Below are 104,430 nucleotides of genomic sequence, written 5' to 3'. Positions count from 1 at the left end.
TATAAAATTGTTTACTTTACAATTTATTCAAAAAAAAAATTTAATTCCGCAAATTTCCTATCAAAATTTTTAAAAAAATTCTTCCATTATATAAAGGAAAAATAGAAAATTTGATTAGAAAAATGATTTCATTGCAAAAATTCAAGAAAAAAATAGTAATAAATAAAAAAAAAATTTAATTACACAAATTTTCCACCATAATTTTTAAACACATATTTCCATTGTATAAAGAAAAGAATAGAAAATTTTAAAATATTCAATTATTTTCGTTGCAATTTATTAAGGGGGTCTTCTGGTCTCCAGCGAAAAAAAAATCGATTTTTTTTTTTGCATAACTCTGTTGTATGTGTATGCGAGAATACGCCACAGAAAGGATTTTTTGAAAATCGCATTTTTTCACATTTTTCTGGGCACCGAAGTGTACCCTCCTCCGGCCGTTTTCATCATAAATCTTATCATAAACTTTATCCGAAAATCGTGTTTTTTAAGCATTTTGGTCACACTTTTCATAGTAGTTATACTCCGATTTCAATGGTTTTGGTCTTAAAAGGTTCGGAAAACTTACCGCTAAGTTTCCCCGTGTACGATTTTTGAAATTTTTTTTCATTCCATTTTTATAACCTTTTAAAATTCAAAAAATGAGCAAAAAAAAATTTTTTTTGCAAATTGTTGCATAACTTTTGAAAAAAATTTAAAAAAAAAAAATCTGTCACGGGAAAACTTAACCAGGGCAACTCTGAAGACAACGCATATCTATTTTTTGCTTTCTGATTACCCAGGTGGAAAAATTAATTAATTAATAATTGGCGCGTACACTTCCGTTAGGTGTTTGGCCGAGCTCCTCCTCCTATTTGTGGTGTGCGTCTTGATGTTGTTCCACAAATGGAGGGACCTACAGTTTCAAGCCGACTCCGAACGGCAGACCGCCCAGGTGGAAAAACCGTGACCAAAATGGAGACCTGTTTCGTTTGGAGGTGGACGTCTTCAGCGCCATTTCAAGGTCGCGGGTGTTAATTTTTTTCAAAGTCAAAACCATTTTTTAAAAGCCAAGACATGTACCTTTAAAATAAAAAAAAAAATTTTTTTAAATATTCACAGGATTTGTCACAATCAATCCCCAAAAAAACCCTTCATTTCAGGGCCTCGAGACCAGAAGACCCCCTTAAAAAACAAAAGGAAAACCGATTTTTTACAACTTTTTTTTAAATATTTCCATTGTATAAAAGAAAATCTCAAAACAATCTCGGTGTGCCTGAAAAATGTGTATCAATCATCACCTCTATATACATATATGGTAAATGTATATATAAATGGCGTTTACACGCATTTTGGATGTCGGACCGAGCTCTTCCTCCCATTTGTGGTGGACCTACAGGATGAAAGGACCTACACTTTTACGCCGCCCCCAAACGACAGATTGTTTTTTTATGACGAGCTTTTCCATAACACAACCTCATTCGGGAGTTTGCCATTATTTGCCGAGCAGCGACCGCCAGTAGAAACACAACCAATCCATCCACGTCAATTATTCACAAAGCATTTTGAGCTTTGATAATTTTTACAAGCGTAACATAAATATCGGCAAGTCGATTTTACTTGGGCACTAGCATTACCGCCAAATCGTTTGAACACAAACACATGTCAATTAAAGTTATTGCAGAATATTCGGAAATAAATTCTGGTGGAAATGAAAAATTTATAATAAATAAGAAAATTTGATGCGTGCGCTAAACTCAAAATAATGGTACAAAAAATTATTGTCTAAAGCTTAAAACATTCACGCTGTTTGTTAGTTATAGTCATTTCACTTATACAAGAACAAAAATATAAGAAATATGTAATAAATACAATGCTTCAAAAATAAGGAAAAAACTCGATTTATTTTTTTCAAGTATAAAAATTTTTTATTTTCACATTGTTTTGGGATGTGTGTACTGTGTGTGTGTGAGTGTGTTGGTGTTTGGGTGTGCATGTATGTGTATTTTAGGGTCACAGGCCAATTTAAATTCTCTCATAAGTGATAAATTAAAAGTAAACAATTATATTAAATGTAATAAAAATAAAATGTATTAATGATGAAAAATAAATTTAAGTATACATACATACGTATTTTTTTACAGATTACTAGACATAGTTGCAACTATTTATAAACTTAAATGGGAGCTGAGCGCAGTTGCACAACGCATTGCTTTATATATCATTTTCTTTTCATTTCTATTTATTTATATATAATAAAATATATCTATATATATATATGTATATGTATATGTATTTACAGTGTTAAAAATACAATATTTATAACAAAATGCACTCCGCCCTCACCCCTCACCCCGCTCCCGCTACCTGTCAGCTTGAAACGAGCAACCCAGCAACAAGTGTATGTATGTATATAAGTAGATGGGAGGCTGTGTTGGTGTGGGTGGTGTTGGTGGTGTGCGCGGCGCTCACTCATTTAATTCGTTCATTAATTATAACTTTAATTACATTTATGTTTTTGCATTGTATGTATAATTTTTTGAATTTCATGTTTGTTTGTTTTTTTGTGTTTTTTATTTTTGTTTTTTTAATTATTTCTCTTATTGATATATTATTTGATTATTTTTTGTTTTCAAACTTATACTAGTAATAAAAATTAATAACCTATATATTTACAAAAGTGTGTTGTGTTGTGGGCGTGTGTGCGAACGAGCAGGTGAATGTTTGAGGCACAAGATTTTTGATTTGCCACAGAAGAAACAACAACGAAGTATTAAAGTGGTAGAGTGAAAATTTTATATTTTTTAGTTAGTATTTTTATATTTTTTTTATTGAGTACACCAATTAACGATTTCTATGCCTGCATAGAAAACGTGTGCAGCAATAAAAATCAAACAGCAAATTGAGTGGACAGTGCCAACAACATTGGCCCGCACGCGCATATGGACGCCACTACCGCCACTACCACCACTACTACTACTACTACTACAACTGTTGCGACGCGCTCGTCACTACGCTCTTATTTCTTAAGAAATTTACACAGTTTAGGTTTTTAACTATAAGTTAAATATGGTTTATCTACATAAAGGTGTATTAAAGTACTTGTAATTTTTAGTTTTATAAACATTTTATAACTATAGGGTATAACTTTATAATTTCAATGTTTACTTGGTTAATTTTTTTATTTTTCCGTTATTTTTTAGTTTGATTGTGTATATCAACACTTATAAACTAATTATTTTAATTACACATTTTTTTTAATATTAATTTTAATTTAAGTAGTTATTGATTTTTCACAACGAAAAATTATCCTTATAACGAATTTTCATTTTAAATATTTTATGTAACTATATACCCCCATTTTTATGATTTATTTTAGTTGTTTTGTACTTTTTTTTAGAAATTTTCCAGCTTTTGTTTTTTACCAATATTTTCATACTTAAATTTCATTTTTGTTTTGCGCTGTTCTAATTGCCACTTATATTAATTTATTAATTTTAAATAGTCCCGTCATCACTGTACAGATACCGTGTATGTATATAAGTAGTTAAAGGTTTAAGATATTTACAGTTTTATTTATTAACGCGCTCCCTTCGAGTTCACTGTAGTTAATCGCTTAAACGCTTACTTACATATCGCATATTAGATTATAGTAAAAGTAAAGGTAGAAGTAAAATGAGTATGCGTAGAAAAGTTATATCAAAGAAATATTAAAAAATGAAAATTACGAAACTGTTGTAATTAACTAAGTGTTTTAAAATATTTTCAATTATTAATAAGAACTTAAGCGTTTATTTATATTTTATAATTTAATTTAGACACATTGACTGCCAAGTAGATTTTTTAAAATTCAAAAAAACATTGAACGAATTGTGATAATTTATTCAAAGTGCTAGATTTTAATTTACTTTAAGCATAGCTTAAGCTTACAAGGAAACAAGTTTTGCCGCTGATGTGCATTATTATTATAAAAAAATTAGTTTGTGTTAAACTAAATTTTTAGTTTAAAAATATATAAGAAATAGAAATATTTAAAAAAATATTTAGCAGCAGGGTAGTTCGTTTCAAATAAAAAAAATTAACAAAACGGAAATTCATGTCAATTCATGTTTTCGCTTTCTACAGTTATCGCTCACAAGCAGGAGAATTTCTGTATATGTACGTATGTACATACTCTCCACCCACATTTCTGTAAACACCATAAAAAATTGAAAATTTTTTCTTTTCGAGTATTTAATATGGGTTTTAAAAAAAATACATTTGCTGGCCGAGTAGTGACGTGTATAATTCATAGATTTGTTCCTTTTTTTCATTTAAAATTTGTTTTAATGGTTGCACAGTTGTATTTCCATATAATGACAATGCAATTTACAGATTTTTGTCTGACTTTTCTTGGTTTTAATTTTTAATTGTTTCTTTTCACGTTTTTTTTTTTTTTATTTAATTTTGATTTTTTCGTATACCCCTGCTAGCTATTGCATACACCAAACCATAATATATTAATGTATGCATGTATACACATATACATACATATTTTTTCCGAAAGGATGCGTTTAAAATTTATTAAGCAGTGACTTGTTCATTTCGCGTTGTTGCTTTTTATTGACATTAGCTTTTATTATATATGCAGCTTCTTTCAAGTAACACAAAACAGCAGGAAACTGAATAACTGAATAGTAAGTGTATGTTTGTATATACATATAAATAATGGCTTATTAACAGAAAATTGAAAATTACTCATCAAATTTTAAAAGAAAAAAATTAAACGGTACTCAAAAGTGGGAATGAACGCGCGCAGCGATACGATTTGTACATATATTTGATTTTTTTCGGGAAAGCAATACTATTTTTGAAAGTGTTGTTGTATGTACAGAGTACGCATGTAGTTGCCAATTGTTTTGGTTCTTTGTACGTTTTTAGTTTTCTCGTTTTTATGTATGCCAAACCCGCGGTGTATTTTATCTACATATAATTGTGAGCAACTAGCAGCATATAAACAAATATTTAATATGTTATTTTAAATCAAAGCAATGTAGCTGTGAAAAAATAGCTACATTGCTAATATTTAAATATTGAATTTGAATTCAAGTTTTGGTTAGGTTGAATTTAAAGCGTGTTGCAATAGTGTCAAGCGAAGATGCGTTGTTTTTAGGCAATTACAGCGCGTACTATCCAAAACTACGCAGCATATGTTTTTAAACCTTTTTTATTTAATTTTAAAAGTTACCGATACGAAATTTATCGAGATTTCCAAGTGAGCAAATAGAAAAGTCCCATCAAAATCAAATACCGCGAATTAGTTTTAGCTTAACAGCGAAAATGCACAAGCGATTAAATGATTTTAAGAGGATTTTTATATTTAACACATTTTTGTGAAACTGAAGTTAAAATTAGTATGAACACAAATAATTACAAATTTAAATTAAATTGGATGAAATACATTGTGCTTTACCAATAAAAGGAAACTTGTGTGAAAACAAGTTAATTTTTGGATCCCTACTCGCCTTGCAAAAGTAATTAAAAAAACCTTTTCTTTACTTATTAAGTGCTTCGTATGCATTTAAATTATCTAAAATTAAATGTACTTGCGACTTCAAGCAAACAATCTTAATTATACATATGTATGAAACTCTCGCACGTCTCAAATGCAACGTTGCATCGTGAACGAAAAAGCGTTTGACAGCGCACATATACTATAACAACTGTGTTTTATTGCAAGCTAAGTTTGAAATTTCTATTATGCTGATCTTCGATTTCCTATATTCGTAGTTTTAATGAGAAATGTGAAAAAATTTCGCTCATGTTTTTGGAAAATAACAATTTTACACGGCAATTCTTATGAAATAAAAAAGCTGAACAAAACTATGCTGCATTAGCCGCCTATGAAGTGCCAGTTTCAATGGCATGCAGGCTAAGGCTGGATCTAACCTAAAATTCCTTCGCTTGCTTTACACGTCGACGTGAAGCAGCAAAATAACTTGTCGTATCATTGTTTTAAAGCATAACAACATTTTTATTTTGTCGCTAAGCTTTACGATTTCGTAATTATCTAATGTTTATATATATATATATATATATATTTATGTGTGTATTAATTATTTACATTCACGCAGTAATTAACTAACACTAATTTATAATATATACATTTAGCATTTAACTTCATTTTAATATTAATTTCATTATAAACCGTTAAACTAAAAACTTACCCTATATTAAGGTTTGTGTGTACATATAAAGAAAGCATGTTGGGGTATTGAAAAATTCATTTAAGATTCTAGATTAACGCTGTATGATTGTATTAATGTGTATATGTTGGGGTTTTGCACATACATATAACACGCTTCAACAAATTGTTTATTGCTTTTCGATTCGTTAAGGTTCTCATTTTTGGTTGTTTCAATTATTCTCTGCTACAACAAGCCAGTATATACATATACATACATATGCATGCGTGTAAAAATGGTAATGTACATATTTGACAAACAAATAGTAACAATCTCAAGTCTGCAGCAAACTAATTTTTGTAAAACTAAGTAAATTAACATTCCTTAGGCGTAAGAAAAGTTCAATTTCCATTGTGAACTCAAATCACTTTAATATTGAAACTTTTGCTAGTGCATCCTATTGTAGAACCGCAGTTCTTGCTTGAGTTATATTAGTAACCTACCCAACACGTTGTACTGCACCGTTGCCCAATAAACTGGCTGCCGCATAATCTTGCAACTTATAAACATCATTCACTTTGCATACGTCTGTATTCCTTCAAGTCGCTGACTCACTGCCACCTCTCGCTACTGTTGCATCATCTCTCGTGGGAGTGCCAGCATTGACGTTTGCTGTTTCTTCCTCATGTGGCCACTTATGGTTCGAGCTTGTGGTGCTTGTATATTTCCTGCATACATTTGTACTAACGCAATTTCGTTCTGGACTTGCATCTCGCGAAGATGCGCGCGATGTCGAGGATGAAGAGGAAGATGATGACGATATTTCTTCGAGGCAATTGTCCAAATTCTCCGTTGACGAGATGCTGTTAGTGCGATTCGCATAGAGATCACAGTCTACGATTTTCGAACAAAAGGAAATCATTTTTAATTACAGCCTAAGCTTAATTTTTTTTTTTTACAATTCAATCAAACATTCAAAGATCTGCCGGATTTATAAATAATCAGTTTTGAAACCACAGTAAACATTTCAAAACTGCATTTCAAAAGAAGTGCAACTCTTTACAATATTACACAAAACTGCTTACCTTTTTTAAGATGCGCAAACTCTTTGGTAGCGCTACTAAGCGATGTTACGCTCTTATTCATATTGCGCAATAACTTCAAACGTTCGCATAGCTTCTCTTGTTGCTTTTCAAGTAGGGTGGGCGCAGCACTGAATTGGCCTAGAAAACGAGATTCAATTTTTTCAGGTTTTAAGTAAGGTTTTTACTTTTCATTTATGTACCTAAAGTTATTTTTTTCATACGTATGAGTTATTTATATAATTTTATCCATTTCGGTCTACTACTCTATTTCTAATATTTCCCTCCTCCTTCCCTTTCTATAGTTTCTGTTCCCACAAAACTCACCTTTCTTGCCATCATCTTCGTTGTTAAGATTTATCGATGACGTGTCAGTCATATTGCCACAGCTGCTACTGCCGGTGCTGCTATTCAGCAGCCCCACAACATCATCGTACGAAGCGCTGTGCCGTGTAGAATGCTGCTCTTTCTCAGATCCACTGTGGTGTCGTCTACGCTCCGGCGAATTTAGCGTGTACTTGTTAAGTGTTACCGTTATTGGCGATAAGGACAACTGTCTAGCCATCTCCTCAGGCGAAGTATTTACAATACTATTATAAGCTTGCACGAAACTATTGTTCAGCAAATTGGGCGTCATGTTGGCAGCCGGTGTTGTTGGTGCACTAACCGTAGCAGGCGTATCAGGCATTGAGAGCGTTGTCGAATCCGTTGACAACTGCATACGTTTGCGATACTCATTGATAGAAAGTTTGCGTTTTGGTGCTGGCGGAGGTTCGGGCGCATTCAGCTGGGGATTAAGGCGCGGATCATGGCTGGCGGTGCGCGTGAGCGGTAGTTTTAAGGATGTTGGCAACTTGCTGACGACGGGAGACTCTACTGGTGTCGATGTGACAGATATGTTTTCTGTTGCACCACTGCTGTTACTCGACGTACTGTTGTTAGCTGGTTTGTTAACTCCCTGCAACAAGCCTGTGTTGCTGCTTACACTACTTCCACTAATATACGTGTGCGACTGCGTTGCATAAGCGCCCATCGTTGTGCTATAGCTCTTCACTTTAGTGTCCAAATACTCAGAAAGGCTGATATTCGCAGACACACCTGCTTGAACAGCGGCAGGCGTAATCCCACAGGGTGCGCCTGCGGCACCTGACAATGCCACTGTTGCAGCTCCCGCAGGAGGCGGTCCTACGGCTGGAATATTATCACGCAATTTCCCATAAATACTGTTATAGGTCGACGCAGTAGAATTAGTGCTGGCGCCGCCACAAGACGGCAAGCTGCCTGCAGCCCCTGGAGAGTGCGTTGCAAGCGGTATGGTGGTACCGCCAACAATCGAAGGTGATGGTGAGGGTAAAACTGCTGCGCTACCGCCGCTTGACGCAGGCATCGGTGGCAGTGGAGGTGGCGCGTGTAGTGTGTGCGACACTGCTGCAGCCAAATGACTAAGTGCAGGCTGCATGGGAAGTGTTTTCAGCAGACTGTGTGTTGGCTGCTGTACTAAATTTGATGATGGTGGTAGAGCTGGCGTTGGTACATATGTAGCGATGGGGGTACCCATGGAAGCATCTACGTTGCTGCCAGCCACTGCGCCAATGCCACTGAAATAGGCGGCCATGAGCGGGGGTGGTGGCCCAGTAACAACCACGTTATTGAAATGAGGTATGGTGACATGCTCGCGCACGTAGGTTGCCGGCGGAAGCGGAGCCACGTGTGATACCGCTAAGATACCATTATGTTCCGCTGCTGGAGGTTTGTGAGTTGAGGTGTCTTTTAGCGGCTCCGGAGCACCACAACTGCTGCTGCTGTTATGGCGGTGCCGACTACCGCCTCCCGAAGAAGACGACGACTCACGTCGCTTGCGCGCCGCCAAACTATTATTGCTACCACTTAAAGAGGACGAACTAATCATATCATCGCGACTGTCTCGACTGCCACTGTCTTTGCGATGACGGCTGCTACTGCTAGTGACTGCATTCACCAAGGGCAAATCTTTGGTGAGTTCCTGTTCAAAATTGAGTTGACGCTTCTTGGAGGTGGGCGGCGGTGGGACAAGTGTTGTAGACGACGCAGTGTTGCTTGATTGTAACACTGAATTCGATGAATTCGACGAGGAGGTTGTGCGATGCCGATGATGGCGTTCTTTATCAAAGCCACGCTCTCTGTTGTCACGGTCGCGACGTTCTTCCCGATCTTTGGAATCACCACCTCCAGACGCAGTACTGCTGCTATTAGAATTGTTATAGCTCGAGGAACCACTGTGTGGCTGCTTTGATATCGACACTGGTGTGGAGCTGGAATAATCCTTTTTATGCGACGACGATACTTTCTTTGAACTGGAATTAGTTGCACTCAACTTGCCGCTATGCGAAGAGGACGAACGACTACTGCTGCTACTACTGTGCTCCTTACCATTTCGTTCCTTTTTGCGCAACTTCTTCGCCGAAGAGGAGCCGCTGCTGCTCGAATTAGCAAATGATTTCAAAGCGCTGCTGTTTTTACTGCTGTTGGCACTAACACTCTTTACCGCATCATTATGTGAATTTGAGTGATGATGGCTGTGATGGGACGAATAACTGGTTGCCGATAAAGATTTATTTTCCACCAACTTGCCACTTTTGTTTGATTCGGCATCAATACTAGTGACCGAGGTTGCATTCGGCTTTGACTTCTTATTATTGCGCGACTGTAAAATCAGTATATTCTCCTTATGGAAGGAATGCAGGCGGGCGTGTATGTCATCATCGGTGAGCGGTATTTTACGTTCGTTGTTATTGTTATTATTAACGGTATTTTGTTTGCGCGGCGCAAGAGTGATTGATGCGCTGCTGCCATCACTACAGTTAAGCAATGACGCTGACGAAGTGTTTGTGCCAGTGCTACCAATATCCGCCGCAGTAGAAGTCACAGAACGCGGTGGAGATAGTGGCAATGCGTTCTTGATATTGTCACATACTGGGGCAGTTGTTGCTATCGACTGTGTAGTGACTGGCGTTGTGGTAGCTGTCGTATCCGGTGGCGGCGGCGGTGGTTTGCGTTCAATAGCAGCGGCAGCAGCTGCTGCTAAAAATGTAATACAGTTTGGCTGCGGAGTTAGAGCTGAAACTGGAGATGTTTCTGATGCTGGTACTTGTGTGGTCGGCGTAAAATTCTCGCTCGTGAACTGAGCTGCCATCTTGGGTATTGCAGCGTGCAGCGTATCCGCAGTTTGCAATATTTTATTGTTGTTGCCATTATTGTTGGCGCTTTCACTGTTCGCAGTTTGTTTTTGCATCTCGAGCATTCGGGCGGATAGTGGCTTGAGCAATGAAGTTTGCTGTGGTCCTTCGCTCGAAACTGAAGTTTCCGTAGGCATGGCAGCTAAAGGCTCCAGTTTTGGGCGCTTTTTAAGTGGTTCATCACATGAAGCTGTGCTTCCGCATTCATGCGCAAGTAATTCCAGTGCCGATGGTTCTGTTGGCGCGGTCCACATTTCTTCATCGTAGGTGGCCAAATTTACTTTATTATCTACTGGCTCTGTTGTATCCATATCTTGATGGGACGACTCTAACTTGATAGACATACCACACTGCCGTATTTTTTCATCCAGTTCACCCGACCTGAAGAACTTTTCTTCCGTCGTATTGACACTTTCCTCATTCTTGGCATGCTTTACAGTTTTTTCATCTTCCTCAACAGTCATTTTTGTCTCTTTTACAACTGAAGGTAGTGCATTATTGGTGGTTTGCTCAGCAGCTGCTAATTCTGTCTCTTCCTTCTTTACTTGCATCAATACCAGCTCCTCAAACTTATCACCCGCCAAACTCTCTTCCCGCTCGACATCGATTTTCACATCATCACCTCCACTCGTATCTTCCGGTTCAATTTTCACCAGATTATCTTCCGCTGCGAGCATTTGTTGATGCCCTGGACTGGGCGAACGCAAAATATCCACATCATCGTCCTGATCGATAAGCAAGTGCTCGGATTTCATCTCTTCGGCTGCTAGCAGGCGTTGTTCCTCCACTTCCTCTTGCTCCGCTTTCGATATAATTTCTTGTCTTGGGTGGCACTCACTGCCTGTATTGCCAAGAGTTTTTGTCGTTGTGTTCAGTTCATTCACACCTACACCACCTACCACATCGACATCGTCGCGTTCTTCCTCCTCATCGTATTCCTCTTCATCTGCTTCTTCGTCATCGCTCGTCTCAACCTCATTTTTCATACCTCTGTTTGTGTCGCCATCCCTAATATTCATTACATCCACATCACTACTAACTGCATTTGGCAACATCTTTGTTGCATCGCGCTCTGTTGCAGATGGTGCCATTGGTAATTCAGTTTTGACTATCCCGAAAACTACGGTTGATGGCGCACCAACATCCTCTTCCTCCTTCTCACCGCCGCTTAGGATGAGTCGCCGTTTCTTGAGTGGTGTCGTGAACCCGTTCGGCACATTCAACACGGCATTCAAGTGCGCAGCAGCAGCTGCTGTGGTGGGCGAGACGTTTTGCAGGCTACCTGATGTCATTGCTGTAGGTGTAGGCGTCATCGTCTCGTCTGTGGTCGTTTCTTCGCTAATCGCTTGTCGCAACCAACGCTTCTTTACTGAGGAATTATTGCTGCAAGTGCTCACCTGCAGCGGCAGATGGAGTAGATTACGTGGTGAACCGGTGGCAGCAGCGGCTGTTGTCTGGTTGTAGACACCACTACTGCTACGTTCTGTTTGCTGTATAAATTCTTCGACTTTCTGCGCAGCCATGCTCAAATTTTGTGGTTCATCAACTGTAATGGACGATGCGCATACTTGTTCTATGAACGTAGCATCCGCCTCCGGCTGTTGTTTACTGTAATCACACATCGTTGCCGCTTGTACCAGGGAATCCAACCCAAGGGTAGCAGTGGCTGTAGGCACTTCCGCTGCAGCTACTGCAGGTACTACATCTACGCCGGAACCGCTTGGCGGTGGTGTTGGCGCACTCGACGGCGACGAATCACTGCCACTTGTGTCGGCATCTACTTGATTTAGTAGCCAATTGGACATGAGCACTTTCTTTGTTTTAGTCTTGTTGGGATACTTAAACTCACCACTTGGGCTGCCATCCATGTGCTCTTGCAGCGGTCCAACGGCCGCCTCGATCAGCAGGCAAGCAGAGCTAACCGGTGTAGCAGGTGGTGATGCACCGTTGCCACCGCCTGTTGGAGTTCTGTGTTGTGGTGATTTCAATTGATCAAGGGAATAGTGGGTTGGAAATTGTTGTTGTTGTTGAACCGTTGTTGATGATACTTGAGGCGATTTCTGCGACGTAGGGGACATTTTCAAGTTGGGATTCGCAAAAGCGAGCAATAGTCCGGCAGCCTGATCTTCATTGGTAGACGCGGCTGTATCAGCCACCACCTCGTTGTGTTCTTGTTGCGGTTGATAGCTCGGCCCAGTTGCCGCAAGCGGCGCTGCTGGTGATAACAACGAGGCTGACTCAGTTTCCGAATGTACGGTCGCCTCGCCTGCGCTGGTGTCAATTGTTGTAGCCAATCCTGCTCCATTGCTTCCCGCGCCATCTGCTGATTCATTGCTGCTGTTGATGCGGCTTTTGCGTCGCTTGCGCGCCTGCGCACTATGGCCGCTGTAGGCCTTGTGAGTTTTGCGTTTTTTCTTGCGCGCGGCAACCGCTGAGACGCGTCCACTGTTGCTGCTGGCACTTAACTCGCCCACAATGCGTTTTGTGGGCGTTGTCGGTGAATTGCTGTTGCTGTTGCGTCGCTTAGCGGCGCTCGAGGACGCAGTGCCACCCGATTTGCTTTGTTGATTTTTGCGCTGCTGATTGCGTTCCATTTTCTCAATAGCACGGAGAATCGCCTCCATTTTACGCTCCTCACGGGATAGTTTGGTCTTTTCCTTCGAGGTCGGCGTGTTTGCCGCATCATCATTTACGCTGCCGCTATTGGTGTTATGCTGTGGGTGTTGCTGTTGATGGTCGTCCTCGGAGAAGCTAGTGGAGCGCGAACTTGACGACTTGCCAGACGTTTTGTGGATGCGTGCGCTAGTCGACGGTAAACACGCTCCTATACCGCCGGTATTAACGATTAATTTCTGTGGCGATTTCGAACCGGAATTTGGCGATGCAACAACTGCGCCATGTGTCTGTGGCGGCGGTGGCAATTGTGATGTGGTCGTTGTCGTCTGCTGTTGCAATGCCTCCTGCATGCTGCCATCGACCATATCCTGATGTGGTGGCTGCATCGACGTGGTGACATAGAATTGTGTTTGTTGTTGTTGTTGTGTCTGCTGGTGTGGCTGTTTCGGTTGTTGTTCAGCGTCGCTGACGTCAAATATATCAGGCGTTGTGGCTTCAATAGCGGTAATAGCCATATTGTTGGTATTGCTTGGCGGCGTGCTTTGGGCATCTGACGCACTCACCACCTCAGTTAATGTTACAGCGGTGTTAAGCGATTGCAGCGCTGCTGCCGCTGCTAATGAAGCATCACTTACTGTCGAACAAACCGACTCGCTCTGCATTTGTTGTTGGTTGAGTTGTTGCTCATGTTTTTGATGCTCCGGTAGCTGCTGTATTGGCAAGCTAGACTGCTGTTCCGGCTGACTAACCGTTTGGCTCAACGAAACGGTTGTGGTTTCAGTTGTCACCACCTCCTGCAACAATGGCGCATTGATGTTGTTTTCCACTGCATCAACCACTGTATGCTGCTGTTGCTGTTGCTGCTGGGGCTGTACCTGCGACTGCGTCAGCACTTGCGCTTGCCCTTGCCCTTGCGGATGCGCCAATTGTTGTGGCGGCGACAACAGCAGCGGCGTGGGCAATGCTCCCAATATCTGTTGATGCTGTTGTTGCTGCTGCGGACTATGTTGAATGAAAAGTGCATTGCTGCCACGCTGCATGGCCGTGGAAGCTGGGACGACAGTCTGCTGCTGCGATTGCTGTTGCGTCGGCGAGTGTATATGCAATGTGGAAGGTGATGGTATTGACACGGATGGCGACGAGGAAGAAGTGCAAATGCCCGAATCGTGCATTACACTGGAAACGGAGGATGTTGCACTCATACTGCCATTGCTATTAGGCACCGCTGTTGAGGTGGCTAGCGCATGACCGGATAAAATATTAAGACCACCATTGCTCTTGAATGTGTGATTAGACACGTTTGTGTTCATATTCAACGGCGCTGCGGGCAGTGCAACACTCGGGCTGTTCATGCCACCGGCAGCTGCACCAATGCCACTATCACCACTAGAAGAAGTCGAACGATTTCGATTGATGTTTTGCGCAGGACCTTTCTTTTTATTGCTACTTGGCGGCAATCCACCCATGGTAAGCTGCATAGCAGCAGCACTACTGTTTAACTGGACGCCACCATTTAATGTGGTGGAGAGCAAAGACTTGCGGCTGCTAGATTTCGACACACCACCAGCGGCCAAAGACTGTTGCGTCGGCGGTGGGCCGAAAAGGCAATCTTTAAGTAGGCCGCATGCACACGCCGTGCTTGTTGGTTGTACAATGCAATTACTCGATGTAGCCTTCTTATTCTCGATGGCCAGCAGGTCGTGTGGCTCATGTTTAATCGTAATCTCAGTGCTTGCGCGAATACGTGTCGTTGCCACAATGAATAGGTGTATAGTACCCTTTTCGAAAAGATGTTGTATTTCTGCATTTGGTCGACAAGAGCGGCGCACAAAGCGCGCTTCATTGCCATACGTGCGCGTATCCACGCATATTTCCGGACCCTTAAGATAGGCGGGTTGGGGTGGTAGTGGCGGATATGAACCATCTTGGTTCATAGTTTGCATTGGTGCTTCTGCGTCGGGCAGCTGATAAAAGAAAATGAATGGTCCTGGTGTTTTATGCGCTTTAAGGCTTGCAGCTAAGTAGTTGCTTGGCGGTGGTGAATTCATATTCACCGATGCATTTTGTGTTTTATACTGCGGACTAAGCATATATTTGCCACGCAACTCGAAAATCGGACAACTTGGCGAAATATCCATGTTGCTTATAAGTATTTTACCGCCAGCATGTGGCACCGTAGTCGCGCGATTCTCCAAACCATTGTTGCAGCACTCCTTCAACGCACGATTCTCCGTATTTAGTATACTTTGCAGCAGACTAGGTTGCTTTGTGATGGCATGCAGGCGAGCACGCAACTCCGGCGAATAGTGATTCGTCACGGCCAATTCGTAATTCTCAATCCATTGTCGCAAATTGGCTGCATGCTTTTCAGCGGCTGACGCACTGGCGCTAAGACCATCACTACTCTTTGTTTTGCGTTTCGTTGTCTTCTTTGCGGTAGCAGATTCCTTACGCGGCGGTTTCCCACCTAAATTCGAACCAACACCAAGTTTATCCGCTTTCTTGGATTTCTTACCACCAATTGTATCTTTAGAGGTTTTCTTTAAAACTTTTCCCTTCTTTGTGCTACTGAGCGTCGTATTATTCGGCAGGCCATGAATTGTACCGCCATCACCGCCACTACCCAACATAAATGAACCGGACGTAGCGCCGCCAATATGTCGTTGTTGTCCATCTGCCAACTGATAGTTGCCAACCATGATAGCGCCGCCACCACTTGCACCACCACCCAAATAGGCACCACTTGAGCCGGTTGCATGCGCTGACTGTGCTGAGAGCAACAGCTGAGTTTGCTCCTTGCGTTTCATTAGCTGTAGTGCGCGGGCACGCGCCTTATCCACTTGCCGAGGTTGACACACTTCGCACTGGTACTCATCGGGTATGTTTTGACGATCTATGCCCATACAGTCGACATGTTGCCAAGCGCTGACAAGAGAAAAAAATAAATGGATGTAAAGTGAGCATAACAACAAAAAATCAAAAGAAAATTCTCTAAAAACAATTAGAAACTATAAACTTACAATTTTTTTTATTATTTATATGAATATATATTTGGTACTTACAAGCATTTATCACAGCAAATCATGTAGCCGTCATCATGCGTCAAATCACAGATGCAACGCGTCACCGAATCATCTTCAGCCTCGGCTTCGGGCGCTGTTTCCGTCTCTTCACCTGGATCAATATCACCAGTGGCGACGCGTGAACCGTTACTAATGGCTGAATGCGCATCGTCATCCTGTTGCACGCGCGGTACTGGTGAATAGAAAAACGGAAGAAATTTATTAAAGAACTCTGTTTGTAGTTGGAACTGAATGCCACTAATTTGGCCTAAACCTATTATTTCTTGTTAAAAACTATCAGAAGGGGTAAATAAATTGCATTAAAAATAAAATTATTGGCATCTAGTTCTAAGGTGGAGAGTAAGCGCATTAGTTAAAAATATATGTCACTAGTATTCAAACAGTACGACCATAGAATAAGCCCATGGGCATTCCCTTGGCAGCTGGTTCTACGTTACCCGAATGACTCAGGTTTTTCCCCCGACGAAGGGCTGCCGACCCAGTAAACTAACCCTGTCTAGTGAACCGTCTATCAAATTTTCAAGCGTCAACCAACGGCACCACCACCACCGTCGTAGTTGTAGTGAGCTATGTGTTTCGGAAGTTGTTGTTGTTATAGCAGCAATAACATTCCCCATATAATTACGGGAAGTGCTGCTGGAATGACAGTGCTTGGCCGGGTCGTTCCGGCAACGAAAAACCGACTGTCGGGGGGTCAACAAGTTCGAATGTTCGAAATTGCAGTGGCATCCTGAGTTCATTTCATAGATGTTTCAAAGATTTTGTTATGACGTGTTTTTGATTTTACAAGTTGTAGATTAGTTTCAAAATAAAACTCCAAAAAAAATTAGGAAAACTCCGAGAAAAATAGAAAAATTCCGGAATAATTATGAAAACTCCGAGAAATTAAGAAAACTCCGAAATTAAAAAAAAATATTACATTTAAAAAAGTGTTAAATTAAAAAAAAAGTATATAATTTAATAAAAAAAATTTTTTTTTAACAAATTTGATTGTATATGCTTATACAAAATCTTGGCTACGATGACGATTTATAAATTTTGTTGTCGTTGTAGCAGTTTACTGAAGCTTGCCAGTGCGGTGTAGTCACGAGCGTCTTCGTCTAACTCATCTAACGGTAGGCCCAGAAAACGAGCTGTGTCGACAGGTCCAGAGGGAGAGGAGTTTTAGGTGAGTTTGATGGGGCATGTGAATAGATTAGTTGTTAGTGTCGTACGGTACTGGACATATATTGGGTCGATTCTGGATAAGTAGAAATCTAACCTACTACAATATCCAGAACTTAATCGGGCCAAAGTTGCGCAGGTCTCGCCCGGACGATTTTTGCAACTCATTCATTGACGAGATGTTGAAAAATTGATCTGAAATCAAAAGACCCCAGTATGATTTTGTTTTCATAAACCTATGTATATTATTGAAAAAATTCTCGTCGGGGGATATTTTTGCTTGTCAACCGTATGCCTTACTATTAACTATTGGGTTGTTAGGAAAGTAATTTCGTTTTTTCCCGACAGAGGATTTAATTGTATTTTTTTACAGCTAACTTCACACTTAAGTCGCATTGTCATTATATGTTTTGACAGCTGATATAGCAAGGCTTGTGTGTGAATAAGTTCAATTGATTTTACGCAGTAGTTTTTGGTCGATGCTCTTTTAAATATGGAGAGCCATAAACAGTATTTTCGTCATATTTTACTTTTTAACTATACAAAAGGAAAAAATGCTGTTCAAGCCAGAAAGAAATTAACCGATGTGTATGGAGAAGATGTGTTGACAATACGCCAGTGCCAGAACTAGCTTGCAAAATTTCGATCCGGCAGTTTTGATGTCGAAGATGCACCACGTTCTGGAAGGCTGGTTGAAGCTGATAAAGACGCGATAAAGACATTAGTTGAAGCAAACCGGCGAATAACAACACGTGAGATCGATAAGAGATTAAATTTGACGAATTCAACTCTTTATGACCACCTGAAAGGCCTGGGTTTAACCTCGAAACTCGATATATCCAAAAAAAAAAAATAACTAAACTACTTTCCGAACAACCCAATATTAACCAAAAACTACCCACCACTATTCTGCAATCATCCCGCGCAGAAAAGGGCCAGTCTACAACCCAAACATACTTCCCTACCCTACATTTAAATGCTTTATATATTATTCTATATTCTACTCACTTTGTTGACCGTGCAGAGTGTATGTTGACTGACCGCTAGAAGGTGGCGTGGGTAGTACATTACCCAATCCCGTTTGGCCTGAAGCCACAGTCACGCCAATACCACCTAATGACCATTGCTGACTACCGCCAACATTACCTGCTAAGGCAGATTGTAAATGCGACTGCGTTGCGGTACCCGGTAACATTGCACTATTGGAGCCGGCAATGGCAACTTTGCCCAATTGCTGGACACTCACTCCTCCACCGCTCTTCACACTGTCTGCACCAGAGAGATTCGATGGCATGGCATTGGCGTAAGTGTGATCTTGCTGCACCGCATGCAAGATGCGTAAACGTAAATCCTGTGTATTCACTGGCACCGGACGCACTTCTTCACCAATAATATCTTCATCATCGGCGTTAGCTGATGCCGCGGCAGTATTGTTAGCTGCACTGTTGTTTGTGGCAATCGTATAGCTACTGTTGCCAGCTGCAACTGCAGCTGTGGTGGCCGCTAAAGAAGATTTCAATGTTTGTAGGTGAATTATTTGCGCTGATGAGTGTTGCTGTTGCTGCTGCTGCTGCTGAGTTTCTAGCGGTATATTCGATAAGCTGGACGATAATGCGGGCGTAGCATGCGAAGCATGTAAGCTATGATGATGACCACGACCGCCAACATTGTTGTTTGCTTTATAGTAGTCAACAGCAGTTTTTCGTGTAATAGTCGTACTGGCCTCATATGACTTATTGCGTTCCAGCGAGTGTGTACGACTACCGGGTGCGCTATGTGTTTGACGTCCAATACTGGCACCAGATGTAGAGATGGTTGAATATAAAGCACCACTACCGGCACTGCTGGTATGTGCGGCAGCTGAGACTGGCAAGTAAGCGGTAGCCGACGTAGGTGTTTGATGGACCGCGGTCGTGTATTGTGTGTTAATCGTTGTAGGTGCTGACAATTGCTGCTGCTGCCCCGTCTGTTGCTGCGCTGAAAGTTGGGCGGTGCTATATACCGGATACTCTTTAGGCGAGAGCAGCACCGAAGTTGGTGAAGAATGTTGCTGCAATACGATTTGCTGTTGCTGCTGCGTTTGCTGTGCATTGGGCGGCGGCATTGCGACGGATTTTGTTTGCTGCTGCTGCTGGTAACGTTGATGATTGCTGAAGGATTTTTGAGCCATACTTTGTAGTATACGCGCTGACAACTCATCAGTCATTTGTGTGCCATTGACTATCATTATGTCGTCATTGAGCAACGACTGTGTATTGACGTTGTTGTTATTGTTGCCAGAATGTGCTTGCTGCTGGTATATAGTGTTGCCAGTGCTATTGTCTTTGACAATGGTCGTTGTTGGTGCGTCAACAAATTGTATTTGCTGCTGCTGTTGCTGCGTCTGCTGCTGTCGCAGCGACACCTTCGAGTGCTGCATTGGCAATGATGTCGTTTGATGTTGCTGTATAACTGTGGCATGTGCCGAATTTACAAATTTTATAGTGCTCCCAGCGGTATTGGTAACATTTATAGTCTGGTTATTGTTGCTGCTACCTCCACTACCGCTAGTTGCAAGTGTAACAACATTGCTGCCGGTTGAGAATTGCTGCTGCTGTGGCACGGTTTTGTGATGCAGATGTGTGCCCTGTGGCAATGTTGCGACATGTTGCAACTGCTGTTGATGCGTGGCATATTTGTTGCTGGTCATTTTGGTAACTTTTGTTGTCTGCTGTAATTTATGGGCACCACCGCTGCTGCTAATTGTATAAGTGCCAAGTGGCTGTTGCTGCAACATGTTTATGCCGCTGGTGCTGCTGCTGCTGCTATTATTTATCATGTTATTATACTGCTTTAGCAATTTCGACGTTTTTATTTTGCTGCTGCCACCACTTTGGTATTGCGGCTGGTGCAGCTGGTATTGTTGTTGCTGTTGCTGTGTTATATAAGTCGTTTTTACGCCTTGTTGCTGCTGCATTTGTATGTTATTCACAACCTTGCTGTTACTGTGCGAAATTTTCAAATTGTTCGACTTTTTCAACATATTGCCGGCGGTGCCAGTAACGCTGACACTCTTCGTAGTAGCACTGCTGCTCAGATACTTTTGCCCCCCTACAACAGGTTGCACCAACATTTGTGTCTGTTGTTGCTGCTGCGCTGCTGTATTTGTTGTCATTGATGTACCAGATGCCGAGGGCTGTTGCACAACCGCCTGCACTCGAGTTAGCATCTGTACGTGGCGCGGCACCGAGAGCTTTTGATAAAGCTGTTGCGTCTGCTGCGAACCTTGTGACATAGTCTGATTCGTCTGCTGCTGTGATTGTTGTATGTACGTCGTCGAAGTAAGTTGTTGCGGCTGCTGCTTGACACCTGTTTTATAGGTGCCAGTTACAGTGTATTTTTGTGTTTTGCCACCGCCTGTAATTGGTGTGGCCGCCGCTGCTGCTGTCGTTAAATACGACAAATTTTTAGCGCTCATATAATTTATTGTTTGTGCCTGTTGTGGCTGCGTGCCACCGCTGCTAACACCTATAGTGTGCTGTTGCTGCGCGTTTAGGTTACCAGCAGCGCCAACAGCTACTGTAGTGGCTGTCGACGTGCTCGGCGTCGTAGGCGCTTGCTTGGCCAACACCGTCAAGTTGCTGAGCAGCACTTTGGACTGGCCGCCAACGGCAGCGGCGCTGCCGCTATCGATAATCATGTTGCCGGTAGTGCCATCTGTAGCAACTATTTTGAATATTTGTGGGTTCAACACCTCGCCTGTTGTTGCGGATATCATCATGTTGGTGGCACCAGAGGCAGTTGCCTGTTCAATGAATTCCTCGCTTACTTGTATCACCTGCTGCTGTGGCTGCGGCTGTTGCTGATGGTGTTGTTGTTGTTGCTGCTGCTGTGAATGCATTTGTTGTTGTGGCAGCTGATGTTGCTTTTGCACATGTTGCTGCTGCTTCGACTGGTGTTGTTGCTGCAACTGTGTAGCGAGCTGTTGTGACTGTTGCTGATGAATTTGATGCTGTTGCTGGTGGATTGTGGTATGTTGTATCAGTTGATGTTGTTGTTGTTGCTGATTCATCTGTACTTGTTGCTGTTGCTGTTGCTGTTGCTGCTGCTGCTGTTGCTTTACATTTATTTGTTTAATTTTTATGCTCGCGGTTCCTCCCGTTATTGTAGTATTGATGTTGCACTTGTTACTAGAATAAAGACTGTTGCTGCTATTGCGCTGCTGTGCACGTCGCATTAGTGGCAATTGTGTTTGGCTTCTACTCGTAGTGTTGCTTTTACTGCAAGCAACATTGTACTGTTGTTGTTGTTGCTGCTGTTTCTGGTGGTGCTGCTGCTGCTGTTGCGGCTGGTGCACATCATTCGTACCATAGTATTCAAAATATTTTCCAATCGATGTCGCTGCTCCACTCCTTGTAGCCTTTGTTGTTAATTGCTGTGTCTGATACAATTTCTGATGTGGCTGCTGTGAGGCTACATTTACTGTCACTGCTGCAACTTCTGTTGTCACTGCACTGCCTGAAAGTGTTGTTACTGCTGTTTTGGGCTTCTCTACGACAATTATACCAGACGATTGCAATGGCATCATTTGCTATACAATAATTAAGCAATTTTTTTTGGGTTGTTATTGCAACTGTCGAATATACAATTTGCACAACAATTACAACTTCGAAAGAAGTATCTAAGGTGATTTTTATACAAGCAACACGGAGCAAATTATAAGTATAAATTAAAAATGTTCCTTCTTTAAGAGAAAAACAGAATCCTTTCTTCAAAACCAAATCGAATGTGAGCTTAATATTTGAATTTTGAAGGCTTGGCTTTATTACTATTGGTATTTTGCTCACTTAACTATTATCATACTTTATGCCAGAGACCAATCCTAGAATTTTAGCTTGTTCTGTGCTTATCGTTGCTGCTTGAGGCGGTCCCCCACCCACATGGGGGCTTGATTCGTGACAAAATGCTATGTGCTTACTTTTGCTGTAATCTTTGTAGGGTCTAGTGACTCTAACAATTGGCAGAAAAGCTTTGTAGCAGGTATACAATATTACTGTTACAGCAATTTCGGATGCTACCAATTGTGCTGATGCTGCTGCTACAGTTAGAAAAACGTTTGTGGCTTCGTAGTCACGGGAATTTCTAATTGTTCTGACCATTACATTGTAAGCCATTACATCAGGGGGCATCACTAAACGGCAGATTATTTTTGTTTTATATAACGAGCTTTTTTTCAAACGCTCAACACTACTAAAAAAATGTTTTTTCCTTTATAACTTCCACAAATTTCAAGGCGGCGACAGCTGCTTTTTATTCATAAAGTCCTAACAGAAAAGTGTTGATTGATTTTCAATGGAATTGGGCGAAGGGAAAGGAAATGTCGCAAAACAAATTCCTTTCTAATGTACACCGCGTTTTTTTTTTGATGTGTTAATAGTGGTTTTCGATTCCGATTCCGTTTACGCTTCCTTGTTTTGCGATTGAAGCGTCGTTTATTATTTGGCAATTCCACTGTCGTTGTTTTCTTTCTCAAACTATGTAGTTCACTTAAATTGTCTTCTAGACTAGTAAAAGTTTATGTATGTCGTTTAAAGAAAAAATCTCGGTTTTGCTCGTTGTATTAATTTCGTGTTATACTTTAACTGTAAAAGAGAAAAGAAATAAGAATTTATTATTATTTGTTTATTAAAATATATTATTAATTAAATTCACGGCAATGTTTATGAAACGATAATATCATTGCTGCAAAAACTAAATAATGCAGAAACTGATATAATACATGAGAATGTATGTATGGGAACAGAGTGACAATTTGAAATTAGGTATAATCTCATTTATTGTAAAAACAAGAAAAAAAAGGGATTTTGCACAGATCGCTAAGCATAAGGTCAAAGTCGACTATTCAAGAAATTTAAAATATTATAATTTATTTATTATTAATATTTATTAACTAAATTAATTACGTTAACATTGAAAAAGAGCTTAGCTGCAAGGGCTATCAGCTCTACAAAAATATTTATTTTTTAATTAATCAAAGATTATTATTAGCAGTCGTTGATGTTATATATAACGTGACAGTGCTAGACAACATCTCTGCTTTCACATGACTACAAATTATTATACATAAAATATCGCGACCGTAAACCGAAATTATTTAAAAAAACAAAAAAAAACGCTAAATAATAATAAAAAATGTTGGGCAACAATACAATTTCACAGGAAAATGCAAAGGAATGTATTAGAAAAACATTACCTTAAAACTAGCAAGAAATTGTCAACGCCACAGAAACCACAAAAAAAAAGTAGCAAAATATACATAAATATAGATATGTATATCTGTACACACGTATATGTATGTATATGAACATTCGAAAGACTGTTCAAAGGAAACGAAATAGTGGTTAAAAACACCAAAGTAAAGTTGGTCAGAATGGATTACAATAATAAGAAACAAACAGAGCAAAGTGTCAGGAAATGCGAGATAAACACCAACCAGAGAGAGAATTGCCACGAATATTGGGTAAAAGACTGTGCAGGCAAAGAAGTAGCAAGCAAAACAAAATACACACAATTTTATTGATTCCATAAAGATGCGGTTGTACTTATGTGTCGAGCTGGAAAATGTATAGTGCAGAATGAGGCAGCTAGTGTTCACCGCGGATGGTAGAAAGATAAATGAAAACATACTTGAAGGAATTGCAAATACAATAATGAATTGAATGTCGAAAATATTATATATGCAAGTTAGCTTGAAAACTGGTATACAATAAGGAGAGTAATTGCAGAGTTCCAATTATTTTAATTATTATAAAAAATAAAAAGAAGTTAAGGTATAATGAGCAGAATATATTTACTTAATTTTTTTTATATTTTAGATTATAGTCATCGATGCGCCTTGAAAACAAACACACGCACCAAATTACGCGCCTGTTACATAACATCAGATCAGACAGGTATGCAAGCATCGAACCGAGCTACACTACTGTTTACTGACAAATAGACATAACAGAGACGCGAATTAGGAGACGAATTGGCGCATACTCGTAAGTTGTTGGTACAGTTGAAAAAAAAGGGATGGGCAAATGCGTTTAGTCGAGAAGGGTATGTGTGGGCAAATTAAAAACTTGATTTATTTAACCAGAGACAACAACAACAAAGACAACACATAAGTATATTGGAAATCGTGCATACATATTTACGCACATACAAATTTATAAATTTAATATCAACGTTAGGTTTTGACCTTGTCTTTGGATCGATCTTTTGGCAATTGCATTGAAATTCCCTCGGAAATTAATTACAGAACCAGCCCGGATATGTTTCGATGAGTCTCTTAGAATATTGCGTTCGGGTTTACCTTTTTATGTGCCTGCTACTAGGGTCAATTAATTTCCTTTTACACCAGTTTTTCAAGCATTAGTTGAATTTTTTACTATGCCACTGGTAGGTATCGGATTTTGATTTTTCTTTATCCTGAAATACTTTCAAATTGTCTCTTGAACATTATATCTCATAGTTTCCTTGTTTCTATTTTCCGTTAGGCAACCAGCCTCAACTTCAAAATTTTTATATATATGTATGTAAATAGTTGCAGTACAAAAATCAGCCATCAAAATTGTAAGAGAAAACATTTAATGTAAAAAAACAATGAAATAAAGCAGTTATATTAGTGGTATTGTGTACTACACAGCTTTTTGCAACATAAATGTCCTACACTACCTCGCATTAAAAATCGTAGGTTTTTTTTATTAAGGAGTTAAGTAGAAAGATTTCTCTTGTTTTAATGATAAATTCAAATTATGTCAACCCTGTCATAAAACGTCTTCTTCCGCCTGTTCTACAAAAATAAATAAATATCCCAAAGAATTTTACAAATGTTGGAACACGCCTAGTAGAATAAAATATACAACAATAATAGGTGGGTGGTTGGTGATGTGAATTAGCGCATGCTCCTTCGATGTCAGCAAAAGTTTTACAGTAGGCAGTTAGTTACAGTAGGTTTAGGTAAACTATATTATCATATTTTTACTACTCGAAGATTATTAGTACATGAAATGTTTTTCCCATAACGATTAAGAATAAAGGTCCGGCCATTTGAAGACACTGATTTTTCAGACGCTATCCAATTTCTTTCGAGTTTAAGGTGTGCTTCAAGTCGTTATTATAGTTGAAAAGCCATGAAAGTGACATATTCCACACTTCATGGGGAAGAATTACCTTTTCAAGGATATTTCTGAGCAGAAACCGATTTTAATTATGCAATGCCAATTTGCGTTTTTCTTTTTTAATACCATGTATCCATATTCTGCATGTAAGCGCGCAAAATTCTCGCTAGCGCACAAAAAAAAAAAGATTAAAGCGCAATCAAATCGAACACTGCAAATATTTTCAGCGGTAGAAGCCGAGCAAAAAAGTGGACAAGAAAAAAGCCATTTTTTGTTTTTGTTTTAACAAGCCAACTGGCCAAACAACTGAACACCAACCAAATCAGCAATGCAGGCAACAAGCAAGCCTTCAACTAGATGGATGCCCAGTCTCTGCCAGTCAGTTAGCTGCACTTGCTAACACACTGCTGTTGCGGTGCTTTGTTTACTTTGCAAATGCATAGCATTACACCGTCGTCGCCTTCTCGCTTCGACCCATCGATGCAGTGTTGTTCACCTCTTTGGCCCACTCCCTCAACACCATTCACCGCCGCGCTATAGCGCATAGTAGGCGCAGACTAAAAGACTAGAATAACTATATATACATATGTGCATATGTGTGTATGTATGAATGAATATGTTTCTTGCTATGCCAATTCTCCTTCTTCTTCGAGTTTTTGTAAATATTTGTTTTATTGTCTCACAGATTATTTTTTCTACATATAGTACGTGCAATTATTTTATATTACGAACATATTCGGGGTTTTCAATGGTGGCTGCTGCTGACTCGTTATTTTCACCGCTAGTAAAAAAGCAACGAGATTTCGTTATTTTGATGTTTTTCTTCACTTTTCGCTGCAACGTATGTATCATTTTGGTCTAATGAATTGTTGCGAAAGTAAAATTGTTTTGCAGCCATAAAATTTTATTTATAAACTTTCGTTCCACAAAAAATAAGAATCACAAGAAGTGCAACGACAAATATAAGTGCCTAAAAATATCAAATGAACATTGTGAATTGCTTGCTGCCAGCGGCGGCTAGTTGTGCATTTAGCTGACTCTTATTAAAGATGTGTCACGTACATATCTACTTACATAAAATTAAAAGCATATTGTATTGTATTATTTATGTAGAGTAGTTTGTTAAGAAATACTGTACTCATTCGCCGCCCTCAACTACAAATGTTTATTGAGAAATTAAACAAAAAAAAATGTTCTTATTGAATCCTATGTACATACATACATATTTAGAGCATGTGTAACTAAGCACATTTTGATTTTTAAAGTTCCGGGTCAATCTGTTGATTATTGTGAATTAATACGCGCATAGCTGACATACCTTAATCAAAATGATATGTAGCTTAGAACTAGCTAAATTTGCTAGTCTAATTTTGGTAAATTTTCAAACGCTATTTTCCCTTACCCAAACTGTATTAATCGCATCGTTTTATTATATAAAATTCAACAATTCAGTACATCACCTTAAATGCATTCTCAGGGTCGACTGATAATGACACCGGGTGCAGTGATAATGCTATAAGAAAAACTCTCTGTTTACATGTGCTTAAGTAATATAAAGGAATTTATAACATTAGAACAAAATTTGCCTTGACACCAAGGGGTGCACTTATCACCTTCATCCACATACAGTAGCGTGCAATAGTGAGCACATGTTGGGCGATTTAACTTTAAAGTCTCTGAAAAAATCTAAATGCACAACTTAATGAAACAAAACTTTCAGCATTTATTCGTTGCTTAATTCTTAAAATAACGGCTTAAAACAAAACAAAAAAAATGTAGGAATGAGAAGGAGTATGTATTTACTCAGTTTTGCACGTTTATATATGTAAACCGAAAGGAGCTGTAACATTTAGTACAGTTGTAATTATCGGGCATGTTCTGAAAATCGCGCGATTTCAATCCGGATCCGAAATGGCAATTCGTACGATTTTGTTTTGGGTATTCTGTAATTCGTTCATTTAAATTCTTATTTAAGTTCGAAACAATGCAATTGATGAGGAAATTGCCGAAAATGAGGAAAACAGTAGTTTATATAGTGTTGGCAGAAATATAAGAGACTCTATTGCTAGAAATTTAATATTATGAAACATAAAATTTATTCATATTAAAAGTAAATATATACATAACAGTTCAATAAGATTCTTTTATATTTATTTTTTAGTCTCTATCTCAAGCATTTTAATTTTAATTTTAACTGTTTCATGTTGCAACTGCTCCATTTTGAGGTAATGTCTTTGCTTTTGCTCTATACTTTGAGTCTTCAAGCGATTTTGCTCTGCCAGCAATTCATATTGTTTCTCAACAGCACGACAAAGTCGTCGAATCTCTTCCCTTTCATCTTCCTGCGATTTTGCAATTCTTTTGTTGGTTTTCGCAAATGTTATCTAAAGTGGTGGATATTTTCTCCATACAAGTAGATTGCGTTGCCATACACGTCTGAAGGCTGTCCTGCGTTGACACTCGTGGCCTTTTTGGAGCTCTCGGGGTAGCCACCGCTTCCCTACTTATTTGCGGACATTCTTCCTCAGCGCTATTATTTTCTTCTGTCCCAAAACTTCTAGTATGGTTAATGCCCTCAACGGCTGCAAAAATTCCAGAACAGGGTGACAAAACGATTTGCTGATGTTCGAAAAAAAAAAACGAAAACGGAACGATTTACAGGACATGACAAACTATTTGAAAACGGAAAATGCGAAAATATTGCCCGAAAACGATGTGCAGAACATGCCTGATACAGGCGTTATAGTTTTTGTTTCATGTTACTGTGTTTTTACTTTTGTTATTAGTAGTAGAAAGGTGTTCGAAGTTAGACAATCGCTTTCTGATTAATATTAATATCAATTATGAAGAAAATAAGTGTGGAGCTCGAAAACAGCGTCGTGGATTTGACTAATAGTGGAAATTCCTCAAGAAAAATTGCTGAAATATTAAATATTAGCCAACGCACAGTTATTAATGTACAGAAGCGAAGAAATGTAGCGCATGCACCGAATTTTGGAGGTCGACCACAACTTCTTTCCGACTCAGACGCACGCCTTATGGTACAAGAAGTACGCAAAAACAGTTTTGTGACACCAAAGAAGGCTGCAACAATGTTAAATAAGAACGTCAGCGAGTGGACCGCGCGTAGAGCATTCCATAGAATCGGGTATAAATCAGCTGTAAAGACGAAAAAGCCGGCGTTATCGCTCAAAAATATTAAGGCCCGTCGAGCATTTGCTCGAAAATACAGAAATTGGAATGTTGAAGACTGGAAACGGGTAATTTGGTCGGATGAAGTAAAAATTAATCGTTTTCAGTCCGACGGAATAAGCTATTGCTGGCGCCGACCTACAGAAAGGATCCAAAGGCATCACGGGAAGCCAACTGTTAAACATGGCGGTGGTAGTTTGATGGTGAGGGGTTGCTTCACTTGGTGGCACATCGGACCACTCGTTAAAATTAATGGTATTATGAAAAAGAAAGAATGTAAGTAATATATTGCAGACTAACTTGCCAGAATTTGTTGATATGAGCGTTTACCCAGAAAAGGAAGTTATCTTCCAACAAGACGGCGATCCCAAACATACCGCCAAAATTGTTAAAGAATGGCTGTCGCAACAAAATTTTCAGGTAATAGATTGGCCTGCACAAAACCCGGATATAAATCCAATTGAAAATTTGTGGGCAATAACCAAATAGCGGCTGGAAAAATATTAGGGCTCTCAAGAACATGACAGAGCTATGGGACCGGGTACAGCAGGAGTGGAACCAAATTCTGCGCACATTTATCGAGAATCTTGTCGAAAGTATGGCCAAACGCATTAAAAGTCTAAGAAAAAATAAAGGCCTATGGATTAACTATTAAAATTTATTAGTTTTTAGCCATAAGTGCCAGACGTGCAAAACTGAGTAAATATGTACATTTTTATATTATTGCCTCCTTCCCATTCCTACATTTGTATTTGATGTATTTATTTAAGCCATTATTTTAAGAATTAAGCAACGAATAAATGCTGAAAGTTTTGTTTCATTAAGTTGTGCATTTAGATTTTTTCAGAGACTTTAAAGTTAAATCGCCCAACATGTGCTCACTATTGCACGCTACTGTACTTCCCCATGCTGTGCTTTATGAACTTCACGATTTTGCTCTCAGCTGCCCACAATATATTTCGCCCGCTTTTCCACTGGCCAATTGGAGTGTTGCTTAGCCAATTTCATGCATTTAGCTGCGTGTTTAATGGTCAAAATCGGAACTTTTCTCGGACTACAAGCGTTCAAATTATTTTCTCTCAGTCGAGTGCGAATAGTTTCAACATATTCAGCAATATTAAGGTACTTTTTAAGCTCCGTTGCTAGCTTGAATGGCTCCTTCTTGCTCTGTCTAACTAATCGCTTGACGAGCAATGACGACGTAATAGGTTTTCGTCCAAGAGACTCTACTTTTTGGACAAATTTCTTGGCATTACTAATCATTTTGTTTGAGCAGCCCAGTAACCGAATTATTTCGGCGAAGATTTTGTCCTCCTCAAGCATAATATAATAAAAAATTGTCCTTTTTTCTTCACTGCAGTGCTTTCCGCGGCCCATATTTGAAAAATAGATATTAATTAGATGTTTTATCTGTTTTGCCTTTTAAAAAATCACCTCTTCTAACAAAACCGTGTGTTTCCCAATGATAATTTTCGCGTAAATGTGTTTCCCAATGATAATTTTCGCGTAAATGTGTTTCCCAATGATAATTTTCGCGTAAATGTGTTTCCCAATGATAATTTTCGACAAAAACATGTGCTTGGTGCTATTATTTTTACCGCACTATTTTGTATTCCACTTTCAATTTTGCTTCTTTTGAGAAGAACCGTTATCATTTTAGTTCTGTTTTTTGCTCTCCCAAATCAGAGAGAGTGTCAGTAAGACAAGAGAAAAGTAAGTGCAAACCAAATTCCTTTTAGTCAAGCTTTTTTTTTTTTTTTTAATTGGCGCGTACACTTCTGTTAGGTGTTTGGCCGAGCTCCTCCTCCCATTTGTGGTGTGCGTCTTGATGTTGTTCCACAAATGGAGAATGGAGGGACCTACAGTTTCAAGCGGACTCCGAACGGCAGATATTTTTATGAGGAGCTTTTTCATGGCAGAAATACACTCGGAGGTTTGCCATTTCCTGCCGAGGGGCGACCGCTATTAGAAAAATGTTTTTATTAATTTTGCTTTCACCGAGAATCGAACCAACGACCTCTCTGTGAATTCCGAATGGTAATCACGCACCAACCCATTCGGCTACGGCGGCCGCTTTAGTCAAGCTTTACTGTGAAATAAAATGAGCTGCTTGTTTGGGTGCTATTATTTTCAGACGCACTGTATGTGAAAATAAAAAATATCAATACTAAAAATTCGAACATTACTGTAATTATTGAAAACTAAACAATATGTAGGAATAAGCTAATAACTCTATCGGATATACAGCTGTGAGCTCTTCAATAGCAGTGTTTACCCCAAACATGTTTATGAGTTTTTTTGTTTTGGGAATTCTGTATTTTTAAATTAATAAATTTATTAAAACCTTAAAAGAGCACTTTCTATATGCAAAATACCTTGGTTTAGTTCATATTTTATTTACAAAAATAAGTTTTTATAAAGGTACATGCCAAATGTGCGCAATTACATGCAAACTTTTTGATTTTAGCCATATGGTTATATTATTAATGAAGTCATTGAGCAAACAACTTTTTTCACGTGAATACGAGCTGTTTGCAGAGTGCGTTAGATATATTTTCGCCAAGGAGCTTACAATTTTTTGTAATTTCCTACACATTTTGCCTTCACTTAACAGACTTTTTTTTATCATATTTTTCTTCTGCGCAGTATAATGTTTTCTACTACTCTCTTCAATTGAACTAAATTTGACAACACATTATCAATTAAATTGTTATCATGTTGTAGATAGCTGTACTACTTATTTTTGAAAACCGAATGTGTCGTCATATTTTCGGTGTTGGTGACAGAAAACTTAATCACTGCTATTATTTTCCACGCCGTACGAACCGCTTAGCGCTACAAAAATTAAAATTGCGTTATTCGATCATAGCTGCTAGCAAATACTAATGATGATCGACGCATTATCAAAAAGAAATATTTGAAAAACCTCAAAATAGTAAATACTACAGTGGTAAATAAAATGCTCTTGAGAAAACTGCTGTTATTCTGCTCGCAACTGTTTGTCGTTCTAAAATGTCTGTAAGCGTTCATTGTTTATATTCTTAATAAATTATTTATTTTACGGTCTGTGCATTCAATGCGCCAACAAAAGTCGATACAATTTGATTTTAACAAAGCATGTCTACTGTCTACATGGGATGCTCCGTCGTCAAAGCATTACTGTTTACATGTATAAAAAAGTGTTAAAACTTATAAATACACATGTATGTATGTATGTATGCACATGGGCAAAGCAAAGCAAACTCGCATTAGACCCACGAACGCCGGTCGCCACCAAAGCGACTACAAAACTAACAACTAGTCAGCATAGAAATGAATTGTAAATTTAAATTTTGAATTGCGCCTCAATTATTGTTTATTCAATTATCATTATGACCGGGAAATATATGTACATACAAATATACTACAAGATTTAGACAGGAAATGGGGTGGCAGTAAAATAATAGGGCATTTAGAGTAGGAACATTACCACTCACACAAAATTGATAGTGATCGCATCGCCACTATTGCATATCACCCACAAATGTTCGTCCAATCAAAAATAAGTCCCCTCACTTACTGGTCGACCATACTAAATTGCCAAAAATGCTTGCAATATCATATTTTAGAGTCAATTCTTTCATAAATTCGTAGTAGTTTTTTATTTTACAATCAAGGTTCCATGCTGCAGTAGAATTTTCAAAAATTGTTTTCTTTTTTAATATGCAGTATTGGCGGTTAAAATTATTATTGAATAAGAAAAAGTGTTTAAGCGGCAGGTGTTTTATGGTTACCCTTGAATTATTGAAAGACTTAAAAAATACTAGAACAATTTTATAAGGATTTCATGAACAAAATATTTAGGTAAGGTATAAACAACGTATCTGCCACGTTTGCACTATTGCAATCAAATATGTACATCGGAAATAAAGTATGTTAATTTTAGTCAAGCTGTGGTAGTGTACAGCAAATAATATCACATTCAAATACAAAAATATAAAAAACAAAAACTCCTAAACTTCACATCAAACGTCAATTTTTTACATATAATATAATTTCAGTTCATGAATTCGAGGTAATTCTTTAGACTATAAATATGTACTCGTATATACATATTTACATATGTACATTTGTATTCGAGTTCATTCTGATGGTGCAATCTAAGGAAACACCGCAGTCATTTAGTTTGTTCTTCTGCTATTTTCTTTAATTAAATCGTCATTAAAAATTAAATAGCGAAGGCAATATTTACTTTATACATTCTCTACAAATATTAAGTACATGGCATACAAAAACCCGTTTTCCAACTTTTGCTTTCATTATACATTAAGAACGATGTAGAAGGTAGAAAAGAGTATAAAATTAAATTAGTAAATATTCATATACTGTAATGGGTGGCGCTAATGGATGACAAGGCCAGCTAAACATTTGACAATTACCGTGCCGAGACAGCTAGTTTCATCGGTCGAACGGAAACCACAACCAACTTCAACACGTACAAAACCAGAAGTAAATCTAGAAAACGAGTAAACGTATATTCAACGAATGAAAGCAAAACAAAATAAAGATTGCGCATACGAAAGGACGTAAAGCAAGAATAGTCAAAACACAGCCACATTAAAAATTAGGCAACATATCGCCTATCCATACTGCGATCATATAGCTATCGCAAATTTCAATATGGCGCATAGTAACGAGTAAACTCGTAGAACGAACCAATATTAACGAGCGGCGAGTCAAAGCAGAATCATAAAAAATAGAAATTCTACGTCGTAGGAAATTGTCTAATGGAAGAAAATTTAAATTGATAGTTCTAGCTCTAATATATTTCATTTAACATTTCATTAAAATGCACAGTTCATTTACTAAGGTTTATGTAAATGTAAAGTTAAAGTAAATGGTTTATAAACAAATATATCGATTTAGAAATAAATCCGAAGTAAAAATGTTTCATAAACGAACATAAGGAAGTATTAATGAGCGCATACAATGCTTATTGCACAGCTTTAGTAAGCTAATCTAGCGAAGTATTTGAGCAAGAAGTTTGACGAACAATATTTAGCTGAATTTCTAAAATTGTAATGTAGTTTTACATTAGGCACTAAAAGCTTGAGTAAAAGCAAGTACTTGTTAGCGAAACGTAGTTCGCGCTGTATTAACTGTTTCACTCGCGCTAATGTACAGGCATTAATCTTGATAGCTCCTCACATTGGGAGGGCTGCCACTAAAGCTTATGGGTCACTAAATTAAAATTAAACTCACTTGGAAAATTAATAAAAAAATAATAAAAAATTTGTTTTCAGATATTATTTATGTGGCACACATATACTACGTCCATTTCTGCACTTCTTTAAGCCAATTGTCACATTTTATCGTACACACTTTTATGGAAAAATTGGAAATAAACAATTGTACTTACGTTTTATACAAACTTTTTCACAAAACTAAATCTAGAACATTTTTACCGAGATATTCACAAAATTCTTCTCTTTTTATTGTGTTAATTTACGATTTTTCGAAATTCTTGCCTTAATATGGCAGCTTGCTAACTCAGTTCCCAATGCCCTGCTAAAATTTTTTAACTTTTCATTTTGCTTTTGACACATGTACTCACAGCCAACTTCACTATATACTTTAGCTTCAGAAGAGTACATATAAAATACAGGAAAAAAGAGATGCACGCATATACCTTATTGTACAGATAGAAGCAAACATATAAACTCTCATTGCACCCAATTGGTGCAGCAAATGTTGTAAAAAGAGATGACTAGCATCTCAAAGCACAAACGTTCGCGCAAATTCTGCGATCTCAAAAACAGACGCCATTTTTTAATTTTTTACCAAAGAGAGATGGCTAGAAATATCGAAGAAAAATAGGAGAAACTTAAAATGGAAATTAAAAATGGCTGCCCATATACGATGGAAAATATTCCATATATTTGCGATTTCGCACAAGAGCACTCGTATTCTGTAAATTAGCTGCAATCAATTTCGATAACATTAAATAGTATAAATTTTGCTCCGCAGATAAACGTAAATGAGTAGCTAAAGAGGCTTATTTGCGATGTTTGCGCAAAATTGTTCTATGGTTGATTTGATGAATAGATCAGTCAGTCAAGTGCAAATGTACATACATATATGTACATCATTAGCTACAGATTTGCGAATGCACTCAGAATACATAATTTTGTTTCTGTATTTATGGCAAGGAAAAGGTGGTATACCATAGAATTATAGTATTTAACACCAAGACTTGTGAATTAGATTTTCAAAAGCTTGCGAAGATGTACGTATACGATTTATAAAAACAAAAACAGGCATACAGTATGGTAAAAGTAATTATTTAAATCATTTTTAGACACCCATAAAAACATATGTATGTGCGAAAGTTTAACTTACCGTAATTTAAATATTCAAACTGCACCAATTTATTCCCAATTCAAATACATCGTTTTGCACATATACATATGTAGATCCGTATGTGTAGCATTGTATTCACATATTATATATCGAATTAGGCATAGTTATTCAATTTCACAATATTCAGTTTAATCCAATTTTATGTGTAAGAACCACAATACACTTGCCGAGACGTTTTCAGTCTTGCTATTTTTATAATACAGAAAATATTTAAAATGTTACAGCTTTATGAAATCTGCTTCAAAAATCATATATGTATAACATATGTCTATAGTGTTAAAAGTTACCCCGTTAATCTAAAATATCTCCTTATCCCTCTATAAATTTTTATAATTTTCAATTTAATACGAGTTCAAACGTATACAGAATGGAAAAATTTGTAGTTGGCGCGACGATAATGTAGTAGTGGTGATGATGTTCAGTCAATTCATATTGATATATTATAATGTACCTAAAAACGAGCAGTACGGTGGCACAAAAAAGACTAAAATGTATTTGAGATTTTTCTCTTTCTGACGTTTTAACTTTTCCTCCCATTAAAATAGCACCCTATACCTCAACATATACACAAAGTTGCATTTGAATTGTTCGAAGCATTCTACGTGAGCCCTATATATCCGCATTTTCCTCAGTCAGGTATATATAAAACATCATCCAGCCGTCTCGTACACTCACGGAAAAATTGTATTAATGCGGATGTACACACACACAGGTATGGGTGTACGGTTGAAAGAATACATTTATTCTATCACATTCTTGGTAGGGATGTGTACATCCAATGCGAAGTCCCCATATATACAAATAGCAATACCAATTGGATTTTCAGTCTCAGACAAGCAGTCGAACAAGTATTTGCTGAATTAATTAGATCATTTATTTAGCTATTTTCTGATACTAAATTTACAGAACGGTGTTTACATAGCTTTCACAACGTCATGCAACTTTCTATTGACTGAAAAGTTATTCTTACTGAATTTCTATTAGATTACATTGAAACTAAATGGAATGAAGCAAAAGCATAAATCAAAGACTGTATTTTCTCTGCCTAATTCTTGGTATCCTCCACATCCGCAGTTGCTTCAATTCGCTAAAAACACAACACAATTCACTCGCTCATTCGGCTATTCGTTTGGACATTTTTTCGTTCAGATTTCCTATTAGTTACTTTATTCTCTTACTTCCCTTTCTATATGCAGGAAAACGAAAAAAAAAAATCATTTTTTATTTTCTTTTCTTCCTACCTATTTATTTCGAATTTATTTGCAAATTATTTATTTAATTATAGTTTACACAAAATCGAGGATGCACACGCCTTCGTATTTCACTACAATAATGGCGTATAAAACGCGACTTGCACTATTAACGAGTTCCACATTGAAAATTTTTTAACCTCAAACTTACGTGTTTTTGACACGTTTTTCTACATTATTCTTGTCATTTCGTAATGTGCGCACTAAACACTTATTTTTCCACAATTTTTTATAATATTCTTGGAATATTTTACCACAATTTTTCCACTTGGAAAATGTGTACAAGTTTTTCACGTCTGCTCGTTACTGAACTTCATGTAGAGAATCCAATAAATGGCGGCCACAGCGTTTGCTACTTCTAAATCTATTCCCCACTACTACGCAGTATTCCTTCGCGCTATGCCCCATGTAGACATACTGCCTCGCTTACTCCAATATATAATAAACGAAACTCGTCGGAGAGATACATTATAGTTACTTCATGTTGTGTTGGCAATATAAAATATATTGTAGATATTTCTTTCTTTTGCACTCTACAATTCTGAGAAGAGTATCTAAAAGTTGTCAATAATATTTCCAACTCGTCTCGTTTATTGCGGCCTTCGCTTATGTAGGAATGAATAAACTAGAGAAAATGATTTAGAGCAGCGCTTTATTATGACGCATTTGGGTATTGTGCAATATTTTTAGAATGTAAATCTTCTGGCAATCTTAAAGTGGTCGCGAAATTAATATGATAGTTACTGTTTGAACGTACCTTTATTATAATAATGTTTAATACACCAGAATATCAAATACACGCTTAAACCAATACTACATGTTATTATACAAAATTCCAATAATGCTGTACAATCCAATTGGGGAACCCTATAACGGCTTTCGTATAGCGGTTCTTGCAATAAGAATAGACATACGAAAATGTATTTCGTCGTTGCCATACGTAAAATACTAAGTATTTCCGTAAAATTGCATGCGTTCGATTACAATTGTACAAAATCAAAATGGAATTAATAGATGAAAACGTGTTTCTATATAAAAACTTACATGGTTCAAAAAGTTAAAACATCTTTTAAACACATTGCTCGCCCAAAGGAAAGTAGTTGACCGAAGTGGCAACTACAATTTGATATTTTGTTTCTGTTTGAACTTTCTTTGAATTAAGTATCCATATGTGCATCAGAAAGTCTGTTTTAAATGTTTATCAACTTGTTTATTAAATTTTTAAATTTCACAATATAAATCGGCAAATCGTTATAATGGCAAATAATTCGTCGCATGTCTGTATATATAAATGATGGTAATAAATTGTATCAAAAACTAAATAAGAATTTTTTTCCAGACAGCATCGTCAGAAAAAGATACCGAGTTAAGTCAACAGCTACCACAAACACCAGAAATGAACTCTTTACAACACTCATTCACACGAATAAATATTGATGCTCCAGATGAAGACTGCAATTGTTTAAATACGACACTCAGTGTTTATTCCCTGCTTGCGAGTTTAGATTTGGGAAGCTATATGGATTTGTTTGCCGCAAATAGCATTGGATTAGAAAAGTTTCTGAACTTATCTTATTTAGATTTGCAACTATTAGGCATAAACGACAGTAGGCATCGGAATCTTATAATGGATGTAATAAATGCTTTTCGAATTGATTAATTGTATGCTGACCGTAGAAAGTACCTAATAACTGTTTTTATCAAAGCATAAAAAATCTAAATGTAAAATAATTAATTAAAATGTATTAGGATATGACGATTAATATTATATGACATTGTAAATGCTGATACTAGATAAGTTTTACGTGGTGGCATCCCACATATGACTATTTTTGCAATGCTATGGTTTAAAAGATATTAGTTAAATTTTATAATTAAGTTTTTTACAAATATGTTCCTATTAAAAAACATACATAAATATCACTTTCGTGGAATGACATTAAAAGTCGTAAATACTTAATAAATATTTAGTTCTAATTTGTCATCCCTTTCCTATTTCCCTGATAAAATAGTTTCACAGATTAATGTGAGTCGTTATAATTTTTATTTTATTTTTTCGCTAAGCTCGATAATAGTATTGTGAGTTCAAAACTATTTTAAATAAAAAATAAACGTAAAAAGACATTTGTAAGAACGACCTACCACTTCATTAAGTCTCATTAGCAGCTTCCATCATTTTTGATATAGCAAAATACGTTGAACGTAGGTGGTTGAACAGGTTGTAGCAGAAACACCAAGAGTAATGTATTTTATTTTTGGCTTTTGGTCCTTAAAACGTCAAAACCGATACAGCAAGATTGACACTTTAGAGTAACTTAAACTAAATTTTACAGTTTAGAGACCGAACAAACGAAAAAAAATCAGACACAGGCGTCTGAAGACTGAGGAATTTGTATTCCCAGCTAGCTCCTTTTATTCCCTTTTTGATTTAAATTTCGAACTGTTATTGGCAATAATTTTATTTAATTAAAATAAATCTGATCTGATAAATATAAATCTGCGACTTTTGTTTAGACAGTTTAAAATCATGAAGAACGCCTGTGTCACTATTTAGAATCCGAAAATGTGCCTTATAATTGCGAGCGTATCAAGGTGGCGCCTTTGGAAAACCGCTACATTATTTTTCGCGTAGGCACCACATTTTAAATTCTGTACGCAGTGGGCTTGAATGCCAAATATTTCTGCTTTTTTCTGCATTTCGATTGATTTTTTTAACATTCAAGCAATAAAATGTAAAAAAAAAAAATATTAATAATTAAGATCATAAACACTCAGGAACCCAGATACATCAAAGATCGTCTTATGTTTTCAAAGTCCTGCCGTTCGTTAAACTTACTCCCGATGAAATACAGTTGTTTGGTGAGTGAATGTCAATACTTTGTATTCTCTGTCCTTTTTTGGAATACCATACCTTACAAAATGAAACGTATAAACGAAAGCTCGTGTTTCAAAAATAAATTGCTTCGCTACCTTGCCGAAAATTGCTTATGTACTCAAATGGTTCAACATTATTTAAATCTCATCCAATTAATCCCTACTCCTACTGCTACTATTTTTACCTTACTTTCCTTTTTTAATACTTTCTCCAACTTATACTTCTTTACTACTATCTGTAATTTTAATTTTAATTTTGATTTTACTGCTAATCCTTTTATGTAAACTATTCTTAAGGTCAATCATTGTAAAAATAACCTATGGTTGTATGTTTGACTTTAATAATAATAAATAATAATAATTAATTTGTTTTTGTACAACTTTATATAGAGACTATGGCAAAAATTCGAGTGTGATCACGAACATAATGTTTACCGAATTTAAATTTTAAATAAAGCAGAAGTTCTATAATTTTTTGGTGGTATTTAATATCGAACGTGAAAGGTTAAAAACGTTCTAGCTTCCATGCAAGGCGAGTTCAGTACCATAGGTGGCGCCTTCCCAAAACAGTTAGTTTATTTTTTGCGATTTTGACAGGCATCAGTTCCCTTTCCAATACAAAACAAACCAAAGGAGGAGAAATTACATGTTTACTTTACATACTTATGTATTATAAAATTTAATATCGAGTTTCGAATGCGTATTGTTCCCATAATTTTTTTAAACCTCAGTAAACGTCGTTTACGGATTTCCTCCAACTGTTTGTTATTAGCAGCCAATTGCGCAATTAAATTAGCTATCACATCTCCTTGTCTTTTTTTCATATCGTTAATAATAATTCAACAAACCAAACACTACAAAGTATTCCACCGAAGCAATTTCTATGAAGAAAAACCGTTCAAAGCAGTATTGACAGCTGATTGCTAATTTAGCAGGTAAGCTGCCATTTGTGGATTTATTCTTGATTACTGCATATGTGAACGTACTTTTAAAACACACTGTAATCCAACAGCTGATTTTAACACATTCGCTAAAACGGCAAAAAGTTGAGCAAAGCATACAAAACAATAAATTCGTATTTAAACGCACGTGCAGTATATCTTCGTGTCTCGTAGTAAAATTAAGAAAAATGAATGACGAACCATTTAATAAATATCATTTATGCAATTTTAATGAGCCTACTTTAGCAGAAGGTACTTTCAAACAGCCTTAAATATATATTTTCATAAAAACACTGATTTCATGTTTTTCGCTTAAGATTTGCTTACAGAAGCGCTGCGTCATCTTTGGTCGTGCAAATGGACTACAACGCGTTTACAAAATATTTTAGATAATTGGCAGAGCATCAAAAATACAGAACCTTGTTTAGAAACAGCGGATGCACTATTCTGTCAGGCTGTCGAACTGACGCTGGTGTTTGTGCAAAACAATTTCACAGGACCATTTAAACAATTGGAAGAATTTAGTGATTTTTTGCAGGCAAAGCAGCTGAAAGACTATGATCCTTTTATACGATTAATGGAAAATGGAGAAGAAATAAATCCAAATGTAAAATTAGGCGAATTGTTAGTGTTGGCAAAGGAAATGTTTCATTTATTACGCCAGAGCTGGCCCGATTCTTTGGTAATGCGATCATATAGCAACATTGGCACAGCATGATTTGATTATTTTATATATTTTACTTTTAGTATCTTCAATGGTGGTGTATGCGCGTAATTTCCATACAGCAACAGGTAATCGAAGAGCTGACTAGCAATTTATACGAACAGCTTAAAGTTACGGCTGAATCGCTGCTAAAAAATGTAGACAGTGTACAGGAGAAAGAGTTGCAAGCCTTGCTTTACTTGGAAGTGGCAAATGCCTATTTACTATTTCATCGCACACAAAAGTCCGATGGGGTCCTTGCGGAATTGTGCCAGCGTTTTAATATAGCTTTGAATGTGGAAGGTACTTACTTGTTTTTCGATTAGTGATTTTCACATTTTTGTTCATATATAAAAAAAAAATATAGGTTTACTCGGTGTGCGTACAAAGTTCCAGCAGAAGCCGGTGCCTCAACTTTGTTTGAAAGTGGCGCATTCTAATACTGAATTTCCTGTGGCGCAGCTAACAAATGGCCACACAAATTTACCCAAGCTGCTGCTATTAGATGATGACACGCGGCTGGAACGCATACGCTTTATTGAGCCCAAAGACAATGAGGTGATGACTTTGCCTAGCGTTTTACAGGCTTTAGTGCTAGCAAAAGTGTAACTATATAAATATATACACATTTTTATATTTCGTCATGGATTTAAATACTATATTTTTCGCAGTAAACAACTTAAACGCTCCCAACCTAAAGATCGTCTTGCTGACGAGGAACTGGAGCCTTACACAAAAACTTTACTCTATCAAGAGCACGGCCCGCTACAAGTTCGTCAGTCTGCCTTGCTGCTCAATTGTGTTCAAGAGTCCAATCAACGACGCACAGTTGAGCGCAGCTGGAAGCAGTGTGAAGGTGCTGTCAAGTTGCTCGATGCGCCTATATATTCATTACCCGAACGGCTCTCGTACGCTTTCGCAGGCTTCCTGCAACCCAAGTGGCAGATTCAAGCGCAACTATGCGAATTATTGCTCTCATTGGGTATGACGAAAACAGCACTGGATATATACCTGCAAATACAAGCGTGGTCGGAGGTGATTCAGTGTTATACAAGACTTGAGCTGCGTCATAAAGCTGCCGAGATTATAAAACAAGAGTTGACGAAGAAGCCTACAGTGCTGCTGCATTGCTTGCTAGGCGATGCTACAGACGATCCAAACTGTTATGCTACAGCCTGGGAGTTCTCCAAGCATACGAGCGGAAGAGCGCAAGCACATTGGGGCACATATTATTTCCGTAAAGCTGAATATGCCGAGGCAATACCGCATTTAGAAAAATCTGTAGATATAAATTCGTTGCAAGAGAAGATATGGTTGCGCCTGGGTTTCGCAGCTATACAACTCGAGCGTTGGGAGTTGGCCGTGCATGCGTATATTACATATACACATATCGAGCCATTGGGATTTGAATCATGGAATAACTTGGCAAAGGCGCTGGTGAAGTTAGGCGATAAAAAACGTGCACATAAGGTATTGAGTGAATCGCTGAAATGTAACTATAACAACTGGAAGGTAAACAAATTTCATATTTCCATTAAAAGCATTTATGAAAAACAAATTTTACAATTCAAGGTATGGGAAAACTTTATGATTGTTTCGGTGGATACGTCTAACATCGAGGACGCCATGAATGCATACAATCGTCTCAGCGAGTTGAAAGACCGTTACTTAGACTTGGAAGTGCTTTCTATTACTGTGGGCGCCATTGTAGAGGGCAAAGCCGATGCCAAAGGACAGACACAAGAGCGTTTGCGCAAGAAAGCTATTACTTTGATGGCGCAGCAATGCATTAAACATGGCAACGAACCGAAAGTATGGGAATTGGCCGCATTGCTTGCCACCACACCTCTAAAGCGGGCACAAAAGTTGGTTAAAGCCGTAAACGCATACACCGCCAAAGAGTTGGAGTGGACAACAAAGCAGGCATATGCGCTCAAAGTGATACGAGTGTGTCAGCAAGCTTGTGAGTTGTCTTTGGAGGCAACCAATGACCATGCGCCCGACGAAACCGAGGTAATGATAACATCGCAGTTGAATTCAGCTCGTCTTGGAGCGCAAGCAGTACTACGTTCGACGGCGAAAGTTAATGAAAAGTGGGCAGAAAATGAAGAAAATTTAGCGGTTTTGCGGGAGCAACTTGAGGCGCTGACAACAAAAGTGAAGGAGCGTATGAATGCGGCGAGCTCAAGTTAGCAAGAAACAATTCCAAATTTTAATTGTGAAAGTAAAAATAAAGTGTATTTAAAATAACAACTACAATCATTTAAAGTAAATTCAATTTAGTGACCACTAAAACACGAACGCACTGATCGAACGAACCGCAGACGGCTAAACCAAGCTTGTCCGGATGCCAATCAAAGCTTTGCACAGGTTGCGACGACACGGTTGAGGCGTGCAGCATCTGCAGTGAACCAGCAACTCCGATTTCATTGTTGTCCACGTCGGTCTTGACCCGCTTTTCTGGATATTCATATTGCCATAGACGTATCGAGCCAGTGCCACCACACGAAACAAATACATCCCTATTCTGTGGCATGTGGCGTATAGCCCACACCGTCGCTTTAGGACCTGTTATGACACCATTTGAACCTAAGCTGCGTCCTGCATTACATTCCTCCACACAACTGAATCCCTTTGTTGGATGCTGCGTGCGCATATCGAATACAAGTAGACCACCCTCTAAAGTGGTGACACCCATTTTATTCATTGGTATATCGGCACGATCGAATTCAATGCCACAAATCCCATTTTTAAGCGTCGTCTGCCAGCGTACACCCATCTGACGCAAGTCGAACAATTTTAGATCACCATTGTCGTAGCCAGCTGCAACGCAGCGTTCATTATTATTATAACTATCACCAAAAGCAACAGCCCAACAGTCGCGCCGTTCGGTACGATTAATGCCATCTCCTTTTACCGCATCTGGGCTGATTTCGATCACTGGTTGTGAGCCTTGACGTATGTCCCATATTTTGACGGCGCCATCACGACTGCCAGTGGCTATTTCTGGTGCACCACAATCCACTTGTTTACCGCCAATTGCATCTATAGTGTTTATTATACTTTTATGCGCTTCCACGTTATATACCGGTAATTCAGGACGCTCCAAATCGCTAAAAAGAAATGCGAATTAAGTACACCATCATTTCGACATATTTTCGTAGACTAACAGTACTTGCATGCGTCCCTCGAAATCACCTATAGCCATATGCCGGTTTCTAAGGCTGGAAGCACCAAAAGTGCCACACTTAAATGCCGATTTCTTGACGATCTGTTTAATTCTTTCGGCCTTGGATTCATTCAGCTCATAAATTTCTAATATGCCATTGCTGTTGGGTTTTGAACCAAGCACTACGAATTTCGCGGAACATGGTATCCACTTCACATCGTAAATCGTATAGTCGACATTCTGTTGGATGTGTTCAATCATCTGCGGCTTATCCATGTTTTGCTTGATTTCTTCTGGACTTGTGTCTCATAGGTTTTTCATGCGGCTCTGTAAAAATTGTTTGTTCAATAAAAATTGCAGCAATTAAAAATATGGTCACGGTTGCTATGGTTTTTGTTAGATTTTAAATGAGTTTATTGGAAAATAACTATTGTGTACAGAATATAGATGTTGGCGCCTTCGGAACACCATTAATTTATTTTTCCGGATTTGGCAACCGATGTTACAAATAAACCACCGTTGTTTACAAGTTGCTTGTTGGCAAATATTAGGTTAACAGGTTGGTTAATATTGTGATTATTAAATTAAAAAAGAGGGTACGATTTAGTTAATTATGCATTGATTTCGGATTACTGTGTAAAATGGGTGTCCCGATCCAATTTGACCAGTTTAAATTTAATTAAAAGGAAATTTAAAATTTCCGTGTAGATATTTGCTAATGAACTTGGTTTGATATAGGCGTTTTTTTGTTGTAAATTTCGGAAATATGCATACATTAAATGCTCTTATTCTGTCTTAAGGCAGTCAATTAATTAAAAGGTTTTTATGCTCACATCCACTCAACACATTATACTATTGACTATGACTTAGTTTATTCTTTTAGTTTAAACTAATCAATATAAATTTGTTAAATAAAATCACGTTGGTGCATCTGATGGCATATACAAATTGAACGGCGGTGTTGAGCTGTCAAACTTTAGAATATCCACGAGGAATTAGAGACAGAAGAGAGCAAGCAAAAACCTAGCAAGCATTATGGTGCGTACACCAGTGTTCGGACTTCTACCACTAAAGTGGTAGATATACCACTTTTTTCCGAAAATTTGAATTTCTACCACTTCTACCACGCTAGCTTAAAAATCTACCACTTTTTTCAACTTTTGAAGAAGTCAATCTTTTTCACACACTATTTTCCAAAATATTATTATATGTTATAAATTACAATATTATATTAGAACTTTTATTCTATTAAAAAAAGAAACAGGCTGGCAGCACTTTAATATATCGTCAAATACTTTGGGCAATGAATGATGTTGGCAACAGTGACGTTTGACACATAATTTTGCGCCACTCATTTAATATTGTTGCGTTTTCGTATTTGTTGAAGATGGAGAAATTCCTAAAAAGGTAAACTTTTTTAATATTGAGATTTGTGTACAGAAATATTAAATACAAACTTCTTTAGAATATATACTGCAGAAAACGTGCCTGCAACGACTGAGTCGTCAAATAATAATAAGCCGACAAAAAAGAAATCTAAGTACAATCAAAAATACAAGCAGGAATGGGAAGATGGTTGGGAATGGCTAGAAAATGCAGACTTTAAAGCATTCTGTAAATATTGCAAAACGTTTCTTGCAAATGATGTAACATTATTAGACCGGCATGCTAATACTAAAAAGCATATGAACGCAGTGAACACAAAAGACCAGGCCCGGCTGAAGCAAATCACCATTTCGGAAAGTGTTGAAAAAAATTCAGAAACTACACACCAATCTAAGGAACTTGCGATGGTTATGTACTGTGTGCAACATTCTCTGCCATTTACGTTGATGAAATCTTATGTGAAATATTATATTTATGTTTGTTATTAAATAAATAAAGCATATTTAAGTTTTACCCTAAATCTACCACTATTTTTTTTAAATTCTACCACTAAACGAAAAAAAAAGTCCAAACACTGGCGTACACTGACCGATGTATAGCAGGCCCTTACCGCAGGCCCTAACGAGCACAAAACTGAACAAAACTTATCTCGTAGAAAACAACTGCGTTCTTTTAGTTACATATTTACCCAATACCTCGGTTTGTGTTTAGTTATATCGACACAATGTTGGCATTGATATTTTTGCATACACACTTTTTTACACACCCGCGTTATTAGTTACTACTTTTCATTGTTTAATAAACCAAAGTACAAAATTTTGTTGTTGGTCTAGGCCACCAAATTTTAATGACTGCGCCTTGTGAAAACCTCTAATGCGTGAGACGAAGTGTTAACGCAATGAAGAAAACAAAGCTTGAAATAATCAGTTTTCCAAAAAAAAAAAAATTGTCATTTACACATTAGAAACAGAAATTAATCCAAGACGTATTTATTGAAGGTGGTGGCGGTAGACCAACAACAATGTTTTGTACGTTTGATTGTCACGGCAAGGTTTTGGCAAAGTAGAAATTAATTCGTCTTGTTTTATTCTGTGCTGACAGCTACATGGGCACAGCAAAAGAAAGAAAAAAAAAACAAATCAGCTGATTCCACCTTCAATAGATTCGCTTTAAAAAAAAATTCCCAAATGAAAAAAAGAAACTTCAAACTGTCCTCTTATTGGAAAACCCTCTATATAAAGTTTTGTAGTTGATCAAAAAAATTTAAATTAAAAATACCTCAAACATATATAATTAACTTAAAATTAACATGAATTTCTAGAAATAACTTTTTTAAATTTACTTATATTTACTATTTAAACTTTACTAGCAGAAATAATCCTATATTTCCCCAAGCAGCGTTCTGATGTTTGTCATCGTTGATTTCTTCCGTTTGGTTGAAAACCACCACATAACTCAGAACTTTCTCCCACGAAAAAAGGAAACGCATGAAGCAACTGTCAAAAAATGCTTTCAGATTGTAAATACGAGTAAAAAGTGCCAAGCGTGTCGCTAGTACGGGCGACAAAATTCCTTCTCTCTTCTGCATCCATCCTTCTCCCACGAACAAAATGTTTCCCTTCCAAATGTTCCCAGTGTAAGTGGGCACTTATATCCATTTTGGCCCTCACTTCATAGAACCTTCGCATTTCCTGTTGGCTCATTAATTATTTACAAAATCAATGACAGCTCAATATGTGACAAATGGTAACGCAGTCAGCTGATGGTAACATGAAGAGAACGAGGGAGCTTCATGGAGAGAAAGCGAGGGTAAAAGAGAGTTTCAACGAGTGATTTGTTAACATTTTCTGCTAAGATTTAGCAGTTTTGCCAAAATAATTATTCAGCACCTTCATATTTATGGTCTAATATTTAGAATAAATATCCCAAACATTTTGCCAACATTAAACTAAATAAAATGTCAAAGTAATAAATAAATGATAACCAATTCCAGAGCTCACACCAGTGGCGGCGCAGTCGAATGTGTGCTACGAAATAAATGACAAGCCACAATATTGCCTGATTTCGATATGCCATAATGCTTTCCGTCAATACAACAGTCGGTCGGCTGAGTTTTTGTGAGTTGGTTGATTAATTATTATACGCGTATATGTACATATGTGATTCGTATTCATTGTGCCGTGACCAACAATTTTAACGCAATCATCATAAAATAAAACATTGATTACCAGAGCAGCTGATACCGCACTCCAACGCTAGAAGTGACCAATTTGCAATTAAAAAAAGCGATAATGCATTTGTAACTGTATGCAGAATTTGTTTCTCAATAGAATATTGTTGGAATAGCTGTCGTGGTGACAGCTCATAATTGTAGCAAACAAAGAATAATCACGCGCCAGTTTTTTAGCCTAGTTGTTGGGAATAGGAAATTAAAAACGCGCCTACTGCTGGTGGAGGACAAAATTGAAAACCATTCCGTCTTAAATAACGCTATCAAAGTGATTGCCAACGAACACTACTGCTTCCCTATCTAAATATTTTTTTGTTTTCGTCAAGATTTGGTGCGGTGCCAGTGCGGTATTGCTATTGCTTTGGTAACTTGACTATTGGGGAAATATACTCACTCAGCAAGCGTGAAATTATTTAAAAATTCCAAAATTCAATAGATTATTTTTACTTTAGAGACGTAAATATCAGTCATTTCGATCATCAAAAAGATCGCAATCTTATTTTGATAGCGCGAAAAAGTAAATAGTTAAAAAGAAAAATTGAACAAATAAGAAAATCGGTCATCGATTATAAAACAATGCTGTGAGTGTGTGTGTTGAGCGAAACAAAAATAAAATAATCTAAAGGAACAAGAATAGCTTCACATACATGTGTACATACCTACATATGTATGTATGTTAAAATTTCGCGCGAAGCTAGTGCAAACGAAAATTTAATGAGGAGAATATGTATGTACATACCTATGTATGCATAAGTACATTTGTATTATTTTTTTCTTCTTTAAATGAAATAATATTGATAATCCTAGTTGAATCACCATTTTGAGGTACTTTGTCTCATTCGCTTTACATTTACCTGCAAAAAAAAAATAAAATTAAGTCAGCTGGTGCAACACCTGATAACACCAATAACAAATAAACACTGTAAAAAGACAGAGCATCAACAGCACACTCGAATTTGCAGCCTACGAGTAGCAACAATTAACTAAGGTAAGATATAAGAAGAGTATGAATATTGTTTAAATGAGATGTAAAATATATTTGAGTTCCACTGTTACAGAAAAAGGCAAAACCATGCTCTATTACTTAAAAAAATGGGAATTACCTATATTATTCATATATGTATGTATGTATGTACTATGTAAATGCGCTAGGGATGCCTGTCTCGGAATCCCGGTGTTCTCAAACAAGCTAATGTCGGGATTGCGCAGGAATTGAAATATCGAATTCAAAGAAGTAAAAACTTGTCATTACAAAATTTAATTGCAATTTCCAAGAAACTAAGGGGTTAGGGGTAGTCGGAGCCCCGAAAAAATGATGATTTTCAATAATTTTTTTTTGCTAGTCAATTGCTTTATCTTACAAAAATAAAAACATAGCGTGAATCATCATGTTTCGACTTGGCTTTAGTAAAATTTCAAAAAACAAAAAGAAATAATAATTGTAAAAGTTAAAAATTTGTGTGGAGCCCATTTCTCCAGAAGTCCATTGCAGTGATCATCACATGTCCTTCACCTAAAATCAATCGGACAAGAGAAACTAGTTTTATTAATACATAATCTAGTGCCTGATTGAGTTTTTTTTTCAAAAATTACAATATGGCGTCTTCAGGAGGTATTTTTCAGATTTTCGAGAAAAAATGACAATTAATTGATTAAAAAAAAATCGAAAGTTTAGAAAAAAAAAAATTCCTTCGTTCAGGCACGAGTATTTTATGTTTTTCAAAAGCAGTATAAATTTTATTGAAATCTACCAAGCGGTTTTTAAGTTACAGTGATCACCAGTTCAAAAAACCTAGTTTTGAGAAAAACGCATTTAAAGTTTTTGTTTTTGTTTGGTTTTGCCTGAGCGCCCTTTGTTAATTGTTGAATAACTCGAAAAGTACTCGCATTTATTAAAGGTGGTGGCACTAGACCAACAACACTGTTCTGTACGTTTGATTGTCACGGCAAAGTATTGGAAAAGTAGAAAATAAAAAATTAATTCGCCTTGTTTTTTCTGAGCTGACAGCCACATGTACACAGCGAAAGAAAAAAAAACCAAATCAGCTGATTTACCAACACCACCTTTGATAGATCCGCCTCGGCTGTTTGCAATTAATTGTGAACTATCTCGGTTTGTTTAAATGCTTATTACTCATATTTAAAAAGTTATACTCCCAAGATGGCCTCCGGGGGAATTCCGAAATCCCGGCATAACTTTAAAAATATCCCGAAATTTCGGCATCAATATTTTACGCTAATATTGGCGTCCCTAACATAAATACATATGCACATATTTCATCACAGTTAAATATATTATCTTACCTCCAACCAACATTTAACGTGTCGCGTGTCTTTTTGCATGCGCGTATCTACCAGACAATTTGCTGAAAGTTGAATGTGTATTTGCGTATGTTTGTATGTACATACATAAGTGTACATGTTGTATATGTATGTGTGTACACACATAGCTTCTATTGCGCCATGACGATATTTCTTGTTTTCCTTCATTTTATTGCAATAAAAATCTGGCTTGGCTTCTTCGAAATTGATTTCATACAAACATACATTTGTACGCCAGACCTCGTACATAAAAGGTACTGATGGTAGCTCTTAGGATTATTAGGTAGACTTCATCACATTGAATGTTATTGATTGAATGGGTGCTAACATACATACATAAATCTACAAAACAAAATATTTTAGAAATTTCTCAACGACAAATATTGTTAGGATTTAGTCGGAAGTGACAGAAAAGCCTGCAGCCAAGGCGAATGTATTAAAGGTGGTGTTGGTAAATCAGCTGAGTTATTTTTTTCTTCCGCCGTGTCCATGTGGCTGTCAGCTCAGAAAGAAACCAGGCGAATTCATTATTTGTTTTCTAGTTTCTCAATACTTTGCTTTGACAATCAAACGTACAAAACATTGTTGTTGGTGTAGTGTCGTCACTTTTAATGAATGCGCGTTGCCTGCAGCGGAGGCGAAGTTGTGATATTAGCTCACAAATTCGTAAAAAAATTGTACAGGCTTGTTCCTATAAAAGTGGTACTGAAATCTTAGAGCGGCGCTGGAATGTTTGAGTTGTTTTTATGGAAATGACATTGATGAATAAAGCTAATTTTGAACACAAAAAAAAGTGTTTTCTTTGTTGTGTAATCAATGATCTGTTTCCATTGTTCTTTAAAAAAAATTTTTTTTTACGAAAATCAAATTAGTAGAATTTCATTTCTTTTGAAAATTCATATTCTTCTATTCTTGTTTCCAATACTTTTCAACCAACCGGTGTTTTTCAAATTCAATATCACAAACAATAAATGATAACGCATTATTCCAAATATATTAGCTTGTGTTCACGGTTATCATTTTGTCGAAGCCCCGGGTTGTCCAGCCATTTTTAATACCTTAATTAGCGTGCTACTGTTCTCTTCCGTCATAGTGTACATACATATGTATGTTATCTACTTTAGTGCTATTATCGTGCGTCCATGGAATTTCGATAGTCTTATCAAAAATAACGAATATCAATTGATAAAGTAATTTTTGCCCTGCATGTAAACCAAGAGTAAGCAAATGTTGTATATTACAAAGTAAACTATTAGTTTGAAATGCGTTAAGCCGCACTAAGCTCACATAAATAAAATGGCAAAGTGAAAATCTATGTAATATTTATGTAATAAAAATACCCACTTGAAATTAAAGACAATGTTCTATCCGTTATATTCCCAGAGCAAATAAAAGTCTTTTGGAAAACAGAATAAATATCTGCTGACATATTTACTTATTTGAATTCTAATAAAGGTATGTATATGCTTTTCAGACGTTGTCTAAAGCCGTGACTAATCTCTGCTCAATATTTACTGAGACAACAAGATAAGTTTGTTTAAAAACTTTTGTGCGCACGGTTTATAATTCGTATCAATCAGCTGCTTGACATTATTCACTAGCAAACAGCTGTGCTGTGTGTATGAGTATGAGATGAGGTTCAGGGGGGCCATAAACAAAACCAAAGCATCAAAAGCCATTGGTCCTGACGGACTTAACATGCTGATGCTGAAAAACCTGGTTCTATTGGGAGTAGGATATCTCACAAATGCTTTCAAGCTGTCCATGGCCACTCTCATTATTCCTGACAAGTGGAAAGAAGGAGAGTGGTCCCACTACCGAAACCTGGGAAACCCGCAAACCAAGGGGAATCTTATCGGCCGATAACTCTCCTTTTCCCAGTAGTGAAGACACTTGAAATCCTCCTACTTCCACTCGCCACAAAATACCTGACATCAGCCCCCCAGTCCGGCCAAGGACTGTCACTTCAGCAGCATTTCCAATATATGTATGGGGATTGTTTATGCTGCTACTACAACAACAACAACAACGAGTGCACAGTACCACCACAGCATTCACCGTTATAAACACCCAGATAAACCGCGGGCTTAACCAAAACCCCCCCTGCGAAAGAACTGTCCTAGTAGCGTTCGACTTGAAGAATGCTTTCGATACTGCCAGCCAATCCGCGCGACTAGATGACATTTTACAGTCGACAATACCGCCACGGCTGAAGAGGTGGTGGGCTATCTGAGTGGCCGGCACTCTTGGTGTCACTGTGGTGTCCTTTAACCCTTTCTGCTCAACTTCTATATATCGAAGCTACCCCAGCCGCCAGAGGGAGTCTCCCTGGTCTCCTACACTGATGATTGAACTATAATGGCGTCAGACAATGACATTGATGACTTGTGCGCCAAAGTGAATGATTACCTCACCAATATTTCTCGCTTTTTCACTACAAGGAATCTACAACTTTGTTACACAAATTCCACGGCGACCCTCTTTACCATATGGACAAAGAAGATCAAACTGCAACTCAAGGTCAAAGTCGATGACACACCACTTCTGACTGTTCACAATCCCAAAATTTTGAGCATCGTACTAAGTTCCCGTTTCCTGTGAAATGGCTGTCAAAATCCATACAAATTGCATTGCCGTGAAATGTGCGTAAAATTTCATACGTATATCACGCAAAGTAGGACTGAAAACACCGTAGTAGTCGTACAATGCGCAACATGCCAGCAACATTTTTGGCAGCAACATGATTGGTGTCTGGTCTTGTACATTTTTTTATTGAAAGAAAAATTCGCAGTATGTTTTCACAGCTTCCATTTAACATCACGATTCAAAAATGTATTATGCAAGGCAAATTCAATAAAGTTTGTGGCACTAGACCAACAATAATGTTTTGTACGATTGATTGCCACGGCAAAGTACAAAACAAAGAATGAATTCGCTTTGTTTCATTCTGTGCTGACAGCGGCATAAACACGGCGAAAGAAAAAAACAAATCAGCTGATTTACAGACACCTTCTTTAATATTATTCGCGTTGATGTTATTTATTGTTAAATATGGCGAACATCCCTATTTCCTTTTTCCTTTTACGAATCATCCGTTATGACAGCGTTCAAAGCGCCCATTTGGCCAAAGCCGAACAGAACAAGAACAGCAAGCAAAGCCAGCCTGCATTGGGTCAGCACCTTAACACCTGCTTAACAAAGCGACAAATGTCAAGGCCAAAAGTGCGGGAGAATGTTTGCGAAAGTGCTTGCTTATTTGTTTTTGTTTTGTGCCATTTTCAATATTTTTATTTATGGTTTTTCCAAATATGTACATGTTATGATTGTGGCGTCGCCTTTTGAGATAATGACCGCTCCAAACCACCATCTTTCCAACCGTTTGCTTGTCGTACCTGAACTTGCACTTGTTTTGCGCTGTTTCATGTTTCCATCGCGTGGCACTTGGCGTCGACGTGCTTGCTCTGTCTCTTGCTTTTTCTATGCGACCATTTCGCCTTTCTTTCTTTCTAGGTTGATAGGTTTTATTATTCTTGGGTTTTATTGCTATAAATTGGTTGAGATTGCTCTATTTTTCTTTGTTGAACCTTTTAATCTACAATTATACTTGAATGGTCGTCGTCGGCATACAAAATTTCTTCGTTGGCATGCGCATTAATTTAATGACCGTAATAGCTTAATAGAATTCTGTATAGCAATTCTATTAAGACTGAATTGTTCAAGTTCTTAGTGGGGACTTACGAATGTTCGTTGAGTGGTTGGTTGAAAGAAGTACTTCAAGTACGAAAGAAGTAATTGGGATCACTGGTACTCAAATACCTGATGATAGACGCAGTAAATCGAGATCTAAGCACACAAGGCGATTGCGCCGGACAGTCGTGGAGTTATTTATAATGCATTGGCCACAGCGAAAATTGAAGAGTGATTACCGAAAACGACGTCGACGTTGATTTTTTTCCCAGCAGTTAACGGCTTGGCTTCTAAACTTTTTGGTTTCTCATCTATTTCCATCTACATTTTTGACCTATGTAATCATTAATGTTTTTCTGAAGTTGAAGCAATGCCTTGGTAGATAGAGATGAATTCATATTTGTAGGCGCTCGACAAATCGCTTGCAGCCTTCATCAAATTGGAGGGACATTTGAGATTAAATGTAACGCACTCGCTAGAGGAAAATTGCACTGGTAGCTTTGTCATTGTCACTTTATACTATGGTGAAAAGAGCTTTAGAGGTGTACAACCTAGCATTCGGCTCTGAGCTAATTTGACAGATATGCCGACGTCATTTGTTTTGTGTTTCACAAAATGTTTCTGTTTTACAAAATTTAGCTTTAGCTTAGTGAAACACAAAACGAATGACGTAGAATCCAAAGTTACCCTGAAAAAATTTGTTTTCACCATACCTAACGAGCAAACCTGGTATTTATCATCCTTGTCTTTATACTTTTTGAATGACTCGATTCTCAAAGTGGGCATCGAACCGGCGACCAATTGAATAGTAGTCGCATACAAAGCCATTCGGTTATGTCGGCCACCATTCTACGAATCTATGAATAAATTTTTATTTGCACTTTGCTGTTTTTGTGAAAAAGAGGTTTCATTTATTTTTTGTGGCCATTTAATTCTAATTTTCGTTGGTTTTATTACATACACCCGTCAACAAAAAAAGCCAACACACCATTTGTGACTATAAATTTTGTCATTTAATTTTTGTGAAAAAAGATACAATGAAATTATTTATTTTTCGTGGTCATTTAATTTTACTTTTCGCTCGTTTTATTACATAAACCTGTTAACAAACAAAAAAACCCACACACCTCTTGTGACTATAAATTTTGACATTTAATTTTTAAAATTAAATTAAAAAAATAAACTCAATAAAAATTAAAAAATTTATATATTTAAAATTAAATTTGATCTTTTCCTTTATACAATAAATGTATTTTATATGCCAGACATTGCACAGTACTATTAATAAAAAGAATTGTTAAAAGCCGATGCGATTTTCGAGTCTTTCCAAACTACCACTTTATAAAATTGCATGGGCTACAAAACCGCATACGCAAAAATTTTCTAAAAATTCTAATTAAAAATTTGGAAATTTCCATGAATTTTCCTGAATTTCGTACAAAGTTTGGAACTTTGATAAATATGGCTTTTATTAAAGAATAAACTACATTTTTATTGAAAATTAGTCAAAATTAAATTTTAAAAATTAAATGTGAAAATTTATAATCACAATTGGTCGTGGGTTTTGTTTTTGGTTCATGGGTGTAGTCCCCATTCGAAAATTACAAGTCACGCATCAACTATTTTGTCCATTTATATTCTGTGTTTTTGCGTTTGCCGTTAATTTTAGCCATACACTTCTGTCCACATAAATTTAGCATACACACACACACCCCCACTCAACTATTCATAGGCAACAACTTTCAAGTGTATGCGGACTTGTTTGTACATTTGTATACCCCTGTGTGCTCACGTGCATTTGCACTTGATTTGGCTTGTTCGCACTTACTTTTGGCCTTATGGCCACCTACAAGCCACCTAATCGGTTTTGTACTTAACTGCTCTGCTGGGGAGTCCGTTGGTGAGGTTGGAGGATGTGAACGAACGATGAGGCAGATAACATTTTTTTTCTCAAATAAAACGCAAAAAATCTAGCATTTAGCTATTAGGCTATTGGCATTGGTGTGGGATAACAAAAAGGAGCATCTTCAATATAGAAAAAAAAACGTGCCTTCGACTTGGAAGCTACATCAAACCGTAACTTTAACCGGTATGTAACGCGACCTCAAGGGTCTCTTGAGGTTGGTTTCCACTACTTCCAATGACCCTAATTGAAGTGAAAAACAGACGCTTGAATTGATTTTAAGCGCACTCACTGTGAGTACTTCACAGGTGATGGCTGTGGCCAATGGCTTCAATACCTGCAAAAGTTTGATCTGTTGTTTGAAATTTCTTCTGGAGTATAATGAAATGGTATCATTTTTGCATCTATTACCCAGTAGTTCAGCCTGGCGGCCAAACAGCTAAATATTTTTAAAACACGGTGACGCAATGTTCCGGCTGATGTTTCAATGTCAGCGTTCGTAAATTCCTTCAGAATTGCTCTACAAACTGCATTTAGCCCCTAAAAAACTTGTCGGCCACTTTCTAAATGTAGTCTTTTTATCCAAATATTTGATCTCTGAGTTTTCTGCATTTCAATAGGATTTTGCTATATTTATTATGGAATACTTCGAAATTTTGGCAATTCAAGATTTTTGTCTATAACTGGGCTTTTGAACTAACCCTTTCCCCCCTACTGGTATTATTTGTCCCAGCAATTTTCCTTACATCATAGCTTTATTGAGGCATAATGTCGCACCGAAAAACCTAATTGCAATTTGAAATCTCAGAATAACGGCTGAAAATCCTGGCTTTTAATAGGACTATGAATAAGTTCGTTTCGGTTTTACAACAGATGGCGTAACTTGATTATTATTCCATCGATCCACATTTCCAAACATTCATTGGAGAGCTACTGTCGTAAGGCACAAACGTCAGTATAAGTTTTTTATTTGAAGCGTAAACAACAATATTTTTACCACACTTGAAAATGTCGAATTTCGTGCCAAATAATGTGTTTTTGCGGGGAATTCTTCTTCATTATTTTAATATGAAGAAAAAAGCAGCCGAAAGTCATCGTATCTTGGTGGAAGTTTATGGTGAGCATGCTCTATCTGAGCGAACGTGCCAGAAGTGGTTTGCACGCTTTAAAAGTGGTGATTTTGGCTTGGAAGACGAAGAACGCGAGGGTGCGCCGCCAAAGTTCATGGATACCGAATTGGAGGAATTGCTCGATCAAGATCCGGCTCAAACGCAAGAAGAGGTTGCAAAAACTTTGGGAGTTGATCAATCAACCATTTCCAAACGTTTAAAAGCCATGGGAATGATCCGAAAGGTAGGCCATTGGGTGCCGTATGAATTGAAGCCAAGAGACGTTGAACGCCGTTTTATGGCATGCGAACAACTGCTTCAACGGCACAAAAGAAAGGGTTTTTTGCATCGAATTGTGACTGGCGATGAAAAGTGGGTCCATTACGACAATCCAAAACGTCGGGCAACGTATGGATACCCTGGCCATGCTTCAACATCGACGTCGGCGCAGAATATTCATGGCCTGAAGGTTATGCTGTGTATCTGGTGGGACCAGCTGGGTGTTGTTTATTATGAGCTACTGAAACCGAATGAAACGATTACGGGGGATGTCTACCGACGACAATTGATGCGTTTGAGCCGAGCACTGCGAGAAAAACGGCCGCAATACGCCGATAGACACGACAAAGTTATTTTGCAACATGACAATGCTCGGCCACATGTTGCACAAGTGGTCAAAACATACTTAGAAACGCTCAAATGGGATGTCCTACCCCACCCGCTGTATAGTCCAGACCTTGCGCCATCCGATTACTATCTCTTCCGATCGATGCAACATGGCCTGGCTGACCAGCACTTCCGTAATTACGATGAAGTCAAAAAATGGATCGATTCGTGGATTGCGGCAAAACCGACCGAATTTTTCACAAAGGGAATCCGTGAATTGCCAGAAAGATGGGAAAAAGTAGTAGTAAGCGATGGACAATATTTTGAATATTAAATTTGTAACCATTTTACGTCAATAAAGTTTCAAATTTCGAAAAAAAACCGCACGAACTTATTCATAGTCCTATTAGTATACCCTAAACATCTTATACGAGGGTTGCTATTTATATTTATAGTCTAACAATGAAAAAAGGAACGTTGGTGGTTTAAAATGGTTTTACTGTTTTTCAAAATATTCTCCATGATGCTACCGGCAATACACTTTGCTACCGGCGTAATAAAGGAAGCTTTTATATCTTTAGGTAAAAAACACGAATGCTTAAAAAATACGGCAATACAAACAGTCCGCGATTGAAAGAAAGTTTTTTCTTTTTTTTATTTGCTTATAATACATGTACATACATATATGTGAACGCCGTTTTGCTAGGCTGAGAAGTAGTTCAAAATACAGTACAAATATAAATATTCAATATACTTGCATTAACACTTCCATTTCAATTTAATTCACATCAATTAAATTGGTGGATACAATTGGGCACTTTCGGGCACTCGTTTTGTTAATGAAATAAATTTGAATGATTGAAAAGTGTGAAACTTGATATCATTGTGAGCCATTCAGACACTCTTCGCATATTTGTCAAAAGTAGTCGAGCGCAAGTGAAGGAAATAATATTATACAAAATGTGTCAAATAATAAAGAAAATAACTTAAATGATCGCACAACTAAGTAAATATGATACTCATGAAAGAGAATAATTGAAATTTAAAATTACAAAAAGTTCAAAGAATTTCAGTATACAGCTAATCAACTGCCATTATTCGAACCACTTGGGAACCCCAGTTAAACTCATTATCATGAATAGATAGCAGTTGGACCTCTGATTATGGTGTTTCAAGTATTGGTACACATTTTTTGTTTTACATACATAGCTTTGAATTATTCCTCTGGACCAATTTGTTACATCCACTTTTTCTATTAGGCAAAAATACCAAACAAGACTATCAAATAGCAAACAAGACTATCAAAAAGCCTAGCTATCGAAATGAACAAATACCGCATAAAGAGAACTTGCAAAAAAAAACCAACAGGCGGTGCACTGGCTGGTCCAGTGGAGACGGCTAGGTTGCTGCCAGATAGAGGAAAATCAACCAAATGCTATGCTAATATATCTCCAGCTGGTATGGATAGGCTGAAGCATTGACCGAAGATTTAGGGGGTCCATTAGTTTAGATTTTATTATTATTTTTTTACAGACTTGTATTCAAGGGGAAACCCGGTATAGGATGCCGAGATTTTGGTGCTTTTCGTGAATTTTTTGAACAAGGAAGGAATAATCAGAAATTGTTTAAACTGAGGGTATTTTATTCATATTTTTAAGAGTACACTTTTAAATTTTTTCAAGCTATTTCTGCCGGAAATAGTAGCGTTAGAGCGTGCTGTCCATTGTCGATCGCCATTCGAGTATCTTGCTGGTGGGCATTCCTGAAGTTGCAATTTTTCTCTGTAATCAACAACAATTTTTGTTTCTTAACAACATATTTCCTAAGAATATGAACCTAATTGGAATAAAATAATATTGAAAATGTTTTTGAGGCGCTTCATTTTTTCATACCATATTTTTTCATCTATTTTGCTTAAACAATTTTTTTTAATGATAAAATAATCACAGAATTAGGTTCCTATGAATTTGAATTGAATAAAGAATACTCCGAAAGAATTTCATAACGATTGGTCGATAACTTTTTGAGCTAAAGTACCCACCAGTTGAAAAAAAGTCGTTTCGATAAAAACGCGTAAGCGCTACGGTGCCGAACCGACGGGTGCTCACTTAAGTGCACATAGAATCGGGAATAAAGCGAAATTTGGTTTAAAATTTTTACCATATTTTCTTGAGTAGTTCTACTAAGAATTTATGCAATAAAAAAAGTAGACTTTTTGATCAGTCTAAACTAGTTTCCCCCCCTTAAACTTATAAGTTTTATAACTAAAATTCAAAACGAAGTGATTTACCTTGATAAAAATAGTAGTTGGAGTGCCTCTGTATTTTCAGTCGCAACGTGGCCTTCGTTTGAGCATCGTATTACTGTCGATGAATAGTGAAAGTTGTACACATTTGAAAGATTTTGTAATGGAGTAAATTGAACAAAACCAAATGGAATCATCTTCGGAAGGTTAGGTAGTAAAATACGAGAAATCTTTAGTACATATCAATACCTCGACACAAAATTTTTAGCTGCGGCAATACGTAGATACATTTTTTGCAATTTTTTTTTATAAAATTTGAGTTTTCAAACTGTATAGTAATACAACGCCGTCATATGCTGCTTTGAAACCTATTAAATGTTACTCAAAAAAGTGATGGTTACTGAATAAAACAAGATTCAGCTGCTACCACTTGCTAATCAGCGACCCCGAAAACATATAAATTTACATGCATCTTGATTATGTTCTTGAATATACGCTATTTCACGTGAGGGGGTGGCCAATAGGGGGGGAAGGTGGTGGATTTTCAAAATTTTAAGATCAAATTCGTAATCAGCGACCCCGACAACCCCCGAGTAAGAAATTTTGAATCAATTACTTAATTTTTTGAGTTTTGGCCAGCTTTTCGGGAATCGGCCGCACTGTGCGCCAGTACAAAAAATTAGTGACATGTGAATTTTAGCGTACGAGTAATATGAAAGCATAGAAAATTTACGTCAGAAGCGAAGGTTGCGCTATGAATCATTTTTATTTAATTCGATTAATTAAAAATATTAATGTTCCGAAGGTTGTTTTTGATAAGTTCAAGGGTACAAAAAATTATATGTATACACTATATACTTATACTCGTATATATATGAAATTTAATTCTATATTGGGTTGCTAATACCTCGCATGCATTTTTGTCAGGTATTGCGACGGAACTTCTCCATCGATTTTTATTGTGAATTTTATTGTTGTCCTACAATTTTAGAATTCTACAGTTTTATGTCGCCTTCGAATGATGGCTGGTTTTACGACAAGCTTTTTTATGACCGAAATACATGCAATGTAGAGAATACATACATAAGTGGCGCCATCCGCAAACAGAAACTTTGTTCTTGGCTTTGTGTGGAATGCAGGTAGGTAGGTGGGGTGGCTGTCGCAACGACACACTTAGACCTTTCGTAGTTCCATTGTGATACCACTGGAGCTTATCCTTACCCTATGGGTTCCTTTTCAAGCCATCCGGTAGCTTTAATAAACGAGCAAAGCTTCGTCAGTTTTAGATGCGCTATATCCGTGTTCAAAGTGCGGAGCCTCTTTATAGCTAAGCTTTCACACTCACGTAAAAGGTGTCTGACTCTTTCCTCTTCTTCTGTGTTAGGACAGCTTCTACAGAAATCGAAGTACGGGAGTCCTAACCTTATAGCTTGGCTGCCTGTTAAAGAATGACCAGTTAATAGCACTATCATGTTTCTTATAGCTTCTCTGTTAAATCTTAACAAACTTTTTGATCGATCGCTGTTCCATTGCGGCCATAATTTCAATTATTTATTATTGCGAGGAATCGAAGCAGCTCCTTAGGAGGGAGCATTTGTAAGTCTTCATTCTCTAGTAGGTACGAGCCCTGGATTATGTGTCTCCTCTGACCTAATGCTTTGCAATTGATGATTAAGAGTTGCATGGACTCGTCTTCATCACAGCAGCACCTGCATAACCTAGTTCTAAATGGTCGTATTGTTTTGAAATCTTTATGACAGGCAAAGTGGCCTGTGAGTGCTCCCCACAGAGTAGTCTAAAGACCTTTTTTACCTAGGGTTAGAGCAGATTTTTCTCTGTTGGTATTCAAGTTCAGGAAATTTTAGGAGTAATTAAGACCGTTTATGCCATTTCAGTATTCTCTGGTTTTTATGGTTTCCTGTTTTAGATTGTTTATGTTAAAGCCGAAAAATGCAGTTGGTCCAATAAATAGCCCTTCTGCCTCTTTTTGGCATAAAAGTCTGCCTTCTCGTTTCCTTCGTGTCCCTCATGTCTTGGTACCCAAATCAGGGAGACCTGATTACGAGTCGCCAGTATCTTTTGTGCATTGTTACACTCTATAAGGACTTCTGAATTAAACATAAAGCTATTTAAGGCTTTGAGAACCGATTGGCTGTCCGAGAGTATTTTAATTTTTTACTTTTTCGAACCGTCTTTTGCTTACGATTTCCACTGTTTCCATTATGGTGAAAAGCTCCGCATGGAAAATTGTGGTATCTGTACTTAGTGTTAAAGATTTGTGTGTTCTAAGCCCCACCAGACATCTTGAGGATCTGGACTTCGTCGATGACATCTGCCTCCTCTGTCACAAACTCTCTGATAGGCAAGCGAAGGCAGACAAACTAGTCGCGCTGGCACGCACTGTCGGACTGGAGGTCAACATCGCCAAGACCAAGGCCATGAGAGTTAACCACAAAAACGCAAGGCAGATATTGGTTGACGGATGCCCGGTGGAATTCGTCGAAAACTTCTGCTACTTCGGCTGAATTATCACGGCAGACGGTGGAGCAGATGAAGATGTCAACTGCAGGCTAAACGCAGCAAGGGCGGCATTCGGGTGAATGCATACAGTGTGAGGAAGTTCGCAAATCTCAAGGCGCACTGAACTACGAATATTCGGCTCATGCGTGAAGTCCGTATTCTTGTACGGAAGCGAAACATGGCTGGTCTCTAACTCCATCACACAGAGGTTACAATCCTTCGTCAACACTGTGGAGATTAACGAACGAGAAAACCACATATTGAGAAGACCACCAAATAGCATCACAAGAAAGGCTCTGGACTGGAACCCGCGGTCGACCAGAAAACATTTGGAGAAGGTCGATGCTGCGCGAACTGTGTACGATGGAAAAGTCTAGAGAGGAGTGGACAAGGAAAAAGAAGCTCCCTATTCCTGTTTCTACCCCCTGGAGCGTTTTGGGTTCATCTGTATGCCATTTGTGCGAGTCATCATGTAACCTTGTATCGCTTGGTAAAATTAAGTACGGGTTCCGTGTGGCCATTCGCCTGGGTCATGCATGCTGCATGTTCAAACATGTACATATAAGATATTGAGGTGCTCAGTAAGATCTCCTAGTTTAAATTTTTCTTTGAAATATATGAAAGAAAGCAGCTTCCTCTTCTATTGCTAAGTGTAGTGGGGATAGATTTAAAGCGCTTCCATGCCAGCAGTTGGGGTAGTTCTCATAGCCCCTGTTATGCTTAGGCACGCCAGCCTTCGTAGTTTACACTGTTTTCATATAACTGCAATTTGATAGGGATAACTGAATATTTTGATGTACAAGTTAAAATAATGAAAATGAATTTACGAGTATGTGGCGAAAGCGCAAATGGTAGTGAAACCTCCAAATGCAGTTTTTTTTCTCTCTCTTTCCACCAAGTTGTATTCCATCATTCTTATCTTTCCAATTGCTTTTGCTTATTTTTCCTCTTTTTTTCGTTTTCTTATTTTCCATGCCGACGTCACAACGTTGTATTTTATCATTCTTAGGTTGCCATTGCTTGCTAACTACATATCATTTTAATGTTTCATGTTCACAGAGGTTATCGACGCATAATCTACTAATTGTTGTTGTATGTTATGCTCAAACTCAGCTGCCGCCGTGTCTGAACTACTCACATGAAATTAATGAAAAGTTGTTTGCAATGTTTCTTCCAAAGATACATATTTATATTTTGACTTTGGAATTTGATTGTTTTTTTGTCACTTAGCTGATTTTATTAAGTACATAAACTTATAAGATTATTGCCGACGAAACCGTCTTATTTCATACATATTTATTGCATTCGAGAGGTGGAATTATGGCCTTACTTTTTAAGCTGTCGAACACATGTCACATGTTTTGTGCTTCATGACATCACTGGCACTTCACAACAGCGTTCACCTTTCCACGTGCGCTCAATTGACAAATGTTTCATGTACACATACATACATGCATACTTATGTATCTACTCATGCACTTAAGCAAATAAGCATTTAAATGCGTTGTGCACAAAAATAATTGACTGATAGCGATAAGATAAATAGCTCCAGTTCAGTTAATATGATGCCTCCTGTTCGAATATTATCTATTATGAGGGTGCATACTGGGGATGTAAATTTTTACGATGCCGATTTTTTACAAGCCCGAAATCCCGGGCTTTAGATATTCATTATTTTGCAACAAGTTAATTCGAAAAGAATAATAATAATAATTAATAAATAAATGGGTTTTAAACATAATTTTTCATTTAAAATGAAAATTATTTCATTAGTAACAAAACGAAAGATTTGGATAATGGTGTCTTTAAAGCTCTAGATCGAAATGAATGTGTGCAAATGCAAATTTTGCACATGCCCGTACAGCTTGTTGTACAACTTACGGGATTTTAGTAGTTATGCAATGATACGTACTAGATTACAATTCACCAACAGTCATGCTTTTGTTGCGGTAATTCGATTTGTTAGACGTTTTTGTGCACAGTTATTTTGCTTAATAATATAACTGTTGCCTGAAATGTATATAAGAACATTTAGAATAAATGAAAGTTAAAATAACGTGTGGATCCTATGTGGAACGTATGTGGAACATATGTGGATTTGGTGATACTTTAATCCCAAATGCGTAAAAGTGGTTTCAAAGAGATTTTATGTGTATGTGCCTTGCCGAAATAAAATAATTAATAATAATATAGTGGCACGCTGAAGCACACTCTGAAAAGAGTTATGTATAGTATAGTATATGTATAGTAGTAGTATAGTAGTATATAATAAAATAATTTGAAGTGTGATGCAAAAAGCGCGATGCAAAAAAAAAACTTTGAAAAAGAGATGAAAGCTGCCAGATGAAGCTGTGCCAGACAAAATCTGCAAAATATGGTTTGAACTTGAAATGATAAAGTTAGAACTTAATATTATTTTTTCTGTACATACATACATACGTATCGTAAGTGGCTCGCTTCAGATTCACGCATATTACATATTTTTATATTATTTGATACAAAACGAATATTAATACCATATTTCGATCTGCTGTGCGTTGAACTCAAAACAACTAGTTGAGTTCCGCCACAAAAGTATAGTAAACGCAAAGTGTTCTTCAACTTGTTTTTGTGCTATAAAAGAGAATATTACTGTCTCCATTTCATATGGTTCGTAAGAAATTACAAATCTCTAAAAATTTTTATTAAATAGTTTTTGGAACTTAAAAATACCAATATTAATATCTCTAGTGCATGCAGACACCTTTATTTATACATACGTATGTATGTGTGTATGTACAAATGCAAGAATGTTTTTCTACACATTTATATCAAATCCTTTGACGAACACTTTTTATTCGTCTTATTTTATTTATATGATAAACTGAATTTTTTTTTATCCGCAAGGAAATGACGTCCGTCATATGTTTGTGTGTGGCATACAAACAGTATAACTTGCCTTCAACCCCCACTGCGGTTGTTAAACCATAAAAAAGTTTATCTCTATAGGCAATGACAAACCTTCGAGTGTAAATACACAGAAATCTGCCATAAAAAAGAAAAAAAAACTATAGTTGCCTTCATCACATCACAATGCAAATCATAAATTTGTGGACAAGTTTGGCGCAGGCACTTTTCACGCATGTACGCATAGGTCCCCTATCTATGTATCTATGCTATATATTTTCTCAGGTCGTAATTCAAAATATCTTGCAAGCGAAAAGAATAATTCGGCAATGTTTAAACAGGTATAACTCTAATGGAGATAGAAATTTTCGCTTGTAAATTGGTCCGAATTTCACTAACTAAGTTGTCATTTGCCAAGGCTGATATTACCGCCATCCTAGCGCCGGACAGAGGAATTTCTGATAAGCTGCTTTCGCTCAGCAGAATAGACTTGAGACCTTTAACTGGTTATTTTACAGGCCACTGTAGCCTGAGATATCAATTAAACAAAAATGACCATCAATTGTCTATTCTGAAATGTACACTGACAATTCAGAACACATTTTTTTGAATGTCCTGCACTGGGCAGAAAAAGGCAACACCAGCTTGGTGATATTGCCGTGAATTCACATAAATTATGGAGCAATAAATCCTAGAATGTGGTAAAATTTTTAAAATGCCTTAAAATATAGGGTACCGAATCAGGCTACCACACAATAGATCTCTTTTGGTCACAGTGCGCAGTAGTGTAATAATAATAATGGTAATATAATAATAATAATAATACCCGCCATCGCGTCAACAACTTCGCTATTCGACTCTCATTATCCATTCTTGAGTGCGCATGATTTCCTTTTCCTTTCTCCTGCCACTGCCGCAGACATTTTTGCGTTGGAATGGGATTGCACCTCTAACCAACACTATTTTGAGTTCCAAGTATGGGGGAAGGCAAACAATAGGCTTCAACTACTTAGTATTCTTGTGCAGGGGTGCTTGTGTAAAAAATACGAGTATTCCGACTCTATTAAAGTTATACTTATATATACCCTATGACCAAAAAGTACCTGGAATGTTTAAATAAAACAAAACAGAGTTAAATTTCAGGAAAATTTATTTTATTTCCTTCAAAATATGACCCGTCTGAAGCAACACACATGTGTCAACGTTTAAGTCCCTCTTCCACGCACCCCTGGTAGCCCGAAGAAGGGATGTCCTTCAGCTTCTTCGTCGCATTCTCTTTCATCTCCTCTATCGACTGAAATCTCCTTCCACGAAGTGGTAACTTCAACTTGGGAAGCAAAAAGAAGTCGCACGGGGCCATATCAGGTGAATACGGTGCTTGCACGATGGTATTTACTTGGTGTTTGGTCAAATAATCCAGCACAATTTGGGTTCGGTGCGATGGCGCGTTATCATCATGCAAAATCCAAGTATGGTTTGCCCACATTTCCGGCCGTTTGCGACGTACAGCATCTCTCAAACGCTTCAAAACGGATAAATAGTGACCGATGTGTGTCTTACAGTACTACCAACATTTCGATTTCAGTGAATGCGGATCAGTGTGCACTGCTAAAAGTTAAGGCATAAGATTTAGGCCCAGAATTTTGGGCATAATGGGATCGAAATCAATTGAAGTTCGCCTGACTTCACTCGCGCCAGCCCAAAAATGCTTTCCTATGACAGTAAATGAACTGACTAAGGAGAACTGACTTTCGAAGCAGCTACATACTCTGAACGAAAAGCATATTGGGGTTTACTCCTTTGGTAAGTAATAGCAGCTGCTTGCATAACCTTAGAGGCAAGACTAAAATTTTGTTAGAGCAAGGCCTCTGCTAACCATGTATTCTTTGAAGTTTATACATGCATACATATATTTCGGATGAGTACTTGCTAAAGTGTTGCGTACTGAACTGGAACAGACTCTAAATAAATATACTAATTATTTAAGTAAGTATTTGAGTATATGGCATTCCATGAGATTTATACCAACTATCTACACTTGAAAAAAGATAATAACTGTTTTTTGAACCTTTCTGTATCGCCTGCGTTAGAGCCACAAATCATAGTTATAATCCAAATTATCTGCTATGAAACAGATTATTATAAGAACAAAGCTACATACATGCATACATACAAGTATATTCTCATAATTATCACATTGAGTTGCTGTTATTTTGGGATGCTGGGCATTTTTCAAATATTTTCACTTGAAGTTAGTTTGCTTGGGTGGACTCGTCCGGATGGAACTTATTCGTGCCGTCAAAAAAACACAAAAATTATATGTGAAATTTGTAAAATTGTTGGATTTTGTAGAAATAATATTATTAATATTAATAATAAAAGTAAAAGAATTTAAATATAAAAAAATGTAAATATAAAAAAAATTTAAATGCAAAAAAAAGTTTAAATATAAGTACTTGTTCGATGCGTTTCAATATAAAGGGCTGTGTAATAATGCTGAATTGTTGTTATGACTCAAAGTGCGTGTAAAAAATAAAAACAAATAAGCATCATCAAACTCCCGAAGAAACTACAGTTTAAGCTGTGATTATTAATATTATTTTGGATAGTTCAAATCAGCAACAATGTTGGATGTGCGTAAAGTATTACTTACATATCCATAAGTACAAAATAAATACTCGTATTGTCATTTCTCTGCGTATTTAAAAACACATGTAGTACAAACATATCTATTTCAACTTAAAACATTTTTATAAAATATTTTATATGTTTTTAAGTTCTGCTCAATATAAAGCTTATTATTTGGATAAGGATGTCTTTAAAACTATAAATCGAAATGAATGTGTGCACAGCGTGATTTTAGTAGTAAAGCGTATTAATAATATACTCGTACGTATTAATTAATTTAATACGTATTAAATTACAATTCCCTAACCACTTTGTTACGCGAGTTAAAGTTGTTTGGACGTTTTTGCATGGAATCTATATAAGGATATTTAAAGCAAGTGGAATTTAAAATAGTGTGTGGATCGTATGGGGAACGTATGTGGAACATACGTCGAACTTGCGACTCTTTATTCACAAATGCGTAAAAGTGATTTCAAACAAACTTTTTATGTGTACGACTTGCCGAAATGAAATAATTAATAATATTATAGTGGCATGTTGTAGCACACTCAGAAAATACGCCCAACATTAAAAAACGTATATAAAATATGTGGAACCTATGTGGACCCCATGTGGATTTCATGTGAAATATGCTGTTTTTCCTTTACATTCCAAAACTGAAGCTTATTTAACTTCTTTGGTTGAACGTAATTACAATAAAAACTTCTAGTGCATATACATGCCTATACATACTATGTATATACAGTATATTTACGTACACATATATTTCAATATTAATTTATATTATACACCAATACCGCGCTTTGCGTCGTTTCGTTTTGCGTTTTTTCGAAGTTGCATCGCTGCTTAATTAGCACTAATTTTCTCTGTGCGTCGTTAAATTTTCAAGGTTGCGTGGTTTTGGGTTCGAGTCTTTAATTTCTTTTCTTTCTGAAATTTTCTTTTTTTTCTAAAAGATGGCAACACTTTTGTTTCTAATTGCGCCATGCCATCAAAACTCCTTTCTAAGCAAAAATCAACGCAATAGTTTTATTTTCACTTAATTTTGCTAATTTTAGCGTTCAGTTTCAATTACGTTGTGTGTTGTGCTTTTTTTTAGAAGAGAATAATAAATTTATATAAATTTTTACGTGCAGTTTCTGTTTATAAAAAAGGTAAATATTTTCCCAATTTATTTATTGGTAGAGTTATATTTTTTTTTAAATACACCTGTAATTTTTTTTAGCCAAATGAAGACAAAGGGTACTGCTGGTAGAATTACTAAATATAAAAAAATCATTTAAAAACTATATATGTATAGGGTTGTTCAATAGGTGCGCTTCAACTTTTTTCCGATAGGGAGGGCGAACGACGCAATATTTTTTATTTTTCGCTTGTCATTTGTAAACTTCATTAGTATACATTTCATCATGCAACGCTACACACTTGAGTAACGATTGCAAATCGTACACATTTTTTATGAAAATAGTCGTTCTGTTGCTGCTACTTTAAGAGCATTACGGCCATTTTATGGTCCATTTAACAAGCCGTCGCGTTTTGGGGTTATGTGAAGTCATTGGTCTACAGTAACAAGCCGGCGACTTGTGAGCTCAGAGCCAATATTGAACGCGAAATTGCTGGAATTTCGGCCGATTTATGCAAAAGAGTGGTCGAAAATTGGGTTCAACGATTGGACTTCGTAAAACGTGCACGCGGTGGTCATGCAAAAGAAATCGAATTTCATACTTAAATGTGTATATGTTCAAACTCGATAATAAAAAAAAATGAGTTAAAAAAGTCAAACCGTTTGTGTTTTATTCAAAAAAGTTCAAAAGTTGAAGCGCTCTTACTGAAAAACCCTATATTTAGAAGTTATTACCTTCGACGTACATTTCAACTTCTTTGGACAAGATAAGCCTGCCATGCTAGAGTTTTGGAAAAAGTTCAACATTATGACAGCCATAGAAATAATTTCCGATTCGTGGGAGGAGATTAAACCTTCTTGCATGAGTGGTGTTTGGCGCAGAATATGGCCTGAATGTGTTCACCGAATATGCGCCTCAGAAGTTGATGGTACACCAGCTATTAGAGCTATTAGTCATGAAATTCCTAATTTAGTTAGAGAATCTAATTTTGATGGTAAGGAGAAGAGTGGCATAAATGAATTGCTAACCTCGCACAACCAATAATTCTCTAATGAAAAACTATTGCAACTGGAATTGCAATTTGCTAATGAAGAAGATGACAGTGACCATTCAAAAGAAATCTCCAAAGAACAAAATTTAACCTCCAGCGATGTGTTTGGTTGACGAAGCAACGGAGATTTCTTTTAAAAAAAGATCCTGATAGCGGAAGGAGTTTTAAAGTGTCCCAGGCGGTAGCTACGAATGTCAATTGCACCAAGAAAATTTATTTTATGTTAAAAAAAAAAGGTGCCAGCAAACATTGGACCAATTTTGTGTGAAAGAAAGCCGACGTACGACAACAGTCACTATGGAGACTTAAATTTTAATTTTGTTTTTCATAAATTAATTGAAGAGTTTATTTTGTTTTAATTGAATACGTGTTTTTTTTGTTTTATGTATGTATGTAATAAAATTTTATATTATTTTTAAAGGTTTACTTTGTTCAATTTTCTTTTTGAAAAGTAGTATTTTCGTGACTCTGGAACCTATTTTCGATCTTTACATGGTTTGCTATAGAAAATCTTAATTCACTTTGAGTCGTTTCAATTTGCGTTGTGTTTTTTTTGGAACGTAACCACGACGCAATCCTATTATTTATGATACGCTAGCTGATTAGCTCCACTTGCACTTACATTATATCATTTTTTTTTATAATTCTTGGTGTTGAATTGAAGAAAACGTCACTTTTTTCGAAAATTTCTATCACTTGCTTATTGTTATTATTATTATTGCCAACAACTGTGGAAATTTATTGTTCTGGTAGAGCTGTAGTCGAATTGCATACATACATACATAATTGGCGCGTACACTTCTGTTAGGTGTTTGGCCGAGCTCCTCCACCTATTTGTGGAGTGCGTCTTGATGTTGTTTCACAAATGGAGGGACCTACAGTTTCAAGCCGACTCCGAACGGCAGATATTTTTATGAGCAGCTTTTTCATGGCAGAAATACACTCGGAGGTTTGCCATTGCCTGCCGAGGGGCGACCGCTATTATAAAAATGTTTTTATTAATTATGCTTTCACCGAGATTCGAACCAACAACCTCTCTGTGAATTCCGAATGGTAATCACGCACCAACCCATTCGGCTACGGCGGCCGCCGCAACTTGCATGCAACTCGTATAATAGTAGGCACATGTAGTATATATGTATGCATGTTTGTGTGTACGCACTCGTGTAGAAAAGCATGTAAAAGTTAGATTTCACTGCCTCTTAACATTCCTTGTAGTAATCACTGAACCCAGACTACATTCTTGTAAAGTAGTTGGTTACTTATCTGGAGTGTTGTCTAAAGTGTGCAAGTACTTTTGCCACTGTGCACAGTGTGTGGCGCGTGTGTACAGCAGTGTTTGGCAACCACACGCTGTGCTCGAATGCAAGGGCATAAATACAGACAGCGAGTGTCTGTCTACTAGACACAATGAGAAAAATTCTGGAGAGAATTGTTTGCGACAGGTTGTCGTCTTTCGCTGAAGATAAAGGTATTCTATCCACATATCAGTTTGGCTTCAGGAAATCCCGCTCAACAGTGGATGCCATCAAATGAGTGGTATATTTAGCAACAGCAGCTATTGAGGGCAAGAGATGGCGCGGCGGCACCTTAGAAATGCTTTTAACACAGCTAGCTAGTAGCGCATACTAGAAACCCTCGCAAAAATAGGGTCACCTAATTCTATAATCAGAATAATTGAGAGCTATTTCACGGACCGTAAACTAAGGTTTAGAAATGACAAAGGCGTTTAGGAGGGGATCCTCAAGGATCAGTTCTGGGCCCTCTGCTATGGAGGCTAATGTATGACGGGGTTCTAAGACTGGATATGCCCCTTAGAACTAAAGTCATTGGTTTCGCGAATGACATCGCGGTGGTAATGGTAGCAAAACATATTCACGAAATTGAGAGGATCACCAGCGAATCAGTAAGTAGGATTAAGACTTGGCTAAGGTCTATGAAGCTGGAATTAGCTGATCATAAGAGCGATGTAGTTCTAATAAGAAGCAGGAAGGTAGTAGAAACTATAAATGTAAATGGGTCTGTAACCATTTAGTTCAAAACCCGCTATTGAATACCTAGGAGTGATGGTTGACAGCCGTTTACACTTCAAAACGCACCTGGAATACGCTGTGAAGAAGGCATTGAACGTGCAGTCCTGTCTATCGCGAATCATGCCAAGCAATAGCGGACCTAGCCACAGCAAAATAATACTATATGGCAGGGTAGTTAGCTCGGTTTTTTTGTATGCCGCACCGATCTGGGCTGATGCAACAGCAAAAAAAAAACTCACAGCCTTCTATCGGCTAAGCGCTTTGCAAACTATCTGCGGCCTTCGTAAAATTTCGGAAGATGCTTCCTTCGTTATGGCAGGACTAGTCCCCGTAGACATTTTGACGAAAGAAATGCAGAGAGTGTATATAAAGCTATCTGAACACGACGGTAGAGCAAGTCATAAAACTGTTGCAGAAGAAGAAAGGCGTCGTTCGATCGCCAACTGGCAAGACCGGCGGAACAGATCACCGAAAGGTAGATGGACACATGGGCTAATACCCATTCTTACGATGTGGTTAAAGAGGAACCATGGGGAAACAAACTTCCACCTAACCCAATTTCTTTCAGGGCACGGAGTATTTCACAAATACCTCCATAGATTCGGCGATGACAGTTGATGACAGACGCTGATTACACGGTGCTACAGTGAATCGGAACTTTTGAAGTGACATGATGAGCACTGTAGACCTAGCCGAGAACGACGCGGAATCGTGTTCAAAAAATTTTAAACACCCTCAAATTTTTAATTTATCGTTAAAAACCCGATCTTGGGTGTTTTCCGACACTTAGAAATTCGTAGCTCGTCTGCATTTTATCCAATTCCCAATCTTCAAACAGTTTTGTAGAGGTAAATGTTAGTCTTTCTGACGTATGTCTTCTATTTTTCACGATTAGCAAAAATAACCACTGAATTTTCAACACAAAACTTAAATTGTAGTAAATTTTTCCAATTTTTGCGAGTTTAACGAGATGTTGTCGACAATATTGAAATGAAAGGTTTATTTATTAGTAAAAAGTCTTAAAGCTGTGTCTATTCCGAATCTAAAAAGCATTTAATTTCAAAAATCGATAAAAATGTGTCCAAGTAACGGATTTTTTTGTAAAACATAAAAATCAGTAAACTGAAAGTTTTGTTCACTACTTTCATATTTGCAAATTTAATGCGGTTCTCCGTTATTATTCGTGAAATGTGTGAATAATTAATTATATTTACATACCTGTGTCCATTCCGAATCTATCAAAATTGATAAAAAATTTTCCAAGTGAAGAACGTTTTTGTAGAAATAAAATAAAAACAGAACATTCTCGAGTTGAATAGAGACCGTAGAAGAATATTATAAAGTCAAAGAAAAAAAAAATAATGCAAAAAGTAACGCAATTTGCTGACTTACTTCTGCAATTTTCTGAGTATTACCTAACTAAACCTCACCTAACCTAACGTTATCGAATTCAATCCACCGTACACAATGTGAGAGAATCGAACCCATTGTGCTGCTTTTCTGTATTGCAAAAGGAGGTCATTTTGATTAGTTTGCAATGCCAACCTATCCAAACTCGACGTCACCTTGAATAACTTATCCTAATCTCACTTCACTAAATAGAACCCTACGTAACACAATTGAACCGATTGCATTGTACTTCGATTCAAAACATCAACAAATAAACGTAACGTATCTTTACCTAGCATAACACAAAATAACATAACCTTACAGGAAATTCGTAACTAAAATCAACCTAACCAAACTTCATTAACCTGAACGAATCTAACGCAACCTGAGCTGAGTTTTTTCCATGTAATACAAGAGTGGCTAATTTGAACATAAAATACTGTTAAAAAATTCTGATTTATGTTTACTTAATACACTTAGGTAAGGTTAGGTTAGGTTAGATGCACTTATGCTAAGTTTTAATAGGTCTTGATCATTCAAGAGTGATGATTTTTCACACTCAGTAAATTGTATGATATATGCTTACCAGCAAATTGCTGTGTCATGCAAGCTTCCGTTGGTCAGTTTGGATTGGTAAGCTTGGGTTATAATGAGTTTTGATATGTTCGATGTATTCATAGTTATGTAAACTTATTGCTGTCTTTCAAAATTAGCCACAATGAGCAGTAAAGCACTATCGGTCATGTGGTATTCTCTTGCAGTCTCGGTTCAGCTGGATTTTTAAAAATGTGGAAAAAAACTAAAAAAAAAAAATCGTAACTTTTACAGTATGAAGATGAAAAATAGCTTATTTCGAGCACATTTAAATGGAGCTTAAAAATATGTATATATTTGTGGTGTCCGTTGGATAATAGTGGCCAAAAAATTGCATCACATTGAAAAAAAAAACGTGGAAAAATTGCACAAATCAGAGCTTGTTATTGAAAATTTCTTTTGAACGTCAATCGTTCAATCTTAGAATTGTATACATTCATAACGCACATACATTCCCCTTCCCAAAACTATATTGAAATAAAAAATCGGTTGAAAAATGGTTAGTTATGTATTTTTATTTCATAAAAAACACCATAAATCGGTTTTTTAACAATAAATAAAAAATTTGAGGGTGTTTTCAATTTTCTAAACACAGTTTTGTGTTGTACTGGTTTTGACCTAAAACGTGCACTATATCACTTGAAGAGTTCTTTCGATTTTTTTTATTTTGTAGCACCGTGTTAGCTATAAAACTCATACCAAAAATCTTTCTTATTAAATCTCTTCTAATTCAAAAATCCTAATTAAAAACCGTCGAATTGTGACGAAAAGTTTGTGGATATTTTTTACATGAAATTTGAAAATTGTATTTATATAGTTTTTGTTTGAGAAAGAGCTATATTTTTGCACAAAAAACAATAAAAAAGTGAAAAAACAAAAAGAACAAAAATAGTGTAAACTGTTGAAATTGTTGATGTGCTATCGTTTTACCGCGTGCGTACCTGCTTATTGGTACCTGGGTGCTTGTTTACACATACATACATAGTATAGGTGTAGTTAGATCCGCTTCCATATATGTGTATATGTATGTATAGGTATTTTAATCGTAGATACAAACTCTGTGATATTCCGCTATGTCAAATAATCTGCCTTAGTTGCTAGTTAATCTTATCAACACTACTTTTTTTTAATGTCATATTTTGTTTACTTATTAGTCTGTAATTCATTATTTTATTTGTAAACATACATTCGTACACAGATATATGCAAGGCTGTTGTCGTATTCTGCTGTTTTTTATTGTGTTTTTGTTTAGTTTGCAAATTGCTCCTTTTACAATACCAACAATAATTACAGTTCGTGCTTCAATGATTTTTACAATTATTTTATTTTTTTTGTTTTTGCATGTTTGTGACTAAAGATTTTCGATAATTGTTTTAAATAAAGTATTAGGTGCCTTAAATATGCCATCAACAGCGTAGTTGTTTGAGTTCTGTGATTAATGTTTGATGACCTTAAAGCCCCTCGATTGTGAATGCAAAAAACGGCTGCTTATTACATCAAAATTTTATTAATATAGAATTGACTTGAAGGGAAAATATACTTTACGTTTTGTTGTTACGAAATTTTAGAAATTTTAAACGACTGTTGGGCTACCCTAAATGCTTTGCGAAAGTATAAATATTAGTAAATTACGTTATTGCTTGATTGGGTAAAAGTTCCGTTCGCTGATTACCCATCACCAGCCATCAGTCCAAATCAAAAGCGTAAGTGAAAATTATCTCCTGGCAAGAAGAAAAAAATTAACGGAAGCAAAATTTTGCCATCACTTGCAAAAACCGGGAGACGGAGACATATCAGCTGACTTTGTGTGCAAATTACGGTTACCCAAAAGAATGCTTTATAGATGCTGTTGTTGTTATTCTAGTAGTTTTTTAGGCCCTATAGTGCGGTGTAGTCATCGTCTAACTCATCTAGTGGTAGGTCCAGCAATCGTGCTATTTCGACTGGTTGGGTCTAGAGGGAGAGGGTTGAGTGAGCTTGAGAGGGCATGTGAATAGGTGGTTAGTATCGTGTGGTGTGCCTTCACATCATCTTCATCATCATCATGATACCTTCGTCTCCGTTGCGGAGCATAGGGCCAAAGTAAAATTTTTCCATTTTGTGCGATTCCCGGATATATGTTTCACTTGCTGCCAGGTCTTTGTTTTGTCCACGGCTTTGAATTCTTCTTCGATGCAGCGTCGCCAAGAGCCCCTAGGTCTGCCTTTCTTGCGCTGCCCTTGGGAGTTCCAGTTCAGTGCTCTCTGTAGTTGGAGTAGCAGCAAAAACTTGGAATAGGCCGGAGTGCTAATTGCGAAATTGTTCAAGTTAAATATCTAGGAGTAATCTTGGATAAGAAGCTAACTTGGGAGTCACACATTTCACTGAAGGTGAATCGCGCATTAAGGATTTTTCAGCAATGCCGCAGAGCTTTTGGTAAAACCTGGGGTCTGAAACCTGCTGTGGTCCTATGGATATACATAACACTTATCAGACCAATCATCACTTACGCCTATGTGGTTTAGTAGCGACGGAGCATGGTTAAGTTCACACTCGGGGAACTATACAGGCTGCAAAGAAGCGGATGTTTATGTACGATATTACGGGTGCCATGAGTACAACCTCTTGTGATGCCCTAAATTCTATGCTTGATTTGCTCCCCTTGGATCTTAAGATACAGCAGGAAGCAATAAAAGCAATGTGTAGACTCTATAAATATGGTTTCTGGCACGAAGACGGAACTTCGGGACACAGAGAAATCTTTAAGTTGCTATCTGAGCAGTATCCACTGTTTTTGACACTTAAAGACGACCTGATACCCACAGTTTCATTTGGAAAAAAATTTGATGTCAGATTTCCATTTCGTGAGCAATGGAGCAATTCAGAATGCATGCAGAGAGGTTTGACGGATATTTTCTTTACCGATGGGTCGAAGAATGAAATAGGGTCTAGAGCCGGATGGTACTTAAACTATAGTAATAAGTATCGCTATGCTATGGGGGAAATGGCAACTGTTTTCCAAATGGAAATTTTTGCCATCCTGAAAGTAGCCGAATGGATAATAAAGAGGAGATGGAGCGGGAAACAGATTGGAGTTTTCAGTGACAGTCAGGCTGCACTGAAGGCCCTGGAGAACGCGAAGCAAACCTGAAAGATTGTTCAAGAATGTAAGAAGAAGCTTAATTATGTCGCAAGACAGAAAAGGCTTGTACTTACAAGAGCTCCAGGGCACTCCGGTGTTCAAGGAAACGAAATTGCCGATGAATTGGCCAACCGTGGATCAGCGGTTCCCCCACAAGGGCCAGAAACATTAGTCAGTATCAGTTCCGCAGGAATCATGAATTGGATCAGCGATTATGTATGCAATTTACATAAAAAGCTATGGTCCGTTCTAGCACGCTGCAGAACTGCAAAGCGTTTTGTGGCAATTCCGAATAGAAAACTCTCAAACTTTCTACTAAAACTTGGAAGAAAAGACGTTCGGTTGATGGTTGGTATTATTATAGGACTCATTGAGGAGGCTACGAGTTTTGGGTTAAGATGTCGTGAGAATGAGTAAACGTCGTTCTCTAAAACTGGAGGATATTTACAGATTTGCTAAAGAATCTGGAAAATTCTTACAGGACTAGCCTTGATCTCTGTCTCTATTCTTTGCTATCTCTTTCTCTGATACTTTTCTTCTCTCCTACTTGACTCTTTACCCTTTTTCTAGAGGGTAAATAAATAAATAAAATAAAATAAATACAATGCTTATACAAGGCTAAAATCCTGAGTGTTTTAGGAGCCACCAAATCTCTTGGTGCTCTTTGGCTCGACCTTTTCAAATTTCAATTTCAAAATCTCCAGCTACCGCTACCACTCTCACTTCTGTTGCGCTACGACATACATAGAACTACCATAGTTGCTATTTGAGCTGTGTTCATTTTTATTTTGTTGTAGTTGTTGTTGAAGTCGGAGAAGGTATTAAAGAAAAGATAAAAAATAGGATTGATATTAGTTAAAGAATAAGAAATTATTTGATTACATTTAGCAATATTCGGCAATGTAACGAAGCAATTCATTTCTGAAGCGCAAGTTCTCTTTAATACATTTAATTTTTAGGGGTAAATAATTCCAAAGACGCGCTTCCCCTATGAGCTGCATTCATTGCAAAACCTATACAATATTTCGATAGGGTGATTAATTTTGCGCCACCTTGTATTACACTTCATTATTTATATTCATAAATTAAAATTCATCAATTATACTTGAGTGAAGGGAAGTAAAGTGGTTTCTCTCTTTTATCCCTTCCCATGATTGCAGAAGTCAACGATCAAAGTTCAAAACTGTCTTATTTGTATGCCTCTACTCATATTTCATACTGGCTGCGATAACATTTAATCGCTTCAAAAACAATATATATATATATTATATATCTATTAATAATTGTATTCGGACCGTTCGTGCTTTGTATGAAGTTTCCAAAAATAATGAACAGCATTGTTGGAGCACGATTACAATACTCACATTATTCACTGTGCGATACTATCAGTTTTAGCTCCCAGTTTTTTGTGACCATTTCCAAATCATATTATAAATTCTATTTCGTTTTATACTGGATTTAGAAATATCCGAAGTGTTTTCTATTGCCTTTGCACGTATGCACATACTCGTATATATACATATGCACATATGCATGAAGAGTGTTTTTCTTTACTCCATTGTTTGCATGGGCTGAGGAATATTGAATTTCTGCTTAGTTTGTGGGAAATATGACGCTTACTCGTTATATGTGTGCACATACATACATAAATAATTAAACGGTATTATTAATAGCTCCTTTTCACCTGAAAATGTGAGTGCAAAAACATTTGTGTTTTTTATTAGAAAAGCTAATTGATTTGTCATAAAGGTTTCAAATTCACCAGCTAACGTCAATTCAAAGCTGTATGGCGCCGCGGGTGTGATTACACGTTGTGTGTACTTATGCACTAAAAAATTTCAGTGACATCTATTAGAGATTTACTTACATTTCATTGCCCTGAATAGTAAAATTTGTGATAAAATATTAAAAATTTAATTTATTAAATTATTTGCTATTTTTAAAAGTCCAAAAATTATAGCTCTTTCGAAATTAATTGATAATTTTTTCATGTAATAAAGTGAATTTTTGAGTACTTTAGTGTTTTTTCCAAAAATATTTAACATATGGTGCATTTTATTGCATTCTACGTGCAATATTTGTCAACACCTGATCTTAGTTATAGAATAATTTTTAAATTTGATAAATTTTTCATGCAATAAAATTAATTTTTGCGTCTTTTACTTTAGTGTTTTTTCCAAAAATATGTACGCATTTTATTGCATTTTACGTGGAATATTTATCAACGCTTGGCTTAAATTATGTACCGCGAGTGGTACTTTTAAAACTAAATTTCGCAATTAACTAGAATCTGGAAAATTTAAGTCAATCAAGCGATTTCATAATGTGGATTGTATGTGGAACGCATGTGGAATGCATGTGGAATTCATATAAAAATTTCTGAAACATAAATTACTGCTGGTTAACATTTGTAGTAACACAGTTCAAATAGAAACCAAATTGTTGTGGGATGCATGTGGAATTCATATAAAAATTTCTGAAACATAAATTACTGCTGGGTAACATTTGTAGTAATACAGTTCAAATAGAAACCAAATTGTTGTGGGATGCATGATTGAAATTGGTATATTTCTTTATTTCCTTTCGATTGCAGTCCCGCTAGCACCCAATGACACCAATCTGAATTGTTTTGTTTTTGTTGAAACTTTTTTTAATAATATAATCCTTAAATAATTTTCATTCGAAATCGGTAATAGGAAGTTCCTTTTTCCTTTTTTCTTTGCTCAAAGAGAATATTAAGGATGCAGCTCCTCCAGCACTTTAAAATTTTCCTCTTTTTTTGCTTTCAAGATTCATTTACAATCGAAAGAATATCCTTTCAATGTTTTAAACATAATATATTAGAAAGTCTAAAAAGTCCCTATAAAATTAGTGAAATGATGAGCGTCGAACGAAAGATGAGTAAGAAAACGAAAGCTTTAATCGCGTTTTCTCGAATACGTTTTTTTCCGCGCTGTTCTGATCTATTTGTTTATAAAAAAAGGGTAATTTTTTTCTTTTTGACTAAAATTTTAATTTTTTTTTTTTTTTTGTTAAAAATAGGTAAGTGCAAAGCGGAATAACTTATTTTAGTAAACAATTTTTGTCTGGTTGGTTTCAGTTGTTTACAAGAGGCTGCACGTTCCACATCTCAAATTAAAGAAGCCATGTTTGAGCAGCAGTAGTGCCGCCATTTTGTTTCTTTTTCATTTCAAAAACATTTTTGTATATTAATTTTTTGTTTTTTTTTTTTTGCCGCCTTTTTAATTACACCTGTCGTATGACACTAAGTAATTCTTTCCACAGCTTGGATCTCATAACATTAATCATTATCAATATTACATTTTGGTTAAGGGGTTATATACCTTGTGTTTTTCAAAAAAATCAAAATAAATTTTATTTCTTTATCGTAAAGTACAATCCCTTGAGAACATTTTCCAAAAATTTCATAGAGATCTGAGCAATAGATCGAAAGTTACAGCGTTTTAAATTGTGCGTCGTCACGTCCTGAGCGTACGGCCTCATGCGGCGCTTGAAACTTTAAACGCGATTATCTCAAAAACGTGTTTTTCCAAAAATGCTTTTGCGGTGGACGCGATTGCAAAAAAAGTATTCAACCGATTTTTATAATTTTTTTTTTAAATTGTTCGTAATTGATGTCGCCTCTTAGTGAACGATCAACTTTTTATGTATACATTTTTATTTTGCAGATATGAATTTTTTAATGCCAATTTTAGGACTGTAGAAGTGGAGTTTTTTAAAAACATGTTCCTATTTTCACAAAAATCAAAATATTTAATATATTGATCGTTCACTAAGAAGATATAACCCTATACTAATGAAATCTTTTCGATTTTTTGATTTCAGTTGACTTGGTGGACTTGAATCGCGTCCACCGCAAGCCTCTTCCAAAAAAGGGTCTTGGGGGAAAACGCCATAACTCCGCCATTTTTAAATATTTTTACACAAACAAAGCCTTTTTTTTTCTTTAAACATTGTAATATCCAATAATAAAAACTTTTATACAATAAAATTATTGCTACATATCTTTAAAAAAAACCCAACTTTCGCTAATTTCACCGGACCACAAGGTATATAACCCCTTAAGTTTTTGTGTGAGTTTACAAGTGTATGTACATACATAGCTTTAAATTATTCTAGTTATCAGCTGAGTTGGGGCTGGTCGTTTGAACCGCCTGGCGTTTGCCCTTTCTGCTGATGGGAGTTGTCGCATGTCAGTATTTGTATGGTTCATTAAACGGGCAATATGATTTGTGCTGCGTTTGCGGATGATTTCTGTTCCTGTATCGATGTTGAGGTCGCGATGAATATATTCGTTTGGGACGTGCCAAGGTGCATTGGTTATAGTTCTGAGTATTTTTGATTGTAGTCGTTGAATAATGTCAATGTTACTTTTACTTGATTGACACAATCACAGTTTAGTAATATATATAAGTATTTTATTCAGCAATGACAGTTTCGAGCGCCAGCCAAGTAGCCAATATAGTTGTCGGAATCTGTTTTTTTCCTCATTTCTTTTCATCGTAATAAAGTTTGGAGTCAATAGTCATTCCAAGGTATCTTGCTTTGGTGTCTATCGGGATTTGTGAATGGTTTATTGTCAGATTCTTGTGTTTTACTTTCTTGTTTGAATAAACTACATGAATTGTTTTGCCACTATTGATTTGTATACCCCAAGCATTAAACCATGTTAGTATTTTGTGCAAAATTTGTTGCTGCTTCTAAGGTTTTATGAGTTGCCAATAAGACGGTGTCATCTGCAAAAGTTGCTATCATATCGACACTTGCAGGCAAGGGAATATCCGCTGTGTACATCACATATAGTACAGACTCTAGTACACTGGCCAGAGGCAGTTGAATGTTAGAGTATTTGTCTCCATGTGTTCTGTTTGCTAAATAGCTTTTCATTAACAAATAGTAGTCGTGTGGAAGATACTGTTTAAGTTTAAATATTAAACCCTTGTGCCACACGCTATCGAAAGCTTTCGCTATATCAAGTTACACAGCAACGCATGTATTTCTTTTATCAATTTCTGACAATATTTTATTTGTTACTCTATATACCTGTTCTATTGTTGAATGTTTTCTACGAAATCCGAATTGGTGTGAAGGAAATAGGTTTCGCGTCTGTAGTATGACGAAGTATGAATATTTATATGTAATTTATTTTGAGATAAAAAATACTCTCAGTTTTTCGCAAAAAATGATTGAAAAACTCGCTGCCCCCTTCAGAAAGATGATTATATTAGATGATCAAAAGAGGAATCTGACTAATAAATTGGCTTTGCATCAGGTGAAGAAAATATGTATATTGTAGTCTGAATATTGTAGAATATAATCTTTAGCCAAAATGTAGAAATTCAGCAGGTGTTTTATTATACGCCTATATTTAATTTCATTTCTTACATAGAGTAATAAAAGCTACAATATTATATACTTAACAAAGTGTTAAAAATTGATGATTAGAGCTGATTAGGCTCAACATTTCAAGTGAAACAGAATCGATTGCTGGTTTGAGCGAAAACGATTGTTAATATTTATCAACAAGTAATTGTGTTTAAACTTAGGCTATTACCAATACAACACTAACTTAATTTTTTTTTTTTTTCTTTCTTTTTTGATGGTGTTTAACACTCACTCTATTAGTTCCCAACAAATTCCTTTAAATTACACGTTAGCAAATTTTTAATTATTTCACGCTGAGGTAGCGAAGTAGATTATCTTAATCTCAAGCAAAGAAGTCAGTACGGGTACAAAGGTTAAGAAAGTTCATAACCTGGAATTCTTTGCTACTGTTTAACCCTACAAATGACTTTTTTGATAATTCAGGTATAAACTTATGAAAGGAAAAATATTCCGTTTGTTTGTTTGTGTTAATTTTCATTTCAAAGCTGAGCTTCATCTGCAAAAAGTTGTTCACAGGCGAAAATTTTACTCCAAAAAAAATGTTTCGCATTGTTTTAATTAAAATTTCGAATACGTTCCATTAAATACCATATGATATCTAATAAGTTTTGAGAATATATGCTTTGTTTTTGTTTTAAATTTATTTCACAATACATACCACATAGTGCTATACACATTCCAATATACGTTTCACTTAAGTGTGCATTATAATTAAAAATTAATATAAATAAATCTCTCTATCGGGACGTAGCGAAAAACAACCAATTGTTTGCCCTTAAAGTTTAGCTCTGTTTAGTTTTTTTCCAAAAAGCTTTGGGTATGCATGATTTGCTAATATTTATGTATAATTGTTACTATTTCGATTTGGTTTTTTTATATTTAGGAAAACTCGTTAAACACGTACAAGTTTTTATTTGGATCTGTCTTTGAAGCTGAACAATTCGTTCCACATCAGTTCTGGTATTTAAAATGTATGAAATATAGGAATTCATGTAAAAGTAACATGTTTTCACCAATTAGGAATTTGTTTTACATATGTTCTACATGTTTTTCGGATTTGAAAAATGTGCTTTTTGCCCTCAAAGTTTAGCTCTGTTTAGTTTTTTTCAAGAAGCTTTGGGTATGCATGATTTGCTAATATTTATGTATAATTGTTACTATTTCGATTTAGTTTTTTTTATTTTTCATAATCTCGATAACCATGTACAAGTTTTTATTTAGATCTGTCTTTGAAGTTGAATAGTTTGTTCCACATCAGTTTCTGGGACTTTAAATATCTGAAATATAGAAATTCGTGTGAAAATAACATTTTCTCCAATTAGGAATATGTTCCACATGCGTTTCACATACGTTCCACACACGTGCCACATATTTTTCGCATTTGAAAAGTGTGTTTGAGATTATAACGTATTGTTAGCGGCTGTAGCATTAAATTATGATACTTTCGGATATGTTGCATGACTGAATTTACAATAAATCATCTTAAACATTCATTTTTCATCACTTTATTGTGTACTTGCAAGTCAAATGCAAATAAAAAAATGTGTTTTAATGGAACTTACTTTGCAAAAATATAACTCGTATTACGTAAATATTTTGTAGCTTTCAAATCAATTATAAATGTATAATTGTCCCTAAATACACCAATTTACCAATTTAACTATCAGTAAAATATTAAATATTTAATTAAGTTATCCATTAATTAAAAATCAATTATTGTCTTACTTTAAAAACGAAATTTCTCCAATGGTTTTCATTACTTAAGCACTCGCAATACACTTTACAATATTTTTTGTGTGAGCTGAATTTTATGTGCTATATATGTAGTTGTTATGAGGTGTTTCACTACTTTCAACTGAAGGATCTATTGCTCCATGTGCAGTTGTTAATGAATAAAATCGAAACACGTTCCACAAATGCTTCAAAGATTTTTCCGTGCGCTAGATTTATAGTATGTTTGGGATACTAGTACTAAAAATTGATTGTTTAGTAAAAATACAAAATGTTTCACATGTTGGGTTATCCGGAAATAAATTGCCGATTTTTTAAAAGAAAGTAAATACATTTTTATTAAAACTTAGAATGAACTTTAATCAATTATATATTTTCCATTTTGTTCGATAACCTTTTACCATCCTTCCGGCAATTTGATTATTCCGTGAACTTCTGGCCTTTATTTGCAAAAAACCGAACCAAGTGCGATTTTATAGCCTCGTCATTGCCGAAAGTTTTACCATTTAAGGAATTCTGCAAAAACCGAAACAAATAGTAATCTGACGGTACAAGATCAGGGCTATATGGTGGATGCATCCGAAGTTACCAGCCCAGCTCTCTCAGATTTTGACGACTGACCAAAGATGTATGCGTTGTGCTGATGAAATATGACACCTTTACGATTGATTGATTCTGGTGATATATTGTACACTAGAGAGGGCTAGTTTAAACTAAACTAAAATAAATTCTGGTCGCTTCTCATTGCTGGCTGTATTCAATTTGTCCAATTGTTGACAGTAGACATCTGAATTAATCGCTTGGCTCCTCTGAAGGAGCTCAAAATATAACACACCCTTCCAGTCCCACCAAACTGTCAGCATAATCTTCTTTTGGTGCCTTGGCGCTTCATCATGCTTGGACCATGATCGTTTTCGATTGATATTATTGTAAACAATCAATTTTTCATCACCAGTAATAATCGACTTTATTGCGTTTAAAATGCATATCACAAGCGTTGATTCGGTTTTTTAAATGAATTTCTTTCAATTCATGTGGTACCAAAATATGAAGCTTTTTTACCAGTCCAAGACTCTTTATATGCTCATGAATGGTTGATTTTGGTATATTTAACTTCTCTCCAATCTCACGCAAAGTGACATGATTACCCAATTCGATTAAAGCCTTCATAACGTCTTCATCGACATCACTTGGCCGACCTGAATAATCATCTCATCTTTAAGTGAAAAATCTCCAGAACGCAATTTGATAAACCAATTTCGACACTATCTTTCTTTTAGGGCTTTATCACCATACAAATCACGCAACGTTTTAGCAACCTTCACTGCGCTTTTTCCTTTATGGAAATAATAAAGTAAAATATGACGAAAATAAATGCTCTTTTGTGGGCTCCATATTAAAATTGAAGCCCAGCAAACAAATATAAACATATTTACGCACACTTTTTTTTCTAAAGCAAGCTAAAAGTAACAGCTAATAACTGTCAAAAGAAAGAATTTAAATAAACAGTGACAGCTAATAACTGTCAAAAGAAAGAATTTAAATAAATAGTCACAAGCTGTTCAAAACAATTATCAACGCCGTTTATATGTAAAAATTGGCAATTACTTTTCGGACAACCCAATAAGTTCCACTTCCATGTGTTCATACTTTTTTATTAGCATATGCCCTTACTTTTTGTAACTAATTACAAATATACAAGTAAATAAAATTACAATATTTTATTTACATTTTTGTTATTTCCGTTATTTTCCAAGTTCAATATATTATTCTTTTACTGGGCTCTGTTCAATTGCATAAGAATTAATTTCGATGCCCACAATATTCTATGACCCCTATTTTTGTTGCCTGCTACTTTGAGTCACTAGGAAAACGAACATTTTTTTAAAAGCTCACTTAATTTTGCTTTAAACCGATGCAAAATTTCCTATGCAAGCAAATGTGCATGCAACGCTTTCTATGAACTTGCAAGTGACATAGTCGCGTTTGCAGTTTAAACCTTGAAATGAAATTTAAAAGCAGCGTGGACTTTTTATACATATAAGCATACTTGTTTTTGCAAAATTTTGTTTCTTTCCTTATTTGCTCATCTTTGACTTAAATCCACATAATGAAGGTCATAATGTCAAGTGCAATGTTCACTCGCTAGGTGGGCTGTACGACGAAGAAAATATGAACATAAAAATAGCAAAAAAAAAATATTTTTAGAGTGTATGTATGTATGCAAGTGTGTAAGGAAAGGTGTGTAAAAACCGAGTGATGAATAAAAGTGGAAAAGAAAAAGCTACAACTTTTTCAGACAATAATAAAATGATATGCCAAATTGTGAATTACGACCCACGCCAGATAAGCGTGGCATATATTGACAAATGACGTGACTTCTCTAGATAAATGATGCGGCAATGTGTAAACACCTGATCTACTAACATTTACATATAACAAATCGAGACTGATTGCCCGTATGCGTGCTGTAGGCATGTTTTTAAATATTGAGATATGTATGTAAATAGACTTCACATGACTCGTGTTGTTGTTGTTACACTCATTTAACATAGTTGGCATTTGTTATGTTACACCTATATTTGGCCATTGCATACACCTTACTCGCATATCATTAAAACTAAATATATTATAATCGCGAGGCATCATTTGCTTTATTCCACAGAATTTATGTTGAGCCAGCAACTGAGTCTACTTCGATTCCACATAAAAATTTTTCGCTAATAAACAGTTGGTTATTATTTGAACTTCTTTTGTAATGGCTACTAAGTCGCTCGTCTTAAATGCCTGAAAGCATTAATTAGCGCCTTTTTTTGAGCGTGATTTCTACACACACATACACACCTGTATATGTATAGGTACATTTAAAAAATGGCAAACAAATAATTGCATTCATTTACTCAGCTGCTAATAGGCGACAGTGGGCTGTCTTGTTTAACTTTTTTATTTGTTTGGATTTGTGGGTTTTATGGCCTTTTTTCACAAAGTCATGTCAATGAAAGAGTGTGACTAACCTTTTAGGGGAAAGCTGCTCATAATTCACAAAATTCCCCTTAAAAATTCTTGGAATCTTTTGAATTTGAAAGTGAAAAAATATTTAGGTGTCTTACTTCTTAGTAAATTTTCAATTCTTTAAGTAAATACTTACATATATACTATTAAGTGGCGAGTTTGAGTTTTATTTTTGTTTTCAAAATATTAGCTTAGTATAAAAAAAAAATCACAAATCGGAAATATTTACTTACTGCAAGAATATTCCATGCAAGTCTTAGATTATACGAAACAGTGTAACATAATAGTCTAGACAGAAGATGGCGTGAATCGAGATTAACGACATGTTTCGGAATTACCTGAGGAAAAAAAAATGCGGATTAACAACTTTACTTAATTCTTATAATTTAAACGGCACGTCTTTTGCTGTCTTGCGGGCCGCCAATATTAGGCAACATTCGTGTTAGCGCTCCATAGATAGCATCAGCTCTTGCGCTTACTGCATATAGGTTATCAGTTCAGATATCAATTTGGCGTGGGTTAATCTATGCTATGTTATGTCCTAAGAAATATTTGTTTAGCTGGTTGAGAATTGCAGACGAAAAAACAGGAAAATTGTGTAACATTTTGGTAAACTTGCTGTTGTGCACTTTAGACTAAAAACAGGTGCAACAAAAAAACATTTACTAGGTTTTACAGCAACTATTTAGAAATATGGAAAAACCTATGGATAATACAGTATTGGCATGAAAAAAAAAAAGTGTTTTCATTGCTTTTCCTTTTTATTGTTTGTCACAAATCGCATAGAAAAATAGACAAACTTATTCCCGTTTGAATTGAATTACTACTACTGCTATTGTATGATATTATATGGCAATATGTTAGACATTTCCCAACTTCTATACCCAAAGTATAACAAACATGCGCAAAACATTTTTTTCCAGTAATTTTCCATAAAATTGTTTAACTATTTTCATCGAATGCATTCGCAATGAGCTAACATAACCGGTCCGAATCAACGGTATTGTCGCTTAAATGCAAGCACCCAAAAATAGACCTCATAAACCACTAATCTTTAGATATGTCGCACATTTACATATCTGTCATAAAGCAAAAATAAAGAGGCACAAAAACATTGCTACCACTAGTGTGTGAATATGCCTATTTGTTGAGTGACATTTTTTAGTTCTCACTCAATATTGTGCGGCGCTCACATATTTTCACATTTCTATTGGTTGCGTTTCTCTAATTTCACACTCACTTGACTCATTGTGCTAATTAATATTGAATTTTTGGAAAATTTCTTGCTTAAAACCGTGGTGTTGTCTCACCGATTTCACATTCAATATCACCTGTTACTTCGGTGCCAACCTATGATTCGTCGTTGGCTCCCCTGCTGGTGCTGAGTCTGGTACGTCAAGTACAACACGGCGTATGCGTTACGTATATTCGTTGGTATATACATACATACATATTTTCTACATAACAGTGATGTAGCAGAGATAACGAAATGAGCGCACACATACATTTGTACTCAAGTAGTAACATTGTACATTTATTATGAAAGCTTAAAAAATATTATAGTTGATTAGTAAAGTTAACAAAAATATTGGTAAAAAATGCTTCGAAAGTAGGAGGAGCTGAAATATTCTTTGTTGGACAGCCTTAAAAGGCCTTGTTAATGTGACATCAGTATGCAGTTGACTATTTCTTAAACTTGTGTGTACATATCTGGCTCTAAGTTTGGCAATATTACAGAGATAGTTAGAAAGTTTGCAAATTTTTTACCAGGCTTGTGCAATTTATTGTGGAAGTGAGTACGATTTTTTTTTTGCGGAATGGGCTAAGGGTACTGATCTATTTATATATACACATACATTCATATATATAATGGGCGCGTACATCCTTTATTAGGTGTTTGACCGAGATTCTCCTCCAATTTGTGCTGTGTGTCGTCTTCATATTGTTCTATAAATACGGGCGTTTACAGCTTTATGCCACTAAACAGAAGACGGTTTTTAAGTAAAGCTTTTTCTTGTCGGAGGCTTGTCACTGCTCGCCGAAGCACGACTGCTATTAGAAAAAACTGTTTCTATAATCTCTTTTTCCATTTCCTCATTGGGTTTCAAACCCGAACCCGGACTGAGCGAATGTAAGTCACACACAAACTCACTCGTCTACGGCGTCCGCGTCGTTCGTTACTGATAGTATTTCATAAATTAGCTTGATTGGACAATTAAGCGGTACTAAAAAAAGCTTATTTTAGCTTTAACATCGGGCGGGGGTTACAGAAATGTCGTTAAAATTTTTTTCAAATTTAATCGCTGAAATCGATGCGGAATAAATTACATGAAAGATGATTGAGAGATTCATATATAGAAATTCCATATATGTATTTACTACTTATAAAACAAAAGACAAAAATAAGAAAACTTTGTTTTTCAAAAATGTTTTTGCTGACGAAAATCTTTTTTGGCTCCATTTTATTATTTAATTGACAAAAAATATTTACTGCGCTATAAGGTTTTTTATGGTCAGAGCCTTTCAATGGTGAAAATAACATATTTTTTGCTGTAACACAAAATATTATCACATGGCAGATCACAAAATTGTAATATCATCGCTAGAATAGAACTGAGTCGAGCTGTTGTAGCAGTTTGACAGGTGAATACAACTGTATCTCTCCTACAAAAAGCTTGCTGAATAATCATCCACATTTCAAATCGATTTGTTTTTTTTTAATACGCATAGCGCGATTGAAAAATAGAAACGTATTTAAATAAAATTCCCCAAAATTAAAAACAAAATAACACTTAGAACTGTCGAAAATTACGTTTAGTTTTTATATATGTAGAATATAAATATATTCCTTAAAAACCTTTTAATTTCATGTGAAAATTTATCTTTCTTGCCGCAAAGCCAGAAAATAATGTAGAAAATAAATGACTTCCTGGTTTCCGTGCAATATAAACTGTAGATTGCATTCCATACATTTTTCCTTGAATTAAAATATGTGGATCGTATTTTGTAAACGCTATTTTAATATAATAGATGTGTTAGTAACCTTGCTCGATACTTTAAGACTGGATTTATGGTGAAATATGTGGATCACATGTGGATCGTATTTTTGAAACACAATTTTAATGTAATAGATGTGTTAGTAACCTTGCTTGATACTTTAAGACTGGATTTAGGGTGAAATACTTGTGGATTGTACATTGTGTAAAATAAGTACCCGGAATTTATAATTTAAACTCTCCCGGGAATACCTGACACTTCAAATTTGGTTTTTTCATGTTGGTACACATGTCCTTGAATGCACAAGCCTTATTAGAACGGGATCTATTACTTAGTGTGTTTTATTCTGCAGTCAAAGTGAGTTGATCTTTTGTTTACTTGGCGAATTTTACTATGGATTTTTGCAAAAAGAGCATCGGAAGGAGGTCTCTGAAGACATGGTTTCCCGAGCTAATACGGACCCTACGTTCATGAAACGCATAATAACTGGTGATGAGACATGGGTCTACGAGTACGATATGCAAACCAGTCAGCAATCGTCTGAATGGCGCTTCGAGAACGAGCCGTATCCAAAAAAACCACGCCAAAGCCGGTCAAAAGTGAAGGTTATGCTCACGGTTTTCTTTGATTACCAAGGCGTGGTGCACTCTGAGTTCCTTCCAGAGGGCCAAACGGTTAATAAGGAATATTATTTATCCGTTTTAAGGCGTTTACGTGAAGCCATTCGCCGTAAACGGCCCGAATTGTGGAAGGACAATTCGTGGATTCTGCACGACGGCAACGCGCCATCGCACCGAGCCTTGATTGTACTCGAATACAAGACCAAAAACTTAATAAATACTATCGAACAGCCACCGTATTCGCCAGATCTCGCATCCTGTGACTTTTTTCTCTTCCCAAAACTAAAATTGCCACTTCGGGGAAGGCGTTTTGAGTCGATTGAAGACATTAAAAAAAATTCGCTAAAGGAGCTGAAGGCCATCCCGGCGCCGGCCTACCAGCGGGCCATGGATGACTGGGTTGTTCGTTGGAATATTTGTATCGGCTCAAAAGGAGCCTATTTTGAAGGCGATCCAACAAATAATGATGAATAATATGAAAAAATGTGTTTTTTTTTAAATTCCGGGTACTTATTTTACACAATGTATTTCAAAAATAATAAAGTATTAATGGATTTTCTCACTAAAATTTTTATTTATAAATACCTATACACATATATACGTATTTATTTGCGCAACTAAAAGCTTATGAGATATATCGAATGGAATATAATAAAATTAATATTCAAGTAAAAAAATATATTTGTTCACAGATGTGGAACAAATTAATTCTACCGCTTAGTATAAATAGTTACTGCCTCAGTGCTTTGGGGAATGTATTATAAATAAATAATTGGCGCGTACACTTCTGTTAGGTGTTTGGCCGAGCTCCTCCTCCTATTTGTGGTGTGCGTCTTGATGTTGTTCCACAAATAGAGGGACCTACAGTTTCAAGGCGACTCCGAACGGCAGATATTTTTTATGAGGAGCTTTTTCATGGCAGAAATACACTCGGAGGTTTGCCATTGCCTGCCGAGGGGCGACCGCTATTAGAAAAATGTTTTTATTAATTTGGCTTTCACCGAGATTCGAACCAACGACCTCTCTGTGAATTCCGAATGGTAATCACGCACCAACCCATTAGGCTACGGCGGCGAGAGTGTATTATGTGGTAGTTTAATATGTTCCCTGTTATACGATCAACTCAAACAACTCATCTAAAAAAATTTATTATTATAGAATTTTTTATAAAATATTTTATCACTGTGCGCATTTATCGTAATTGAAGATTGTGAAGTTAAGACAACTCAAAATGCCTATTTTCAACACTTTTTATTGCGTAGTTTTTGTAATACTAAAGTATACAGTTTTGTTTTTGTTTTCTAAAGCGAGATAAATTCTACCTAATAAATTTGTTATCTGTCCTCTGTCACACTGAACTTATGTCGAACTATACATATATATATATATATATATGTATACAATATATACATATCTACATAAATATAAAGATAAAATGCTGTCATTTATTGCAATCTCTTCACCTGCCAATTAATCAAAATATTTGAATACAGTCGTAATCACATAAATACTCGTGTTATCAACGATCTGATTAATTTGCTCTCTGCCGAAAATTTTAAATTTTATGTGCGTACATAACATAAAGCCAATAATCTTCCTCCGCCAGAAGCAACACATAAGCACAACTTCATTCTAATCTTCTTTTATTTTATTTACGTTTCTTCTTATCAACCACTCTAGAAACCGATCAATTTAAAAAACGTTCGCAAATTTGCAATCGAGCACTTCAAACGCAGACGTGATCCACACGGCAACGCAGCCAGATCATCGGCGCTTAAAGTTGATAGAGGCAGTGCAGAGCGGAACGTTTTTGCTGGCTTCAGCGGCGGAGCAGGTACTTCGTCAGCAGCAACGTCATTGATCTCTGGTAGATTCAACGTTACACGATCACCACTCGGCGAAACACTTGAACTATCAACTGTAATTCAAGCTTCAAAACCAACCGGTACTAGGCCGAAACAACGATCAAAGCGTCTGCGACCAATACCACCATCAATTACACCACGCGCCAGCTTCCGTCACAATCAGTATAAACAACGGCTGCAATATCATCGGTATACCGATGTGGTTGTGGATGCGTGCGAATTGAAAAAAATGGCACAACAGAATGTTGATAATGAGTAAGTTAAACTAAATATACAATATATATTTGAGTTTTTATTTTACGAGCAATCATCTTTATCTCTTTTTTTCTCTCATCAGAACTAAACCTCTCACACAAGCATACCTTACGGAGAAGCCGAAGATACAACCTAAATATGACGTGCATCGCGATGTGTTATCACACGAGTTGGTCATCAAACAGACCGGCTATGGGGCACGCGACAAAAGCATCCCATCGGGCATGCGTCGCTCATGGAGTAATTGGTCCTTCCTCTCCCTGTTCGCCGGCATTGTTCCGATAGTGCAATGGTTGCCGCGCTACTCGCTGCGACGTGATACAATGGGTGATATTGTAGCAGGCATTACTGTGGCCATTATGAATATACCACATGGCATGGCCTATGGTATACTTGCTGGTGTGACACCTGGCTGTGGACTTGCACTCGCCATATTCCCGGTGTTAGTGTATATGGTGTTGGGTACATCTAGGCACATATCGATTGGAACTTTTGCTGTGATATCTATGATGACCTTGAAAGTGGTGCAAACATACGCAACGGAGGATCATGGAAAATTAGCGCCACAGATAGTGGGCCTAAACGATACGGCGGCGGAATTGGCGGAAACTGTGAGGGTAGCAGAGATAATAACGCCGATAGAGGTGGCAACAGCTTTAGCGTTTTGTACGGGACTTTTACATGTAAGTGTAAAGTGTAATTAATAGTGAAACTTTTGTTGCTGCTTATGTATTTAAATTTTTTTTTTGAAAAATAGAATAATAATTTTATGTAGAAAAAGCTGATAGAGATAATTAGGAATTGTGTGAAACATGATGAGACGTTTTTTCAAGAGAAAAACTTACGTTCCACATAAAATTCTCGTATGTGTATGCATATGAGCTGTAACTAAATACGTAAGGAAGTTGGGGGAGTAAAGAAAAATTGTGGAACGTAAGTGGAACGTAATTAATGTATATATATATCTATAATTGGCGCGTACACCCTTTTTGGGTGTTTGGCCGAGCTCCTCCTCCTATTTGTGGCATGCGTCTTGATGTTGCTCCACAAATGGAGGGACCTACAATTTCAAACCGACTCCGAACGGCAGATATGTTTTATGAGGAGCTTTTCCCATGGCAGAAATACACTCGGACGCTTGCCATTGCCTTCATTTTGAGGTTTCACCGAGACTCGAACCTACGTGCTCAACCCATTCGGCTACGGCGGCCGCCCGTTTTTAATTTTGTTAAGCATTAATAATGGCGGCCGCCGTAGTCGGATAGGTTGGTGCGTTACTACCATGCGTTACGCAGGTTCGAATCTCCGTGCGGGAAACACCAAGAAAAACCCTTTGCCGTTCGGAGTCGGCTTAAAATCGTAGGTCCATTTGTGGAATAATATTAAGATTCACAGCACAAGGAGGACGAGCTCGGCCAAACATAAAAAAAGGTGTAATTACCCTTCCCGACCTTTTGGGGAATCCAGTTAGATCTTCCAACGATACCGCACCTTTACTTTCTGAAAGGAAAGTATGGCTTTTATGGCTTATGGCTTTTATAACTCGTAAAGCTTGCGAAAGTCATGAAATAATTATTAAAATTGAATTATTTTGAAACTCAAATGTGAAATAGCATGAAATAAATAAACCAGATTCAATCACTTACGTCTAACTTGGCAGAAGTCATTTGTGGAATAAAAGTCAAATGCTAAATACTATTTGCTAATGCTAAATTTATGATCTACAGTAAAATATTAAAAAAAAAAAACCAAGTCTTTAATCTAAAAATTCTTATTCCTACTTATTTGAACTTCTCTAAGTTCCACATAATTCCACGCCTTCTTAATGTATGCATTTTTATTTTTTCTCCCACACAGCTTATCATGGGTTTCTTCCGCCTGGGCACTTTAGCAGCTCTCCTTAGCGACCCTCTGGTTAATGGCTTCACCACCGGCGCTGCCGTACATGTCATCGTTAGCCAACTGAAGGATGTACTCGGTGTTCAAGTACCACGTTATAAGGGTGCCTTTAAGGTCATCTACACCGTCATCGACCTCTTCAAATCCATACCAAAAACAAATATCATAGCACTGACCATATGCTTTTGTATCATTATCTTTATGACGATCTGTAATGAGTTCCTTAAACCTTGTCTACGTAAACGCTGTCGTCTACCCTTTCCGGGCGAGTTGATTTCAGTCATTGGTGGCACTTTGGTCTCACGTCTGCTCGATGTGCATGGCAACTATGATGTAACATTAGTCGGTGATATTCCAAAGGGCTTACCAATGCCCGAACTGCCGCGAATGGATCTAATACCCATGGTGGCGGTAGACTCAATAGCGATTGCAATTGTGAGCTTTTCTGTGGTCATGTCTATGGGCATAACATTCGCTAAGAAACATTCGTATGAGGTGCGTGCCAATCAAGAGCTTTTCGCTTTGGGTATGGCAAATTGTATATCCAGTTGTTTCTCCTGTTATCCATTGGCATGTTCACTCTCGCGTTCTGTGATACAAGAGCAAACGGGTGGTGTGACCCAGCTGGCGTCACTCGTATCGGCAATACTCATCATAATGACGTTACTATGGTTGGGTCCGTTCTTCAGCACACTACCGAGGGTAAGTAATGTCATATTAGTAGTGTATAAATACTGTTAATAACTCATTTAATGGATGTTTCTAGTGCGTGCTGGCTGGTGTGATTATTGTTGCCTTGAAGCCGATGTTCATGCAGGCGAAAGAGCTGAAGAAATACTCCAAACAGGGTAAATTGGAACTTCTCACATGGATTGCAACTTTCTTATCTGTGGTGTTGATCGACATTGACTATGGGTGAGTATGAGAGGTTTGCAGTACGGTTTTAAGCTACGGTTGTCGAGCTCGATAAGTTGAAGTTTTCGTTAAGTAAGTCGTCTACACTGTCCACCGTGACCGAAGTTTGAGTAATTGGATCATAGTCATGCTGATGGAGTGATTGAAGCTTTAGAGTGGGCAGGCTGTAGACTTTTGCATGGTAGACTGAATTAGGTTAGGCTAGGTTGAAGCAGTTGTCTACTACTGACACACACTCAGACTCATATTTCATTGTGATGCTACGTGGGGAACTTGCCCTTTTCTCTTCTAAAACCACTGTATACTTTTCAAAAATGTTAGTAGATCCCTGATTTCCCATTCATTAAAAAATTGTCTCCCTAGCAATGGTAAATCTATGTCTGGATGGAGCTGGCACAAGCGGTGCGAGATCATCGCTTCCTCTTCTTCATCGTGACAGCTTCTGCAGAAGTCATGTGTCGGCTGGATTACATGAGGGAAAATATTTTTGAGTGCCGAGATTCGGCACAATAAATGTAGTTTAGTACCTTGGTTTCGGTTAATGTTTTAATTAGTTTGAAGGTATTCCTGCTGAAGTACATCTTTAAGTAAAATAGATTAATTAGCATCTGGATTGGCTAATTTGAAACTGACAAATGACTTGCTAACGCTTTGGGCACGAATTAGAAACTTTGGTTTTCACATTAGTCTCCTTTGGTGTCCGCAGATGTAAACAACTCTCATTTTGGAAATAAAATGTAACCACTCAAATAAAAGAAATATTACTGTTTGTCTCCAAAGCAAGCCTTATCAAAGATTAGTCAACATCTGCAAGAGCATACGGAAATATACTGTGTACCTCTGATCAATCTTCTGAATGTCTGCTCGATTTTCTTGAATGGAAGAGCTAAATAGTGATCATGATTTCACAGCGAGCTTGGCGGATAAGTGTTGACTAGAACAATAACACTGGCAAGTCAAAAGGTCCACGTTTTTGTTGCTGCGGCAGAATAAACATTCTCCATACATGCACGAGGAATGCTGCTGAAGCGACAGTTCTTAGCCGGGTAGTAACCCGTGTCATTCCGGTAACGCAGACATAACTGCCGTGGGAACGTAAGCGGACCCATTTTTATGGGCCAAAAGGGCTGGAATAGTTTAGATAATCCTCAAACATGTCTTCCAGGGTGATTTTCTTCAGCTGCTCTCTCCTTATCAAAATTATCAGTCAAATGGCCACAATTTTATGACTAGTTCACCGCCTAGTTTTGTTCTATCTTTTCGAATACAGTAGGTTCTGTTTTTATGCGGCTTTTTTTTATGCGGTTTTGAAATAGTGCGGTTTTTTTTTAAATTACAAAATGCATGTCGACCTATCGGGATTTGTACATATAAACAAGATTCTAAACCAGCTAAGCAAAAACTCATCACAGATTCATGCGGTCTATGGAACGTATCTATAGTTATAATATGGGACTAGTGCCCTTTTTTATGCGATTTTATTACATTATTTCAGATTTATGCGGTTTTAGCATTTGAAACGTATCTATAGTTTTACTATAGAACTAGTAGCTTTTTTTATGCTGTTTTTTTTATGCTATTTCTTGCGGAACGTATCTACCGCATAAAAACAGAACCTACTGTAGTTCTATTAGTTTAGGATTGCACAGGATTGCTAGTTTCTGTGTTTCGCCGTCTACTCTTATTATTCTATTTTCATACAACAAAGCACTTATCCTCATCAGCGCCGGTCTTTTCAGAATTCGCTCAAATCCGCTTAATGCTGCAAGCTTAAAAAAATTGTTGGCTGCTCAGAAGCATTTGCTAATTCAGCCATATCAGCGGTTGCCGGAAGTGCTGAATCTTTTACTTTCGTTAGCACCATTTGGAGTATTATTTTCATTCGCTTAGGCATTCGCTTTAAATTCTAAATTTGCAGCGCTAGGGATTTTTTAGACTTTTCTCTTCTATCGTTTGCGCTTAGATTTAGCTTTGACGGAACTACATATTTTAATATTGGGAGGTTGAATATTTTGCGTCGTATATTTTGAGCTGCTCCAATCGGGCGAAACAATCACGGGGGATCGTTACCGACTGCAATTGATGCGTTTAAGCCGGGCATTGAAAGAAAAACGGCCGGAAACGGTAAAAAGGCACGACAAGGTTATTTTGCAACATGACAACGCTCGGCCGCATGTTGCTCAACCTGTCAAAAAATACCTTGGAACGCTTGGCTGGGAAGTGTTACCCCACCCGCCGTATAGTCCAGACATAGCTCCCTCCGATTATCATTTGTTCCGGCATATGAGTCTCGATTTGGCGGACCAGCGGTTCTCCTCGTACGAGGCTACCAAAATATGGGTTGAGTCATGGATAGCCAAGCAGCGGCCAGAATTTTGGAGAAACGGCATCCGGAAATTGCCCGAAAGATGGGCGAAAGTTGTAGCTAGCGATGACCAATACTTCGAATAAAATATTTTGTACCGTTTTTTCACAATAAAGCCCCAAATCTTCGAAAAAAACCTTTAAAACTAATTCAACCTCCCAATATTACATCAGCCGCTTATAGTCTGTGCATAAAGACTGGTAAGTGAAAACTAAGAGTTGATTATTTTTTACTACATATATTAGGTTGAGGAATAAAATCGTATCGTTTTTACCGAAGACTTTTATTTAAGCAAAAAAACAATAATTATATCAATAAGTTAATCAATTATACAGGGTCCGCCATATAACTTTACAGAATTAAAAATGCTATAAAAAAGAAACTACTCAATATTTTTCCAAACTGTTTTTTTTATTTTGAAGTACAATCCTTCCGGGTAATGATGGAACACAACTTCATTCATATCGCTGCCTCGGCTACCATATCAAGGTCTTTACGCAAAATTCGTCTCAATGATGGCTCCGAAATGTCCAATTGTTGAGAACGACGGTGATGTTCTGGTGATTCAAGAACACTCTCGGTCACAGCAGCAATATTTTCGGGTGTAAGCACGGTTTTTGGTCGGTAACGCGTTGGTTTGTCAATAAGCAACCCAGTTTCTCTTACTTTTTTCGCAAAGTAACGCACATACGCTTCATTCGGTGCTTTTCTTCTTCCCATTGCCGTACGTAATGTTCGTACACATTCTACAACATTACCATAATTTTCAAAGTAATGTCGCAATATTTCCCAGCGTTCTTTGGCCGTATACACAACCATTTTCGTTCACCGGAAGAATAAAAATAATTTTCTGTCAAATCAGACGACAGCTAAGTGTTACCATTCTTCAAATAATACCTAGTTCAAATCCGTAACGATAGATGGCGGGCACTGAATATTCGCCCCAGCAATTTACAACCTCTTCCCACGTCTCGACTAATTCAACCAATTTGTTGATGCCGTACCGCCGAAAATCGCTTGGTCTGGTGTCAAAGAAGTTGTTGAGCTAGTTTTTAAGGACCTCTTTGTTATCGAAGGTTAGGCCTGTCATATGGTTTAACAGAGAGCTGAAAAGATGGTAGTCGGTCAGTGCAAGGTCCGGAGAATACGGCGGATGCTGAAGGACCTTCTAATCGAGCTCTTCGGCTGCGGCTTTGTCGACTTGTGCAACATGGGGCCTGGCTTTGTCATGAAGAAGTATGGTTTGACCATGCCGATCAGGTCTTATCTGCTGAATAGTCTCATTCACGCACTGTAGCTGGGCAATGTAGAGCTCATTGTTGACGTTGGCATTCTTTTCGAACATTTTCCAGTGCAGCATACCCTCTCAATCCCACCAAACACATATCATGAACTTTTTTCGATGAAGATCCGGCTTGACTCTCAGCTTTGGCGTGCCCTTTATTAGCTTCATATTAATGTATAGGCACCATTCCCATCTCCTGTGACGATTCGGTAGAAAAAGCATTGTTTATGACCGCGGGTTGCTCGATGGCGGGCGAGATGGTGAAAAACAATTTGAAGTCGACTTTCGTTGGTTTTTCCGTTGAACTCGTACAGCTCCCAGGCCATTTTTGAACTTTGCAAACCATACCCGTACTGTAGACCCCATTTTCTTCATATAAAAAATTGTAGCCAATTGCAAACATTTCTAAATAACAACTTTTTTATTCATATTCTTACAGTCTCCTTATTGGCATTTTCATATCACTGCTGGCACTGTATATTAAAGGCCTCAAACCCTATTGCTGCTTGTTGGGCATAATACCCGAAGCGGCTGCCGTCTATGTGGATCTCAATCATCATCGCAATGCAGTCGAAGTGCCTGAAACGAAAATCTTCCGCTATGTTGGATCGTTGAACTTCGCCAGCAATATGTATTTCCGGCATTCGCTGTACAACGTCATCGGCTTGGATACAAAAAAACTGCAACGTAGTAAGAAAGCGGTGAAAGCGAACGGCGCCACAACCGAGAATGGTCAAGCGGGACAGCTGAATGATTTTCGATTTTTGGTGCTGGATTTCTCCATGCTGGGACATGTTGATGTGGCTGGTTGTAAGGCCATAACGGATATGATGAAAGAGCTAAAAGTGTTGGGTGTGCGTATTTTCGTTTCCAGTCCATCTGATCGCGTTTACGATACCTTAGTGCACAGCATGGCATTAGGTGAGGGGCCATTCGAAATCTTTCCCACTCTACATGATGCAGTGGAATATGCCAATGCTTGTCGGGTAGCGTGAGGAAGAATGGCACGGTGGGGAAATGGATAAGAGAGATTTAAGCCTTTCGTTTGTGGCATGTAGCTACGGTGTTTAGTGAGCACCCTGTAAATGTGTAGCTGTGAAAAAAACTCCGATAAACTATGTCGCTATTAGCTAAGCAGAGTTGTATAGAAAATTTTAAGAAATTTACAGTGTATACAGCATAGATATTTATACTATATATACACATACAAAATTTAGCGAGCTTTAAAAATGAGTGAGTGCTGAGACAAACAAACAAAAAATAACTAGTTAAAGCGTAATATTAATAAAGGGTCTTTCAAAAGTGACACTTAGATGCCAGTAGAGAATAATTGAATAGGGGGTAACTTTTTTTTATGTAATCTTTGACATTTGTACAATTTTACACGATGGAACAACGCGTTAAAGTTAGTGAAATTTATGATGAAAATGGTCACCCTTTTGGATCACCGCTCCAAAATACCTTGCATCAGCAAGACTTTTACTGATTATTCGAATGAAAAAGAATGTTACAGGATTAGGTAGGTAGGTGAAATGGTTGAAGTGCCAGTCTGGCACTCCTCAAGTAGCACTAAACCGCCGTTTTGATACCAAAATTATTTATTTTCCTCAAACTTTAACAAAAAAATAGTGTAATTTATTGCGGATTATTCTGTTCTTCGTGAGTTTTTGTTCGCGGCTTATTCCATCGAATGATGCAAAAGCGTTAAGAACAACATATGGCAAAATTTGCGTTTTTTTTAATGGAAATAATCGTTTGCATAAGTCGAAAATTAAAGGTTGGTGAAAAAAGTTCAAGCAATCGATTCTGTGGAGGATAGAAAAAGACTGCCTAACAACACTGGGGGGTTTTTTAAGCAAAGTCTATGTAAATAATTCAACAACGATTGCAGCTATCCAACATTCGGATCGAGATTGCTGAACTAGTGGAAACAATCATCCGAATGAGTCGACAATTGGTTTGTGGAAAAATTTCAAGAAACTGGCTCTGTCGAGTATAGAAAGAAATGACAGACCAAAATGGGGTTTTTTGGGAAGCAAATTCTATATAAATAAACCAACAACAATTCCAGCGATCCAACATTCGGATCGAGAATGCTGTATTTAGTGGAAACAATCATCCGAATGAGTCGACAATTCAAAGATTGCTCTAAAAATGTCAAGAATCTGATTCTATGGAGGTTGTAGAGGCTGAGTAACCTTCAACACCGATGCATATCCCGACGTTCCCAAACAATTAATTATTCATGAATCGACTGTTTGGCGCATTTTACTTGTAGACGTGCTAATGGTGGGCATTCAAGTGATGTCATGCCCTATTTCGCATAAAAATAGTGAAACCTGAAAGTATCTAAATTTTTTTCTTTACATGCATTATTTTAACACAAGAACTAGGTGTATCTTTTGAAGAACCCTTTATACAGACTTGTATAAATTTAATGCGTATATTTTGCCGTGAATACACTTACATTTTTTTCTTTAACTGTAATTGGTACCACCTAAAATGTACAACGACATTAATTAATCACAAATATATTTATTTTTATGCATACAAAATGAAAGGAAAATTATGTAGCGTAAGCCAAAGTGAAAAGTTATGTATATTAAATATAAAAATATGTTGTTACTTAGAAAATTCATTACCATTTGAGGTATACCTATGTAAATTGTAAATAATATACAACTACTAGGGTAGTAAATATGTACTAAGTAGATGTAGCATGACTTGAAATATTTAAATTTATAGAAGCAAATTTGAATTTATAGAAATTGTAAATGCTTACCAACAAAGTTTTTTAATACAAACTTGAATTTTTGTTAAAATTTACTCAAAAAACAGAAGCTAAATAAATTCATTTTATCTCCAAAAAATGGTAGGATAGTCAAAGCATTGGCCCATAAGTCGAATTCATGCATGTTGAACGCGTTAAGGGGTTAGGGGTAGTCAGAGGCCCGAAAAAATGATGATTTTCAATAATGATTTTTTGCTAGTCAATTGCTTTATTTTACAAAAAAAAACATAGCATTACGACATCATGTTTCGACTTGACTTTAGTAAAATTTCAAAAAAAAAAATTGTAAAAATTAAAATCCGGAAGTCCCTTGCGGTTCTTCACAAGTCCTTGGAGAATCATCTAAAATCAATCGGACAAGTGAAACTCCTTTTATTAATAGATAATCTTCTGCCTGATTGAGGCTTCTTTTTTTTTTTTTTTTTTTTTTCAAAATTAAAATTATGGCGGCCTCAGGAAATATTTTTCAGATTTTTGAGAAAAAAAAACCAACAATTAATTGTTTAAAAAAATTGAAATTTTTAAATAAAAAATCTTTCGATCAGGCACGAGTTTTTTAAGTTTTTCAAAAGCGGTATAAATTTTATTGAAATCTACCAAGTTTTACCGGTTTTAAGTTACAGTGATCACCAGTTCAAAAAACATAGTTTTGAGAAAAACGCATTTAAAGTTTTGCTATCTGCTCCGGAGTACCCGAGCGCCCTTTGTTAATTGTTGAATAACTCGAAAAATATTTGTCGGACTCACTTATAATTTTCACACAATACTTTTAAGATATTTTACTTGAACTAAATTAAAAATATGTATACATCTGCATTGCGTGTAAAATGCAAAAAAAAATCCAATAAATTCTGACTACCTCTAACCCCTTAAACTCGCGGTTTCATAAATCACAGCACCGATTGCGCATTTTTGGTTTCCGGGCACGTTTAGTCTGGCAAAAGATGTTTAGCAGCCGCGCTATTGCTATGCTACCTGCCGCCAAGACATTCCTCTCCAAGGCGGTTTGGCAGCACAAATAAACATTCAAAAAGTGAAAAAGAAAAAAATAACATTTCAAGGAAAGCGCTTAAAAATAGCCTATACTCGTATATTTTTAAAGTGAAGAGCACTAAAATATTTTTTTGTAATATAATTTCTTACAAACGCCAAGTATGAAAAGTCCAAAAATTGTGATCATTCATAACCTAGCAATTCAATTACTACGAAGACTAAGCAACTAAGGATGTGTAAATTAATATATAAATGTAAATATATATGTGTGTAAGCAAAGATGTTGTGCAATAATAGAAAACAATATTTAGTTAAGTGAATATTTACATAACTATTTAGCGACTATACCACATACGAACAAAACAAGTGCCTCCACGAAAGCCAGCGATGGTAGGCGCATAACTGCTGCTAAAGCATATAGGATACATAAAGATTGCTTTAGAATAACTGAATTCAGGGTGAAAGCGATAAAAGATTGTAAAAATAAAATATACATTAAATGTTATATATTTTCAATACTGAACTTATAAACGAAATGAAGACTAATACAAGGTGAAGTTCAAAATAAACAAGGCTGGGGTCATAAACTATTTTTGATGGGACCATCTTTTTAACGTGTTAGTGCGTTAGAAGTTACATCCCTAGTTGACTACCAGTGACATTCAGTTTAATAGAAGCGAAGTTATTGCGTCTAAAGTGTCAGTATGTTTGTGTCATCGGTACAAAATTGAGTTTCGAACAAAGAGCTAATATCAAATTTTGTTTTAAAATCGGTAAAACGTTTACCGAAATATTTGAATTGATGAAAAAAGTTTATGGCGACGTTTGTGCCAGAGTTCATGAGTGGTTTATACGAAGGAGATGGTTGTGAGGACATAAATGGCAAAGAACATCATCAAAATCAGCAATCACTGAAAACTCCATCGAAATTGTTCGTAAATTTATCAAAAATGAACCGAAATCATTATTGAAATTAATAGAATCGGAGTTGAATATCTCCAAAACATCGATTTATCGCATTTTAACTGAACATTTGGGCTTTCGAAAGATTCCGCACAAGTTAACTGAGTACCAAAAATTGCTCGGAATTCAACATTCGAAAGACCTCATTGAAGAGGCGAGAAAAGATGAGAGACTCCTCTACAACATTATAACTCGTGATGAAACGTGGTGTTTTCAACATGAACCTGAAACTTAGCGTCAAAATGCCGAATGGAAGAACCCAGACGAGCCACCACCCAAAAAATCGCGATTGGGGAAATCAAAAATCAAGTCGATGCTCATTTGTTTTTACGATTCTAAAGGAACTGTCCACAAGGAGTTCGAGCCAATGGGTCAAACCGTCAATGTAATTCTCTATCTTGACGTTTTTGTTGGATCGCATTAGTCGAATTCGCCCTGAATAGAGCCAAGGAGGAAGGGACGCTTATTACCTGATAACGCACCATCTCATCGATCCGCTCTTGTGACTGATTTTTTGACTAGAAATC

General features: G+C 36.7%; 6 protein-coding genes and 1 long non-coding RNA gene across 17 annotated transcripts; 5 read left to right on the top strand and 2 right to left on the bottom strand.

Moving 5' to 3' along the window:
• Positions 1-4,363: 4,363 nt before the first annotated feature.
• Positions 4,364-36,639, bottom strand: LOC128860208 (platelet binding protein GspB). Of its 5 annotated transcripts, none has more exons than XM_054097531.1 (7): positions 36,540-36,639; positions 35,015-35,221; positions 18,309-22,921; positions 16,116-16,308; positions 7,550-15,978; positions 7,226-7,363; positions 4,364-7,034 (listed from the first exon to the last, which is right to left on the bottom strand). In XM_054097531.1, exons 3-7 carry the CDS (start codon positions 21,865-21,867, stop codon positions 6,739-6,741), a joined length of 12,615 nt encoding a protein of 4,204 aa, XP_053953506.1. In that variant the 5' UTR covers positions 21,868-22,921; positions 35,015-35,221; positions 36,540-36,639; the 3' UTR covers positions 4,364-6,738. The 5 variants fall into 5 exon arrangements, with proteins under 5 accessions (XP_053953506.1, XP_053953503.1, XP_053953505.1 ...); XM_054097528.1 differs by having other exon boundaries at positions 36,277-36,628; XM_054097530.1 differs by having other exon boundaries at positions 36,426-36,628.
• Positions 36,640-37,072: 433 nt separating this feature from the next.
• On the top strand, positions 37,073-38,208 carry LOC128860209 (uncharacterized). 3 transcript variants are annotated; one of them, XM_054097534.1, is made up of 2 exons: positions 37,073-37,566; positions 37,629-38,208. In XM_054097534.1, exons 1-2 carry the CDS (start codon positions 37,542-37,544, stop codon positions 37,943-37,945), a joined length of 342 nt encoding a protein of 113 aa, XP_053953509.1. In that variant the 5' UTR covers positions 37,073-37,541; the 3' UTR covers positions 37,946-38,208. The 3 variants fall into 3 exon arrangements, with proteins under 3 accessions (XP_053953509.1, XP_053953510.1, XP_053953508.1); XM_054097535.1 differs by having other exon boundaries at positions 37,075-37,566; positions 37,625-38,208; XM_054097533.1 differs by having other exon boundaries at positions 37,099-37,562; positions 37,625-38,208.
• A 2,008-nt stretch (positions 38,209-40,216) lies between these two features.
• LOC128860202 (tetratricopeptide repeat protein 27) lies at positions 40,217-43,062 on the top strand. Its single transcript, XM_054097520.1, has 6 exons — positions 40,217-40,352; positions 40,418-40,782; positions 40,848-41,106; positions 41,171-41,408; positions 41,475-42,315; positions 42,376-43,062. The coding sequence occupies exons 1-6, from the start codon at positions 40,289-40,291 to the stop codon at positions 42,994-42,996; spliced, it is 2,388 nt and encodes a 795-aa protein (XP_053953495.1). The 5' UTR covers positions 40,217-40,288; the 3' UTR covers positions 42,997-43,062.
• LOC128860204 (dynein axonemal assembly factor 10) lies at positions 43,014-48,001 on the bottom strand. Of its 3 annotated transcripts, none has more exons than XM_054097524.1 (3): positions 47,983-48,001; positions 43,974-44,299; positions 43,014-43,916 (listed from the first exon to the last, which is right to left on the bottom strand). In XM_054097524.1, exons 2-3 carry the CDS (start codon positions 44,246-44,248, stop codon positions 43,067-43,069), a joined length of 1,125 nt encoding a protein of 374 aa, XP_053953499.1. In that variant the 5' UTR covers positions 44,249-44,299; positions 47,983-48,001; the 3' UTR covers positions 43,014-43,066. The 3 variants fall into 3 exon arrangements, with proteins under 3 accessions (XP_053953499.1, XP_053953498.1, XP_053953497.1); XM_054097523.1 differs by lacking the exon at positions 47,983-48,001 and adding an exon at positions 44,747-44,962; XM_054097522.1 differs by lacking the exon at positions 47,983-48,001 and adding an exon at positions 44,806-44,962.
• On the top strand, positions 45,306-45,873 carry LOC128860205 (uncharacterized). Its single transcript, XM_054097525.1, has 2 exons — positions 45,306-45,379; positions 45,438-45,873. Exons 1-2 carry the CDS (start codon positions 45,360-45,362, stop codon positions 45,844-45,846), a joined length of 429 nt encoding a protein of 142 aa, XP_053953500.1. The 5' UTR covers positions 45,306-45,359; the 3' UTR covers positions 45,847-45,873.
• On the top strand, positions 47,123-92,341 carry LOC128860206 (uncharacterized). 3 transcript variants are annotated; one of them, XR_008454227.1, is made up of 4 exons: positions 47,123-47,952; positions 48,041-48,315; positions 48,396-48,576; positions 92,253-92,341. It is a non-coding gene; the product is annotated as an uncharacterized LOC128860206 (long non-coding RNA). The 3 variants fall into 3 exon arrangements; XR_008454225.1 differs by having other exon boundaries at positions 47,163-48,315; XR_008454226.1 differs by having other exon boundaries at positions 47,164-48,169.
• Positions 92,342-92,565: 224 nt separating this feature from the next.
• Positions 92,566-103,848, top strand: LOC128860203 (solute carrier family 26 member 6). Its single transcript, XM_054097521.1, has 6 exons — positions 92,566-92,692; positions 92,775-93,375; positions 94,550-95,293; positions 95,358-95,506; positions 99,596-101,488; positions 101,550-103,848. The coding sequence occupies exons 1-5, from the start codon at positions 92,667-92,669 to the stop codon at positions 100,149-100,151; spliced, it is 2,076 nt and encodes a 691-aa protein (XP_053953496.1). The 5' UTR covers positions 92,566-92,666; the 3' UTR covers positions 100,152-101,488; positions 101,550-103,848.
• Positions 103,849-104,430: the final 582 nt, after the last annotated feature.

Source organism: Anastrepha ludens, chromosome 4 (assembly GCF_028408465.1).
Source record: "Anastrepha ludens isolate Willacy chromosome 4, idAnaLude1.1, whole genome shotgun sequence".
Classification (NCBI taxonomy): domain Eukaryota; kingdom Metazoa; phylum Arthropoda; class Insecta; order Diptera; family Tephritidae; genus Anastrepha; species Anastrepha ludens.
Note: the sequence above shows the minus strand (reverse complement) of the source record. Positions and strands in the feature narration are given on the sequence as shown.

Bases quoted from the DNA above. Each gene is read 5' to 3' on its own strand.
- LOC128860208 (XM_054097531.1), bottom strand. From the start codon at position 21,867: ATGATGCCATTGCAATCGTCTGGTATAATTGTCGTAGAGAAGCCCAAA. The intron at 15,979-16,115 runs GTAAGTACCAAA...TTCTCTTGTCAG, and splicing joins ATTTGCTGTGATAAATGCTT to CGCTTGGCAACATGTCGACT. The intron at 7,035-7,225 runs GTAAGCAGTTTT...CGAAAATCGTAG, and splicing joins GTTTGCGCATCTTAAAAAAG to ACTGTGATCTCTATGCGAAT.
- LOC128860209 (XM_054097534.1), top strand. From the start codon at position 37,542: ATGGCAAATAATTCGTCGCATGTCT. The intron at 37,567-37,628 runs GTATATATAAAT...TTTTCCAGACAG, and splicing joins AAATAATTCGTCGCATGTCT to CATCGTCAGAAAAAGATACC.
- LOC128860202 (XM_054097520.1), top strand. From the start codon at position 40,289: ATGAATGACGAACCATTTAATAAATATCATTTATGCAATTTTAATGAG. The intron at 40,353-40,417 runs GTACTTTCAAAC...TTTTCGCTTAAG, and splicing joins TGAGCCTACTTTAGCAGAAG to ATTTGCTTACAGAAGCGCTG. The intron at 40,783-40,847 runs GTAATGCGATCA...TTTTACTTTTAG, and splicing joins AGAGCTGGCCCGATTCTTTG to TATCTTCAATGGTGGTGTAT.
- LOC128860204 (XM_054097524.1), bottom strand. From the start codon at position 44,248: ATGGATAAGCCGCAGATGATTGAACACATCCAACAGAATGTCGACTAT. The intron at 43,917-43,973 runs GTTAGTCTACGA...ATTTCTTTTTAG, and splicing joins GAGGGACGCATGCAAGTACT to CGATTTGGAGCGTCCTGAAT.
- LOC128860205 (XM_054097525.1), top strand. From the start codon at position 45,360: ATGGAGAAATTCCTAAAAAG. The intron at 45,380-45,437 runs GTAAACTTTTTT...AAACTTCTTTAG, and splicing joins ATGGAGAAATTCCTAAAAAG to AATATATACTGCAGAAAACG.
- LOC128860203 (XM_054097521.1), top strand. From the start codon at position 92,667: ATGGCACAACAGAATGTTGATAATGA. The intron at 93,376-94,549 runs GTAAGTGTAAAG...TCTCCCACACAG, and splicing joins TTTGTACGGGACTTTTACAT to CTTATCATGGGTTTCTTCCG. The intron at 95,507-99,595 runs GTGAGTATGAGA...ATATTCTTACAG, and splicing joins TTGATCGACATTGACTATGG to TCTCCTTATTGGCATTTTCA.